This window comes from Ictidomys tridecemlineatus, chromosome 8 (genome assembly GCF_052094955.1).
Source record: "Ictidomys tridecemlineatus isolate mIctTri1 chromosome 8, mIctTri1.hap1, whole genome shotgun sequence".
Lineage (NCBI taxonomy): Eukaryota > Metazoa > Chordata > Mammalia > Rodentia > Sciuridae > Ictidomys > Ictidomys tridecemlineatus.
In genome coordinates, this window is record NC_135484.1 from 80,487,334 (window position 1) to 80,631,512 (window position 144,179).

Genomic DNA, 144,179 nt, shown 5'->3' on the forward strand with positions numbered 1-144,179 from the left:
ATATTAACTTCAGAAATATCTTTATTTTACATCAATTATAGTATCCAATTCAACAATGTATCTGATGAAGAAAGTTCTCAGAGACCCACACTGTCTGGGTTTGAAAAGTGGAAGTGTTGCTGAAAAAATTACATGTACCAAATAAAATCCATCTCTTTAAAAACATTCTTGTCGCAAGTAGTTAATTAAGACTTGGAATTAATTAAGACCTGAGGGTGTATAGTATTTAAGCAAAATGGCCCCAAATGTGTCAGTATTATTATATAGCTACAAATCCTTCTTTGACACATATGTTTGTGTGTGTGTATATATATATATATATAATTAGATAAGGTGAAATTAGAGATATATTTGGGTCATCCATATGGCATTACTAGCAGCTAATTATAGGGAACTACAAAAGGGCACTAACAGAAGATGTTAGGTTGAAATATATTAATTATGGTTTGAAATGCATGAATTTTGGTTAGAGTAATGAGTTGTCCAACTCAATTTTGCAACAGCTAGGATTGATCTACTCTTGGAGGGAAACTTAAGGAATCCTCACAGTTAAGTTTGGAGTTAAGAGATAGGTACTGGTATCCAGTGTAATATATAAAGATAAATTTTTTAAGCCAGTCTAGAAAGGAGGGATGGGGCACTATAGTGCAATGGTAGAGCAGTTGCGGAGTAATCAGGAACTTGTGGAATCAAGTTCTCCCTCTATTACTAGTTAGGGGAAATTTTACATAAGAGTTAACTTCACAAGCCTCACTTCCCCCATCTGTTAAATAAATATAATATCCCACGCTTCTCAACGCTGGTGATAACCCAAATGGCATGAATGACTGGCATGTAGTAAGTGCTTAATAAATGTAGCTCATATGATCAACTACCCTAACTTTAAACAAAAAGGTCAAATTTAACATTCAAGAAATTAGCTAAGACAGAAGCAGTGAAGAGGCAGGTAGCAAATTTTAAGCTGTCTGAAGATGACACTTCAGGAAAGAAAAAAGAAAATTTATATAATTATATACACTGGCACAAAGGCAGCTATGAGCAATGTAATGATTGTTAATAACATGAGAGAGGCTAATTGCCTATTGCATTTTACCATTTGTTTTGTGTTCTGTGAATGACTAAATGAAAGTGATGTCCTTGAGGAAGAGAGAAGGCAAACTTTTTCATTTTTCTCAGGCTTTTTCCAGTGTTGTCAGACTGAACTATAGAAAAAAAAATTCTGTTTTTACAAAATTTTGTATTCTCCTCTTCACATTTTAATAGAAGCTGATTTGGGAATATTTACTATCATGCTAATACAAATAACTTTGCTGATTTGCGATTATGTACATGTTTTTGAAAAATCATACTTAATGTGCAGATCATTTAGAAGCTTTAACAAAAATTCTCAGAAATCAGAGCCTTCTGAGCAATATAACATTATCTGGCCACCTGTACCTCAGATTGTCCTTTTTTTGATAACATAACAAAATACTTTATTGCAAAATAAAATCCTGATGAGCCATCAAAGATTTAGAGGATAAATATTCAGCACTTAAACTGAAATTTTAAAAAGATGTAGGCCTTCTATCCCTTGCTCTTCCTATAAGAACATTCTCAGTGGGAAGTTTGACAGAACAATGTTCTCAGTACAGAATTCCTGGAGTTTCTCAAGCCACTTTGTGACCCTTGCTATATGTGTGCAGGATTTCGTCCTTTAGAAATCATTTTCTCCCTCTCCACTGAGATTGATACACTTGCTACCTAATGTTCTTATAATTTCTTTTCCTGCTGAATGCATACACTAGGGTTATTAGATTTAACATTCAGTGTATCAAATTCTACTACTTTAACAATATAATTTCTTTTTGGGGGGGGTGTATTGGAGATTGAACTCAGGGGCACTTGACCACTGAGCCACATCCCCAGCTCTGTTTTGTATTTTATTTAGAGACAGGGTCTCAGTGAGTTGCTTAGTACCTTGCTTTGCTGAGGCTGGCTTTGAACTCACCATATTCCTGTCTCAGCCTCCCAAGCCACAGGGATTACAGGTGTGTGCCACAACTAGTTTTAAACACTTATGCTCTCAGTAGAAACATCTAGTTGTCTAATAAGAGAGTTTATTCTACTTTTCATTTGCAATTTTGAATATAATAAATATACCATCATTAAGGGATGAAGAAGTCAACTGAACCAGATACAGAGATCTGTAAAATAATAAAATGACTACAACTAACAGGCTTAAAGTAACAACGCAAAAGTTGTAAGACATTCATGAAGAGAAAGGAGGTTTCTGAAAAGAGAAGAAAGAGCCAATAGAATTACTACAAATATAAAAATAACATAAACAATAAAAGACAATATCAGAGATGAATTATTCCTTTGACATATGTATTAATATAGCTCAAAAACTTAGTAAACTTAAGGGAAGATCAATAGAAACAATTCAAACTCAAACCAGAAGAAACAAATTAAATGTTATAAACAAAAGAAAATCATTGGCAAAATTAGCAAAGGTAGAAAACCTCAGAAGCAAGAAGTTCAGAGAACTCAAACAAATTGACAGACATGTACACACATACAGACACACAGCTAGCCATCCCTTAGCTAAAGTGCTGAAGAAGAAAAAGTAAAAAGAAAATTATGACAATGGAGAATAAAGAAATATTGTAATGAGAAACAAAGATAAGATTAACAACGTACTTCTTGTCTGAAACTACTCAGAGTAGAATGCAATAAAACAACTTCTTTAAAATTCAAGAAACAAAGCAAAACAAAAACTCACCATCTAGAAACTTATATCCAGTAAAATAATTTTCAAAATTAGTGGAAAAGGAAGCTGGGTGTGGCGGCACATGCCTGTAATCCCAGCAGCTCAGGAGATTGAGACAGGAGGATCTCGAGTTCAAAGCCAGCTTCAGCAATGGCAAGGCGTTTAGCACCTCAGTATCACTGCTAGACCAATAATGGAGATGAAATTGGACAATAAGAATAATTAATCTAAAAGCTTTAAAGAAAAGGGTAGGATAACAGCAAAGAACAATTGAGAACAGAGTATGTAAAAACTTAAATGTTTAAATCCAACAATATTAGAGATTACATTGAAAGTAAATAGTCTAACTACCCAAACTAATAGAGTTTTTCAAATCCACAAGCAAAACCCAAAGGTAATCTAGGAAATACACATTAAATATAAAGGTACAGGGTGAAAAGTAAAAGGACAGGAAATTATTGAACAGAAAATTTTGAGAAAACAAAAGGTAGAAGTGCCATACTAACAATAGACAAAATAGATTACAATGAAAGGATTGGAGGACACTGCATAATGATCAGCAAGCCATCAAGAAACTACAATGAAACAGTAAGACCAGTCTATAAATGAAATGCAAAATAGAGCTGGGGATGTGGCTTAGTGGTCGAGTGCCCCTGAGTTCAACCTCCACCACCCCCACCTTCCCCCCAAAAGAAATTACTATGAGCCTGAATTTCCCAGCACTTTAAACTGTTTCTCTGGGTATGGTGGCACTAGCCTGTAGTCCCAGGGGCCCAGGAGGCTGAGGAGGGAGGATCTCAAGTTTAAATCCAGCCTCAGCAATTTAGTGAGGTCCTAAGCAACTTAGAGAGACCCTACCTCCAAATTAAAAATAAATAAATAAATAAAAGGGGTGGGGATGTGGCTCAGTGGTTTTAATCTTAAACCCCTGGTTTTAATCTCCAAAATTAACAATAATAATAAAAAATTACAAAGGAAAAACAAACACAAAACAGAGGTGCAAACTACATGTAACAAAAACTGATTCACAATTATAAATGGAAGCCTGAATACCTCCCTCAGTAATTGATAGAATAAGTAAGCTGAAAGTCAGTAATGATATGGAATAACAATGCTATTAAGTAATATGAACAAATTAAAAGAATATGTGGCCTGAAAATATTAAAGTATACATAAAACATTTTCCAGGGTGCATCATGTCCTGGATCAAAACAATAGTCTCAAAAAAATTTAAAAGAACTGAAATCATGTCTTCTGAGTGCAATAAAATTAAAAACCAGAAAACATAGACAAATATGTGGAAATGCTCCAATGTCTTAGAATTGAAAACATAAATTCTAGTAATAAATTTGTAAAAAATCAAAAGAAAAGTTTTTAATGCATTTTGAATCAATTGAAAATTAAAAGTAGTTTTTATTTTTTAAATTTTTATTTATAAATGATAGCAGAATGCATTACAATTCATATTACACATATAAAGCACATTTTTCATATCTCTGGTTATATACAAAGTATATTCATACCAATTCATGTCTTCATACATGTACTTTGGATAATAATGATCATCACATTCCACAATCATTCCTAACCCCATGCCTCCTCCCTTCCCCTCCACCCTATCTAGAATTTGTCTATTAAAAATATTTTTAAATGTAAGAAACTAAAGCAAGCTTACAGACAAATGCTTATCATTAAATTATCATATTATAAAACTTTTTATCAACTTTTACCTTCATGAACTGAAAATAATAGAAAATTAAACCTGAAACTAAAAGAAAGAAATAATAAAGAGCAGGCATAAATAAACCTGGAAGTGTGAAAACAATAAATTTAATCATTATAACCAGAAACATGATTTAAGAAACATTAGTAAAATTAATAAACTCTTTGCCAAACTGCTAGTCAATAAGGAAAGAATAAGACACTAGTTATTAATATCAGGAATGTAAGAGAAGACATCTCTATAAGTCATACAGTCTTTAAAAAGGTGATAAAGGAATATTATGACAAATTAAAATTGATAAATGGAACAACTTAAATGCAACAGGGGAATTCCTTGAAAGACACAAATAAAGTTCACCAAATGAGAAATAGATGAGCTGGATAATCTTATGTTTATTATAGTAATTGAATTTGTAGGAAAAAAAAATGTTCAAGACCACCTGACTCAACTGGTGAATTCTACCAAACATTTAATGTAGAAATTATAACCACAGAACACTCTTCATGAGCAGAGCCACAAAAATATTCACTAAAATACAGAAATTCAAAATCAGAAACATAACAGAAAGATAATATGTTATGATCAAGGAGCATTTATCTCCAGTATGCAAGATAGAGTCAACAATAAAAAACTAAATAATGCAATTTGCTCTATGAACAAAATTTTAAAAACCACAAAAATCATTTCATAAGATACAGAAACAATATTTGACAAAATTGGACATCTATTTGAGATGAAATCTTGTATCAAATTCAGAAGACAACGTCCTTAAAGGAATAATGGTTATTATTAAAAAATATTAAAAAAATAAAAACCACAATTGCTTCAGACCTAATTATGAAAGATTGACTGCATTTCCTCTAAAATTTGGAATAACACAATAATACCTTCTTTCACCACTTTTATATCAAAATGTACTGGAGTCTCTGGTAAGCACAATAAACGAAGTTAAAGAAATGAAAGTCAAGAAATTAGGAAAGGAAGGAATAAAACTATTCATGTAATAAATGACTGTCTTTTCTTTTTTTTTTTAAAGATAGAGTGAGAGAGGAGAGAGAGAAAGAGAGAGAGAGAGAGAGAGAGAGAGAGAGAGAGAGAATTTTTTTTAATATTTATTTTTTAGTTCTCGGCGGACACAACATCTTTGTTTGTATGTGGTGCTGAGGATCGAACCCGGGCCGCACGCATGCCAGGCGAGCGCGCTACCGCTTGAGCCACATCCCCAGCCCAATGACTGTCTTTTCAAACAATTCCAAAACATTAAAACAAATATACTAGAAATAATACATTTAGCAAATTCACACTATGCATATTTGTTATATAATTGTCGATATTTTTATAATTTATCAGTGATTAATAGGATACCGAAAGTTTTAAAGGTCATCTATAGTAGCAATTGAAACATGAAATTATTAGGAATATATCTAAAATATGCATGCAAAATGTTCAAATAAATTAAATCATACAAAATCTTGGTTAAAGAAATTCAAAAAGATCTAAAAAATAATTGAAATGTATACTGTTGTTAAACACCAATGATCTGTAAATCCAATACAATCTCAGAAATTGCCTTTGTAGATATCAAAACATTGTTTCTGTAGTTTATATAGAATTACAAAGGACATAGAATAGTAAAAATAAATTTTAAAAGAACAACAGGTTTGGGTAACTCATGTAACTTGATTTTGAGACTTATGAGGCTATAGTAATCAAGTCTATAGTTTTGAAGAACATTAATTGATTGAACAGAAAAGAGATTACAGCATTTTATATATATAACTCAACTTTTTTTAACAAATGGTTCAAAGTAATTCAGTTGGGAAAGAATCTGCTTTTCAATAAATAGTGTTGAAATAATTTAATATTCACATGGAAAAGAAGGAACCTCTACCCATATATCATATAAAATATTAACTTGAAATGGACTATAAACCTAAACATAAATTATAAAATTCCTATGGGAAAACAGATGGAAGTATTTTTCACCTTGGTTAAGCCAAGTATTTATCAGAAAAGACACAAAATCATAAACCATAAAAGAAAAAAGAAGATAAATTAGGTACTATAAAAATTACTATAAAAATTTAAAGAATTTGCACTTTGAGTAAAGAATATAAAGGAATATAAAGACAAGCAGTAATACTGTTAAGGAATATGAAAACATGCAGATAAAGAACTTGAATTTAAATTGGGTGTGGTGGTGCATGCCTGTAATCTCAGCAACTCAGGGAGGCTAAGACTGGATGATCAAAAGTTGGAGTCATTTCAGGAGACCCTCAGTAATTTAGCAAAACTCTGCCTCAAAACAGAAAATACAAAAGAACTGGGGATATATCTCAGTGGTAAAGCACTCTTGGGTTTAATTCCCAGTACAAATAGGAGGAGGAAGAGGAGGAAGAAGAATAGCGGGAGGGGAAAGAGGAAGAGGAAGAATTTGACTTTTGTGTATGTGGTCAGCCCTCTGTGCACAGCCACCTTGTTATCTCTTTTGTGTCTAAATTTCCTTTTCTTATAAGAAGACCAGTAAGACTGGATTAGAGCCACCTAAATAATTTCATTTAAACTTAACCACATTTAAGATCCTGTGTTCAAATATGGGTACACTCCAAGGTACTAGGGTAGGGTTAGGGCTACAGCATATGAACTTTGAGGGGAGACAATAGTTTCCTAACTTTCATCTCCAATATGTATTATTTTATTAATGTCAAAGATGAGGAAACTGGGGGGGGCGGTGGGAAATTAAGAAAGACTTAACAATAATTCTTAATAGATTTTCAAAAAAAAATCTATAAACATAAATAGACATTTCTCCAAAGAGATGTACAAATAATCATCAGGTAATGAAATCAGTATGTCCAAGAGATATTTATATTCTAGTGTTAGCGGCAGTACTATGTACGATAGCCAAAAAATGGAAACAACCAGTGTCTAACAGGTGATGAATGAATAACAAAGTGGTACATGTGGACTTGAAATACTATTCCGTCATAAAAATTAATGAAGTCCTGTCATTTGTAACATGTGTGAAACAGGACATCATTCTCTTAAATGAAATAATCTAGGCAACAGGAACACAAGTAGTACAGGTGGAGTCTAAAGAAGTCTATCTCATAAAAGTTGAGAATAGAATGGTGATTACCAGAGACTGTGAAAAGTAGAGGGAAGGAAGGTTGAGGAAAGGTTGGTCAATGGGTACTGGACTTGTAGACACTGGACTTGTAGGTAATTACTTGCTTGGGATGAAATATAAAGCCTCAAGTCCATGTACAAAATTTGCAAAATGTTAAATTGAATATAGGGGAAATTGCTCTTATTAATTAAAGATTTCCATGATGGTGTTATTTGGAGTGTGTTGGGTTACAATGCAGTTAAGATATATATAACTTTATCAAATAGAGAAAAAAAAATCTTTATTTTCATCCTGCCTAGGATGGACTTTGGAAATAATTTCCTATGTAAACTATTTACATTGTTTCTCTTTGCCTTTGGAATATATAGTGAGATTCCTTTTGGCTGTGTAATCCTGACTAATGGATTGAAGAAATGATTCAGTTCAGTATTGATCACTCTTACTATGAGCAAGTTCTACAGTTCGGATTTTGTATGTCCTGTAGTGTCCCCTTGTGCTAAAGGCATGGTCCTGAAGGGGCATTATTGAAAGATAGTGGGACTTTTAGGAGGAGGGGCCTACTAAGAGGCTTTTGGGAGTGTGCCTTTGAATTGAACTATGGGACCCAGATCTCCTCCTCTCTTACTGGTTCAGGAGATGAGACGTTTGCTCTGCCACACGTTTTCCACCATTACCATGGGGTACCCAAAGCAGTATCTCAAAGCAACAGGTCTGTTACGACTTTGACTGGAATTTCCAGCACTGTGAGCTAAATTAACCTTTTCTCTTATAAGTTAATTACCTCAGGTATTTCATCCTAATGACACAAAGCTGACTAGCAGGAAATCACGGGCTTAGAGCTACAGATTTCATTCTTTTGGGGGAGGCATTTTAAGTTTCAGTGGGTATTAATCATCTCTTATGACAACAGACTCAAATCCAAGCTCTCTAATTACATTATCACTAATTAACATTTTTATTTCAAACTGACACCAATTGTTTTATTCTAAAGTGAATCCAAACTAGGATAGGAATAAAGCATGTTATTTATTGTATATACCAAAATCTGAGCAAATTACTGTAAATGGTGACTACATTTCTGAAGGACCAGGAAAATCCACAGTCCTTCTTTTGATCAGTTTCTGTACATATTTGACTCACTTCATTGGGCCTCAAAAAACTTCCAGATGTATATTTTCCATGACATTAACTATTAGTCTCTGGTAGCTAGTGATACGATAGAGTATCAGAAGATGTACAAATATAAGAGAGAAAAAATAATAAACAACCACCAAAAAAAAAAAAACTCACAAAAATCCACCCTGGTGTTTTGATGTCAGTTTTTAGTTTTTGCTTATTTTAAAATCTACTATCTTTTAAACTAGCATAATAATTGTATGTATGTATGGGATATAGTGTGATGTTTCAATGCATATATATTTGAGCATTTAACATATCCATAATCTCATGTATTTATAATTTCTTAAAGTAAAAGCATTCAAAATTCTGTCTTCTAGTTATTTTGAAATTTTTCAGTACATTGTTAACCATAGTCACTTTACTGTGCAATAGAACATCAGAACTTATTATTTTTGTGTAAATATAACTTTGTACATGTTGGCCAATCTTTCCCTATTCTTCTCCAGCCTCTGGTAGTATGTTGGCACCTCCATTCACTAGTTTTGCATTTTGATGACAGTCTTGTGAGGATTAAATAAGGAAATGTGTGTACAATGGATAGCAACAAGCCTGAGGCATAGGAGGGACTCAATATTATTATTTCCTATTCCTTCCTTTTCTTGTCTCCCATAGATATTTTAGTTTATAGAAGAGGTAGTTCCAAAACCATATAATTGTATTTGTCATGAACCTGAGACCACCACAACCCAACTGAGAACTAAACTAGAAGCATAATATAGCAAAGCCTCACATTTACCAGGGGAAAATATGCTATTTATTATCATCAAGATAAGTGCAACCCTTTGAATGTATAAAACTTATATAAGGTGAAACCTATTGAGTTCTTCCTTAGAAAATGCATAATTCTTTCTTTTGTAAATATGGCTCCAATATTTTTCAGAATAATTATTTTCTATCAATCAACTTTTATAATCTTAGGGGATATGTTGTCTTTAAAGTTTATGGGGAGACACATCACTAACCTGCTTTACTATGGGCCTTTAGATGAGGGGCTTCTCACATTTGTGGTATAAAGATCTAAAAAAAGAAAACAAAACTAGGCAAAAGGAGAAATTCATAAAATTATAAATAATATGGGTCTCTTTTTTTTATATAACACACTCTTCAGAAGTAACTATGATGATGATGATGGTGGTGGTGGTGGTGATGATAATATATGTGGATTGCCAGAGTGTCTTTTGAGCCTCATAAGTCATAAAATATCACTCAATTACTTCGTAAGGCCTTTACATCTGAGTAATTGAGACATATAAAACATAAGTATTTTCAAACAATACCTCCTAAGGTCATCACAAAGATCATTTTTTTCCAGGAAAATGCCCCTGAGCGTCCATGAAATCTTTTCAAACATGAAGTTATTTCTAAAGCTAGAAACATTAGAAGATCTGTAAATAGCAATATAAATTCACAGCTAATGCATATAGGATACTATTTTAGAAGCAAATAACTAACAAGACATATTTCTCATTCTTTATTACTGAGAATGAGTTATGGATATTATCTTTGATTCAACTCTAAATAATTCAACAAATTCTTTTTAAAAACCAAGTAGGTAGATTGGCATTGAGTAAGGTGCTTACAGAAATACAAAGAAAGTTGAAACTCCACCCTTCCTCCTCTTGGCATATAGTTAGAATGGGAGAAAGACACCAATACAAGCACAGACACAGAAGTACAGAGGGAGAAAAGGGCAAATGCTTAAGAGAGTTAAATGTATTTTGAATTATATGGCAGAATTGTATGAGTATTTTTTAAAAAAATATTGTTGACCTGCTACAAGAAGAAGGAGGAGGAGGAGGAGGAGGAGGAGGAGGAGGAGGAAGAGAGAGGGAGAAGAGGGAGAGGGAGAGGCAGAAGGAAGGAAGGGAGGGAGGGAAGGAAGAGAGGAAAGAAATAATATGGCAGGGAACCAATTTTCTATTCTGCCCATTGGGATCGAGGAAGGCGATTCTTTATTAGTAAATTTTTAGTAAACAATGCTCAAGATACAGTGAGCATTTTCAACAAAGGCAAAAGAAGATCAGCATATGTTCATAAAATAGCAAAAGCATCAATATACTGAATGTACTAAACTGTGGTGAGCCGTTCCTGCAGACTGTGGTCGCCATTACATGATGGCGCTGGCTCCGTTGTGGTCTGTGAAGGACAACTCCATATCAAAGAGAGTTGGCATGTTCCCAGCTCCTTATCAGAGAAAGTTGGCGTGTCATTTTCTAGCACCCTGTGAGAAGGGTACACGTGGCAGCTTTGCATTGGGGTTCGAGGTGCTTTATTAAGGCTGGGAGGGGCATCCAATTATTATTCTGGGTAGTAGAAGAATCATTAGAAGAATATCAAGGGCCTGAATAAACTGCTGAAAGAAGATTCCTGAGTCACGTCTTCCTTGCGGGCAAGGGGGTCGCGACAAGTGGTGCCGAAACCCGGGAGAAAAGAAACAAAGAAACACCCAGGAACCAGAACTTTCAGCAGTCAGGGAGGCGCGCCGGTAAGTCCCAGGTAAGGTGGGACCCGCTGTTAAAAAGCGGAGGCTCCTCTATACATAAAGAGGGAGCATTAAAAGGTACCTGCTCCTCTGTAAAAAGAGAGGGCGTTACATCTCATAGCAATTGCACTCTGTATTTTCGTTTTTGTTTTCTGTGTATGTTCGTTTTGTTTTGTGTACTTTCACTTTCGATTTCTGTGTTTTCTTGTGTTGCGTTATGGGTGCTGTGACTTCAAGTCCACTCCTTCTAGTCCTCGATGGCCTTTTACGTTCCAAGGGACTGGAGGTGAAACGCAGTACCTTAGAGAAATTTTTACAGAGGGTAGATACAGCTGCACCATGGTTTGCATTTTCAGGCAGCCTCACTACACCCAGCTGGGATAAATTAGGCAAAGACCTTGACTTTGCTCGTGAGCAGGGCATGCTAGAGGGCGGGGTGATACCCCTCTGGAAGATGGTCCGTAATTGTCTTACGGATGGCCGATGCCAAGAAGCGCTTGTTAAAGGGCAGGAGGTTTTAGAACAATTGCATGAGGAAAAATCAGAAACAACAGAGAGTGAAGTGTCTCAGAAAGAGGGGAGTGTGCGGGGCGTAGAAAACGGGAGGAGACTGTATCCAGATCTCAGTGTGCTGCGCACGCCCCCATACAAAAGTGGGTCAGAGGTAGAAGATAATGAAGAGGAGGAGCTGGAGACGCTGTCTCGGCAGCTAGGGAGTTTAGGTACAGGGAACAGAGATAAGCAAGGGCTCAAGAACGGGCGGCCTCCCGATCCGCCTCCGTATGGCGGGGGTGTTTCAGGCTGCCGCTGCTTTCCTCTGTTCCTCAGGCTGGCATATCATTGCTATTGACATTAAAGACTGTTTCTTTTCTATTCCTTTGCATCCTAAAGACTCACAGCGTTTTGCCTTCACCCTTCCCTCGTGTAATCACGAGGAACCAAATCAAAGGTTTGAGTGGGTTGTTTTACCACAGGGAATGTCTAAGAGTCCTACGATTTGCCAGATGTATGTAGGGAAGGCACTCGCACCTCTCAGACAACAATATCCTTCCATTAAGATTATTCATTATATGGATGATGTATTATTGACAGCCAAATTGCAACAGTCAGTTTATGAGGCCTATAAAGACTTGGTGAAGTTGTTAGCTCAGTATGGATTACATATTGCACCTAAAAAGGTTCAAACAGGGGATTCTATTCAGTATTTGGGAGGGACGATTGGATATGACATATTAAAACCACAAAAAGTTACTATAAAAACTCAAGATCTCCAAACTTTAAATGATTTTCAAAAACTGTTGGGAGATATTAATTGGATAAGAGGTTATTTACATATTCCTAATATCGTGCTCCAGCCTTTGTATGCTATTCTTAAGGGTGATCCAGATCTTACTTCCCCTCGTACCCTCACTAAAGAGGCCAGAGCGGCCCTTATAAAAGTAGAAGAAGCTATACAACATGCTACTCTATGCAGGCTCCAGAGTGATAAACCTTTCCAGTTATGTGTGCTTGCCACTATGCGGCAGCCTACTGGAGTACTGTGGCAAGATGGGCCTTTACTATGGATCCACCCACATGTATCCCCAGGAAAATCTTTAGAATACTATCCTGATGCTGTTGCAACATTAACACTTAGAGGGATTCAACAGAACATTCAATTTTTTGGACAAGCACCTTCTTCTCTTATCATACCCTATTCTAAAGTTCAACTTAATGTTTTGTGTGCTACTCTGGACAACTGGGCCATTCTATGTTGCTCGTTTCAAGGGGATATTGATAATCATTACCCTTCTCATCCATTACTCCATTTTGTTAAAGAACATCCTATCATTTTCCCTAAAGTAACTTCACCCACTCCAATTCCAGGGGCTGTTAATATTTTTACTGATGGCTCTAAGTCTGGAATGGGAGCTTATGTGATTAATGACTCTCCCCCTGTCCAGCATCAATTTGCTCCTGGAAATCCACAATGGGTAGAACTGCAAATTGTCATTGAAGTTTTTAAACAGTGTTCTTTTCCTTTCAATCTCATTTCGGACTCCATCTATGTGGTGCAGGTGCTCAAAATTCTGGAGGCTGTAGGAGCTATTAGTGACACCCATGCTGTGTCTGCTTACTTTAATCAGCTTCAACAGCTTATCCGTAGCCGTACTGCCCCTTTTTATCCACTGCACATTCGGGCTCACACCTCTCTTCCTGGCCCGTTATCACAGGGTAATGCCTGTGCTGACTCGGCAACTAGAAGCCAGTTGGTATGCTTGGCCTCCTCCTTAGAAGAAGCTAAATTGTTTCACCACAACTTTCATGTCAATGCTATGACACTGCGCAGACGTTTTTCCATCTCCAGAGCAGATGCTCGTCAGATAGTATTACAATGTCCCCATTGTGTCACATTTCTTCATCCTCCTACTTATGGTGTAAACCCACGAGGATTGAAGCCATTGGTCGTCTGGCAAATGGACGTAACTCACGTGCCTGACTTTGGTAACCTCAAATATGTACATGTTTCTATTGACACATACTCTGGAATTATTCATGCTTCTGCTTTATCGGGAGAAAAGGCACGTAATGTTATTACTCATTGCTTAGAGGCATGGGCAGCATGGGGTGCACCTGCATCCCTTAAGACTGATAATGGACCTGCTTATACTGGCAGACAGTTTACATCCTTTTGTTCTACTATGGGAGTACAACTTACTCATGGGTTGCCTTACAATCCTCAAGGGCAAGACATTGTTGAACGTGCCCACCGCACCTTAAAGAAAACCTTAGAAAAACAAAAAGGGGGAATAAGAGTTGACCACACTCCTAAAGAACGCCTGTCCTTAGCTCTTTTTACCATTAATTTTTTCAATTTGGATATTCATGGCCGCTCTGCGGCCGATAGACATGTGTCCCCTCAGCCCTCTGTGACTGGCTATGTTAAGTGGAAGGATGTTCTTACCGGCCAATGGAACGGCCCTGACCCCGTGCTGACATGGGCACGAGGATCTGTATGTGTTTTTCCCCAGGATCGCATGGAGCCGCTGTGGATCCCTGAACGCCTGACAAGAAGAGTCTCGAGATCTACTAACCAGCAGCAGGAGGTGCCACAACAGCCCCATGATGAGGAGCTTCATTCTGATGAGTGCTCTGGCTCTGATGCTGGTACCAATGGTACAGATGGCACCAATGCAGTGGTGGGCAGTGGCACGGGCATGGCCAATGCCAATGCCAGTTCATAGTAATTCTAGTGTCCTCCCCACTCTTTTTTCTACCTCATGTGAGATGTCTGCTCCTTGTACCTCTCCTAGAGGGGACATGGAAAATATTTTTAATCAGTCTCAAGTTAATCTCACAGGAGTTTTTTGTTTCAGTCTTGGGAACACTAATTGTATTAGCCTTAAGACCAAAAATTTGACTAACTGGGAGGACCCATTGCGGTCCAGTCGAGTCTCAGGGAGTATTCTCAGTGCTGTATTGAGCCAAGTAGTTTCAGGGAAGCAATCAGGCTCAGGGACCCCCGCAACTAGCTCTGTTTTAAACATAACTACTTTAGCTATTATCTCCGAGGTATTAATCCCAATGCCTCCTTCTTCTAATAATACTTGCTATGCCACTCATTTCAAGGCCTCTCCCTACTGTACCCCTAATTTTGGTTTTCTCCCGACATTTACGCCTTGTCAGGATCATTCTTGGGAGAAACATCAAGTTGCTAAAGGTTTCTCCTTTTCCCCCCCTCTGAAGAGATATGTTTATAACTTTAACAACAATGCCAACTCCTCTACAGGAACAGGTTGGTCCTGGTTTCAATGGCTAATTTCCAATGAGAAGGGGGCTTCAGCCGATATTTCCACATTGGCTCAATTACTAGGAGCCAAAAGTTGGCTGGCTAATGTTTCTGGCACTACTAAGGAGAGTGAACGAGGTAATAGGCTTACATCTGTTTCGTTCAACTCTCTGTTACATTATGCCACATTGCCTCCTGCAATGGTCTGTATCCAATCCCCGTTCCTGTTCCTTTTAGCTAATCACACCTCATCGGGGATGCTGGATTGTTCTATTATTACCTGTTTCTTATCTGAGTGTTGGAATGGTTCTTGGACTGTAGCAGTAATTATGAAAATTCCAACTTTTGTCCCAATACCAGTCACTGCGGATCCAGATAAATTTCCTATTGTAGAGCTACTTAGAGTCCGCAGAGATTTTGGAATCACGGCAGCTATAGTGACAGCCGTGGCGGCATCTGCTGCTGCAGCAGTTACGGCCGGAGTAGCCATGGCCAGTCAAGTACAAACTGCTGCCACTATTAATCAAGTTGTTCAACAAACGTCCACTATACTTGAATCACAAAATGCGATTAATCAACATATTTTGTCGGGGATTTTAGCTACCAACCAAAGAATAGATTTTCTTCAAGCTCAGGTAAAAAAATTGGCTGACCTAGTACTTTTAGGCTACATTGACCAACGTGCACATTTATGTATAACCTCTGTCAGATTTAATGATTCCAGGAATGCTTCCCACATCATTGGTGGATATCTGGCCGGAAATTGGTCCATGGAAGCGGAAGACATGATCCAGTCTCAACTAACCCAGATAACTGTCTTGAATAGTACCCGTGTCGATCCCGTGACTCTGGGTCAATTCACCAATTGGATATCTTCTGCTTTTTCCTTTTTTAAAGAGTGGGTGGGAGTAGGCATCTTTGGTGCACTGTGTTGTTTTGGTATGTTCCTCTGTTTGTGGTTTCTCTGTCGCCTTAAGGCTCGTAGTGCTCAAGATAAGGCTATGATCATACAAGCTCTTGCTGCTTTAGAAACTGGCAACTCGCCACAGGTCTGGCTTGCGCATCTTAAGCACTAAACTTTTGACATGGTCATTGCACCCCAAGTTATTATAACATTGCACTGGGATTGACATGTCTTTCCTCGTTGTTCTCTTAGTGTCAGAAAGCCCTTGCACTCTGCCGGTCTTGCTACCATTGCACGCAGATGGGTTTCTACACTAGTGCCTTTGACATGGTCGTTGCACCCCAAGTTATTATAACATTACACTGGGTACGACATGTCCTTCTTTTGTCTTTCTCTTAGTGCTGGAAAGCCCTTGCACTCTGCGGGTCTTGTTGCCATTGCACGCAGAAGGGTTTCCACACTGGTCTTTATCTATCACTTTACAGTCCGTGCCTTTCTTTCAGGGTGCTGCCAACTTGTTTGTAGTTGTACCTCTGCATGGCCACAGTTCAACCTCAGCTATTCCCTCTTACTCACCATCGTCACGATACAGGATGCGAGGCAAGGCACTGCACTTGAGTGATCCATTGAGAAGAGGGACCTCAAGGGGAGCATGTCCTATTGCATGCAGGTTTGACGTGTCTCCGCCCCGCCCCACGAAAAAAGGCGTCGGCTGATATGGTGTCAGGTCTGGGGAAGGCGCCCCCTGGGGCTGGCCCATACTATACAACCACTTTTGCACAGTGGGATAGGACCTCTACTCTCGCCTGTATTGTCTTAGTGAAACAAAAAGGGGGAGCTGTGGTGAGCCGTTCCTGCGGACTGTGGTCGCCATTACATGATGGCGCTGGCTCCGTTGTGGTCTGTGAAGGACAACTCCATATCAAAGAGAGTTGGCATGTTCCCAGCTCCTTATCAGAGAAAGTTGGCGTGTCATTTTCTAGCACCCTGTGAGAAGGGTACACGTGGCAGCTTTGCATTGGGGTTCGAGGTGCTTTATTAAGGCTGGGAGGGGCATCCAATTATTATTCCGGGTAGTAAAAAAATCATTAGAAAAATATCAAGGGCCTGAATAAACTGCTGAAAGAAGATTCCTGAGTCGCGTCTTCCTTGCGGACAAGGGGGTCGCGACACTAAACCCCAGTGGAAATAGCTTCAAAAATAAAGCTGGAACTAAGTGTGAAATTTTCTCTGGAATGCAAAGCTTAACAACTCACTAGAAAAAAAAACGGCTCAAGGAACTATCATGATTAGGCATTCAAAAGTGGCTTCTATAGAAATACTGTGAGAGAAGGTTGAGTCAGGGCCTGTCTTCTGGGTTGGTTTAGGAGGCTATTATAGTAGCCCAGAACTAGTACCTCAGACTTTCTTAAATGTGTATTCCTATCAGGTAGAAACACTTTTTGATTATTTGTGGAAGTACTCTCATTTCTCATATTTTATCAATTTTTGTATTTTGTAAAAAACATTCACTAACAGGCCCTAGTGTGATGGCACATGCCTGTAATCCCAGTGGTTTGGAAGGCTGAGGCAGGAGGATTATGAATTCAAAGACAGCCTCAGGAACAGCAAAGTGCTAATCAACTCAGTGAGACCTGTCTCTAAATAAAATACAAAATAGGGTTGGGGATGTGGCTCAGTGGTTGAGGGCCTCTGAGTTCAGTTCCTGGTACCCCCCACCAAAAAAAAAAAAAAAAATCACAAACAGAATTACAAAAGGAGAAGAGGAAAAAGTTGAAGTAGAATTAGAATTGCTACTATATTTTTCACAGAAGCCCAATGCATCATCTGATATCTCATGTGCATGTTGACAAGGAGATACAATATGTAACTGGGATTATTCACGGACTCATCTACAAAGGAGAAAGACCTGAGTCAACCTGTTTTTAATTCATGGAAAATTGACCTCCTCCCAACCCAAATGGTCCTTCAATTTAAATGACAGAGGAGGTCCTTATCTTTAGATAGTCTGAAGCTTAATAATTTGGCAGGTATAGAAATCTCCAGTGAACCTCTTCAGAAATAAAACAGCTTTTATTATTTTGTTATTCTTTTGTTCAAAGACAACAATGGAAGTAGAGAAGTTTCTGGCTAGATCACATCTCCAAGTTTAAACATTACAGAGATTAAATACTATGGTCTTAGTGATTCTTTTGAGTAAACCTTCCTGGCCAGATCTGATCAGGGGTTAGGTTTTTCTTTTGTTGTGCAAAAAGACAAAATTTCTTTAAGAAATCTTTTCATAGCAGATGCATTGAAACGTATCATTTCACTGAGCACCTGGTGGGCAGGAAAATAGTCTTTCTTACCAACCAAACTTGCTCTATCAGAAGTATATGACTGTTAGGTCAGCAGGAGTTGGCCACATGTCAAAGCCACAGGGAAACTTCTCTTGTCACCAGTACAACTCCAAGGTGCATCTGTGTGAAATATGTTGAGCTTTCATATTATGTAGAAAACCAAAGGGAAATTGATTAAAGTTAAATAAGTTGAAAAAGGCATTCTCCATGGCCAAATGAAATAGGGAACAGAGGCCATTTCAATAGAGTTACACCTTGTAAATGAAATATTGTCTTTTATCTTTTTATATTCTCTATTTATGTGACTTCTCTATGGATAATCAACACTTAGAATCAATAGACGTCATTCATTAATACACTTCAAATTCTTGCAAAGTCCCCTAAAAAATACTTAGTTTAGCTCTCCAAAGTAGCAAAAGATGAATGTATGTAAAACAACGATTTTACATCCTTTATGCTTTTCTCTTCTAGGCAAGTGAAATGTTCAAACACTGTTTTACTCACCCAAATAAATGGCTTGGTATTTCAAATTTTTTCATGATAGCTCAGGAAATTTTAAGTCTAAGCAATTTTGAAAGGATATTTCTCACTCTTGGGAGTAACAATACATGTAATTATTCTTTCTTATTTCTAAAAATTCTCATGTGCTTACACCAAAACAGAGTATGCTTATAAGAATATCGGATAGTCTTAAAATCTTAACTAGAAAATACATACCTGACACAGTCAGACATTAAATGCCACATCAAAAGGTAGAGGGGCAAGAAGGTAGATACTTTGGTGCAGAATATTTCATAATAAAAATCTTCAGTTCTAGATGGAGGCAGAAGCACATGCCCGTAATGGCAGTGGCTTGGGAGGCTGAGGCAGGAGAATTGCAAGTTCAAAGCCAGCCTCAGCAATTTAGCAAGGTCCTGTCTCTAAATTATGAATAAAAGCTTTATATATAAATTATATATAAAGGCTGGGGATGTGATTCAGTGGTTAAGCACTTCTGGGTTTAATCCCTGCTACCAAAAACCAAACCAAACCAAAACAAAAATAAGTCTTCAGTTCTAAATTTAGTTGGGCTTTATCAATTGAGTATAAAATTAAAGTATAAAATAAAGAAATAGGACCAAATGAATGTCAGTTTAATCAGTAATGAGCAATCTAATTTTAAGTGTTTCCTCAGAAAATTTCATCGATTGTCCTTTCCCTTATGTTAACCTTGTACTTTGGTACTCATCTTGGCCATGGCACTTACATTCCAACCACTAGACAGAAAATAAATGAGTTTTCTTATTGGGCATCTGTGAATGATGATTGTTTGTGGAGAGCCACACTGAGTTACCATGCCTTCCAGTTCTGATGCACCACGGGGATCTGAAAGATCACTGTAATCTGGCATAGTAGTGCCATGACTCGTGACTTGGTCTTTTGCCCTACTCAGATAGCAAGGCCAGTCTTCTGAATGGAGTACCTTTGAGGCTGAGATACACTCACCTATTCTTTTCTAAGTCTACCTCTTTGCCCTGTTTGGAATAGAAACTCCCTTTGTGTGTCCTGTTCTCTTGCTCTGCCTTTGGGCATGGCCTTCCTAGCTGTCACTCAACCTGCTGACAGCAGACATCAGGAAGCTAGACTCAACCCCCCCCCCACCCCTTGCCTCATTTGAATATCTTCTCTCCTATAAAAGGGTTCAGCACTTGGTCTCCCTCTCTCTTTCTTTTCATGGACCCCTAATGTCAGAGGAGCCGTCACAGCACCCAAAGAAAAAGTATTTCTCTGTCTTGGTGTAATTATTTCTTGCAGACCAGTTCACCTGGAGTGACCCTGAGTGTTTAGTTGTAGAATACAACAATTGTTTCAGAAGGGAATGGCTGAGGAAAAATGGCTGTTGAAACCAAGAGGCCAGGGAGTACAGAAGGTCTACACAACCTGTCTCATGACCAAGATACTGCTGCCAGCCTCAAGGCCAACAGGGAAACACGGGCTGTATGTGTGCAGGCACATAACGTGTGTGTGTGCGAGCACGTTATTGGGATTGAGGAGTTGGACTATGGATGAGTTCCAAGTGGGTTAAAGGATGTTATAGAAGGTTTTATTCTAATTGAAAAATGAACCATTTGAGATAAATAGTGTATATGTTTCAGAAAGGATACACTGAGAAATTTTGTATAATTTCATTAGTAATGGGGACATATCTTGTTTAAAAAGTATAAGATCAAAAGGCATACTATGAAAACCTAAATTTTTACAATTTTACAAATGGAAAAACATTTTATTTAGTAGCAAATATATTCAGAAATGCAATGTTAGTATCATATACAGCATGTTTTCTGTAGTTTCTGAAATATTTGCCCCCAGTTTTTTCCTTCTCATAAATGCAGAAACAATACAAAGATGTTAAGTGCTATGGGAAACATTGCCTTTTCTGATTTTAAAGTATTTTATTCAAAAAAATTAGTAAGGAATAAAAGATGAAATTCCAAATTATAAAATTCAAAATCAATGAAACGTGACACCCCTTTCACTTTTTCTCTTCCCCCTCTGTCTATTCATTCCTAAGCTTTTTCAATGTTTTTCAGTGAACTCATGGTTTTTTCCATACCTAGTACCTTAAATAATGGTGTTCTTCAAGAGCCCACATGGAACTTTTCTCTATTTAAACCCTATACTTTCTTTAATTATCTACACCTATGGGCTAACTTGTACACTGACTTCCAGCCATGTAGCTGTAGCTCAGATTCTTTTAAAAACTTCAGGCCAGTACTTCTGACTTCACCTTTTACTTTAACTCAGGAATCCCATGTTTTCTCTGATATAAGGAGGCTGACTCATAGTGGGGTAGGGAGGGGGAGCATGGGAGGATTAGATGAATTCTAGATAGGGAAGAAGGGTGGAAGGGGAAGGGAGAGGGCAGGAGATTAGCAAGGATAGTGGAATGCGATGGACATCATTATCCAAAGTACATGTATGAAGACTCAAATTGGGTGTCAACATACTTTATAAACAACAGATATGAAAAATTGTGGTATATATGTGTAATAAGAATTGCAAAAAAAGTACATGTATAAAGGCATGGATTGGCATGAACATACTCTATATACAAAGATATGAAAAATTGTGCTCTATATGAGTAATAAGAACTGTAATGCATTACGCTGTTGTATATTTAAAAAAAATAAAATTAGTAAAATTTAAAAAAAGTAAAACCCTACTATATCCCCAAAACTGCTTCTTCTCATATAATTTGTGTTTTGATCAATGGTCCCACTATTTATTAAGATGCTCATGCTATCAACTGAGTTTTGTTTTGTTTTGTTTTGTTTTGTTTTGTTTTGTTTTGTTTTGTTTGGTAGACATAAGTTTTCAACTCATAAGGGAAAAAACAGAAGCATGATTGCTAGATCATAAAATGAGTACCTTAAACTTTTTATAAAATTGTCACACTCTCTTCCAAAGTAGCTATAATATTTTGGATTCTCGCAGCAACAAATAAGAGTTCTTTGTGCTCCACCTTCTTGCCAGCATTTGGTGCTGTTGGTGTTTTGGTGTTTAGCCTTTTAGTAGGTGTGTGATGATCTCATTGTTCTTTTAATTTGCACTTCTCTTTTGCTCTATTTTATTTCATCTTTTCATGAAACTAACATAAGATTTCACTGACTTTTCTTGCTATTTTCCTATTTTATTATTTTACTTCTTAACTTTTATTATCTGCTATTTATTTCATGTTTATTTGCTTTGCTCTTCCTAGTTTTTTGAGATGAGAGTTTGAGTTTTAATTTTCAATCTTTGTTCCTCACCTAAATGTTTAAAGTTCTAAATATACCTATAATTATGATTTTTCTGGAAATCTATAAATTTTAATAAGCTGAATTTTTATGTTCAGTTAAAAATGTTTTCTAATTTTCCTTTGATTTCTTCTTTGACTCAGGATTATTTAGAAATATATTATTTAATTTCCAATTACCAATTTCCCTTCTGTTGATCTTTTTCATTTCTAAATTAGTTTCATGTATTTGGAGAATATACACTGATCCTTTGAAGCATAATGAAATGGTCTTACAGTATGGAATATAATGGACACTGACTGTAACCTCATTCAAGAAAGCTGCATACTGTTCTTTCTTGGAGTCTATTAGTTTTTTTCTGTATGAATACTTCTTAAATTGTCACTTGCCTTTGATCAGTTTCTGGGTCCCTGAGATGAATTTCATATCTTTTATAATTTTATACTCTTTTGCTAGGGGATAGGATTTTCTGAATTATCTATGCCTCCAAGCCTGAAGTTGCCTCTCAGTGATGCTTATTCCTATATGAGCAAACTGCATTAACTTGCTCTATATAAAGTGATAATCAAGTCAAACTGTGTATGATTTAGTCTTATAAACTAAATTTTAGCATGATTTTATACTACATCATCAGCTGATGTCTTTAGAGTTTGGCCATATCTCCAAGAGATTTGTATTCCAATATCACTTAGGTTCTTGTCTAATAAATCAAAGTAACAATCAAGACCTCAGAACATTTGGGCTTTGAGTATAATATTATACTAGAACAATAAACTCAAACACTTGCTATGTTCCTTGACTCCTCAAATATAGTCTGACTTAAATTAAGTCTTCATACTTAAGTGTTCTCTTTTTTACTGACCACAAATTAAATGTTAATTACATTCATACATTTGGCTTCATGGTTTGGGAGGAAAAAAACCCTTTTACAGAACTAAGAGTTCTTAATTGCAGAGGCTTTGCTCTTTTAAAATGTATGAAAGCCATTATTTAAGGTAGCATTTTCCAGAATGTGTGCTAAGCAGTGCTGCTCTTGAACATACTCCATTGAAACTAAAATTCCATAATATGAAAATATGCTTGAAATTATGGCATGCTGTATTGTACTCTTGGACCTTAAAAATGGACATTAGAATACTGAAGTCTTTGAGAGTATTCTAGGGAGAAAATGAGAATTTATTAACCTAAAATATGTTTATCATAACTCAATATAGGACATATTTTTCACTTATCAGTTACTTAAACCATAAAGAGTATTCTCTGGAACACACACTGAGAAAATACTTATTTGATTTTTATTTGCTTTCAGTTTTTCACAGAGGTGGGGTAATTTACTTAGTTCTAATGAGTGATGTTGAGAGATGGATGAAGCTCTGGATCCAGAAATCTGAGATGTAGCTCCAGTAGTAAAAACATTGATGGGATCACAGTCTCAAAGAACATAAAATGCATCTCCTTATATCCTAAATTCTGGTGCATGTGACTCCTAAGACTGTATTTTTATTATTTAAAAGTCTGTAATTGTGAGCAAGTTCTTTTTCCTTGCTTATGTCACAAGACTGTTTTTTTTTCACATTTAAATGGAACACTAAACGCCATTTCTTTTGTTAGCAAGAGAAAATGACTATTAGAGATCCAACCTAGCTTTGATTAGCTTCATAGGATACTGATAACTTTAAAGGCAAAATAGAATACAGCAGAGAATATCTTCACTTTTCTACCCTTTCCAATAATGCATTGTTAGATTTTATTAAATTATTATAGAACTGTACAAAGTGAGTTTTAGAATTAGAGCTGTTTCTAGTACTGAATTAATGTAATAATTTCAAACAGAATTTTAAATGTTAGCCAAAGTTGATCTTTTGAAAGCATTTTTTGTGTTATTGAAATTATCTACCTTTTTCTTTTCAAAATATTTTTCAAAATTAAATTTCACACTTAATATCCTGGAGATTTGTTTCTTTTTCTTTTTTCTTTTTTTTCTTTGTGGTATTGGGGATTAAACCCAGGGCCTTGTGCATGCAAGGCAAGCACTCTATCAATAGCCCAATATCATACAGGTTTCTTTGCATCTACTCTATAGGGCTTATTTCAAAGAGTTGTTTTAAAATTCTGTTTAAATTATGATTGGAGTAAATGTTTGCTATGTCCTCCCAGTGAATAACAGACGAACTACTTTAACACTTATGTTACTTAACTTTCTTACTTTTTATATTTTCTTTATACTATATACAAACCATAAAGTTAAAAGAAATATACACACATACACACACACACACACACACAAACATATATACAGAAGTTGAAATTGATTTTTTAAAATACTTTCAGACTCTCAAACTAATACCAATCTATGTAACTGTTTTTTCTTTTCCCAGAAAGCTAAATTTCACATCATATTTGAACAATTCATGCTCTTCTTCTACCTTTTTAAATCTTTGCTTCAAGAGTTTTTTTATTTGAATTGATTTGTGTTTCCTTTAGTGTGTCTGTTCTTTCTCTTCTGGCTATCAAAGGACACTAGTCAAAATACATTTTTTTCGCCATGAGCATAATTTAAATGTTGAATTCCATCTATTCCAGGTAGTGTCCTAGGAAAACTAGTCTGTGATATAAAATAAAATTAAAATGCTACTAGAAACAAACAAACAAAAAAATCCTAAAGAAAAAGATGAAGATGGTTCTTCCTGAATGTGACCACAGTTCAAGAGGCTGCTTCTTTGCTTTGCACAATTTATTTTTTAATAGCTACATAAGAAAGTATTCACAGTTGCCTAAAACTCTAAACACCTCAGAGAACTACAATATCAGAATACCCTTTAGTCATTACTTTCACACTTAAAAAGAAATGATTGTTACTTGGTTATTCAATTAACTATTTAAAATTATTATGGCTTATGAAGCTATCAATAGTTTTCAAGTCTCACTATCAGTAATCACCTATAATTTAAAAGCTAAACTATGAGATTGAAGTCCCTTAAGCATACTCAACTTGACTAAGTGTACACATAATTGGTCTGAAGTCTTATTTCAGTAAGACATCTACTATTTCAATTCCATTTTAAATGAGATGGACCATGAGTTTTAATATAATCTTTTTTTTCACCCAAGCCAATGAATTCCTGTGTTGGGTAGGAAATAAACTAGTAAATAAATCCATGGTAAGTGTCTGAATTTAAATATGCATACAAAATTATAATACTGTGATGAAGCCTCTGAGTCCTGTATTGAAAGTCGTGGGTTTTCTATTTAAATTCCTATAAAACAAAAGTGATGTCAAAGGAGTCAAAGCTTTTTAGAAAACAGTTTCATTTAACTCAATAGTTAAAATAGTTAAATTCAGAAACAAGGTTTAAATGCCATAGCCTACAGAGGAAATGTCGAGTTGCATTGTTAACGTTTGCATTCCTTTTAAAAAGCCATTAACTCAGTCTTGTATTATCATGCTTTCACCTGCAAGAAGAAGGTGTTGGGTTAATAGTGCTCTATCCTCATTCTGTTGTTCTATGAATTAATTTAAAGTCTTTTCTAATATATAGCCAGCAGCTGTTGTTGGAGAAAACAGCGAGGCAGTTGATGAAGATTCTCTCTTAACAAGAGCTTCTCTATGAAGTAGGCATTGGATGATTGGTTGCATTTTATTGGAGCAAGTTATCATAGAGAATCACTGAATTTTAGCACTTTGGTATTGACAACACTTTTAGAGATCATTCAGCCCAATATCCTCATTTTATAAAGAATGAGGACCAGAGTGACCCCGTGCTCTGCCAGGCAACACTTTCGCCAAGGAGATGTATGTATAATATTTACATATATATAAATATAATATGTATGTGTGCATAATGTTTATACATAATTATATAATATATACTACACATATAAATATAATATATATTTATAAATATATTACTTTATATATTATATTTATATATAAATTAAATTTATACATAAATATATTTTATATAAATTACTATATTTTATATTATACATTATATAATATAAATTATATATAAACATTATGCATACATGCATATTATATTTATATATCATATATATAAATAAAATTATACTAAGGGTTAAATCCAAGAATACTTCACCAGTGAGCTACATCCCTAGCCCTTTCTATTTTAAAAATAAATAAATAAATAGAAAAGTCTTAAGTTGCTTAGGACCTTGTTAATTTACTGAAGATGACCTCAAACTTGTGATCCTCCTGCCTCAGCCTCCAGAGTTCCTGGGATTACAGGTGTGCACCACTGTCCCTCAGTCTATATTAAATCATATTTGAAAGCCTCCATAGTGTGTCAAATACTTTGAAGAAAAATCATCATCAGCTGAGTGCAGAGAAAAGTTTTAAATTTACCATGAGAAAAGCTGATTAAAACTCTGGACTAGACACCATACTCTTTGGAAGTCCTTGGAGATTTTTCTTTTTCAGTTTTCCCAGGGATATTCTAAGAACCTAGCAGCACACACCAATTCCCTTCTTCCACTTATCTCACCATCTAGCAATGAGATGAACACACCATGGGTTACATATACCTTTATCCTGTAAAGCACCCAAAATGAAAGTCCCTGGAAATGGCTATGTGTGCCATTTCCCCTCCTTTTACATATTCCACTGGGTCCTTTGCCACATCTAATCCCCAAACATCTCCCCAAATGGCACCTTCAATTTTTTTTGTTGTTGTTGTTCTGGAGAAATCTGGATCTCTGCTAGGATCAAAACTTCCTTTAAATCTCTGCACCTGCTAGGCCAGTAGAAGAGTTGAGGTGGGATCAGGCTTTTACTTGCTTCCTTTGTACTTCAAGATCATCTTGATGAGAAAACAAACCATGTCATTAAGTACTAGGGCCATCCAACTCCTCCACCCTCTGCCTCCCTTGGTCACGTCAGTGCAGACATTACCTTCACCTATAAATCAATGTAAATTTCCCCACAGGAGAAGGCTGGGAACCAGAATCAAGAAAAAGATGATCAGGGAAAAGGGAGCAAAGGTAAATGTTGGTTCCTCAGGAAGGCAACTTCTGCCCAGACTCTTAGTTCTGTAGCTGCCTTGGACATTAAAATAAATCCCTGGATTTCCCTGGCACCAAGCTATCCTTGTTCTTTTCTTTGGGGATGTTGATCCTATCTCATTAAGCTCTTTTGTTATAAGATCAACTCTTGATGCACTTAAAGATGAGGGTGTGCACTGAGAAAGGCTGTGCTTGCTGTACAGGGGTTTTACACTGGACATTGCCTTTGACCCATTTTGACTAACATTGGTACCGTTCTGCATTTGACTTCCCCTCCGTGAGACAACCCAGGTGTTCTGCTCTTCTTTCACTTGTGCTCTCAGGGCCCTGTTTATCAGTTCTGTTCTGCTCCAGCGTCATGTTTTTGACTCCTCTATCAGGTCTCTGTCCTGTCTTCCCATATTATAAACCAGCCTTCCCTTGACCACGTGCCACTCTCTAACAACGCTCCTATTGAACATAAATGCCTTGGGAGAGTTGTCTATGCTCACTGTCACCCTTTCCAATCTCCAGTTTTGAGGTACTTTCCAACTCCACTCTTGTTATTCAGATGTACTACAGACAAACAGAAAACACCAGCTGGCAAATACACATCTAACGATCGTTAATTTTTACTGTTTTCTTCATATATGTTTCTTGAGAAAAAATTCATCATAGATAGGCCAGCTTTAGTGCTTTTCACCATTTTCTTCCTTCCTTCATTCTAATGTTGGTGCTTATCCTTTCTATATATTTATAGTTGGCTCATTACATATATGTCTGTCACCAATCTATATAGTTATGAATATGTTCATATATTTGATTCATGTTCAAGATATTAACATAAGTGGAGTGCTGGTATGTGTTGGTATAGGCTATCAACATAATTATTTTATATTCAATATTTTTTGCTGAAAAATACTATTAGCTCTAATGATTTGCTGTGCGGGTTCACAATTTCCTGCATGATTAATCATATTTAATACAAATAGTGGCAATTTTGATTTTTGTCTCCAAATTTTTGTCTCCATGTCCTTGTGTGTGCGTATGTGTATAAATATGTATTTTGGAGGTTGATTGTTTTTTTTTAATGTTGATGAAAACATTTATATCTGTTCTGTTTTTAGTTAATTTTGGTCATTTAAATTTTTCCTAGAAAATATGTCATTATTTCTATTCCTATTACCTCGTTCAGTTTTCTTTCTCTAACTTTTCAGATTAGCACTTCCACAATTAATTGTTAAGTCGTTTTGTTTTCTAACATTTCACACTGCATGCTGTCCATTTTTTATTATGTAACTGATTGGTACCTTCCCAAAGCTTTTGTAACATAATGCTTTTGACATACTTAAAAGGCAAATTTTTCAAGATATCAATTTACCTTTTTTCTGACCAATGATATAGGTATGTGTTTTGTTTTCAAATGCATGACTTCAACTTTACTCTTAAATTTTCTTTTTATGACCATATAACTCAGAAATGGGCTTATTTACCAATTCTTTGCTATAAAACTTCTTTATGATCATTCAATAAATGTTTTATACATGCTTTGGAATAATTTTATCATATATTTATTAGGTTTAGGATTCTGTGTATGTTCAGTAGATCATGCAGTTGTTTAAAAAATATAGTTTTTTTCTTATGCTTAGTGATTTTTTTGCCAATTTAATATATTTGTTTCTTAGAAGAGTATATTAAAACTCCCTACTCTATTGACTTTACCTTTTATCATTATAATTCTGTTTTTGCTTTATATATGTTAAGAATTTATTATTAACTGTATACAAGCTATGAATTGTTACATTTTTACTGTGAAATTATTACTATATTATTGTATGTCATTAAATAATGACTTCCAAACCTTTTTTGGCACAATGCCAGTTTGTTTAGATATTAGTATTTTTAAGCCATATTTTTTGTGGTTAAGGTAGTATTATGACTGTGTTTTATACTTATTTTGCACAAAACTGTATTGGTGAATAATTAAAAACTGGTTCTCTGAATCAAAAGCCCTAATTTGTAGTCTTTGCTTATTTCCCTAATATAAACACTTTCAACAGAAAGTATTTATGACAGAATTCAAATAACTAATGTGAAGCCATTGAAACAGAGGTGAAAAGAGGTGTTCATACTAGCTCCTGAGAGCTGAAAGACTGTAAGTTGGTTCCAGCATGATACTAATTATGTATTTTCTTTGATTCTTTTTTTCCTCTTTTTCCTTACATTAGATTGCTAAGATATTCTTTTTATTCCTTCTGCTGGAGTAAAGTTACACATTTTATGTTCTTTACTTAATAATTACCCTTGAATTTTTTAACATGCAAACTAGATGTGGTAGTGTAATCCTAGTTACTCAGAGGCTGAGGCAGAAGGATCATGTGTTCAAATCCAGCTTGGGCAACATAGTGAGAACCATCTCAAAAAGAAAATGTCCTTAAATATGCAGAGTAATTGAACAAGACTAACCAGCATCTCTATCTTCCACCTGAATAACCTAAGGAATCTTGGGTTGCTTTGGTTTTTGACCCTTTTCCCAATCATAACTGCCTGATATTTTAGTTCAAACAAATAACTCTATATATCATTACCATTAGTATTTTAAACTATATTTTCAATACCTACTGTTATAATGTCATTAAAATGTATGTAGCATCTGTTTGAAACTTCCATGGATCCCATTGAAATCAAATATGTATCTTAGGGCCTGCTGATGTAAGTAAAAGAAAATCTACATAATTAATGTTCTGTGCTTTCCTCTCAGCTTCAAAACCTATCCCCTGCTTTTGGCTATTTGTGTTTTTAGTCTGTATTTTGTCACTGTAACCAAAATACATGACAAGAGAAACTTAGAGGAGAAAAAATTTTTTTTGGCTTGTAGTTTCAAAATCAGTCCATAGTCAATTGATTCCAAGATGGAAACATCTTAGCAGAGGGTTTGTTGGAGGAAAGGTGTTCAGCTTATGGCAGCCATGAAGCCGGGAGAGAGAGAGAAAGAGAGAGAGATGATAGAGGAATGGGCCAGGGAGAGGTATAGTTCAAGGTTACACATCCAGTGGCCTACTTCCTTCAGTCATGCCTCATCTGCCTGCAATAGTTCATTCAAATTATTAATCCACGAAATGGATTAATCCATTAATTAAATGCATTAATCCATATGGTCAGAACTCTCATAATCTAATCTTTTCATCCCTGAACATTGTTGAATCATGTAACACATGAGTTTTGGAGAGACATTCATAGATCCAAACTGTAAAACTGTCTTATTTTCAGTATAATTTAAATGTAAAAATGAACATTTTATTAAATAAAATTTTGACAAATCTGTACATAAGTGTAACCACAACCCTGTGAGGAGAGGAAGGCATCTTTCGGTTGGTTTCTAAAACACATACCCCTGAATATATTGCTCACTTAAGGAAGCGAAACTATGCCAGTCAGGTACCATCTCTCTGAGCAGAGCAGAATGTCAGTCTTAAACAGGGTTTCTGGGGAGCACAAAGTGCAGCAGATTTTTAAAGACACTGGTGATTTCGCATGACCATAGGCAAGTGATTATTTAGATATGATTATTATTTGTCTTGCACTTAGATTAGTCATTGGAATGAATCCTTTCCTGTCTGTCTGACTCTCAAAACTGAAAAAGTCTTTCCTCTTTGGCTGAAAAGAGCTTTGCAAAACTATATGTACTGAAGCACGTTGTCACTGGTTGATTAAGCAGATTTGAAAATGTCTCCAGTGGTTAATTTTTGCATAACTAGAAGGATATCATTTATTAATCAGGTGAAGAATGAATTCTGCTTGCTTTATTACCATGGCAACAGAAGAATCAGCCTTTCCCCAAGGCATGGTAACACTCATTTCTTGATACCTCTGTTGGTTTTTTGTCAAACATCTGAGGTAAAGTCCTTGATAATTGCTCAGATATTCATGATAGTTGTTGATTCTCATTGAAGGTGAGGTTTGAGCAGGCATGATTTTTTTTACTTTGATTATTGAAGGGTATGATTATAATCTCCTTTTGTCTCTGAGCTTTCATCTGTCAGGACAGTAACTACAGAGAAGCCTGTAAGTTTCTGGACCACAGACATTAAAAAACTGTGAGCAAAACAAAATGATTAAAAATTGGATATGTGCTATGGGATCAACTCAAAGGTTTGCAAGCTTAGCAAAGAAAGCACATTCCGCTGACTTCCGCAGTCTACTTTAGATAGCGAGATTGACATTTTTGTTCATTGAAATATAGACTGGTCATTTCATGAGTGGTGTTAGTTAAGATACAACATGATAACCAGGGTGCATGTTTTCCCCGAGTACCCAAGTAAAATATTATGTTATTCAAATATATATATAACTTATAAACTTGAAACTTGTGTTTGGGCTCTATTATGACATTCAAATTATGAGTGACAAATGTTTGTTGACTACCTCGAGTTGCCAACTCCTCTGTGGTCTGTTCCATTATTTATTAAAGAATATAATTGCTCTGCGATTAGAAAATGTTGAAGTTAAAGGAGCTAATAATTTAGCCAAGAGAGTACAGAGGACAAATATAAAAGCATGTCAAACTGTGCTTTAGAAGGAGGATATTCATCACTGAAAATCCTTGATTGAAAATTACAATGTAGTGTGCATAACAGAATTGTTTGGAAATTGTAGAAAGGTCCCCAGAGGCTTCTGTTTGGCAGAAGTCTTTAGAACAAAAAATAAACAATAACAATATTCTATTTATAATGAGCTCACAAAGCCCCACAAAGATATACAAGCAAACACACATAAACAGTATTTGATAACTCTGAAAAATTGTTTCCTATTTCGTTGTTCAGTTTCCACACAGGAGGAGCACATATTTTCTACCATTAATTTAGCTCTCATGAAATGTAAAGAATTGTTCATGTCATGGAAAAATATGGTATGATCTTATAGTATTTGTTCCACATGTTTGTATAGGAGATATTAATATACCAATCTCTATTTTCTAACATTGCTACTTTTCATATTTGAAATTTTTAGTCTTAGGTAAAAAAAAAAAACACATGTATGTGTGATAGTGTTATATATTCAAAGTTTGATAGAACTTGAACTTTTTAATATTTCATATTATTATCTCTCCCCCCCAAAAGGCAAAAACAGCAGCAAACAAAAATCAAAATCTTATGGAAATTTTGGGAAATAATACTGTTCTTTCTTTAGTTAGGACAATTTTTAAAATTTGAAATACTTTGATTCTTCTACTGCATAAAGCCTACATTTCCATGAAGAGCACATGAACAATTCTAATTGTTTATTTGAAAAAATGTGCTTCACAAATCAATGACAATGATCACTTAATGTCAAAATATGTTAGTAAAATAATGTGTTCACATCATAAAATAAATTTTTTAAAAATTCTGAACCATCTTGCAAAGTTTCAGGATATTTTGCTCTAAAATCCTTATTGTTATGGTAAAAACTTGAAGAAGATCCATAAACAGAAGTGGGTGTGGGTAGGGTGGTCATCTTCTACCACCAAGCCTAGCTTGGAAAGTGTTGGTCTAAAAGGTTATGCCTTCAGCTAACAAGATAACACTGAAAGGGTACAGTATTGCTAGTGAAAGTTGAAAAGCCTGGAAATCCTTGCAGAGACATCTAGAATTTATTAGGCAAGTTCCAAAATTTCAGTAACTTTTGGTGTAAAGGAAACCAGGATAGTGGGAGAGAGATGAGGTTAAAAGTTTTTCTTTGTGCGATTAGAACTAGTTCTTTATAAAATGGTATTAAATTATACAGTAAAATTTGGAGAACAAGATTTCCATACCAGAAATCTAAATTCTGATTTGTCTTAGGGAGTTCCTGTTACCTCCAAAATTCCAAAGAGTGATTATTGGCAATTAATTCCTTTGCTTTGAATTGTTTCTCAGACTACTTGGTATGGCACCAATGATCTGTAAGGTATCGGTTATATAAATGTGCATCTTAGCTCAGAGATCAGGGTAGAAAAGTGCCCTAGTATCACTGATGTAATCTAACAGAAGGACAAAAGCAAAAGATGACAATGCAGAGGATCATCAGAAGCAGAGAAAAGAGAAGTCCCCTCAGCACTGCACTAACATCAGATTACCATAGGGGTGGAATCGTGATTGCAGAAATGTGCCTTTTGACTATTACTATTATATTATTGTAATATAATTATAAGAAATCATTATGTTTCCTAATCAGTAAAATAAAATGGGGGTAACAATTGCAGCTACTGAGTAGGATTCTATTGTGAAGCCGGAAGTCAGAATGTTATGAGGTTTAACATCTGTTATGGCTATTTTCCAAAAAAAAAAAAAAGGCAGCAAGATTGAAATGGGACTGGAGGGCCTTGAAGATAAATTTCACTCACGCTGCAATTTTGTTTGGGCTCAACTCCAAGAAGTAGAAATGTTGTTTGGGGAATTGTTTTCTAATATGGAGTGCAATGGGAAAGGATGAATAACAACATGGAACTAATCAAGTCAAGTTGATGGTGGAAGATCCGCCAACTTGAGGATACTTAGGAAAAGACAAGAACAAGACCACATTCAAGAGAACCAGAAAAAAAAATAAATTAATGCTTTGATGAAATAAAAATACTGCCACAGTGGTACTTATATATTTCCATTTTGGAGAGACAAGGGGCAAATTTTTAGGCAGGAGGTCAGAATATGATAAGCTCAATAAACAGTTGTACTGGACATGAGTCAACCAAAAACCTCAGCTGCAAGTTTCTGAGAGGCCTATAGATAGTAATGTCAGGGAGTCTAGTACATAACCCAGTGCCTACCTCCTGTAAGTAAAATCTCAGTAACTCATCATGGATAAACTACCCACAAACATTTTGATGTTTATTTACCAACTTTCGTGATACTGCTGTTGGATTAAAGCGATATCCAATGTCACAAAACTCTGAGAGAAGGAGTGCTATGGCATATGGCAATGTCAAGGCCTCATGGACTTGACAATGAGAGATGCCAAAGTCCATAATTTGCTCAGTTTAAGAAGTTTGTCTTATTTAGAAAATGATATAAAGAAATCTCCTTTTTTCTCTATTACACTGAAAGGTCTCCAAAGACACAAAGATAAAACTGCTATATGAAAAATTGACTATTCGGCTGTAATTCTCTTTTAATAAAAACTATATAATGTTGAGCTGAAAATAAAAATGTTCTTTGCTTCTACCCCAGAGGAAATGTACTGGAGCTTAGGAGGAAAGGATTGATGGAAATGTTTTCCAGCCTGTAGAGTGTAGAGCCTTTTGCAAGCCGGGCACAGTTTTTTTTTCCCCTGTATGTCACTGCAGGAGTTGGTTGGGAGATGGCATCATTCAGGTAATGTAGAACATTAGTGAGCTTTCTAACACCTACCCTTAGCATGGCTACTTTGATATTTTCTTGTTTCACAAGCAGAAATCTTTTTTTAAATTTTTTTTTTTTTTGAGAGAGAGAGAGAGAGAGAGAGAGAGAGAGAATTTTTTAATATTTATTTTTTAGTTTTCGGCGGACAACATCTTTCTTTGTATGTGCTGCTGAGGATTGAACCCGGGCCGCACGCATGCCAGGCGAGCACACTACCACTTGAGCAACATCCCCAGCCCCTCATTTGTTTCTTCATCTTCTTCTTTTTTAAATTTTTATAGTTATAGATGGACAGAATGCCTTTATTTTAATTTTACATGGTGCCAAGGATCAGACATAGAGCCTTGCACATGCTAGGCAAGTGTGTAGCCACTGAGCTGCAGCTCCAGCCCCACTTCATCTTCTTTTATCATTCTCTTTCAGAACACCTTCCCCCTTTCTTTCAGGCCAGGAAATTATCATGACTACACCCTGTTCTTGACTTTAAAGCTTAAAAAGATTTTCACCTTCACACAGGACTCTTCTGATTTCTACGAAATGTTATTGTTCAAGGACTAATAGGTTGACAACTTGGTTAATTTATTCTGCATGTATTGCAACATATGTAATTTTTAATCTAGGCAATAGTCATTGTTCACTGGTTGTCTGATGAACGCACTCATAAATGTTTTCTTTTTGACACACCCTCTCAAGAGGAAAGGAGATCAACTTAGAGAAAGGCAAGACAAACAAAAATAGCTTTACATTTAACCAAGTTAGTTAGAAATCTTCTAGTAAAATAGATACTGAGGAGTTCCATCTAGAGATGTTTGATGTTACTAAAACTATGTAAATAATTGTTTTATTCTAGGAGTCAATTTATTTTAATCCCATAATTAGTTTAATATTATGTTTGAAAAATCATTCTGGATCTGGAAACTGACACCTTTTCTTTGGGATGTGGTACATGTCATTGATATTCACAATTTGAGGGATCTGTAAATATATTGAGGTATAGTGCTTACAGATTTTCTTATTTTGAAAACAACTGGATGTGATGCAGATGTAATGATTTTTTTTTCATTAGAAAACAAATATATATTCTGGGAACACACACAAGAACATACATAAAAATCACAAACAAAAATTGGTATGTTCTATTAAATCATACTTACAGTTAGACAACTGAAAATTGTGTTGTTGTTTGAGGAAACAATTTACTAAAAATGAAAAATGGAAAATTCTACCCTGGATAGGTAGGTTACTCACTGTCATTCTCTTTAGATAACTGATCAGCAAATAAAGTCTTAACTGGAAGACTATGGCAGAAATAAGAATCTACTACACACTTGCTTTGTTAAAAAATGGAAAACTTGATATTTCATTGCTTAATTGCTGAAAACCTAGTCACTCTTTATAAAGTAAAATGGTCATACAACTGAGTTCTTTGGAGCAGAAATTTTTGTCCTGTGCCTTCTAGTACTCCCTTGCATTTATCCCTATACTTATAAATGTGCCTGCATATTTAATTACTTGATAATTTGTGAAAATTTTCATTATACCTCTTAATTCAGAGTAGTAAAGGTGGGGATTCTTCTTTTCCTCAAGGACATTATTCCTTTAAATACATCAGCTTATTTGTTCTGTTATGTGCGGCAGAAAATTGATTATTCTTATTGAAATATTGCTGGTTCTTCAAAAATTGAATGAGGTCCTTTAAATAATCCTAGAAATTGGTATTGATTGACAGATGACAATGCTTTAGAAAAAGTCTTTAGATCAATGAAAGAAATCAAAATTTAAGACTCATGGCTAGATATCACACTGATTGGAATATGTTATATGAAAAATGAACTCCAGAAACACCAGGGGCTCTTCACAAACACAAACAAGAAGAGGTCCTGACCAAAGCAAAACATTTTAAAATCCCAATGTTTTCAAAGAGATGTTAGAGAAATGAAAAACTGAAGTTGCAGATAGGGAATAACTGCCCTTTGCCCTCCTTACATCCTCATTGTTGATTGAATAAAGAAAGAATAAATATATTAAAATAAACGTGTATATAAATATACTCTCTCCTCTCTCTCTCCCCACCCCTCTCTCTCTCTCTCTCTCTCTCTCACACACACACACACACACACACACACACACACACACACACTTTAGTTCTAGCGCTCTCTCTCTCTCTCTTTCCCTCTCCTTCTCTCCTTCACTTCTCCCTCCCTCTCATTTGTGTTCTGGCCTTAGAGCAGACATATATATATATACTGATAGGCTCTGTGGACAGCTGGCTACAGGTGGGACTCAGCCAATGGGGAGCAGGAGCAAGCGCTGTAGTATAAAAGCAGCAAATCCTATATTTATTTCTCAGTCTTCCTTCCCCAAAGTGAGTCTCTCAAGCTGGTAGTATTCCTCAACTCAAGCCCAGGCTCTATTGGGCATCCTTCTCAACAATCTACTCCCCTTCAGCTCCAGGAGTGGCATGGAACCTCCTGTTTATCACCTTCCTGTTTGTGCGGTATTCCTTGTGTTTCTCTACATTCTTCTCACCTCTTGGCTAATGATTTGCCCTAGGGTTGTAATTTGCAGACAATGAGAGGAAGTGTTATGGTCAAGATATGGTTTGGAAGTTCAACTGGAAAAAATTCTAATGGATGTCAGCTGTGTGGGAAAAAAAAAGAAATAAAAAGAAAAATTGGAAAACAGAGTAAAGGGAATGTCTTCCTTCAGAATCCCTTTCTCATTATTCTGTGTTAGTCTGCTTTCTGTTATTATATCAAATACCTGAGATAGTCAACTTATGAAGAGAAAAAGGTTATTTGGCCTCAGAGTTTTGGAGGTTCTAATAATCCACCATTGTTTTTAGATCTCTGCTGGGAGGGAGGAGGGAAGCATGTCCAGGCAGGGATGCCACTTCTCTCATGGCCAGGAAGCAAAAGAGGAAGAGGTCCCACAATCTGATTCCAGGGCACACCCCCAAAGACATAAAATCTCTGATTGGGCCCCACATCTTAAAGTTTCCACCAATAGCACCAAGCTGAGAACTAAGCCTTTAATACATGGGTCTTTGAGGGACATTTGGACTAAAATATAACAAAGTGAAAGAAGCCAATTATGGTGGGCATTCAGTGAGAACATAGTTTACCTGGTAACAAATGTAAGCAGATTTATTGATTCATTCACTTCCTCATGCTGTATAATAAGCTCATAGTTACCCAATCATAACCGTTCTGGTCCAATATTTTATTTTATATGAACCCCAGATTATTAATGCAATAACATTTTAAAGTAAATGTCTATTATATATTTAAAGTATTTTTGTATATAACACATGCAATATATATATTTTCATATGTGTATTACATACATGTGGAAAAACATACATGTATATATAGTAAATTTCTATCTATATATATATATATATTTCTATATGTATATACAGTTATACATAGTATATGTGTATATGTACATACAATATACATGTTTAGGTATACATACATATAAAAATGTACACAAATAATACATAATTTGGCAGTTAAACTATGTTATTTCTTTATGTAACAACATGAATGAGTGTACTAAATATAGGACTGAATAAAAGATGGTATACAGAATACATGTTGCATAATACCAGTTTGGTAACATCTAAAAACAGATAAAACTAATCTGACTAAAGATTTAAAAATTCACCCTTACCTTTCTGTATTAAGTGTAAATTAGTATTTTTTCCAGTTTCTAATAATGCTTGGACCTACACCTACATCTATTCTCTCATCTTTCATGTTATTGTTTTTATGCACTTTGATTCATCATATATTTAACTCTATAAAGTTTATCATTCTGTAAAAAGTTAATTTTTATAGTTATTCACTTATTTGCACTTTCTAGTATTCTTTAGTTTCTTGAAATTTTGAACTTTAAAATTATTTTTCTTCAACTAAAAAGAAAGGTTCCCATTGGTGTTTCTTTTAATTTCTTTTATTTTCTTTAAATGTTTTGTTTTTTGTAGGTAGACACAATACCTCTATGTTTTTTATTTATTTATTTTTATGTGGTGCTGAATATTGAACCCATTGCCTCACACATGCTAGGCAGGCATCATCCACTGAGCTACAACTTCAGCCCCTAATTTCCTTCATTTTCAATGTGGTTTTTATTGTTGTTGTTGTTTGTTTGTTTGTTTTGATAAGCAGTTGCATAGGTTATAGCATTAGTTTGAAAGTGATTTTCTTTTGGCTTTTTTAAGGTGACATTCTATGACTCATTGGTTTCCATTTCTTTTTCCGTGACATTATTAGTCTTATTGCTGATTTGTTGTTAATAAATGCGACTCATAAGATTTTACCTTTGTTTTAAATTTTGAGCATTTTTCCATTTTTCCTGTTCTAGGATTATAGGCCTTCTTGAATGTCTGGCCTAATTCCTTCTGTCCATTTTGAATAATTCTCATTCATTGTCTCTTCAAATAGTATTTCTTCTTTCATACTCTTTTTCTCTCACAACTCCAACTATATGTGTATCACACCTGTTCTATGTGCCTGATATATATTCTCTCTTATGTATTTTTCCATTATTTACTTTCTATATTTCAATCTGAATATTTTCTGTTGCCATGTCTCCTAGTTCACTAAGTCCTCTTTCCCAGCTGTGTCTAATTTGCTATGATAAATCTAAACATATTTGTATGTTTTAGTTTTTCTATTTTACTCTAGTTTACAAATTCCATTTCTTTGGTGAATGATATCAGTTCATTATGTGTTTTTTAAACATATTTACAACAATTACCTCAAAGTTCATGTCTAATAACTTCAGTATCTCAATTTTGTTTGTATTTTCTTTTTTTCTTTGATTGATTTGTCTAGTAATTTTTATTTGAATACCAGACATGTACATTTAAAAAACACTGGTTGCTTCAGCACTTGCTGAGTGATTGTAATGAATTTTAACCATATAAGTATTTATATACATTATAAAATCAATGATTAAAAAGTGGGTGCAGATTAATGAGGAGAAATTTTCTTTTTCTGTACTTCTTTTTAATTTTGAGACAGGGTCTTGCTGGGCACAATTTAGGAGCCACTTGTCAAAAGAAACGAACATTATTTTTAGAACCACACAGGCCAAACAAACAGCTCCTCAGGAAAAACCCTCAGAGCCCAACTGCCACCACCAGCTTCCCACAAGCCTCTCTCCTCCCACAATCCTCCTGCTCTTGAGGCCGATTGGCTGGGTTGCATGGGCGGAGCCAAAATAGTCCCCCAATGAGCAGCTCCGTGGTCTGAAAGGGCAGGGAAACAGCCCAATGAGCATCACCACAGAGGAGCCAAACAGCTAGATGTTGCTGGGGCCACTGTGAGCCAATCATCAGCTGGCAGTCTGAAAGTTTGCTGGGGCCCCTTTGGCTGTGGCTCTCAACAGGGTCTCACAAATTTTCTTAAAGCCTTCTAAGTAACTGAGGCTGGTCTTGAAGTTATGATCCTCCAACCTCAGCCTCCTGAGTTGCTGGAATTACAGGCATGTACCACCATGTCCAGCTTTCTAAGTAATTTTGTAATCTTACTTTAGTATATTTGAAACAGATTCTTGTTTAATTTTCCAGTCATAAATTTGTAAAGTAATAGAAATGTCAAGAATTAAAATCAAGAATTAAAAATGGGATGGATTCAAACTAAAAAGCTTCTTCTCAGCAAAAGAAACAAACAATGAGGTGAATAGAGAGCCTACACCTTGGGAGCAATTTTTACCACTTGCACATCAAACAAAGCGCTAATCTCTAGGGTATATAAAGAACTCAAAAAGCTAAACACCATAAAAACAAGTAACCCAATCAATAAATTGGCCAAGGAACTGAACACACACTTCTCAGAAGGTTATATACAATCAATCAACAAATATATAAAAAATGTTCAATATCTCTAGCAATTAGAGAAATGCAAATCAAAACTACTCCAAGATTTCATCTCACTCCAGTCAGAATGGCATTTATAAGAAAATTTATAAGAATATAAAAAACAATAAGTGTTGGCGAGGATGAGGAGGAAAAGGCACACTCATACATTGCTGATGGAACTGCAAAATGGTGCAACCAATATGGAAAGTAGATGGAGATTCCTTGGAAAACTGGGAATGGAACCACCTTTTGACCCAGCTATTCCTCTCCTCCTACTTAAAAACAGCATACTACAGGAACACAGGTACATCAATGTTCATTGCAGCACAATTTACAATAACTAAAATATGGAACCAACCTAGATGCCCTTCAGTAGATAAATGGATAAAGAAAATGTGGCATATATACACAATGGGATACTACTCAACAATAAAAAGAGAATAAAATCATGGCATTTGCAGTTAAATGGATGGAGCTAGAGAAGATAATGCTAAGTGAAGTTAGTCAATTCCAAAAAACCAAATACTGAATATTTTCTCTGATATAAGGAGGCTGACTGATAGTGAGGTTGGAGGGATTAGACAACTCTAGATAAGGCAGAGGGATGGGAGGGGAAAGGAGAGGGCATGGGGGAAGGAAAGATGGTGAAATGAGATGGACATAATTAACCTAAGTACATGTATAATGACATGAATGTTGTGAATATACGTTGAATACAACCAGAGATATGAAAAATTATTCTCTGTATGTTTAGTATGGATTGTAATTCATTCTGCTGTCATAAATAACAAATTAGAATAAAAAATAATAAATAAGAAATGTCAGAAAGACTTTATATTGATTCCTTTCCATTTTATATTGCCTTGTATATTAATACATTATTTTATATATAAACTTTATTTTTCCCTCTGATGTCATAAATATGTTCCCTTATTAAAAAACACCCTCTATTACAAGTAATTTGTCATTCTCCTTGTGAGTTCTAATTGTAGCCAAAAAGATTAAATTTGCAAAACAGAATCTAATATTTAACTCACACTTCATAAGGTTTTATGAACTTAGCAGTTTGTCCTAACATATCTTTTACCCTTTTACTATCCCAAGGCCATCATATTTAGATACAAAGAATACTAACAATCTCTTTTTCATATTTCTCAAAATCTTATAGCATTGTGAATTTGGACTCTACTCTATGTCTATTGTATTCAATGAATCAGAAAATTAGACTTTAAAATTAGACTTTCTCTTTCTGGCTAATGTCAGTCTTATGCCTGTCAGAAGAGAACATATTTTTTAAGCCAGATTGCTCAGGAAAAAAGGAATAGATCATCCTCATTGACAAATGAGGCATCCTATTAACATGAATGCCAGAGGAAATCATATAGGAAACAGGAAAAAAGAGGGTGATGAGGTTGTCAGCCTTCTTAGAGTTAAAAAATAAAGGTTGTTTGATAAAAACCCTCACATTAATAGAACACCGTACATCTAGTCCTCAAATAGTGTTTGCTAAAGATGCTTTGCAGGAGGGCTTGACATCAAAAAGAACATGAAAAGAAGCACACCAAAGGAATGTGTGCAAGGTAAGCAGGCCTACCTTGACATACAGAGTTGGGATGTGATCATTACAATTCAGAACATTCCAGCGAACCCTTTGTCCCTCCTATAATTCTCCCCATCTTGACTAATGCAAATCCAAGGTCAAAACCCTAACGAATAATCGAATAATCTGCAGAGAAGTAAGCCTCCAGAACCGATTTTCTCCCTGCTGTGATGAATTTCAATTATCTAACCGTCCATTAGGGGGATGATTTTACAACTAACATTGCACGGAGAATGCCAGGTAATGACTGGGGAGAGAGAAGGATGCACAGCCTTCTTGATCCTCTCTCTCTCTCTCTCTCTCTCTCTCTCTCTCTCTCTCTCTCTCTTTCTCTCTCTCTCTCTCACACACACACACACACACACACACACACAAAACCGACAAAGAAAGATGAAAGCAGTTCAACAGCTGTAATCCCTTGAGAAGAAGACTGAGGACCTGGCTGTCAACTCAAATACCACCTGAGAGCATATGAAATAAATGAAAGGATGTAGGCCTCCTCTGAAAGCCAGTGTCCCTGAAATTCAAAAGGTACATCAGACATGCTACTGTCCTTGAAGCATGACACAAAGGCTGGCATTGAGAAAGTTGAGCTTGCATGACAGCAGAAATAAGGTTTGGGACCCCGGAGCATCAGAGAAGAGTTAAAGTATCTGAATTTTCAGAATTATTGGCTGTGAAGTTGTTATGGCTCTTTCTGCCTGAAGTGTGCTTTCCCCGTCTTTGTGAAGGAGAGCATGTAGTTCAAGCCCAGCAGGAACTCTTTCAGCACAGTGGTAGTTAAGATCACGAAATGTGAAGTCAAGTAGACATGGGTTCAAGTCCCGGCTCTGCCGCTTGCAAGCTCAATGAACTAGATCGATGCGCTCACCCATTCAGAATTTCAATTTCTTTATGTGCAAGTTCCTAATGTATGACAATATTACATCTATGAGCAGTAAACAGAACCAAACCTTGGGGGCTAAAACTATGAACATCTTAAAGATATATCTGAAAAAATCAATTCTGCGCTTTGGGAACTGAGATTTGCTAAATATAGTAAGATCCAAACTGAGGAGCAATCTTGCAGTCCATGGCACAGTGAACAGCGTCCTTTTGTCCCATTCTCAGGGGTGCAAGATCTGTGCAAAAAAATACTAGTGTGAGCTCTGAGGAGAAACCATTCAGATGCATTCTTTAATAGATGCTCCCTCTAGAGAATAATTATCACCTTCTCAAAGATCTGTCAGCAACTGCTACTTTGGGCAATGGTCTGATTACTCGGACTCCAATTCTCTTCAAGGTCAACCAGGAGCTGGACACCTAATTAGTATTAAATTAAAACCATGCCCAGACATTCCCCCAAGTCTTTATTATTAATTTATGTTTAGGTGTGATAACATCAACTTTTATTAATAGGGTCATTAAAAGGATCTCTACAAAATTTATTGAGAGAATATTGCAGACTAAATCTCAGATTGCTCTCTTTACAAAGCTCCTAGGATAAAATTCTGCAGTATTCTAGTATAAAGAATAATCATAATTCTCTCAAGCAACAAATTTATTTTTATCCAAGTGATATTGTGACTCTTTTAGCTAACAGGGATTTATTTTCTGCATGTGGTTTCTAGAAAATAAAGCACTAAACTTGTGGTCTAATAGTGATAAATATGTAGTCCACCATAATATTTAATTTAGTATCTTGTTGTAATTTATACATTTGAAACTCTCCTGAAGCATTTTCTGAAACAAGGAGAAGTGCAAATGAATATCCAATAAATAGATTCTGATGCTTTTCCAAGGTCACCTGGGAAAGAAGATGGCTGCTACCATCACAAGCTAAACGAGTTGTGGTCTACAGACATGAGTTGAACTGAAGGAAGAACCTTGTGCCCTACCACATTCTGTCTTCTGCACTTCCTCTACCTTGTTGTGAAATCAACATTCATAGAAGAAAATATCAAAACAGGAAAAATGTGCTGTCGTCAAAGAGTAATCCTGATAAACTTGTGAACATTCATGCTGAGCAAGCTCCCAAATGCACAAGTCTGTTAACCGATGCATCCAATAGTGTACATGGGCAAAAAAAAAAAAAAAAAAAAAAAAACAGGGAGAGGACTGCAGAGGGCCTGATCACATGCCTCTGAGCATGTATTCTAAAGCACTCTAAATTATGTTGTCATGGCTCCCTGGCTGCTGAGCCACATAGCCAGCCCACTAATCCCTGTTGACAACCAGGGGTAGAATGGCAGGACAAGTGACTGGAGCCCAGGTGGCAAGCACAGGTCCTGGCTGCACAGAGCCCACCATGCCATCAGGCTCCTGAAGTGAAGGAAGCCAGGGCATGCCCACCTGTCGCCCTGGTGGCCTTGGCTGATGAGTATCGAGAAAAAAGAAGTGGGAACAGACCCAAATGAAGATTTCAGGGCTAACCAATAGCATTGGTACTTTTCCAAAACCTGATTAGCATAAATTTGGACCAATAACACTGACCCAAATGCTATATAAACCCCTAGACTAGCATATGCACTTTGCAACCTGCTATTAGGTCCCCTCTTGCCCTGAGTTCTGTTCCTATTCATCACACTTGAATAAATCCTACTTCTTTCAGTCTTGCCCTTCTGTCTGTGATCTACATTCTTCAGATTTGCAACAAGAACCCAGAAAGAACTTGGCATTGAACTGGTGGGGTCTGCTGTGGTCTGCTTCAACACTGGAGGACATAGCACACCATTAAGAGTTACACTCCTTAGTAGTGGAGAAGACTCTAGCTTTACTAGATGCCACCCTCAGAGCTGAAGTTGTCAGGCATTCCCTGCTTTGATTAAGCTGCTAACATTGAACCAGGCTTTCCCGGCTAAGAAGCCTACAGTTTATGCAGACTCCACTCACCACCAGAAGTGGAGAATCCAGTTTCAATAATACTCTTTGAATTGCATTTACATATGGTAAAGTCAAAATATTTAGAACAAAGCAGTTAGATGCATAGGCTATGGCAGCATTTTCAAATGGTTTCTGGGATATAACTTCATGGGAATTGTTAAGGGAAGATCCTCAAATTAAAACAAAAATGTTTCATGATTGAATATATTTAGAATAGCTGGGTCTGACCAAAGGTTTAAAAATGTGTGTTTTCTTTTGCTGGATAATTTCTCTTAATGTGCTTTTAAGGTAATCAGGAGAGAAGTGTAATAGAATGCATCATTTTCCCAAGTCATTTGCCTACAAAGTGCACTTTTTGCTAATAGCTACTAATATCACAAAATAATCCAATGTTCTGTTGAATGCTACTTGGAAAATTATAGTTTCTAGTAAAAATAATAGAGTACTTCAAAGTTTTAGTAAGCTAGAGGAAATGTATTATGTTTAACAATAAATTTAAAATGCAATAAGAACTTTTTAACATTTAAAATGATTAAAGTGTAAATTTAAAGTAAATATTTTGTGATTAATTCTACTAAATCAAGTTATTTTGAATTTTTGTTATCGCTAACAAAATAATTGATACCACTTGGACATTTGGTAATATATAGACACATGCAAGTAAAAACACATAGAAATACACTAAAAAGTATGTCAGCATTTGAACATATTCAGAATACTCTAAATTGCACAATATTTAAAAGAAAACAATAATAAGATTCAGTCTTAACAAAGATTAGTTAAGAAACTTAATAAAGAAATTCCTGTTTAAATTCAGAGAACATGAAAAAAGAAAAAGCAAGTTACTAAATAACTTTTAGTAAATGCATTTTAGAAACAAAAATAAGTCATTGTATCATTTATCTACTCAAGAACTTATTTGACAGTGGATTTCAAGAGAAACAAATTCCTAGATAAAGTCTTCTAAATCAGAATACCAGGTACATTTATCCTTTTACTTTCTCTTCTACTTGTAATGACATAAAGATGATCATAAAATAACATAGAATGACCTACATGTCAATAATCATCAAGAGAAGGAGAGGGGAAATCAACAGATGCAGATATTTCAATAAACTCCCAGTAGAAGTCTCTGATAGCTAAATAATAACCTATAATGATGACCACATCTCAATTCATAAAACATATAGTTAAATAGCCTTACATGGCAAAACATACTTTGTAGGTGTGTTTAAGGATACAGACACTGAGATGGAGAGGGTACCTGGGATTATTCAAATATGTACAATCTAATCATGTAAATCCTATAAAGCAGAGAAACATTCCTGGCTTTGGGCAGACAGAAGGACAGATGCAACATTGTTGGCTTTCAAGAAGTAGAAAGGAGACTATTACATGAGCCCCAAATACAAGAAGCCTAAGAAAAGGCTTCTTGTGGTTAGGAAACGTATTTTCACCTAGAGCCTACAGAAAGGAATAAAGCTCAGTATATATCTGTCTGATTTTAATCTGGTGAGATCTGTGTTGAACTTCTGACCCCCATACCTACAAAGCAATACATTTGTGTTGTTTATGCTACTATGTTCAGAGTAATTTATTACAGAAGCAAGAGAAAACTAATACAAAATTTATGATATGCTTATTGATGAAACAAAGCAAAGAAAACTGTAACCTATCATTTGCAACCATGAAAGTGATCTAAAAGGAGGAAAAGTTAAGTGTAAGAAGATCAAACAACATGGAGTTTCAAAATGGCAGATATAGATCATATGAAACAGAAATTACCAAAAGAATAATATAAAATAAATTTCCAGAATTGAATAAGAACACAGTCATCAGATTGCCCAGCCCAGCCCAATGGATGAACAAAGTCTATTATCAGATATATCATTATGAAATGATGTTAACCATCTTAGAGAATAAATGACCCGTGGAAGGTAGAGAAAGCAAGTTTGTCTAGCATAAGTGTTATGATTTGGATGTGATCTATCCCCCAAGGGTGCATGTATTGGAAGTTTGATCCTTAGTGTGCTGGTATTGAGAAAGTGGAATTTTACACTCAGAAAAATGAGAAATTATACCCAATTTGATTGAAATGTATGATATGCCAAGATCATTATACTGTCATGTGTAACTAATTTTAAAAAAAGAAAAAGAAAAAAAAAGAAGTAGAATCTAGCAGCAAATCAACAGGGGCATGTCGTTTAGCCTTAAGAAAGTAAGTAGTTCTCATGGGACCCTTGAGTTAGTTATCACTAGAAATGAGTTGTGATAAAACCCTGAGCCTGGCCCCTGATCACTCTTTGGTTTCTGCTTTGTTATGTGATCCTCCCTCTTAGACAAGTCTCCATCACTGTGATGCCATCCATCATGCAGTCCTCACCAAAGCCAAGCTGATGCCATCATTATGACCTTGAACCTCCAGAACCAGAAAAAATTAATTTTTTTCTTTATGAGGGTTCCACCTCTATTTCATTTTTATAATATAAAATAGACTATTACAATAAGAAGTGCCAAATATTGAAAGATGATCAAGAAATATGCTGAAAATTCTGAGGAAAATTAGTTTAATTCTGCTTCTTTTTCTTTCCCTAAGACTGGGGGTGGAATTGAGCTGTGCTCTGACACTGAGCTATATTCCCCAATCCTTTTTATTTCATTTTATTTTGAGTTGCTGAAGTTAGCCTTGAACTTGCAATCATCCTGCATCAGTCTCTTGAGTAGCTGAGATTATAAATATGCACCACCATGCTTGACTAAACTAGTTTAATTCTTGAATTCTGACCAAGATCAAAATGTCAAATAGATGTGGTAACACAATAAACCTCAGACTGATAAGAATTCAGTAACCTTGCTCATATACATTTTCTTAGAAAGTTCAGGAAAACAGAGCAGTAAAAAGGAAACAGAAAATCCAGATAATAGCACCAACCCTGGATGACAGCTCAGCTATAGGCTGGCAGAGCAATAGAACCACAAGCCAGGCTTACCTGGAGGAGACTCCCAAAAGACAGGCCCTTGGGAAATAAGAGATAATTAGATTCCAAATTCAACCATGTTTTACCATCTCCATGGCTCCATTGCCTACAAGCCATCAACATCTCATGCCTGAACTAGCACAGAGGCTTCCTAAATTATCCCTGCTTCAAATCCCTACCATCTGTTTTAAATATGGCATCCAGAGCTTTGTTTTTAACACATACAACTGAATGTGGTACTTGTTGTCTAAAAACACAGGGCTTCACGTCAAACATGGAGCAAAAACCCATTTCTTAGCTCCCAGATCCTTAAATGGCCTGTTACTTGCTGACACAAGTGCAAATTCGTTCAAATTTCTCCCTTTAACTTTCTTCCAAACCCAATGTCCTCTTCAGGAGTCATTAAGTATAGCAAGTACTTCTCCTCTCAGAATCCTTGCAAAGGATTTTTGTTATCTAATTCAGATATATACATGGTTAATCCTCACTTCCTTCAGGACCCTATGTAAGGGTCTCCTCTTCTGGAACCTTCCCTGATCATCCTTGCTAGAATAGCATCCTCTCCAGACTCCATACAACATTACATTTTTCATTACATTTCATTACATTTTTTATTACCTGTCATTAAAAATCTATATCCATTTGATTTTTGTGTACTTTTGATATCCTTTTCAAAATGTAAGCATCATTAAGGTAGAAACTATCTTTTGTTTACCCTTAAATTTCATCTCCAGGATGAATATATGACACACTTTAAAGCCCCAAAAGGTTTTGTGAAATGTGAGAATGACAAAAATAGGTAAAAATATAAGAAATGTTCTCCACAGTGGTTCCCAGGGATATGCCATTCTGGCAACCTCTCGGCTTCCCCCAATAAACAGTAATTACACATGGTGACAAAAATGTGGTTGGTTCATTTTTAACTTTTGGAATTAAATTATATACAAATTAAGTATCATTGGGGAAAGAAATGTACATGTCTTCAACCTTGACAATGTGAAAGTACATTCAGCTTTTAAGGGAGAACGAGTTAAACAGAGCTGGAAGAAGGCATGAGAGAACAATTTTCTCATCATAGAAATGTGCAGTCAAAAAATTACCATTTATTGATGATGCAGCAAAAAAAAATAGTAAAATAAGACTGTTTGTGTGAAGTTGAAGAATTGACCAAAACAAAGGAAAGCCAAAGAAAGAAAGAAAGAAAGAGACTCATAACTGAATATTGTGATATAATTATACTATAAGAGGGCAGAGAAGGATAAGTAGAGAGTGTTTAAGAATTAAATCTCTATCACTGTAACAGTTGTTTTTAAGCTGGGCACAGTAGTCCACAACTGTAATCCCAGAGGCTTAGGAGACTGAGGCAGTAAGATCACAAGTTCAAGGCCAGCCTCAGCAATGTAGCAAGACCCTGTCTCAAAGTAAATAGTAAAAAGGACTCAGGATATAGAGTGACCCTGAGTTCAATGTCCAGTACTGACCAAAAAAAAAAGAAAGAAAGAAAATTGTTTTTAAGAAATGTAGATGTTCAGGCTCATTGCTATAGGTACCAATTTTAGTACATTGAATGTGGTGCCCAGAAATGTAGTAGGTGAGGGTGATCTTGTGTTTATTTTCTGTGTGTTGTAAATTAATATGTAGTCAAACTGAGTTTTTCACATATAGTTATATAAATTTTGACACACAAAAATGACAAGAGGGTGAGAGCATAAAAGGGTAGCACTAGGGCGAAGTTTGATAGCTGTAGCTGTTCTGTATGCTTTTTGTAGTGGCAGTGACAGAAATATGTTGCTCTAAGGAGAGCAACACAAATTCGAAGACAGGGGGTCTGCAGACTGCACATCAAGCAACATTTTTTCCATAGTTCTTTATCATGTCATTCTTGTGCCAAATCCATATGCCACTGCCTACTGCATAAACCCTGCAGGATAAAGGGTACTCTCCCTGTCATCTACACTTATTTCCATGCTCACATCAGGCTCCCCCCAGATTCAATTATTGTTTCCAGTGCTAAGATTCTTTCTATACTGGCCTCCCTCTCTAAAATGCTCCTGTTTTTTTCTCACTCACCAAATTCTATTCATTATTTCAGGTTCCAGTCTACATCTTAACCTCCACTGTGAATTTTCTCAAAGGAGACCAAATACACTAATGCTCTCTCTCTTTTTTTTTTTTATTCCCCAGTCTCATTCTACTGCCTTTTTATTCTCATAGCTCAATTTTTAATGGCTTTCTCATTTGCTCATAAGTTCTCACTTTATCTACCTAAAATAAATGAAAACCTCTGTGAATGCTTTTCTTGCTCTTCTTTGGATCCTCTGACAGTACTTGGCACAGAAATGACTACACAGTAAGTGGTCAAAACCTTATTGATTGAACAAGACAGTTATACTTCAAGGTCACACCTAGGGCAGGATATATTTGATGAAGCAAGGAGCTCAGAAGGTTAGATGGAAATGTCATAAATAGTATAGTGTTCTCTAAAGTAGACACTACAACAAAACATCTGGGAAGTCAAAGACCTGGGAATTGATAAAAAGGAATGCATAACCAAGGAAACCTCTTTTAAATGCTAACTGATTTCACACCGAGTCTAGAAAATACATAAAACATAGTGTATGTTTTCTATACTGGGCAGGCTTCCAACTGCCATCAGTAAACTCCAGACATTTGGAAAAACATCAGGAAAGAATTATGGATCATTTTCTCCCTTTCTGCTATTTTTCAAAAGGTAAGTTAGGGAATAAGAAAGGCCTCCTGAAGCTGGGAGAAATGAACATTTTCCATCACTATTGTGTGCTGCAACATGCACACACTCAGAGAAGAAAGATTAAGTGCAGGGAAGATGACACATACCTCTGAACCATCTAACATGAACTAGCCAAATGACCCTCTGCAATTCTGCATCAGTTTTCTTCTCTGGTGAAATAGGAAATAGGACCTAAAAAAGACCAACATGCTTTAATCTCTGATGTATATGATTCTAGAAGCAATCCTGTTAATTTTTTTGAAAGTTTGGGCAAAATCCTGGGCAGAACACAAAAGAAAACAATCTCTACTTCCAAGTTTATTTGTGTGGTCTTTCCAGAGCCTCACATTTTAGCTTAAAACATAAAATACATACAGATGATTCCATTTCTACAATTAATAAGTAGATTTTTCATTTAATCTTGCCTGTGTGTCCTTGACTTCATGTAGGAATTATGTTTTATTTCCTTAGTTAGCAGAGTCTTGCAGGTTATTTTCTTCAGGTCATTTCCAAGAACATGAATTTTATCATAAAGTGCTATGCATTTCTAATTGCCTTGAATCAAAGTTTCATTTGTGCTCTAGAAATATAAGAGGGCAAAAGACGTACAGTCTCACAACTAGAAAGTGGGAGGGAAAATAGCACAGAGGGAAATAGGGAAAGTTATAATAATGTGCCAAGGAAAGAGAATACCAGAGCAGTGTTAGCTGGAAATATAAAGGGACATGGGATAGGGCAAAGCTGAAACCAACAGATGCTCAGGGCATACCAACAAATCTAGTGAACACAGTAAGTTAGGAAAGCAGAATTGTCCTTAAAAGGCAAGCTCATGAATTCTTTTCTTGATACAGAAGGTATTTTAGTGACTTTCTATATATTTATTCAAGCATGTTTATCCATATGCAACAGTGTTAACATGTATTTGCAAGTAGATCATCTTTATATCTTATTTATTTTACCCTTGAATGAAAGGTTAATTAAATACAGCTCTGTAAATAATAAGATCTCAACTTTAGTCAGACAATACCAGTGCAGCATAAACCATTGAGTACATTCCATTGCATATGCTAGAATGGAGAGATTTGTAGCAAGAATAAATGAAACACGGTTTCCTTCAAAATAGTAATAGATTTACTGCTATGTTTAACATCATTGAATACAAACAGCTTTTATAGCTCAAAGAATTAACAAAATTGAATTTAACGGCAAAACACAGTACAGTTTCAAGTAAAGTATAGATTTGTTCTGTTATGTGAAAACCCAATATCAAATATTCATATTCACAGTAAATAAGTAAAGTTTTTTTTTTTAACGTTGCATAATGTTTTCCAAGAGGCCAAGCAAGATGAAAGTGGGAAGATTGTTTATATAGAGTTAAAAGAATACCACACTGCCTTCTCTGAGGGGGTCCTTAATGACAAAAAAAAATGCAAGGATAAAGCTGAGCCACACATAAAATCTATGCAAAAGCGCAGCAATAGCAGCAACAGAGAGAATCAGACCAAGCCAAGAATATCCAGGGAACACTGCCCCTACTGTCAGGTGTTCTCAACTCTCCATGTTCCTCCTCTCAAGTTCCAACACTGGAGAGGAAAGGAAGGCAGCAGTTGTAAGGGCTACATGGGAGGCTGAGTGTCCAGTAAGATGCTGGCATGTAAGAAGGAAGAAGAATGGACCATGTCTTTTCTCCTCACAGACTCAAGATGTTCAAGTCATATATGAAATGGGTGTTTTCATCTAGAATTGAACAGACATAACTTTTTATAACTGAAAATGATTAGAAATATAGAATCTGTTCAAAATATTAAAAGAAGTGTTGAATAGAATATGATTGCAAGCAACAGTTAGAAAACAAAACCATTGTGTTAATATTCCCAATAGTTATAATTGTTAAGCCCCCAATTTCAGTGCACAAGTACTAGTGTGCACATGTTAATATACTGAGGAATCTAACCTTTGCAGACTTTTAGGGGGAATATATAGTAATTAATCATACACATCTACAAATAAGCTTGAAGAAAGTAAATAGTTGAATTGGTACAAACACAAGCACTTCTCACCTTGTGAGTTCTACAATGGGAATGATCATAAGTTCAGGAATAAGGAGACTAGGCTGCACCATTTAACCATTATAGAAGACTCTGCTCACGAAGACCTTCACATTCACGATCTCACAGATGTTGAGAGCAGGATAGTGGACACTGGAGGCTGGGTCAGTAGGGAACATGTGGGTGGGAAGAGACTGGGCAACAAGTGCAATGTCGCAGTTAGATAGGAAGGATAAGTTCTGGTTCTGTTTGCACAGTAGGGTGAGCATAGTTGACAATCATGCATCATTATATTTCAAAATAGCTAGAAGATAGGATTTTGAGTGTTCTCACTGCAAAGAAATGATATATGATTAAGGTGATGCATATGCTAATTACCTTAATTTGATCATTATACAATGAATAAATGAATTGAAAAAAGGACATCTTGTCCCATAAATATATACAATTATCAAGTATCAATAAAAATAAAAATTTAAACAATGAAGTATATGCCCATGTTCTTGTAATCACATCTTTATCCTCATTCTTAAAAATGACAAATTCTGCTAAAGATTGAGATATTTCAATCTGGTTAATATCACCAGCTTTCTTCAACAAGGAAGAAGGTAGGACATATGACCCCAGAAGATAATGTGAAAGAAACATTGAAGGTAGAAGAGAAACAAGGTCTTAAGGAAAAAAAAATGGTGAGGTAGATATGGCAGAATAATAGGGTGTTGGGCTAAGAACGGGAATTCTGAAATTATTGTGCTTGACTTTGAATCCTGCTTCTTCCATTATTGACTGACATTGGACATGTGTGTGAGACTTCTCTCTCTGCAGCTTCCTCATCTCATAAAATAGGGCTATTCATTATTTTCCTTAGAGTTATTGTGAAACTTATTGCATTAGCATATGCACAGCACTTAAAACTGCACTAAACTGTAATAAATACTTCATAAATGCTACATGTTATCATTATCCATGAAAAGAAAAATAGCATTCTAAAAAAGGTAAGGAGTCATCTCAAATCCTGGACAGAGACCAGGAGACAAAGTCAATATATAAGTATACAGGATAGGACTAGAAGGCGTGAGAACCGTAAGGGGAACTACTTTCTGTTGTAGGGCAAAATGAAAGTCAAATACTTCTGAACCTTAGGCAAGTAGTGTTGAATCCCATACATTTGTGAAGGGAAGTGGAACAGAACACCAGATTACATAAGCTCTGAAGAACTTGTGTTGTGACATTTAGAAACATTTGATGTATTGGGATAGCATTTTTCTTTTGAAGCGAGAATTTGAACATTGCTGAGGGTAACAGATCCTGTAGCATTTACTTATTCAACTAAAACTTTTGGCTTTATTAAGCCTGCAACCTTAGAAGGATGATAAAATCTTCTGCCCAAGATGGTTGTGAAAATTACAAATCATATATAAAAACTTTAGTATCACTTAGTCTCTGCAATTAGGTGCATGTCTCTGTTGAACCTCTTCAAGTAGAACTACACACAGGCAGAGGGGGTGTTGAACATTTCCTGGGTGGGGGGAGGAACCAGTAACTAACTCATAGTTACCAGTTTGAAAGCTTAGTGGTTATGAAAAATGTTTCTGTTTAAAAAACTCAGGCATTGGAAAGTAACAAGTTAAAATGATTCAATAATAAAATAAACAATGTAAGCCAGTCAAAATTGTAATGTAAAAGTGTTCTAACATAAAATGTGAAGATTATATCCAGAGTACTATTGACTTTTAAAAGTGGACCTCTGTGCTTGACATCCCCTTCATGTTTAGAGAACAAAATGTGTACTACAGGAAGGAGAAGGGGCGCTTTCTCAATTCACTTTCCAAACTCTGGTACTCTAATGCAAAATGTATGCTGATGAGCAAAGAAAACGTACATTCTCCCACACAGTTAAGCTCTAAGTTTTCAGTCATCTGCCTGCTTGGTTCTGGCAGGGCTTTAGTTTCATGTAGAAAAATAAAAGGGAAACCCTTAATTGTAGCTTTTCACATAAACCTCTAGGTTTTCCAAATACATATTCTAACAATGCCTGCAAAGGACCCTTTTATGCCCAAAGGCCACCTGTTACTCACTCTTGTGCATTTATTCAGTTTTTCACAGGTTTTTCTTTTTGTTCTAATTTAAAATTATTACATTTTCTATAATGCAGTGAAATTATGGTTATGTATAACCAGACTGATCAATATATAATGTTTTAAAGTATTCAGGATCATTTTTTTGATCTTAACTCTAAGGGTATCTTTGCTATTTTTTATATATTTAATTATACATGTTAAATATTTTATATTCTTGTCCCATAGCAAAACCTCAACTACTTTCCCTGTGTGTAGAGTTTGTGCTATATTTTCACTACCCTATATTTAATTAAACATGATAGTGACCTTCAGCTTTGGTTATTTAAATGATTATTTAAAATTTAAAGAAATAAAAATTATGCACACTTAAATAAATCATGCATATGAAAAGACAAAAAAAAGAAATTAATTTCCAAATAGTATTTTTGTGGTACTTCTCTGTTTTTTGAAGTTGTCTATAGCTCAATTTATCCTTAATATTTGTCAAAAGATGAAAGTCCAAGTGTTTTATTCCATAAACATCACACACTGAGCTGTGAAAGAAAACAATGCCAGCTTTCTTCCTCCACCCAGACCTCTGATTTAGCTGATTTTGAGATTTTGTGTTTTTGTGAGCTTTGGGGCTGTGAAGCTTCTGCAGGATGTTCCCCGCAAGATGCATCTTGGACACATTTCTTCTGTTACTGAGAATGAGGTGGAGGAGGAGGAAGGGAGAGCAGGGAGGGAAAGCATCCTTTACATTATTGCCAGAGATCCTCACCCCACACAGGACACATTGAACAGACAGTTCTCTGAGACCCATGTAAAGGCTAGGGAAGCCAAAGGGCACTGGGCACACGGGAAAGTGAGGGTAAGGATAACAGAATCAACCAATGGAAAGTTAGGAAGAGATAGACAATACCAAAGAGGGAATGTGGGAGACCACCTCCTTTATCCATTTTTGCCAGTAAATATTTACCATATGAAAGATGTTTTTTTTTCTTTTCTTGGCTGGAAAATACAAGAAAATCATCATAGATGTGCACAGAGATTCAAATTAAGCTCATTCCACTTTCAGGTTTATATGAGGGCCAAAAATGGGTAGCTTGCATTTATGGAATTGGAAGTGATGGACTACCCAAAGTGGTCTAGAAATTCAGTGAAATTGAAAATTTATGAAAAATCCAATGGCACATTATACAGAAATTGAGAATTAATCACAAAATTCATAAGAACTATGAAAGTTATTGAATAGCAAAAACAATCTGGAGAAAGAAAATGTCTGAAGCTTGATTCCTACTGATTTCAAAATACATTGCAAAGTTATAGTCAGTAGAACACTACTTAATGCAGGCATAAAAATGAATGCAAAAATCAGTGGAATAGAACAGAAAGCTAAGAAATGAACCTGCATACATATGCTTACACAACTATTAATAATAATAATAACAATAATACTATAATAATAATAAGTCAGAACTACAAAATGATCCAGCAATTCCATTGCTGGATACATAGCCAAAGGAATCAAAATCAAAATCTTGAAGAAGTCTGCACTTCCATGTTCATCTCAGTATCAATCATAAAAGTGAAGATTTAGAAACAATTGAAATGTACCTTAACAAGTGAATAGATTAAAATGTGATATATACATTATATATAATATTATATTATATTATATATAAATGAAAATTTTCAGCCCTAAAAAATGAAATCCTCTGTGGGGAAAAGGGCACACTTGTACACTGCTGGTGGAACTGCAAAATGGTGAGGCCAATTTGTAAAGCAGTATGGAGATTCCTGGGAAAGATGGGAATGGATCCACCATTTGACCCAGCTATTGCCCTTCTTGGACTATTCCCTGAAGACCTTAAAAGAGCGCACTATAGGGATACGGCCACATCAATGATTATAGCAGCACAATTCACAATAGCTAGACTGTGGAACCAACCTAGATGCCCTTCAATAGATGAGTGGATAAAAAAAATTGTGGCAGCTATACACAATGGAGTATTATGCAGCACTAAGAAATGACAAAATCATGGAATTTGGTGGGAAATGGATGGCATTAGAGCAGATTATGCTAAGTGAAGCTAGCCAAGCCCTAAAAAACAAATGCCAAATGTCTTCTTTGATATAAAGAGAACCACTAAGAATAGAACAGGAAGGAAGAGCATGAGGAAAAGACTAACAGTAAACTAAGACGAATGGGGGGAGAGAAAGGGAGAGAGAAGGGAAAGCATATGGAAATGGTAGGAGACCTTCAGTGATACACAAAATTATAAGAGGTTATGAGGGGCAAGGGGGAGGGAAAAAAAGGGGAGAGAATTGAACAACAGCAGAGGAGGTAGAGAGGGAAGATGGGAGGGGAGGGGAGGGGAGGGGAGGGGGGATAGTAGGGGATAGGAAAGGTAGCAGAATACAACAGTCACTAATATGCCATTATGTAAAAATGTGAGTATGTAACAGAAGTGATTCTGCAATTTGTATTTGGGGTAAAAATGGGAGTTCAAAACTCAATTGAGTCAAATGTATGAAAGATGATATATCATGAGCTCTGTAATGTTTTGAACAATCAATAAAAAAATGAAAATTAAAAAAAAATGAAATCCTTTTATTAACAGCATGGATAAATCTGAAGGCCATTATGCTAAGTGAAATAAGCAAGTCATAGAAAGACAAATACTATATGATTCCACTTATAGGAAGTATCTTGAATAGTCAAATTTCATAGAGAGAGAGAGTGGAATAATGGTTGTCAAGGGTGAAGGGCAAATGGAAATTGCTGTGTTCAATGAGGACAAAGTTTCAAGATGAATAATGTCTAGACATCTGCTATATACAACATTGTGCTTATAGGCAACAAAAACATACAGTGAACTTAAAATTTTGTTGAGAGAAGATTTTATGTATAATTACTACATTAAAAAATCTAGGCAACTAACTATGACTCTAATATTAGTGATTGACTAACCCAATTATGTTTTATCTATATAAGGGGGTATTATGTAAATATTAACATATATTGTAAATATAATTGGCAACATAAAACATTTTCAAAAAGTAGATTGAGAGAGTATGTTCAATCTGATGTCATTTTGGTTATATATATGTATATATACACACACACACACACACACGCACGCACACACACATCTACTATGTATATAATATATAATATCTATTATACACATAGTATAAAAAGTTCCAGTTTCAAGAATGCCATGTATGGACATCATTACTCCTGTGTTCAGAAAGACAACAATAACAAAAAAATCAACAACTCAATCTATTTATCACAGTCATCTTTTTTGCTGCTGTGACTAAAAGATCTGACTGGAACAATTTCAAAGGGGAAAAAGTTTATTTGAGAGCTCATGATTTCAAAAGTCTTAGACCATAGACAGCTGACTCCACAGCTGACTTCCTCTGGGCTCCAGGTGAGATCGAACATCGTGTCAGAAGAGTTTGGCAGAGGCAAGCAGCTCATATGGTGTTTAGGAAATACAGCGAAAGTCTCCACTCTTGAGATACAAAATATATACCCCAAGGCATGACCCAATTCCCACCTGCTTCAGCCACACCCCACCACTTTCAATTACTGCTCAGTTAATCTCTATCAGGGGATTAAATCGCTGATTGGGTCAAGACTCTTACAACTCAATAATTTCTCCTCTGAATCTTCCTGCATGTCTCACATGTGAGCTTTGGGGGAAACTACTATTCCCAAAAACTGGAGAGAGAGGAAGACACTAAGAAGTTTAGCTCAATGGAAACAGAAGTCCAGGATATAAAATCTGTCTTAGGGCCTAAATTCGTAAGAATACTTAAACTGTAGTTGACAAATTTCTGGATGTTCAGTATAGAGACACTTAACAGTTATGGACTCTGGGAATCCAGTTTTGGGTCCTTGACCAAATTTTTTTTTTCTTTTTTGCTATTGAGTTGTCTATTCAGGTTTTTAGGATCTTTTCACAATTTAAAATTGAATTTTCTTGCTATTAATCTGTTTGATCATATATAAAATGTAAAATCAGACTCCACATCTTCTAATTGGAATATTTTGGTTTTTCACTATTTAGTATATGGTGTGTTTTGCTATTTAGAGTGTGTGTATGGATGTATGCATATGTGTGTGTATAAAATCTGTTTTTGTTTGTTTGTTTGTTTGTTTGTTTGTTTTTTTGCTGGTTTCAAGTGTAGGATTATTTTCTCTCCTGCTCTTACAAACCTAATGAAACAGCAAAATTGGCTGCCAAATAATATATTCTAACCTGCACTGCTATCACAATACGGGGGCTGACTAATGTCAGTGGTATGAATTAAAACAATGGATTTTAGCACTAAGCAATTTTGTTCAAGTAAAATTTTATTTTACCTTCAAAAGCCCTTACCAGGTTGTCATAATGAAGATTGAAGAAAAATTCCCAGTAAGAAGAAGGGGAAATAACCATTCTGAAATACGTCCAAAGATCTGTGTCCTACTGAACAGTGGCCAGTGCTCAAGGGAAATTAGTTTATCAGAGGCTAGCAGACATAGATTTTACCAGAACTTATTGACCTGGGAAAAGGGAAATACCTGACTCTAGCTCCCTCCAGCTTTCCTATCTCATCTAAGAGGGGGAAAAAAGAATGACAACATGGGGTTGTCATAGCCCAGAGGCATGAACTCACTTAAAAAGTCAGAAGGAATCACAGGACTAAGAATTTTTCTCTCCTGCATACCTTATCACCCCATGGGGTAGGCTCCTGCATAACAGCTAAAAGAACTGCATGACTCAAATGCTATTTTAAGAAGGAATCACTAAGGAAACCTGGAGGCAACAGTGGACAAAAACAGGGCTGTTCAGGGATATAATATGTATTATACATATAGTATAACAAGTTCTAGTTTCTATACTGTCATGTCTTGACGTCATTACTCCTGTGCTCAGAACGACAGTGACAACAAAAAATAAACAACTATCTATAGATAGAGTTGGCTTCTGATACTTAAAGAATAAGCCAACAGCCTAACTCCCGGCTAAATAAATCTATAAAGCTCAAGCCAAGTTCCAGAAAGTTCTTTGTGATTAAGGGGAAGGGACCTTCAAAATTATTGTCATCCATATTTCTTTCAGATTTAGCACATACTTTTGTTGCCAAGTCTTCTCTGGTCCTTGCAGAGGAGGAAGAACAGCACCTAGAGCTGGAAACGTCAGCATTATTCTTACTGTACTGCTGTGTAGAACCCTGAGGCTGTAAACCCTAGGATATACTACAGGATATTTGCAGAAGGAAACTGGGAAAGAGGATCCCCACTTACTCCTACTTTATTCATAAAGCTCAATTTTTATCAGTTTGAACTTCACATAATTTTTTACTTAAAATTGCTTAATACTAAAATCCATTGTGTTAATTCATCCCACTGACATCAGTCAATTACCCTATTGTGATGTCAGCGAAGGTTAGAACATATTATTTGGCAGCCAATTTTGCTACTTTATTAGGTTTGTAAGAGGAAGAAAGAAAATAATTCTGTGCTTGAAAGAAACCAGTGAAAAAGGTCACAGTTTAATGATATTATAAGTTCATGATTGGGTAGGTGTATATTATTTTGTAGCCCATAATCCAGTCCTATCTTCTGCTAGAAGTACCCTGATACCTCTACAGAATCATCTTTTTCCTGGCCTTATTATAACAACTTAGTACTGCTCCCTATCGTGTTTACTTGGGAGTTTTACAATATTTTAAATCATCTTCAGTTAATAGTACTTATTAGTAGCATTTGTCTTGTTAAAGATTTTAAAATATTATTGACTTTCAAGGGAACAAAATCCTCCTCCAAGCAAGTCCATCATTGTTACACTTTCATATACTCACTTAAAGTATAAAAATATAGGTTGCAATTTATTCATGAAAATGTTTTATTATATTTTTTATTGAATTATTCAATGTTGGTTTAAAATTCTCTGGGGAATAATCTGTGCATTGTTCAAAGTCAGACTCCACATTTGTTACTTGGGACTCATGTCTGACTATCTGAGTATCCCATTCTTTAGCCACACCCATGAGTATAGAAATGGGTAAGTGGTGGGGTCAAAAGAAATAAGATGAAATGAGGTTTTTGTTGGAAGTGTTGGAGAACAAATAGCTTACCTTTCTTACTGTTAGAAACCTGGAGTAATACTCATCTTGCTGGTAAGTCACATGAAGAAGAGAGGCTAAAAAAGCATAAGGAGGGTCATGATGACACCATCTGAACCCCTAAATTAACCTCAAATCAGGTTGAAATGGATGCAACCATTGAGCTCTTTAGTCATGCAAATAAAGATTCTTCATATTTAAGCCAGTGTGAATTCAGTTTTGTCTTTGAAATCAAAACAGCCCAAATGCTTGACTAGTTAAACAGTTGTTATGTTCTAAAATAAAACTTGAGTGTTTATTTAGAGAGTTCTCAGTGATTTTCCAAAATACAGTTACAGTTTTCATTGTCACTTACACAACTAAGAAGTACTGTAAACTTCAAAATGCACACTGGAAGTAATGACGTTGTAGTATGCCAAATTATTTGTGTGGCATTTTTTTTTTCTTAAATATAAAACCTTAACTACACTTTGCTTTAAATCTCAGACTCTCTGGACAACTCAAGAGTTCCCAGTAGAATAAATGTCATAGATATTTTTGTTGTATATCGTGGCCCACAAAACAACCTTTCTTTCAAGATAGTATCTTCACAATTTTTCTGCTTCTTGAAATAAAGACAATATATCAGAATCAAGATGGTGAAAGGGACCTCAAAGACTACATGACTTTTTCTCATTTTATAGGATTTAAATGATTGTGTACAACTGAGATGAACAGTCAGTGTAGATAATAAATGACTGGGTCAGGAAGATGGGGACTGATTCAAAGAAAATAAAATGCTAATGTCTCCAGGACACTTCCTCTCCTCGGCCACATTACCAAGGTTACCTGTCTCCATGGAATTGTTCCTCCCAGCAAGGAGTAGTTAATGAATATCTCTTGGGCAGTTCCCTTCCTGCCTTTCTGGGCAGATAATGGAAATTAGGGAGAAGCATCTTTGGAGGGCAACTTTCCCACCTTTTGGTCAAGTGGGAAGGAGGAGGCATGAGAAGAAAGGAAATCTGAAATCCATGAAAGTGGGAAAGCACCCACTCCCTTGGGCACCAGCTTTGGACCCCCCTCCTCTTTGGATCCCTTCCAAACATAACAACAGTTTAACTAGTCTACGACTTAACTAGTCTCTTCTGTCTGTTTTATCCTTTAAATAAAACTTTTTGCTCTTTCCTCTGCACTTTTTTGGGGTGTTCAGTCTTCAACACTAGGGAAATGGGACCTATCCTGACTTATGTTTTTTTTTTCCATTTTTTTTATTGATTGTTCAAAACATTACAGAGCTCATGATATATCATCTTTCATACATTTGACTCAATTGGGTTTTGAACTCCCCAAATACATAATGCAGACTCACTTCTGTTACATACTCACATTTTTACATAATGGCATATTAGTGACTGTTGTATTCTGCTACCTTTCCTATCCCCTACTATCCCCTCTCCCCTCCCCTCCCCTCCCATCTTCCCTCTCTACCTCCTCTGCTGTTGTTCAATCTCTCCCCTTTTTTCCCCCCTCCCCCTTGCCCCTCATAACCTCTTATAATTTTGTGTATCACTGAAGGTCTCCTACCATTTCCATATGCTTTCCCTTCTCTCTCCCTTTCTCTCCCCCCATTCGTCTTAGTTTACTGTTAGTCTTTTCCTCATGCTCTTCCTTATTCTTAGTGGCTCTATTCTTAGTGGCTCTCTTTATATCAAAGAAGACATTTGACATTTGTTTTTTAGGGCTTGGCTAGCTTCACTTAGCATAATCTGCTCTAATGCCATCCATTTCCCTGCAAATTCTAGGATTTTGTCATTTCTTAGTGCTGCATAATACTCCATTGTGTATAGCTGCCACAATATTTTTATCCACTCATCTATTGAAGGGCATCTAGGTTGGTTCCACAGTCTAGCTATTGTGAATTGTGCTGCTATAATCATTGATGTGGCCGTATCCCTATAGTGCGCTCTTTTAAGGTCCTCAGGGAATAGTCCAAGAAGGGCAATAGCTGGGTCAAATGGTGGATCCATTCCCAGCTTTCCCAGGAATCTCCATACTGCTTTCCAAATTGGCCTCACCATTTTGCAGTTCCACCAGCAGTGTACAAGTGTGCCCTTTTCCCCACATCCTCGCCAACACTTATTGTTGTTTGACTTCATAATGGCTGCCAATCTTACTGGAGTGAAATGGTATCTTAGGGTGATTTTGATTTGCATTTCTCTGATTGCTAGAGATGGTGAGCATTTTCTCATGTGCTTGTGGATTGATTGTATGTCCTCCTCTGAGAAGTGTCTGTTCGGGTCCTTGGCTCATTTGTTGATTGGATTATTTGTTATCTTATTGTTTAATTTTTTGAGTTCTTTGTACATTCTGGATATTAGGGCTCTATCTGAGGTGTGAGGGGTAAAAATTTGTTCCCAGGATGTAGGCTCTCTATTTACCTTTTTTACTGTTTCTCTTGCTGAGAAAAAACTTTTTAGTTTAAGTAGGTCTGACTTATGTTAACACCAGTATTATCTCTGGTCTTATAATAACTCTTGACTTAAAAAGCAGCAGCAGCAACTTTAACCCCATTCTCCAAATTCTTTCTCTCAAATGATCAGGCCAACATGGCCATTATTTACTTATCAATTAAACTTTTCATACCAGCGAATAAGAATAAACTAGAGTGCAATCAAATTAATACCTTTTATTTATTGCTGCATTGGCAAATTCTGCTAGAAACTTTGACCACAATGGTACTGGTCCACTAGTTTCAACAAAGAGCACACATTGACTTCGCAGCCCCTGTGTAATGAGGGTCACTCTGAAATTGCCCTTATGAGGAACTCTGACTCACAGATAAAAGATTCTGCAAGTAGTGAACTGTCTCCAGAGTTAACTCATCACAGAGACAGAATGCTTTTGTAACACCCACATACCTTATATTTCATGTTACAGATGGCATTTTAAGCTTCTACTTACAAAGAGGCATTGTGAAGCTCAAGTTCATACGTGCTGAATAAAACAGGTATCAATTTAATGGGAGCTGATCATTAAACTACTTTCCTACTTCTGAGCCCTGTAAAAGCCTGTAATAGGTTCAATGAAATAACCTCTTTAAGCCACCAAATCTCATTTGCACATCCCTAGTAACAGATCCTTCAGCTGGAGACTTTGAGCAATTGCTTTCTTTGTACTAAGCCTCAGATCGTACATGCTACCAAAGTGATTTAAAGGGTCTCACATTTTTTAAAAGAATCAAATGCAGAAATCTTTTTGGTAACCTTAAGGTCAATATTCTGCTAGAAATGGCTTTAAAACGAGATGTAAATGTTCTGTTTCCTTTAGGAAATTAAGAAACCTTATTTTACCTTAGTATCTAGATCCCATCCATAGTTTTTCCAGTGGGAAAAAAATATGTCCCATAGTAGCAGCAGGATGACACTTAATCTTAATTTCACATCTGCTTCTGTATGACTCTTTAATCAACATATTTGAACTTGCCTTTCTTTATGTCCTTAATGTCATGCATTTGCTGGGTGAAACATAAAGTTTGAGGAATACTCAGCAAGTAAAGACCTATTTTAAGACATAGAAACCCTTTTCCCTAAATATTCCCCATAACTTTCTACTCTATCTCCATAGCATAACTTGAAACACTGTGTTTGAGAAGGCTAGGTTAAAATAGAGTTCACAACGATTTTGTAGGATCATCCTCTTTTCTGTCCATCTTGTCCCAGTTCATTTTTAATTTTTTTTCAATTCTTGGATATATTTATTTATGTGTCTGCCTCCAAGACTTCATTTTTTTAATGTTGTTTTCCTGGTGTTTGATACTACATGGTTCTTGAGTTAGTCAGCTTTCATGGCTGTGATAAAATACTTGAGATAAACAACTTAAAAAGATGAAAGATTTATTTTGGATCAAGATTTCATAGGTTTAAATCCAGGGTCACTTGGCCCCATAACTTTGGGCCTGTGGCAAAGCAGAATGTCATGACAAGGAGCACATGAGAACAAAGTGGCTCACCTTGTAGTGGCTGGAAAGCAAAGAGAGAAAGTGAGGGGAAGGGATTAGGGTCCCAATATCCTCTTCAAGGGCCACACCCTCAATTACCTACTTCCTCTTAAAGGTTCACCACTTCCCAACAGCACCATCAGTCGGGGTCTAAACCTTTAACACATAAGCCTTTGCCTTTGAGGAACATTTTAGATCCAAACTTAACAGTCATTGTATTTGGATCAACGTTACATTTCTGATAATATTTTCTCAAGGTCACCTTTTGTGGCCAACTTGCTCTGGCTTAAGCCTTTTAGTCTTGATCCTAGTTCCTTTGGCCAGCACATTGACTATCTCTTCCTAGTGAGCTCAGGGGAGGGATTAATCAACGATTTTCCTTTAAAGAATGTTCCTTGATGTGTTGTATATCTCCTGAATGCCCATCCTACATGTTTGTTTCATGGTTCATCTTCCCTTCAGGAGTGCTTGTTCTATAAGCTAATTATCAGGGTTGCAATGGCTCAAGATATGATGAGAATCCTACTGGAATCAAGGTTTAGACTCTGAGCTAGAGAGTTGGAGCATATTGCTTCTTGCCTTTATATCCATTGCTTTATTGTAATGGTTGCTGTCACATGTTACCTAGATTCCCCTTCAGGATCAGCTTTGTCTGCTAGTGGCTCAGTGTTCATTCCTTCTCTGGGAATTTCTTTCTGAATGAAGAGATCTGCTTATGCAGATTATGTCACTGCCCCCATGATTTCCTAGCATCCTATGACTGCTTGGTTTTGAGGTTTAGCCCAATTCCCTTGCCTCAATTTGGAACAACTCTAAATGGACATCTGAGCTTCAAATATTCATATGTCTCTAATGCTTCTTAATTACATCTCAGTTTCTCCCCATGCTCCAAACTGTTTCCTTTACTCCTTTCTGGTGTTATTCCCTACAACAGAGAGAATTCTCTGATAATGTGTTCACAATAATCTCTGTATTGAAGTCAGTTCCTGAGACAGAAATGACCTTCTTTTGTAATTTAATGTTAATTTGCACTCCAAAGCCATAATGCTGAAAACAGCCATTTCGATAGATCATGGCATCTTAGGTAAATTCATATGTCAGTGTCCAACAATGAATGAAGCATCACTGCAAACATGAGCAACACATTTTGATAAGCAAATATGAAACAGCTGTGTTTACATGCTTTAAGTAATATTAAGACCACAACAGAATAAATAGTTGTACAATGCATTGAATGTTGCCGTTACTCAAATAAACGATTTCAACGTAGAGAACTCTCAGTAAGCAGCCTCCTAAAATGCAAAAACATCCTTGGTTTCTCAACAAAACCTGTCAAGAAGAAATGTTTAACAATTTGGTAGAGAAATTCAATAAACAAGAGACAAGTCAAGCCTCTTACTATTAAATATAGTGAGTAATCTTTTTACATTAGAACTGGATTAGAACAATGAGAAAATTGAGATGGGATATAAAAAATTATTTTAAATTTATTTTTAAAACTTCTCACCATATTTGGAGAATATATTTGTGCTTTGAGGCTAGCATAGCAATTTAGATATATGACATTTTCAAGATAATAGCTTAATGCTTTCTAAGTTTTATTAATTTTAAAATAGGATATAAATGTTTTATGACCCTACCACACACACAAAGCTGAATTCCCCTTTAATTACGCCTATGGATGACTTGTCTTTTTCAGTTTCCCTATCTGTGAAATGGAGATAACAATATTTACCTTCCTCATAAGTGTGCCGAGATGATGAATTTCCTAATGTGTATAATGTATTTTGAAGATGAAAAGCTTCATATAAATGCTAAGTATTATTATTGTGCATAAATTTATGAGGTATCACAGATGCACAATTCTGAAGAATACATTAAAATGAAAATTCATTATGAATAATCCTTGAGTTTGTAAACCTGAATTAAATATAAAGGTAAAAGACAATCTTCTAAACATTAAACACAGATGGTACTGATTTTGTTCAGGTTTTCCTTGTATATAGGTTGGTATATCTTGCCATTAGACAAAGAACTGGGTAGGCATACATTAACTTTAAAAAATCATGTGGTATTTGGCTTTCAAAGCTTTGTCCATTCTTGTTACAATTCTGTTAGGAAAGTTTAATAAAAGTGCCTATTTGTGACTATTAATATTTTACTTTCAATCATCAAAAATAAAATTTTGGCTCAAATGTATACGGTTTTAATACTCTTGATCCTTAAATGCTTTCTTCGTTGCAAAAAAAAAAACAGGTATAATTTCTTTTAATATACTCCTTCTGCCTTGGGAAAATAAATCTTATTACTATGGTGAAGGCCTTGTTGAAATCCTCTGGAGTTCATAATCAAAGTCACTCTTCTCTGTTTTTTAACTTTGTGCTATAGTAATGTATTTCAAGGACAGATGAGGCATGCAATCTTGCTTAACTTGTGACATGTGGCATTGCATTCCCAGGTAGCTTGGAATATTCTCTATTTCTCCTTGGCTACATCCACAAATCTACAGGGACTTAGGCTCAAAAAACAAAGCAGAATCCCAACATGAATGTCAATGTCAAGAACCTTATGGCTTATTCCATGATCTCAGTGCTGGGGCCTGGGAAATAACTCATCCTCTCCAGGCAACTTAAATGGTTTCAAGAGAAAAAAAGAATTGTCTCTTTTTATCCTTTATTTTCCATTGTTTTTAATGAAGGTGAAGCCAAGGGACAAAAGGCAGTCAGTGTAGATAATAAACAATTGAGTCCAAGTGGGAAGATGGGAACTAGTTGGAAAAGAAAGGAAATCAAATGCTGACATCTCCAAAGCCCTTCCTCCTCCTTCTCTTCCAACCTGTTGCTAAGGTAACCTACCTGGGAATTGTTCCTTCCTGCAGGAGTTGTAGGAGTTGTTAATTAATGCCTCTTCTGCCCTTGGATCACTCCCCCTTCACCTTTTGGCTCATCTTTTGGTCACATACTCAGGATGGGGAAAGGAGAAAGGCAAGATAAGGGAGAAGAAGAGCATGAAAACAAATAAATTTTAAAAAGTATAAAAAGGGCAGGATACCCACTTCTCTGACCCAGCCATGGGACCCCTTCTCTGTAGAGAAATCTATCCTTCTGTCCTTTAAATAAAACTTGCTTTCTACCCTTGCTGGGCATTTTTTTTTTTTTGGATGTTCAATCTTTACATCTGGGTTAATAGAATTTGGCCCTGATTGATTCTCATCACCAGTGGTATTGAAGGCATTTAGAAAGTTGGGTGGGCTGGTCCAGTATGGGGAAGAAATATACCCCTGAAAATTGTTGCCAAAGCAACAACATCCTCACCTCTTATGACTTACTTCATTTTACTTTTGTAAGGAATTGCCATCATTTATAACCAATTTCTACTCAAAAGGATGTTCAGACCAGCGATGCGTGTGTCTGACTAACAGTGAAAAATATTGCTCTCCCTCTTAAGAGTAGCATTAATTTGTTTTAAGTGTGAGGGCTGCCAGCGAGCACAATAGACAAAGCCATTTGCTGAAATTGGGGCTTCATTGCAATGAAAGCTAATGCACATCCAAAAGGCACAAGATTAACTCCATGTTTGCTGGAAGCATCCAGTGTGTATTATAAAGTATTTCTTAAAAGTTCAAATGAAGTTAAAGAATATATAGTTTAAGGACATTTTCAGATAAGCATGATATTGGTTTGAATGCGAGAGAGCATCACTGTCTTTCCTGAAGAATGTTTCTGGAACAAGGTTAGAGGTGGACATCATCAATACAAAATTAGCTAAATTTTATATTGAGTAGGTTCTGTATGTCATGATTGTATTCCTTGAGGGATTTAAAAACCAAAATAAAATCCCAGCAGACACAAAGAATACATATAGCAGAGGGACACCCAGAGGCTGAGGGTCATAAGAAAGCTTGTGTCTACCCACAGTACTGGTGTCTCCATGCATCACCTGATAATTATCTGAAATCAGGTGGGAAAAAAATGAGAGTATAGGGAAGAAAAGGGAGAAGGAGAAAGCAGAAAAGGGAGAGAGAGATAGCAGGAAGGAGGGAGAGAAAGAAACATATGGAGGGAACAGATAGGAGGGAAAAGAGAGGAGGGGGAAAGACAAGGGAAAGGTAGAAGTGGCTAACTTTTCTCAAAATACAAAACAAACGTTCAACACAACAACAAAGAGAGTTTGATTCCTGGAAATTTAGGACAGATACAAGAGAATCCCAAGTGCTCAATTCATAGCCCTTTAATTTCTTCCCTATTGCCTGTCAGTTTGGGGAGACTTCTGAATTGCTCCTTTATCCCAAACCTTAGCTTTGAGGAGCCAAATCAGTTAATGAGAATTCAATTCCAAGAGAGATGTGGGGATAAATTTAATTTTAAAATGGGTATTTTGATAGGATGTTTTATTTGCAGAGCAAGATGTTTTCTTATATTGGTATTTCATTTACATCAAGAAATTGAGAATTAATTGAAATAAATTACTCATATTTTCTTTAACTTAATAGATATATTAGTCAGATTATTCATTGCTGTGACCAAAAGACCTAACAAGAACAGTTAGAGGAGGAAAAGTTCATTTTGGCAGCTCCCAGATTCAGAGTCTCAGTACATAGATGACTGGCTCCATTCCCTGAGGCTCAAGGTGAGGCAGAACATCATGGTGGAGGGGAATGGCAGAAGAAGGTGGCTCAGGACATTTCAACATAGAAGCAGAGAGAGAGACTATGGTTAGCTCACAAAATATATACCCAAAGGTCCATCCCCAGGGACCCACCTCCTCCAACCACACCCTACCTGCCTTCAGTTAGCACTCAGTTAATCCCTACCAGGAGATTGATTCACTGATTGAGTTAAGGTTCTCATAACCCAAATATTTCACTTCTAAAACTTCTTGTATTGTCTCACACACAGGCTTTTGGGGGAAACTTCATATATAAACCATAATAATAGGATACATGTTATTCTTATTTTCTGAAAGAATAAAAGTTTGTAATATTATCAAGTAGCTACCAATGAGAGAACACATTTTGAAAGAAACATTTATAAGAGATTATATAACTGTGTATTTTCCCCACGTATTTTCCTTTATGTAAAAAAAATGAAAACTTCTAAAGGACGGAGACATGAGTATTTATGGATGTTGTGCTTTAAAACCTAGATGGACAGAGTTTCAATGAAGAAGTCATTTAGAACATCTCATTATGATGTTTTGTACAACACTGTTGATTTCTTCTCATCAAGAGGATTGGGTTCTACAGTGTCCTAAACCCTTTTGTTGCTCCTTTGGAATTCACAAGTGGTCTTTGTAAAATCCCACATGTATTCCTACACTTCTTTGAAAGTTTCTTTCTTGTTCTAATGAAATCCAGGATGTTTCTAAGGGGTCTGCTTCTTCTGCAGCCTTCTACTCCTTCCTCAAATTTCAAACATGTCCACCTGTATCACATTCACTGGTAACCTTGATCTCTTATTTCTCTGCTTAAAAAAAAAAAAAAAAGAGTAATCAGAGGGAAATCCCTCATTTTGCCACTCCTGGAGCTCCTGGTCTTCCTGTATCTGTGCCCTTCCTCTGTCTTTCCTGCCACTAAAGAGATCCACCCAGCCATGATGTACTGGTTTGCACCAACTGTGCACAAGTCTATCGCCTACTCTAGGGATTCCATGTTATGATTAACTTTCCCACCTCCTTTATCATTAAGCTTTCTCTACCAACTAAATTATTCCCATCAGCAAGGGTAATTTTCAAACAATATCACCGTAAGCATGCACACTGACTAATCATCACAGAAGTGATCGGAACATGAGTTTCAAGTGACTGACGCCTGTCTCGCTTATTGTAAGATTGTCATGTTTTAATGTCATTTAATAAACACCTTTTGATTCCACACAGCAGTCCAGTTCTCTGCTCTTTTTGTAGGAGTTTGAGAAACTCCTCACATTGTTGTCTCTGCTGACTCTCTCTTCATTTTGAACTTTCTCCAAGTGCACTTTCACCTCACTCCTCCAGTGAAACACACTTCCTCAAAGTCACCATGGCTCCCTACACTGGGTATATGACTAGAAAAATGCTTACCTTTATGTTTGGGGAATCATGAAGTATCGATCATCTGGACTGATGAAAACAGATATTTAAGTATTCCTCAAGTAGAAAAAAAACTTTGGAATAAATTTTCCATAATTGAACTTAGAATATATTAATTTTTTAAATAAAAATTAAATACTTCAATATTCTAAATCTTAGGGCCAAAATACATAAAATAATCACGAGTTTACTGAAATAATACAAAATAATATAAAACCAAACCTGGACAAAAGCAAGAAAATAAAATTATTAAAAATAATAAACATAAAATTTTGTGGGGGAAAGTACCTCTAATCAGTTCCTATATTGCAAATATAGCCAGACTCTATAAAGTTGTGATATTTTAAGTTTCTCTTATGGATGAAATGAAAAACCCAGTCTTCAACAACAAGGGCAAGAACTAAGCCCTTTGAGTCTTATGTATCCCAGATGTCACAGGCCCTGGTAGGCAGTCTTCTTCCACCTTGAAGGTAAGCTTTGCACTTCCAAACAGCTCCCAAACTAGAATTAAGTCAATACACATTTAAAAGAGAAGTTATTTTCCTAGTGATTCCATAAGAACATAAGGAAAAGGACTCTCATTGTCTTTCCCACAGCAGAACTTACAAACCCTTCTAAGTGTCTTCATTTTTTATATCCTAGAAAGTGCTACTATCAGCTTCATTTCTTCTCTCTGTCCCCCAACCAAAGCTTTCCTTTTTTTTCTTTTTTCTTTATATATGACAGAGGAATGTGTTACAATTCTTATTACACATATAGAGCACAATTTTTCATATCTCTGGTTGTATACAAAGTATATTTACATCAATTCGTGTCCCTTAGTCCCTTAGTAGGCCCCAATCTCCATCATGTGGAGATTAGGCCCCAACTTCCTTAATAAGACTCCTCTGGTGCAAGAATTAAAACCAAGAGTCAATAAATGGGATGGACTCAAACTAAACAGTTCTTCTCAGCAAAAGAAATAATCTGTGAGGTGAATAGATAACCTACATCTTGGGAGTAAATCTTTACCCCTCACACATCAGCTAGAGCACTAATCTCTAGGGTATATAAAAAAATAAAAAATCTAAGCACTAAATAATAATAATAATATAATAATAATAATAATAATAACCCAATCAGTAAATGGGCCAAGGACCTGAACAGACACTTCTCAGTAGACGATATACAATCAATCAACAAATATGTAAAAAAAATATTCATCATCACTAGCACTTAGAGAAATGCAAATCAAAACCACTCTAAGATTTCATCTCACTCCTGTCAGAATGGCAGCTATTATGCATACAAACAACAATAAGTGTTGGCGAGGATGTGGGAGGAAAGGTACACTCATACCAACCAAAGATTTTCCATGCCCTTTGCTGGTTTTTTCTTGCTCAACTTGCACACACAACCCAGTGGCAGTTCCACAGTGGCCCCTGACTCCCTGTTCCTCAAGCACATCATACTGAGGCCTCACAGCCCTCCCCAAGTGGCTCTTCAAGGTGCAGAAGTGACATCGTTTATGTTAAATTATGAGTATGTTAAAAAACTAAGAAGAAACTGAGCTGTTTTTCAACTTAAAATCTCAGTCAATTAATAAATACTTTTCTATTCCCAGTTTCCATGAAGGGACTCCACACCTGAGGTGTGGAATGAGGCAGTTAGTGCTGAACCCGTCTGTGCAGAACAGTCTAGATTTAACTATCACCCTCAAATTATAGTATGCAGATTTTCCATTTGAAATTTTTATCAATTTTCAGTTTTTGGTTTTCCATATCCATGAGTTTTACATCTGTAGATTCACCCAACCATGAATTGAATATACTAGAAAAAAGACTACATCTGTGATAATTATGTTCAGAATTTTCCTCTTGTTATTATTCCCTAAACAATGCAGTATAACAGCTACTTATGTTGTATGTACATTCATCAGGTACTTTAATTAATGTAGAGATGCTTTGAAAGTATTTGTGCATAGATTGCACACAAGTACTATGCAGTTAGGGTCCTGAGGGTCTACAGATTCCGGAATCCATGGGAGTCCTTGGAATCAATTACTCATGGACATCAAGTGATGACTCTATTTTATTTTTATTTTTATGGTATGAGTTTTCTTTAAGAATATTTTTTGTGTGTTTTACTCTTAGACATAAATGAATACCACTGAAGGGAATATGTGAGTATGAAAAAAAGAAAAATAGTAAGAAAATCTTTATTCAAAATGGCACGATCATTTTTGTCAGCTGTCTTTTGTGTCTTTATTAGGCATCTCTTAATTTCACTCTTTTTTAAAAATTGCTAGACAAGGTCTCGCTAATTTGCTTAAGGACTTGCTCAATCCTCCTGCCTCAGCCTCCTGAATCACTGGGATTACAAGAGTGTACCACCACACCTGGCAATTTTACTTTTGTTATCTTGATTCTTTTTGTAGTTTCTACTGATCTTCGTATTTTATCTTTCGTTTCAACTAAGAAAGCTTTTTTTATACTTAGGGTATACCTCTGCTATGTTGACAGAAACATGCTAATGAGTAAGGGAAGAAGAAAATTAACCTATCTTTCAAATTTATTTTCCTGTACTCAAAACTTGACATTTCTAATTTTCTGAGTTATGTGTCCATGTCACTCTTTTTCTCTTTCATTTCAGTCCTCTTTTATTTCCATATCTCTTTCCATATTATTGTCCACTTCTGAACCACTATTTGAAATCTAACAGTGCTGTTCAGTTTTCTAAGGAGCAATATTTAAACCTGGTGTTCGTGAAGTCTAGACTCTGCTTTCTAGAGCAGTTCCCAAGTAGTTTGAAAAATTTGAGGCTTTCCTTTGTAACGCTAGACTCAGTAATTCTACTTCTAAGAAATTACTCTAAGGAAATTAGTATGTAAAGATTATTGTTAACATCATAGAACACAGTTTTCAAGAGTCTAAGCTCTTCCATGTAATCCCCTGGACCTGTACCTCAAAGCTCAGTTATTCTGGGACCTTGTGAAATTATTGAAATTCCTGTGCCTCAATTTTTTTTCATTTGCCAAGTGGGAATATTAATAAAATTATCTCAGAAAGTTGTGGGAAAGAGTAAATAATAAGATAATGCAAGCATAGAGCCTGGCACATAGAATAATATCTATACATGTGAGCTACTGTTAATAAGGATTACTGGTATTATTATATCATATATATGTATATATGTGTGTGTGTGTGTGTGTGTGTTTGTGATGAAATTCCTTGTACATTATGGTGTTAATTTTTAAAAATGAATCAAATCCAACAATAAAATTCTTACATGCTGCATTAAAATATTATCTAATGAACATTCATTAACATGAGAGAATGTTCTTAAATCAAAATTGAAAGGGGCAGAATTCGAAACACTACCATTATCTTATAGTAGAAGAAAATGTGTACATAAAGAACAAGAAAAAAAGCAAAACTTTAGGCATTTTGTAGAGGCGATTTTTATTCACAGTTATATGTTTCTATGCATTTAAAAAAATATCCATAGTTGGGTTGGGGTTATAGCTCAGCGGCAGAGCACTTGCCTTGCACATGTGAGGCACTGGGTTTGATCCTCAGCACTACATGAAAATAAAAAGATATTGTGTCCATATCAAAAAATATCTTTAAAAAAATATCCATAGTTATTATCACATGATTTGAATATAATTACAGAAATAACAAATATGCACTTGAGAATACAATGAGAATTTGGGAAGTGAGAAAGCATGTAGTATTTCCTTATTTAATGCAAGAATGACTCATCACAGAGCGTCTGGAGCTTGCCAAGGGTCACAGGGTAGAGCAACTGTGAGTGGGGAATAGGAATGGTCAAGAGCATGCTTTTCAATTCTTAGCTATTAGAAGCTTTGAGAATAAATACCCAAATATATATATATATATAGAGAGAGAGAGAGAGAGAGAATTTTTTAATATTTATTTTTCAGTTTTCAGTGGACACAACATTTTTATTTTATTTATGTGGTGCTGAGGATCAAACCCAGCGCCCCACGCAAGCCAGGCAAGTGTATTACTGCTTGAGCCACATCCCCAGCCCAATATTTTTTTTACAATTATAATGGAGATGTTGAATTCAAATCTATTTCCAATGGTATCCAGTGAGTCAAAAGGATGACGTAGCTATTGAAAATGTTTATTGATGGGCTGGGGATATGGTTCAGTGGTAGAGCCCTTATCTAGCATAGGTGAGACCCTGGGTTCTGTTCCCAGCCCTGAATAAAATGTTTATTGATGATGAAGGCATATCCCACAACTGACCAGCTGCCCAGAGTGGCCATGCTGACCTGGTGTGCCCTTCTCTCTGCCCTTGGGAAAGCTAGTGTGTGTTCCAAAGTCTCAAGGCAAAATGTGTCCATAACAGATTCAGATATGGGAATTTTTGGAGCACTTGTGGGTGGGCTCTAGAGGAAGGCTATGTGGAAAAAGGAATTAAACAACCACTTCTAACCTGAAACAAAGTCTTCCAAATTCAAAAGATGAGGCAATTTTAAATGAGGAACGCATGACTGTCACCTATGTTTGCATGCACATATTATACACATAAACACACACTCTTTTCCAAAACATTCAGATCTGAGTCCTAAATTGAACTGTGTTGTAAGTAAACTGAAAGAGCTGCTTCCACTAAAAGACATCCAGGGTACAAAATGCAATTTAAAATACATTGAGAGGCTTTCTTTTCACTTCTGGGAGGAAAACAGAATTAATTGCTTCAGAGCCTAGAGAACTCCTGAGAACAAAGCATCAATTTGGCACTTTGAAGGCCTCAGGGTATCAGCCAATAGAGTTCTCTAGGGTGGTGGCAAAGTGCCAAGTGGTAAGGAAACAACCGCAAACACAGCAATACCTGGAAAAGGGCATTGGATGCAGTGTTACTGGTAGAATCAGCATTCTTCTCTGGGCCTTGGAAATCTAACAAGGCATTTGTGTACCTCAGACCTGCAGTTAGATTCTGGAATGTATCATAGGAAAAATATGGAGTTTTATTTTCAACAAGGCTCAAAAGAGAAGTACAAGGGTTACAATGATCTATAGAGATGATAGGTAGGTAGATAGATAGATAGATAGATAGATAGATAGATAGATAGATAGATAGATAGATAGATAGCCAGCCTCGAAGAAAAATAATACGATTTGGAGGATTGACTATGTATTCAGGAATTCAAGGGAGACATGTCTTCAAGGACACCAAAGCTTGAAGAAATACCAAAACAAACACTATAGATGTTTGTTGGTAGATGAATGGATTTCATTGTGAATATGTGTGATATTCCCACTAATAACTGAAAGTCTTGCGATAACAGAAGAAAAAGGCAGTGAGACGTGATTATCACTGTGCAGTGGCACCCCTCCTCCACAGAAAATTTTAATTAAGCTTCTCCAGAAATCTTCACCATAATTGCTCTTAGGACTATCAGAAAAAGAACCTCTACAAAAGAGTTCAATGTAGTTAAGCTTCCTATTTCCTGTTACTCTATCTTAGTTGGCCAAGAGCCTGAAAGAGATCAGCACTCCAGGTGGTGAACAACCCTTTACTAGTTTTTCACAAACATTTATGGTCTATCTAGTACAGTAACAATATATATATATATATATTATATATATATATATATAATATATATATATAATAGTTTGTAGAAGTGTATTTGCAAAAGCAAAGTGTGATAAAACAGATTATTTAACCAGGCCTCTGTCATTGGGCCAGAGCTCCACAGAGATGTTTACATTTCAAAGATAATAGAAGATGTTACTAATTGGGCTCCTTGGTAACAGCTGGCAGGGGGAGGGAAAAAGAGGGAGAAGAAGCTCTCCTTTTCTCAGGTGCTGTCCTTGAAAAGTTAAGAAGTGAAAGAAAAAGCTGCTTTTGTGTGAACTTCTGCAGACTGAACTTTTGAGCCCCTCCCCTTACATGCTGGGTATAAAGTTCTGAAACTGCCTGAACTCAGGGTTTCGGGGAATTGATTCATTACAGCGAAAGCTTTGCCCTCTGAACCTGGCTGCAGCCAAATAAATCTGTTTCCTGCTGTCTTTGGTGTCTTGCCTTGTGTGCCCCAGCAACAACTGCACCATTGAGCCTAAATTTAGCCTAAAGTTTAAATAGCTTAACACTGTTACTTACATGTCCTTCACTATGAAACATAAGAAGAATATTTGGGACCTAAATAAGTGAATTACTGTACTAGACACAAAATATTGACCCTAACAAGTACAACACATCAGCAGGCCATCTTTCTTAACGACTTGGTAAGTCAGATTTCAGTGGAGGGCTACTATCTTTTCATATATTCAAGTTTAGATACTCTGTTTTCTGAAATTATAATTAGTAAATGTAAACCAATCATAATCCAGTCTTTTTAATTTATATGTAGGAATACTATAAGCAGAAGTGAGAAACCCAGTCCAACCTAGCATCATGGGGACCTAACCCCCAAGTTGGGTGACTGGACACACCTGCAGAGCAGAGCTAGGATGGCGCAAGTCCTAGTGGCTGGCCCCCTCTCTCCAGGGCTTCTGCTTTCCTGCGTCTCCTCAAGCTCCTTCATTAGTGTTTTGATGGACCATTTTGTAATTTTCTGATTTAACCTCCCCTTTCTCTTCAACCTTTTCTAATTCTCACTTTCTTTTTTCTCCCCACCCCCCAATTATTCTGCCTCTCTTTTTAAGAATTTAATTTCTTCCTGGTTTTACCTATTTCACATTTACTGATAATTATATGAATGTAAGGGAAGCACAAATAAAAAAAGGGTAGTTAGAAATGGATTATTTATTAAATGTGAACAGTGAGAAATGGCATAATAAGAGAACCTGAGGAAAATAGCAAAATCAAAGAACTAAAATGATCCAATAGTTAACCACATGAAGATCTTAGAAGAATAAATATCCATTTTTGTATCATACTCAACATTTGTATGCATCTTGTGTTCTATTAATAATATTACCAAAAAAAATTAAAATTGTATTTCATGTATAAAAATTTAAACATTTTATTAATAGTATAAATTAAGTACATATAAAAATCCCAAAAGTTAAAACTATTTTATATATACTTTTATATATACATATGTTTTGCTTATATTAAAACATTAATTGCCATTAAAGATATGAAATAAATTTTAATAAACATTTAAATTTAAAATCACTATTAAATATAAATTTTAATTTTATATAAATATTCAATACTTTCATAAAATAAATTTCTTCTATTATAGATTTCAATGTCTTTATAATTGTCAATGATAAGAATGGTGCCAAGACACTTGTTATATCTAAATCTATGTTCATATAAATATAAAAATCTGACATTTTCAGGAGAGTAGACTATATGCCAAATACAACAAACAATACTTCAAATGCCATGCTAATTCATGAGTATCCATAGAACTACAGATTAGAACAGAGAAAGAAAATGATTCTTAGGACAAGCAAGAAATGAAGCATATTATATAAGAAGAAGCCTCATGAACACTGAATTAAGTATTTTCTTTCCTTTTCCCTCAACAGTCTCTTGCTTAGGTCCTCCTAGTATCCTGAAAAAAAACCCACCCTACAATAATTCATGAAACTTGAGAGCAGTCATTTTTGTTTTGAGAATATAGAGCAGGAGATAGGAAGACATGTTTTCCCTGAGTCTGAAGAACTTTCATTTGGATTGTGAATATTAGGATTCTCAGGGACAGTCTCCTATCCTGAGTGCACAAGGCTGTATGCAGAAGTGTATAATATATAATAATATAAAATAATTTCACTTTTTAAATTTTCTGTCCTCTAGGAAATTCATAAACTTCTTGCTAAGGATATCTGAAGATTTATTTCCACAGATTTTCTATTCCTCCTTTTTCATGCATAGCCTACTTACTTTGTACACTTATCTATCTCCATGTCCAATCCAGTTGTGATAGACTTGTTAATGTTCCTTTTGAACTCATATGTTGTAATCATAAGCCCCAATTTGATGATATTAATACGCATGTCTTTTTGAGGTGATTAGGTCATGGGAGAAGAAATTTCATGAATGAGTTTTTGGTCCTATAAATAGAGACAGAAGAGAGATTCCTCATTGCTTCTCCATTGTGAGATTACTATGAGAACACAGCCACCTATGAGCAAGCAGATCTGTACCACACAAAAATTCTACCAGCAACTTGATCTTGAACTTCTCATCCTCATTATATAGGATAAATAAATTTCTGTTCTTTATATGCTACCCAGTCTATAGTGTTTTGTTATGGCAGCTAAAATTGACTATGACACCAATTCATTCATTCAAGAGCTACTTTCTTAATTTAGTACTTCTACAAAGAACTTAGTTTCTACATTTGCACTTTTGCTACATTCATTCTTTACATATCCCAATTACATTTCCACTGTTCTGTCCTATGAATTTCATGAAAATGTTATATAACTTCAGCCTGAAAATACTTTCTATTGCTCTAGCCTCAGAGATTTTAGGATGTACCCAGCCTTTGGGAAATAAACATGTCTGCTTTGATTATATTTTTTCCAATTACTACTAGAAGTTCTGCACTCTGAGATCAGTTCCATCATTCACTAATAAATACCTCTACTCCCAACAAGCACAGCTGTAACAATTAAAGATTGCCACTGCTTAATTGCTTTTAAATTTTACTACTTTTATTTTAACACTTTTCACACTTGTTAATTTAATTATTTTAGTGATTGTTGGTGAATTTTGTCTTCATTTTCTGATTTTATTTACAATAGTCAGGAGAGAGCTTGATACATAGGAACTCAAGTATATGTCATTTATTTAGTAATTAATTATTTAGATTGCATTCAGATTAGTGAAAAACTAGTTATGACACTATTTTAAAGAAGGAATTTTTTATTTAAGTCTTTATTAGTTTTTATCAAATCAGGTAGAATCAAATAGGGCAGGAAGATTAAAATGCTATAACCATTAACTGTCCTTGGAACTAATAATCAAATATGTCTGTTCCAGCTTAAACACACAATGGTAAAAGAATTCAGAAGTAGCAGGAAAGGTATACGTTTCTGATTATATACTGGAAAGAACATTGAAATATAAAATAAAAAAATGGAAAATAATTATAATCCTTAAAAATTAATAATAAAAATTCATTCCTGAAGTATCTAATTGTGGCTTGGAGTATCTTGAGAAGTTATAAAGTATTTTTTAGACCTGAGTTTCTACTGAATGTACCCAGGAGTACTATCTAATCCACCTCAGGACAATTAAGAAAAATCCTACAAATCTAAGGGCTACAGATTGGCAGGCAACAATTTATATCAGTTACCAAGATAATTTTTTTTCCTGTAGAAAGTAGTGCAAATATTTCCATTTAGCAATTCTGTTGTCCATTTGCTTTCTTATCCCATCTACTGTCCTTAAACTCTTCATTCACATTTCCTTCAAGTCAATTTTGGCAAAAGCAGAGGGAATAATTCTTCAAGCCTCTGAAATTTGAACTTGCCATAGTTGCCAAGCTAAAGCATGTCTATACCCATAGATGAATTTTGAGGTAGATCTGTATCCATGGGTTGCAGATGCAATTTGTAGATTCAATAAACTGTCAGTCAGCGTTCCATCACTGTAATGATAACATAAAGAGAAAAGGTTCATTCTGATTCACAGTTTTGGAAGTTTCAGTTCATGATCCATTGTCCTGGTGGTTTGAGGACTATGATAAGGCCATACATCACAGCAAGAGTACAAGGTAGAGTGTAAGGGTTTACCTCAGCCAGGAAGCAAAGGAAGGGGCCAAGTGTCTGACAATCCCCTTCAAGGACATTTCTCCAATGACATAAAGATATCTCACTAGGTCCCACTTCTTAAAAGTTCTGCTACCTCTCAGTAGCTTCATCCTGGAGACGGATAATTTAACACATGGACCTTTAGGAGACTTTCAAGGGCCACTATAGGTAAAATGTTAGGAAAAAAATTGTATCTATACTGAACCTATTCAGATTTTTGTCTTGACATTATTCCCTAAATGTTATAGTATAACTATTTACATAATATTTGCATTATACTGGGTATTGTAATTATTGTACAACTAAATTAAAGTATGTGAGAGGATGTTCATAGGTTATATGCAAATTCTATGTCATTTTCTATAATGCACTGGAGCATTTGTGAATTTCAGTATATGCAAGGGTTCCTGAAAACAATTACCTGGGTAACAAGAGATGACTGTACTTCATCTTATTTCCTTGGTTTATGAAGCCTAGAATTCCTACTGTTCTGGTATAAGGAGTTCATGATTATATATAGGTATGAGTAAAGGTATATGTAAGTTGAATATGAACTGTGAAACACTAAGGTGATTCAGGAATTTACACAGTACCAGTTTTTGTATATACATTTACTGTGTAAATTTATGAAATAAAATCTAGAGGTAACTTTTTTTTTTACAAAGAGATGTCATTGACTTTTTGTTGAGAAATTAGAATTGAGATGATTGCCTTTCCTTCCATTAACTTATTTGAACTCAGCATCCTCACAGATTTACTACTCACCCCTAGTTATGGTACAAAAAAAAAATTCTTTAAGGTTTTATATTAAATATCTGTTTCTACCAAAAGAATGAGGTTTTGCAGGCATTCAATAATACAAATCCTATGTTATAATTAGATATTTGATTTGTTTGAAATAATGTGAAAATGATTTGCTTATCTTTCTTATAAAAGATCACTGGAAAAATATTGAGATTTTACAAATGACAAAAGTAGCTATTACTATAAAATGAGTTTTTGAGTTAACAAGAATAATGCATAGAACTGTTCAGTCTTCAAATGGTCTTCAAAATATTTTTTGATTAATACTAGTTTTATAGGGCAGTGTTTTTAGAGATAAGATTAAAAACATAAGATATTTTTAAATGGCTTTAATCAATACAACATGTATTTAAAAGGTGTTAAATGCTTATTATAACTCAAGGTTTTATCCATTGGGTTTATTTTCAATGTTTCAGATTAGAAAGATTTTACTGTAAGACTCTTAAAATTATGACTGATAGTTTTTCTGAGTTATACGGTATCCCATGAAGAAGCTAGGGGGAAAAAAAAGTGGGCTAGATCATCCTTAGAGTTATAGGGGTGTTAGAATGGTTATAAAAGCAAAAGTCAATTACAAGTGTGATTGATTGGTAACAATGTAACATAAAGCAAGTTAGCTGGAAAGATTAGCATTTGACTTTTGGAGAGACTTATAAAAGAAAGTCCCAAGCATACAAGTTATAATCAATGTCAAGATTTATCTGGGTCTGTCAATGTTCTGTTATGCTCTCAGAAAAGTTGAGAAATGTAATTAACAAGAAATAGCAGAGCAGCACCACCGCCTTGAGAACTGGCAACGATTATTGTGCAGAAAACAGAGAAGTGTTAGTCACCCCATCCTGGGGACTTGGTCTCATACAAGTGCTCTACCATTCTTTCCTTTTCTGCAAGGGCTTGTCAGTCTAGACTTCAGAGGGAATGGGTGACATTGAAGGAACCACAGTGAACCTAGATGAAGAGAAGCAGGGTACCTGGAACATGTTCAGGCAGGAAGGTGTGCTCAGACTGCTCTAGCTGAGCCTTGCAAAGAAGATAGTATTGTCTTTACTGTTTTCATTTGGAGAAGGCTGTTGCTTTCTGATAAGAGATTTTTATCAAATATTCATTTACTCAATGCAACAGAGTTGAATGAGTTCTGAAAATTGCATAAAATGTTTAGACCTTTTATTTTAAAGAAAAAAAAACTTTCAATAAGAAATAAAGTATGTAAATGTGATTGGAGGAGTATTAGAATCAGAAAAAGTTAGGAGAGGTTATCTGTAAATGTGTCTGAAATAATTCTGAAGTTTAAACACAAGTGTACAGGGGCAGGCTGTGGGAAATTTCCATCTGGGAAGCTACTTAAAGATAGCTGCAGATCTCTTTTCTCTGTCATTCATGTCCATCTTCTGTTCCTCTTGTCTCTCTTCTGCCCCTTCTTTTCTTTTCTAGTCCCTATCTTTTCCTTCCCCTCCTTCTGGTCAAGTTGCCAATAGTTCCATGCCATTGAGACATTCAACATCCAAAACTGTGAATTAATAAATTTCTTCATTTAAAAGTTAGTCTGCCTCAGGTATTTGTCATGGTAGTGAAAAGCAAATACAGAAACTTGGTTGTGAGGAATGAGTGAGACCATTATTATAACTATACATAAAAATATAGAGGCAGAATGCTGATAGAATGTGAACAATAAAAACCATGCTGATGAGGTCTTGAATATTGAAAAGTAGCCTAAAGGCAATCCTTGTTAGACTGTGAATTAAAAAAAAAAAAAAAGCAAAACAAGCTAACTAGCTCATTGTAAACTTGCCTTAAGTCTTTGTAGAAGGTAGAATTTAAGAATGTTGGGTTAATATAATTGGCAGAGATTTTAACACAACAAAACATTCAAGCTGTGGCATATTATTATTGGCTGGTTTTGATTAGACTTATAGCAGAATTCAGGAACAAAAGGAAGCAGAGTAGAAAGATTTGTAAAATTTGCAACTTGGTCAAGGTATGGTCATACCACTTACCAAAGAGACTAGCACTAGCATGGTGAGAAGTAGTCAAGTGTTTTGCCTCAGGACAATTGGAAAAATGCCTCAAGAACATGTCAGAAGTATTTGAGACCTAACCCATCACAAGAGACCTTCAGGGAACCCCAGGGTATATTCTACAGACTCTCTAGCTAAGACTATGCTCAGATTCATTCCCCTGAATTCAGCTGGCAAGGCACTCTGTAGCTGCAACCATATAGCAAAGAGGCACAGATGCTGCTTATACTGATGGCAGATATTTTGCAGGGCTGGGGTTGTGGCTCAGTGGTAGAGAGGTTGCCTAGCATGTGTGAGGCATGGAGGATTCGAGCCTCTCAGCACCACATAAAAAATAAAGGTATTGTGTCCATCTACAACTTAAAAAAAAAAATTTAAAAAGAAAAGAAAGCCTGGAACTGGATGCAGTGGCTCATGCTTGTTATCCCAGCACCTTGGGAGGCTGAGACAGGAGGATCTGAGTTCAAAGCCAGCCTCAGCAATGGTGAAGCAATGGTGAGGCACTAAGCAACTCCGTAAGACCTTATAAAAGGAAAGTGAGGAACCAGAGATGGGCCAGGGAGAAATGAAAGATGGAGACCAGTCAGAGATACCCACAAATAGTTTATTTGTCAGACTGACAAATAAAGGCTCATCTCTCTATAAATGGAGAGAGGCAAAACAGGCTTAGGGTTCTGGACTTTTATGAGGCAGGCTCAGAGATTAGAGATGGGCAGGTCCTAATGTGGGTGGTTAAGGGTAGGGTTGATATGAGGGAGTGGTGAGACTTTCTCAGAAACACTCTTGGGCAGGAAAGCAAATTTTTTTACTGTCACTTAAGATGGCCATCCAGATGCTAAGCAAGGTCCTTACACCCTATCTCTAAAAATGAAAAATAGGGCTGGGGCTCAGTGGTCCAGTGCCTCTGAATTCAACCCCTAGCACCAAGAAAGAAAGGAATAAAGGAAGAAAGAAAGAGGGGGTAGGGAGAGAGAAAGGAAAAGAAAAGAAAAGAGAAGAGAAGAGAAGAGAAGAGAAGAGAAGAAAAGAAAAGAAAAGAAAAGAAAAGAAAAGAAAAGAAAAGAAAAGAAAAGAAAAGAAAAAGAAAAAGAAAGCCCAGGATGCCAAGAATTTGTAACCCCGCCCTGAACGTGTAACAGTGGTCCACTTCACCTTTTGAATATAGCCCTCTCTTCTCAGAGGCTTATTTTAAAAGGGACATGTGTTTTCTTTTTCTCTTCTCCCTGTCCCCCTCCCTAACTTGGGGCCCAGGAACAAGATTACCTTTTTCCATCTTAGACCTAGTTATCTGTCCTTGAGCACATACCCACCACAGGAAGATGTCATCAAAGAAGATCTAGGAAGTGACTATCTCCAAGATTAACAAGTGAATTTCATTCAGCACACCATCAGGGTACACCTGGGACTGCTGTCAGGAAACACCTGGAATGCAGCCTTTGAGAAGCTTCTTTAAAAACCCTCTGTTCTCCCTGATGGGCAGATTCACAGCCTTTGGACAAGAGTCTTCTGTGCTTCTCCTTTGCTAGCAAAGCAATAAACCTTCTGTTTTCTTTCTATCAAAACTGTCCTCTTAAACTGGCATCAGGGACAAGGACTGAGCTTTGGGTAACAGATGGAGTGATGCTTATGAGAGTGGAAACAAAATAGGGCCCTCAGAAAGCAAAAGCAACCCTCGGAGTGCCTTGCCAGCACTGCAAAGTCACTGACATCAGCATGCAACCTATGAGAAAACTGTGTGGGCTGTGGCTAGTAAAGTCAGGGGAGGAGCTGCCCAAAGCCCCACTGCAGTATGTGCAAGATGTTGGGCCGAGAGTTTAGGTTTAAGATTCAATAAATATCTGCTCTTCTGGGTTTTCAGTCTTGCAATTTACCCTTTCCAAAAGGCCAATTACCCTTTTGGAATAGGAATGTTTACCTGTGGTCTTCCTTCTACTGCATCCTGGAAGTCTGTACTTTTTTTTTTTTTTTCCTTATAAGGACTCACAGCTGGAAGAAAGAGTTTGCGTTGAGTCTCAGAAGAGATTTTATACTTGAATTTTTGAGTAAGTGCCATCACAATTAAGACTCTGGGACTCTTGGAAATCCAATGAATGCATTTTGTATCATTAGATGAACATCAGCTTTAGGGGACCAAGGGGAGAATACCGTGGTCTGGATATTCTTTGCTCTCACAAAGGTTCTTGTGTTTGCAACTTGACCTCTAGTATGGCACTATAGAAGCTAATAATATCTTTAAGAGGTGTGATCTAGTGTAAGTCTTTAGGCCAGGTCAGCAGGAACATAATCCCCCTGAGAGGATTAAAGTATTTTTCACAGAATCCTAGTTATTCCTCTTGGGAGGACTTTTATAAAAGCCTAATCCTGTCCTCACCCAGTTCTCTCTGGCTTTTAAGATGTCATTTTTCCTTTTACACATATTCTTGCATGACCCTCTGCCATGATTTAGCATAGTCATCATAAGAAAAGCTCTTATCAGAACTTAGGCCTTGCCATTGAGACTTTTAGCATCTAAAAACCTGAGCTAAATAAACATCTTTTCTTTATAAAGATAGTATGCCTCAGGTATTTTGTTATAGCAATGAAAAACTCAATAATACAGAAAGTAAAAATCTAAAAATTATTTGATTCATGATATAATGTTTGGGACTCATTTATTGTCTATTTTATAAAATTTATATCATTCTTCCACTAAAATCTATTTATATTTACTATGTTTAAAGGAAAAATGGGGAGATTTATAATAATTATTATTTTGAATTTAAGTTATCTTACTAGTCATCTATTATCAACTGGCATTATGAATTTTAGTAAATCTTTTTATTCTATGATGTCAATGTCCTTCAGTCAACAACCCCTAGAGACACACCTATAAGTTGAACAAGTTAGGTTTATTACTAATTGAAGTGAAAGAAGCTGTTGAATACAGCAGCAAATGATCAAAAAGGCCCTATGATAGGATTTGAGTATTGAATGTTGAATAATTTGGGGGTGCATCTAAGGATCTTTGTTCTGGAGTGGATACTATTACGAAGCTGGGGTAATTCTATAGTTAGATAGCTCAAGAAATCTTACTTATAATACTATGTGCATGTGAAAATATATAACAATGAATCCCACTATTATGTATAATTATAACACACCAATAAGAAAAGAAAGAAAAAGAAAATCTCATTTATAGGAAGAGACAAACCTGTAACTGGTTTTAAAAAATAGCAGTTGGGCTGAGGTATAGCTCAATTGGTAAGGTGCTTGCCTCACATGCACAAGGTCCTGGGTTCAATTCCCAGCACCACAAACAAACAAAACAACAACAGCAATAACAGAAACAGCAGTCATTTATAAGAATTAGGAGGAAAGACATTTTTATATTCTACTGAATCATAGCCTTTAGGACAGGAGTCCTCTGTGTTTCTCTCTTGTTAGCAAAGCAATAAACCTTCCTTTTCCTTTTTCTCAAAACTGTGTCCTAGTTATTGGATTAGTATCGGGGACAAGAACCAAGGTTTTGGCAACAAATGTGGTACCCCGGGTGGGACCTGAGAGCTGTACCTCTCCAGATTTCCTGGGCAGGCCTGGCTCTCCAAGGCACCCCCTTCCATGCTGAGGATACAAGTGGCTGGCGAACCTGTTGAGAGCCAACTGTTGGAGAGTTAGGAGATGGGGGGAGTTTGCCTCTGGTGGAATCAAAGAGCTATTCATGTTAGGAGAAGGAGAGACTGAGGGACGAACCCAGCAGCTGCTGAAACTACTTTGGCTTCAAGGAACTCCAACCATCTCTCCCTGAATGGTACAGCTTGCTCCATCTTGGTCTACTTTGAGAAAAAGGAAACAACTCAGTGAAGTCATAACACCCCTTGGCCATCTGGTAAGTCCTCCAGCGTGTACACTGAGACCCTTGATTCTACGTATCTGGGAAGGCTTCATGGGATTCTACATTTCATGGGAACATCTGGTCCTTCTTTATAGGATGTCTGTGGCACCACTAGTGCAGGAGTCATGGTTAAGTGGGACTGAGAGCCTCCGGTTATTTCCTCCCTCGGGTCTCGTCTAGGTTCTCATCCGTTGGTTGGTCTTAGGTTTGGGAATTCCCTCTGGTCGTCTATGTTTTTGTTTTGTTTGTATCTATTACTGCTCCCTTTTAAGACCTGGCCAGTACTGCATTGATCCTATAGGTAGTCTCTAGGGAAAGATTCTGGCTGGTCAATTTAAAGGTTCCCATTTTTTTAGCCATGGTTCTGGGGTTCCTCTGTGGTTGTCTCTCTCTGTGTTTCTTTTTTGTACAGTCTTGAAATTGGAGTTGGTCTGTCAGAGGTACAGTAAGTTGAAGAAAAGGCTACCTTCATAGGTATAAGCCTGTCTAAGTAATGTTTTAGTGTAATGAACTGGGTTTTAAATAGCTTTCTGGATTATTATACAATCTTAGAGTTGACCTATTAAAGTAAGTACAAGAAATTTGTATGTGAAGATCTTGTCTGTTTTAAAGGTTTCCATCTGTCAGCCCTGGTTTTGGTGATCCTCTCTCATTTGTGTTTTTTTGTTTAGTTTGTTTTGTATCTGTTACTGGACCTTTAAGAAGATCTGGGCCATGATGCAATGATCTTACTGGTAGTCTCTTGAGCAAAGACATCTTGGCTGAATGGGCCTGCCTTCAAGGAAGCCTAAATAAAAGGATGGAAAGAGCCTTCTCCATTGCATATCGACATGCCTCATATAAGAAAAATATCCAAAAGGAGACTTTGGGTACAACTGACAGTGGGGAACTCACTTAAAGTTGACAGAATGATGATAATGATAAGGTAAACAGGTCAGGCTCAAAAATATCCTGTGCTCCAACCCATTGAATGCCACGTGGGAGAGAAAAGATGTAGCAGAGCTTTTGTATATTTCAGATCGTCTGATTCCTCTCCTAGGATAACATTTTTTTGTCTAAGTCACATGCACAGATAATATTCATAAGGATTGTTTCTGAATATGAACTTAAGAAAGGGTCCAAAACTAGAAAATATTAAAGTTATAGGTATGAAAATATATTTTAGTACAGAAAATTAGAAGGTAACAGAAACGTTTCTAGATGAGAAAGTATTTTGTCTGGTAAATTAATATTCTTGAGCTAAAGTCCAAGATGAAAGAGGAGAAAACTAAGAATGTAAAGAAGTTGTGAATGTTTAAGTCAGTCACAGAAGGTTTGCAGAAGGCAAATCTCAACAAGTTTGTGTTTGTGATCAAATTGGCTATAATTAGCACAGTCAAAATTATTTGAACTTTAATGTACTGATATGAAACAAAGCCTGAAACATTGATGTGTTCTTATCTATTACCAGAATTTTCTTGTACTTTTAAGGTCTTATTACTTCAGGAAACTAAGTCTTAAAGGAATTAAGGTTTCTACATGTTTTAAAGTCATAATTATTTTGTAACTGGTTATACAAACAACTGTTATTTAGGTGGTAACAATATAGTTGACACCCTAAATATATGTGACTAAGTATAAACGAATGTGAATGAGAACTATTTCTGTCTAAACCTTATCTAAGTATTATATAAAGTTTATAAAATGAAATTTTATATATGTTTACCAGCAAGATAACAAATAAGTGCTCTCTTTTTTACTTTGTATCTGACATAGAAGGGTCACACTGTCTTTTGAAGACTTGTCTTCTGTTTCCTTTGACTAAGTCAATTTCTGATCATTAACACTGTTTCCTAAATGTAGAAGAGATTTAAGGCTATCCTTTTATCTTTGTTAACCTACACAGACCTGTGCTTATTGTTATTATACACTCTGGGTTCTAAATTGTACTTTATAAGTTATAAGAATTTTAAGGCTATCCTTTGATTTTTTTCTTAACCCATGCAGACCTATGATTATTGTTACCATATACTCTGGATTCTAAATTGTTCTTCAAAAGTTAAACTTAGTTAAATGTAAAGCTTAGGAAAACACTTTGCCAAGTTGGTGTTCTCCAAACTAAAATTATCAGTAAAAAAAAATTTCTTGGATTTATATAGAAATAACAAATTTGGTTTGTGCTTATTCACATCATGTGATATTTTATAGCTGGATAAAGTAAACTGTTGTCAATAAGTTAAAAAAGAAGGCTTCACAGGTATTTGTCTGGCATGATAAGGTTTTTGAAAAAGAACAAATAAAATGCTGCCAAGAAATATAGCCACAGGAATCAAGTACCATGTATTTACTTGTTACTGTTTTTTGAAGGTTAAATACTAGACTTGTAAAAAATAGATCAAATTATGTGATTTAAAGAAGGCTTGAAGGGACTTTAGAGGTCATTTGACTCATCTCTTTTTTGAAATCCCAAGTGGTTGTACATCCTCTGTTTAGACACAGCAGTTCCTTTGGTAGGGAATTAAACTCAGTCTCTCTTGTGATAAACCTGACTGGTATGTGAAGTATTTCTACTGTTCTAAATAAAGAACAAATTATATATAAATAAAAATACAGGCTTCACTTATAATCTCATTGCTTCTCTAAAAGGTCCACATGAGAAAAAAATTCCATTCCTTTTCCATGTAACAATCCCTTAAATAGTCACTACCATTGCTCCCTAGTTTAGCAGTCCCTGCCTCCCAATCGCTCTTTCGTGGAAGTTTACATTACTGTATAACTTAAAGAATGACATGCAGAAGTAAACTCTTTTGTGTGATATTACCACAAACATCATAAATACTTTCAGTCCAGATGTTATAGTCCAGTTGATGTTATTTGGACAATGACATTGAATATTGATGCCTTGAAGATTGTCTGTCATCTAAAACCTTCCCAGCCTTCACTTAATGCATACAGTTTACCAGGATATGTGCTCCATTTTGTAGTAATGAACTTGAACTTTTGGAACCATTTGATTAATCTTAGACCTTTTCTACTAAAAAAAAAATTTCAAAACATTTAGTTATGCTCATCTCTGGGCACAGCCTCAGTTATCCTGGATGCAAATTCCTACACCCTGCATGGTAGCTGCTGCTGAACCACCACCTGCACCGCTACTGTCATTGCTATAGCCTCCGATTCTCTGATGCCAACCTGAGATCTCCTGGGGGTTCTTCTTTTTGGGTATTGCTTCCACAGAAGAAACTGCTGCCCCAGATACAATTGAAGCCGACACTTCTGCTGACCCCCGGAGATTGCCTGGTGATGCTGCCCCCACAGTTGCAGTTGTAGCTGTCACTGCTGCCAACACTACTGCCTACCACCAACCACCACCACTACCGCTGCTACCATAGCCTGGAGCACTGCTTCGGAGGAGACTCCAGGTTTGGTTGCACATGGCTGCACCCATTGGGACACCAGCTAGGGCCTGGGGCCCGGGTGCCAGCAGGTTTACCACCACAAGAGCCTCTGTCTGGGGACTCCAGATGGGACCTGCAGGTTCAGTGTGGGGGTGCCTGTGGGTTTGGAGGAACCCGAGGTCCTCCTGCTGAGAGTGCTGGTGGCCCTCGTCTTGCTGCTGCATTTCAGGGTTGCTCCTTTGCATGAGTGTATCCCTGATGGTCCCTCTGCAAGTAGGAGAAGCATTGAAATCCTGGGACTGCAGTATGGCCGAGCCTAAGGTATCTAAACCCATATTGGTGGGATAGAGACTGGGTTTGTGAGGGCTGATCTGGGTTTGGTGATCCTGAGAGATGTCAGAGACAAGGCTGAGAAACTGTTGAACACTGACAGAGACAGTTTGACTTTCCAGCAAGATTTATTTTATTTTACTTTATTTTTTGATTCACTAATCTCTCTACCATATTTGGAACAGGTGTTTTTTATGCATCAGTGTGTGGAGGACAATGATAAATGAATGGTGTTTTGCATTATTGTTGTATTCTTATGTCTTTAATTTTTTCTTTTTGTTTGTTTTCTTCCTCTTTCATCTATTTTCTTTCCAACTTTTCTCCAACCAACAGCCAATCTCTGTCAGCTCCCCTTCGACTCTTCCTGTGAATTTATACTTCTAGCTTTTCTCTTCCTCCCTCGTGAATATTGCATACTACACTACCTCTGTTCTCTCATCCACCACTTGAAATTGTAAATTGTTTTAACAAATTTTCTGTTTGTACTATAGATAGTTATTGAACTCATCATTTTGGTTTAATGCAAGAAAGCAGTAAACACCTTAGTGAGAGCTATTAGGTTTCAGGCTATATAATGTGTGCACTGGGTACTCTCGATATTGGTCTCACCAGTAAAGGCAAAACACTGGAAACATTCAGGGATACTATAAGTCTACAGGGTAGAATTTATCCTGCCTTAGATCCATACTTTTTGATCGGAGAACACACTAACAACATGAAAAAACAGGGGAATAAAGTGCCCCAGACAAACCAACATGCTTCAACAACAGAAACCACTGATAACACAGTAGAAGAAATGTCCAAGAAGGAGTTCAGATTATACATAGTTAAACTGATATGTGAAGTAAAGGATAGTATGAGGAATGATGTCAAAGAAAAAACACAGGAAGTGAAAGGCCACATCAATAAAGAGTTAGAGATCATTAAAAAAGCAGAAATCCTCAAAAGAAGAAATCAATAAACCAAATTATAAATTCAATAGAAAGCATCACCAACAGATTAGACCACTTGGAAAACAGAATGTCAGACAATGAAAACAAAATATATAATCTTGAAAGAAGAGTTGAACGTACAGAGAAGAGGTAGAAAACCATGGACAAAACATACAAGAATTATTGGATAATATGAAAAGACCAAATTTAAGAGTCATTGAAATAGATGAAGGAGCAGAGATATAAACCAAAGGAATGCACAATCTTGTCAATGATATAATAGCAGAAAATTTTCCAAATCTAAAGAATGAAATGGAAAATCAAATACAAGAGGCTTATAGGACCCCAAATGAACAAAATTATAGCAGACCCACACTAAGACACATTATAATGAGAATGATTAACACAGAGAATAAAGATAAAATCTTAAAGGCTGTGAGAGAAAAAAAAATCAAATTACGTAGTGGGGGAAATCAATTCGGATCTCAACTGATTTCTCAACCCAGACCCTCAAAGGTAAGAGGTCCTGGAATAATATATTTTAAGCTCTGAAAGAAAATAGATGCCAACTAAGAATTTTATATCCAGCAAAATTAAGTTGCAGATTTGAAGATGAAATTAAAACATTCCATGATAAACAAAAATTGAAAGAATTCACAACTAGAAAGCCTAAACTACAGAGCATTCTCAACAAAATGTTTCATGAGGATGAAGTGAAAAAAAAAATGTAAAAACCAGCAAAGGAGGATCTGCACTAAATGGACATTTAACCAAATGAGAAACTTAGACAAATCAAAAACCAGAATTGAACTCAGAAATTAACTCAGTTAATTCCTATCAGGGTATTAATTCACTGATTCGGTTAATACTCTCACAACCCAATCATTTCTCCTCTAAGCCTTCTTATATTGGCTCACACATGAGCTTTTGGAGGCTACCTCACAATCAAACATAGCTCCTAGATAGCATAGCACAGGAAATTTTTATGTGTAGTTACCCCAATCCAATCCCTTGTAATTAATTTGAATTCTTCTTGCCTGTGTTTAAAATTATCACCTTATAAACTAGGAAGAAGTGAGTTGAATCACCTTGAAATGGTCCTCTGTGTATTATTAGACAGCTATTTTTTTATTATAATCTTTCCCATAGACTGAAAAGGTTCAGTGCCATGAGTTCTTCTTCATGCAACTTTGTTGAAACTTTGACTCATTTATGACACTAAAATTGGTTTTCTATTATAGTGACAAAATATAATCTTAATGTAATTCTCTTAATGAGATCTGATAAATGTTAAATGGAGTGGAATAATTATTTTGTTTAGGTAAATACAGAATATTTTTCTTTTTTAATAACCATATTTAGCTGCATTATTTTCTAGGACTTCATTCCTAAGATTTATTCATTTTTACAACAATTTCTCTTAATTTTCCTATCCACTTACACCAGCTATCTTAAGGGTAGGGATGCAATTTAGGAAAGGACTTACTAGTAGCTTCTCATTATCTCAATTTACCATTTTTTTACCAAGTCTTCAGCCTATTAATCATTTCATATTTTCATACTTTTCTTTTCTGGAAATTAAAAATTTTGCTAAACTATATGCCAACAACAACACAGGGAATATTCATGGGATGAATTCTGATGACTCCAAGTCAGGAAAGTGGAGAGATTGGGGTAGATTTATTCCTTGGACCACACTGAGCATAGAGCAATTCAAGAGATTCCCATAACTACTCTCAGATTTAATAATTTCTTAAAAGTATCACAGAACTCATAAACATTATTTTACTTATGGTTATAGCCTACTGCAACAAAAGGATGCAGATTAAATTAGCTAAATTCATCAACAAAGGGACATATAGGACAGGATCTAGGAAAGAACAGATATGACACTTCTAGCTGTCTTCTCTTTGTGGATCACACTGACAATTTTTATTTCTCCCACCAGTGATGTTTGAAATTCTTCAAAGAGTAAAGCTGAACAGCATCAGTGTACAGGGTTTCTATTGGTGTTGGCCACATAGGTATGGCTCACTGCCTACCAAATTAACTGTCTCCAGATCTGGGGGTAAAATCATGTGGGAGTAGCTGACACTGCTTTGTCTCTCCTATCAAGGATCCTATGCTTCTTATTTCCAACTTAATGCAGGACCCCTTTTGTTTTTGCCTAACTTAAGGTTGGAGCTATACCAAAAAGTTGCCTTACTCAGAGCCTGCAAAGGCATCTCAGGAAATCATCCTGTGTGTTATTCCTGGGTCATCTCCTACTCCAAATATCCATTGTTATCAGATTAGAACATTTCTCTTTTATATTACTCTTGTTGCTTGTCTTATGTTTTGATTATCTCTTTAATTGTATATTGCTTAATGTTATTCCTAGAGTTCTGTCTCCTTTAGTTACAAGGAGTGACATTTTTGTTATTTCATATTATTATAGAATTCTTAATGTTACTTAAAGATTTTATTTTATCTTTATTAATGTGAGGAAGTACAGAGAGGCTGTACTCAGATTACTCTTCTGAGATAGAATTCACTACCGCTTTTTCTGTGTATCACCGAAGAAAACTCCTAAAACTTAAACATTAGGAGCTAGAGAGAGATAGTATGATTCATTCTTATGTTTTTAAAATAGTAACTATTTTTATAAGCAATATGTTGATCAATGCAAAAACTGTTGAAAATTATAAAAAATTAAGTCATCTTACTACTAAAATACTGTCATATTAATCTCTTCATATTCAAAGTTATAAATAAGTACATATAAAACATATATATGTGCTATATATCTAACCATACTTATATTTTACAGCATGATATTGTCATTAATAAAAATGATGTGAACATATGTCAGTATTTTTGAGATAATTTTTAATTAATATGTATTGTTCTGTTATACCAAATACAATATAATCTACTTAACCAAATATTTCTTGTCGAAGGGACATTTAAGTATTTCCAGTTTTGTGCAAATACAAATAACATAGCTCTGAGCTCTGTTTGAATCTTAGCACAGAATTTTCACTGATTCTCTGAGAAAGTAGTTTAAATAATAGTGCTACTAAGAATTTACATACTAAGGTTTAATACATGTTGCCAACACTGTCATAAATTTATGCTCCTGTCAGCATTGAAGGAAAGTGGGATGTTTCTACATTTTTCACCAACACTAGGCTTTATTATTCTGTATATTACTGTTTAATTTGTGATTACTCAGGGTTAAACATTTATCTTCCTTTCATTTGCTTTTTTTTCCTTTGGAAAATTGCCTATTCATCTTCTTCTGTTTGGGTAATCTTTTTTTTTAATTGATTTCAATATGTTCCTCTCTGTTCAGAGCCTAGAAAAGGAGTAAGACTTCTTATCATTCATACAAGAGATGATGTCATCAGCAAAGAGCAACAGCTATTCTACTTCCTTTCTTCTTTGGATGTTTTTCTTTCTTTCTCTTGACTAATTTATCTGGTGAGGACATTCAGTACTTTATAATGATTGTGAGAGGGATCATCCTTGTCTTGTTCCTGATCTTGGAGGAAAAGCTTTCAATTTTCACTGTTGAGTATTCTGAATTAGTTGAGTATAGTAGAATCAGGCAAGAGAGATAAGAGATCAGACTTCGGATTTCAGATGTCTTAGTCTATAAAGACAACCTTCATTTAATTTTTGCACACAGTGAACATTACAAAAATGTTGTAATGATAAGCAGCTGGCTGTATATCAGTAACTGATCTAAGAACTGTGGACCATGATCTAACCTGTAGCTATTCCATAATAATGAAATTTAATCAACAAGATGAAACCATCCAAGAAAATACCAAGGGATCTCTGTGAAAACAATCACTATTCCAAAATATGTCTGTCTGTCTGTCTTTTTTTTTTAATTTTTTATTTTTTTATTGGTTGTTCACAACATTACAAAGCTCTTGACATATCATATTTCATACATTAGATTGAAGTGGGTTATGAACTACCAATTTTACCCCAAATGCAGATTGCAGAATCACGTCGGTTATACATCCACAATTTTACATAATGCCCAATTAGTAATTGTTGTATTCTGCTACCTTTCCTATCCCCTACTATCCCCCCTCCCCTCCCCTCCCCTCCCTTCTTCTCTCTCTACCCCATCTACTGTAATTCATTACTCTCCTTGTTTATTTTCCCATTCCCCTCACAACCTCTTATATGTAATTTTGTATAGCAATGAGGGTCTCCCTTCATTACCATGCAATTTCCCTTTTCTCTCCCTTTCCCTCCCATCTCATGACTCTGTTTAATGTTAGTCTTTTCTTCCTGCTCTTCCTCCTTGCTCTGTTCATAGTTGCTCTCATTATATCAAAGAAGACATTTGGTATTTGTTTTTTAGGGATTGACTAGCATCACTAAGCATAATCTGCTCTAGTGCCATCCATTTCCCTGCAAATTCTATGATTTTGTCATTTTTTATTGCTGCATAGTACTCCATTGTGTATAGATGCCACATTTTTTTTATCCATTCATCTATTAAAGGGCATCTGGGTTGGTTCCACAGTCTAGCTATTGTGAATTGTGCTGCTATGAACATCGATATGGCAGCATCCCTGTAGCATGCTCTTTTAAGGTCTTTAGGGAATAGTCTGAGAAGGGCAATAGCAGGGTCAAGTGTTGGTTCCATTCCCAGCTTTCCCAAGAATCTCCAAACTGCTTTCCAAATTGGCCGCACCAATTTGCAGTCCCACCAGCAATGTACAAGAGTACCCTTTTCTCCACATCCTCGCCAGCACTTGTTGTTGTTTGACTTCATAGTGGCTGCCAATCTTACTGGAGTGAGATGATATCTTAGGGTGGTTTTGATTTGCATTTCTCTGACTGCTAGAGATGGTGAGCATTTTTTCATGTACTTGTTGATTGATTTTATATTCTCCTCTGAGAAGTGTCTGTTCAGATCCTTGGCCCATTTGTTGATTGGGTTATTTGTTATCTTATTGTCTAATGTTTTGAGTTCTTTGTATACTCTGGATATTAGGGCTCTATCTGAAGTGTGAGGAGTAAAAATTTGTTCCCAGGATGTAGGCTCCCTATTTACCTCTCTTATAGTTTCTCTTGCTGAGAAAAAACTTTTTAGTTTAAGTAAATCCCATTTGTTGATTCTTGTTATTAACTCTTGTGCTATGGGTGTCCTATTAAGGAATTTGGAGCCCGACCCCACAATATGTAGATCGGAGCCAACTTTTTCTTCTATCAGACGCAGAGTCTCTGATTTGATATCAAGCTCCTTGATCCATTTAGAGTTAACTTTTGTGCATGGCGAGAGGAAGGGATTCAGTTTCATTTTTTTGCATATGGATTTCCAGTTTTCCCAACACCATTTGTTGAAGATGCTATCCTTCCTCCATTGCATGCTTTTAGCCCCTTTATCAAATATAAGATAGTTGTAACTTTGTGGATTAGTCTCTGTGTCCTCTATTCTATACCATTGGTCCACTCGCCTGTTTTGGTACCAGTACCATGCTGTTTTTGTCACTATTGCTCTGTAATATAGTTTGAAATCTGGTATCACTATACCGCCTGATTCACACTTCCTGCTTAAAATTGCTTTTGCTATTCTGGGTCTTTTATTTTTCCATATGAATTTCATGATTGCTTTATCTATTTCTTCAAGAAATGCCATTGGGATTTTGATTGGCATTGCATTAAACCTATAGAGAACTTTCGGTAATATCACCATTTTGATAATGTTAGTTCTGCCTATCCATGAACAGGGTATATTTTTCCATCTTCTAAGATCTTCTTCTACTTCTCTTTTTAGGGTTCTGTAGTTTTCATTGTATAAATCTTTCACCTCTTTTGTTAGGTTGATTCCCAAGTATTTTATTTTTTTGGAGGATATTGTGAATGGAGTGTTTTTCCTCATTTCCGTTTCAGAAGTTTTGTCGCTGATATACAGAAATGCCTTTGATTTATGCGTGTTGATTTTATATCCTGCCACTTTGCTGAATTCATTTATTAGTTCTAGTAGTTTCTTTGTAGACCCTTTTGGGTCTTCTAAGTATAGAATCATGTCATCTGCAAATAGTGATAATTTAAGTTCTTCTTTTCCTATTTTTATGCCTTTAATTTCTTTCGTCTATCTAATTGCTCTGGCCAGTGTTTCGAGAACTATATTGAATAGAAGTGGTGATAGAGGGCATCCCTGTCTTGTTCCAGATTTTAGAGGGAATGCCTTCAACTTTTGTCCATTCAGAATGATGCTAGCCTGAGGCTTAGCATAGATAGCTTTTACAATGTCAAGGTACGTTCCTGTTATCCCTAGTTTTTCAAGTGTTTTGAACATAAAGGGATGCTGTACTTTGTCGAATGCTTTCTCTGCGTCTATTGAGATGATCATATGGTTCTTATCTTTAAGTCTATTGATGTGGTGAATAACATTTATTGATTTCCGTATATTGAACCAGCCTTGCATACCAGGGACGAATCCTACTTGATCATGGTGCACAATTTTTTTGATGTGTCTTTGTATCCGATTCGCCAGAATTTTATTGAGGATTTTTGCATCTAGGTTCATCAGAGATATTGGTCTGTAGTTTTCTTTCTTTGAGGTGTCTTTGTCTGGTTTCGGAATCAGGGTGATGTTGGCCTCATAGAATGAATTTGGAAGAGCTCCCTCTTTTTCTATTTCCTGAAATAACTTGAAAAGTATTGGTATTAATTCTTCTTTAAAGGTTTTGTAAAACTCCACTGTATACCCATCCGGTCCTGGGCTTTTCTTAGTTGGTAGTCTTTTGATGGCTTCTTCAATTTCATCCATTGATATTGGTCTGTTCAAATTGTGTGTATCCTCCTGACTCAGTCTGGGCAAATCATATGACTTAAGAAATTTATCGATGTCTTCACTATCTTCTATTTTATTGGAATATAGGTTTTCAAAATAATTTCTAATTGTCTTCTGTATTTCTGTAGCATCTGTTGTGATATTGCCTTTTTCATCCCGTATGTTAGTAATTTGAGTTCTCTCTCTTCTTCTCTTTGTTAGCATGGCTAAAGGTCTGTCGATCTTATTTATTTTTTCAAAGAACCAACTTTTAGTTTTGTTAATTTTTTCAATAGTTTCTTTTGTTTCAATTTCATTAATTTCCGCTCTGATTTTAATTATTTCTTGCCTTCTGCTACATTTGCTGTTGTTTTGCTCTTCCTTTTCTAGGGCTTTGAGATGAAGTGTGAGCTCATTTATTTGTTGGTTTTTTGTTTTTTTGAGGAATGACCACCAGGCGATGAATTTTCCTCTTAAAACTGCTCTCATTGTGTCCCATAGATTCCGATATGTTGTGTCTGTATTTTCATTTATCTCTAAGAATTTTTTTTATTTCCTCCTTTATGTCTTCTGTAACCCATTGATCATTCAGTAACATATTGTTCATTTTCCATGTGATGTAGGATTTTTCCTTCCTTCTTTTATCATTGATTTCCAGTTTCATTCCATTATGATCAGGTAAAATGCATGGTATTATCTCCACCCCTTTATATTTACTGAGGGTTGCCCTGTGGCATAATATATGGTCTATTTTTGAGAAGGATCCATGTGCTGCTGAGAAAAAAGTATATCCATTTGATGATGGTTGATATATTCTATATATGTCAGTTAAGTCTAGGTTATTGATTGTGGTATTGAGTTCTATAGTTTCCTTATTCAACTTTTGTTTGGAGGATCTGTCCAATGGTGAGAGAGGTGTGTTGAAGTCACCCATAATTATTGTGTTGTGGTCTATTTGATTCTTGAACTTGAGGAGAATTTGTTTTATGAATGTCGCAGCGCCATTATTAGGTGCATAAATATTGATAATTGTTATGTCTTGTTGGGGAATGGTTCCTTTTAACAGTATATAATGTCCTTCTTTATCCCTTTTGATTAACTTAGTCTTGAAGTCGATTTTATTCGATATGAGGATGGCCACCCCTGCTTGCTTACGAGGACCGTGTGCATGGTATATTTTTTCCCATCCTTTCACCTTCAGCCTGTGTATGTCTTTTCCAATCAGATGTGTCTCCTGGAGGCAGCATATTGTTGGATTTGTTTTTTTAATCCATGATATCAGCCTATGTCGCTTTATTAGAGAGTTTAAGTCATTAACATTCAGAGTTACTATTGATATATGGTTTGTACTTCCATCCATGTTTGATTATTTATCCTTTTTTTAAAAAAAAATTTAGTTTGTTTCTCCATGATTATTTTTCCCCTCGCCCTCTGTCTTTACCGAGGCACTTCCCTCTGATGGTTTTGGTTATTGTTTTTCATTTCTTCCTCGTGTAGTGTTTTGCTCAAAATGCTTTGCAATGCTGGTTTTCTGGCTGCAAATTCTTTTAACTTTTGTTTATCATGAAAGATTTTTATTTTGTTGTCATACCTGAAGCTTAATTTTGCTGGATACAGAATTCTTGGTTGGCATCCATTGTCTTTCAGTGTTTGAAATACATTGTTCCATGACCTTCTTGCTTTCAGTGTCTGTGATGAAAAATCCGTTGTTAACCTTATTGGTTTACCCCTGAATGTAATCTGTCTCCTTTCTCTTGTAGCTTTTAATATTTTCTCTTTGTTCTGTATATTGGATATCTTCATAACAATGTGTCTTGGCGTTGGTCTACTGTGATTTTGTGTGCTCGGTGTCCTGTATGCATCTTCAATTTGTATATCTGTTTCCTTTTTTATTTCTGGAAAGTTTTCTGTAATTATTTCACTCAGCAGGTTACTCATTCCCTTGGTTTGAATCTCTGTACCTTCTTCTATCCCGATGACTCGTAAGTTTGGCTTTTTTATGTTATCCCATAACTCTTGGATGTTTTTCTCGTGATTTTTTACCAGCCTTTCTGAGTTGGCTAGACTCTTTTCAAGATGAAATAATTTGTCTTCATTATCTGACGTTCTGGCTTCTACTTGCTCCACTCTGTTAGTGATACTCTCAATTGAGTTTTTAATTTGGTTTATAGTTTCTTTCATTTCTAAGATTATGGTTTGATTCTTTTTTATAATCTCTATCTCCTGATAAAGGTGCTTAACTTCTTCTTTTATCTGTTTGTGTAATACATTCTCAATGTGTTCTTTCGCTGCTTGAATTTGCTGTCTTGTATCCTCTTTAAGGTTCCATTCCATCTGTCTAAGGTGTTCCTTGAGTTCTTTATATGACCATTTTTCTGATGACTCTAAGACCTCCTGAATATTTAGGCTGTCCTGCATTGTTTGTATTCCTTTTCTTCCTTGCTTTTTGAAGCTGCTCATGTTACTTCTTGTTCTGTTTGACTGCTGAGTTACTGTTTACTCCTATAAATTTATTTGATGCTTGGGAGGAAAGGTATTAGAAGGGAAGGGAAAAAGTCACTAAAGAGAATGAGAGTAAACAGGTAGAATTCAAGGAAGGGGGGATAAGATAATTGAAAAGAAATGAAAATACAAAAGAAGAAAAAAAATAGAAATAAAAAAAGAAAAAAAATTATTTTTAAATAATAAAAAAAATTAAAATTGGAAGAAAAAAAATTTAAAAAAAATTGTAAAAAAAAAATTAAAAAAACAAGAAAGAAAAATGAAAATGAAAGAAAACCCCAAATCAAAATTAAAAACAACAACAACAAAAAAAAAACAACACCAACAACAAAAAAAAACTAATAAATGCAGTCTTAGAGTTTGATTAACTTCTCTTCCAGTAGGTGGCGCTGTGACCACCAGGCCAAGTTTCTCCTATCAATACGCGGAAACCAATCAGTGTGCAGCAGCTCCTCCTCCCAGACTGGGCGAGTCTCCAATCCTGGGTGCCTAGGGCGTCCTCTTGTGTCTAGTCACTTCCCCACTTTTCCTCTAGCCAGGCCCCTCTCACGGGTGCCGCTCACCACAATACTGGGTACAAGCCAGGTCTGCTGCTCCCGGGAGCCCTGTTGTCATGAATGACTGGGCCCACTCTTCCAGTTTGCCATTCCCTCAGACCCTAAGTTTGTAGAGCTTGGGGCTGAGAATCCTCAGCGAATTTTACTGCCCATCCGGTAGCCACACCCCCGGTAGCTGGTGCAAGAGACCTCAGCTGTCAGCACTGGTGGGAGTGGTAGTCCCGCGCCGCAGGTCCCGCGCCACCTCTAATTCCCTCGGTCTGGCTACAGTGCTCCCGGGAGAGCTGGGAGGGGCCCTTACAGGAGAGCTGGGATTGGCCCTTAAGGTTTCCCCAATGTGTGGAGAGGGAAGGCTAGGGAATTACACACCTGTAGCCACAGGTTTCAATGAAGTTATCTCCTCCGCCGCAGTCTGATGACGTCAGTTGTCTGCCATGGTGGTATCTCTTGCAAATGGCGACAGTTCGTTTCCCTTTGCCGGGTGACCAATGCAACAGGTGGGTCCTTACTGTCTCTCCCAAGCCCCGTTTCAAACCTGTGGCCACTACCTATGAAGGCTCGGTTGGCATTTACCTCCGTAGGATCAGAAGGGCTGACCGGTTGTTTCAGCCGGATGGATTAGTGCTGAGTCACAGGTGTTTGTCTGCAGGAAGCAGGCGAACGGGAGCTTGAATTCAGCCGATCCAGGTTCAGTGTGTGTTCTGAGAGGCCCAAACAGCTCGCCCCAGATCCACGTCAGTTCAGCATTGCCTAGTGATCCTGAGCAAACAGAATTAGGCTGTTTACGACTCCCTATGCCTGCACAGCTGAAGAGGTCAGAGACTTGATCTCTCCTCGCCCGCCGCCATGTTGGAATCCTGTCTGTCTGTCTTAATTCAAGGATGGGTAAATAGGCAGAAAACATTTTGTATGGAACAAATGATGAAATTTAGTCTGAATCATTGATATCATACACATTAACCTATAAACATTCTCCAGGAATTTGATCTTCAAAACTTCCTAACATAAATTCTCTTCTATTTCTTTTACATGGCCAAATTCCTTAAAAGTGATAACCATTAGAAATGATTCCATTTCAGATTCACCAAGTCAACATCTGAAATCAGAATTTTGTTACTACCACTGCTATAACCTTTTGCAAGGTCATGATTACCAAATCCATTATAAATGTTTCTGTGCTTAATACATTCAATCTTTTAGAAACATCACAGTTTTTCATCAAAGCAGGGTTTTAAAATTTTATTCATTTATTTTTAATTTTTAACAAATTGCATATAGTTATGAAGTACACAGTGGTATTGATATATGCATAGTGTGAACTGATTTTAAATAGCTAACTAATGTATATATCACTTTAAATTATCACATTTATTCCTCTTATCTAGTTGAAACTTGGTGCCCTTTAACCAGTATCTCCTCATTCCTTGCATCCCCAGGCACTGGTTAAAAAAAAAAAAAAAAAAAAATTCTACTCTGCTTCTTTGAGTTAAATTGTTTTAGATTACACATGTAAGTAAGAAAAAAACTTTCCTTCTGCACCTGGTTTATTTCACTTAGCATAATGTCCTCCAGGTCCATACCTGTAGCAAATGTCAGAATTTCTCATTTCTCATTTTTAAGGCTGAATAGTATTCTTTTGTGTGTATAGAGCAAGTATTGTTTATCCATTGATCTGTTGATGGAAACTTGATTCAATATCCTAGACATTGTAGATTATGCCAAAATAATGTAGGTGTGCAGGTATTTCTTCAACATACCGAATCCAAGTCGTTAGGATATATACCCAGAAGTGGAATTGCTGAATGATTTTAGAGTTGTATTTTTGTTTGTTTGTTTGTTTTTGAGGAACTTCTATATAGTTTTCCATAATGGCTCTTCCAATTTACATGGTCACCAACAGGGTGCAAGGCTTTTTTCTCTTTCCACGTCCTCATCAGAACTTGTTACCATTCATCTTTTAGGTGGTAGTCATTTTAACAGATGTGAGGTGATATCTCACTTTAGTTTTCATTTTAATTTCCATTGTACTTAGTGACATGAAATGTTTTTCACATACCCATTTGGCCATCTGTATGTCTTTTATCGGGAAATGTCTATCAATGTCCTTTAAACCTATTTAAAATTACATATTTGTTTGTTTGTTTTTGCATTCTTTATATATTTTCCTTATCAGATGTATTGCTTGCACATATTTTCTCCAATTTATAGGTTGTCTCAATTATGTGAACTATTTTCTTTGCTTACAGAAGCTTTTTAGTTTAATGTAATTATACTCACCTATCTTTGTTTTGACTTGAGTTTTTAGAGTCAAATACTAAATAAATAAATAAATAAATAAAGTTATTGACCAGACCAATGTTATTGTTTTCTTCTTGTTTTTTTTTTTTTCTTCATGGTGTCAATGAAGTCTGTAATCCATTTTGACTTGGCTTATTAACAAAAAGAGAGACGTGAGTCACTTTTCTTCTTCTGCACATGGATATACAATTTTCTCAACACCCTTTATTGATGAGACAGTTCTTTTTGAATTGAATGTTCTTGGCATCTCAGTGGAAAATAATCTGACTATGAATACATAACCTCGCTTCCTGGGCTTGCTATTCTTTTTCATTCATTAAATTTCTATTTGTAAGCCAATATCATGCTAGCTTAATTACTGTAGCTTTGCAATATAGTTTGAAGTAAATTCATACATTGCCTTTGCTTTGTTCCTTTTGTTTAATATTTCTGTGGGTTTTTAGCTTTTATTGTGGTTCTATATAAGCTTAGGATTCTTTTCTATTTCTACTTTTGTGTAAAATGACATTGGAATTTTAATAGAGGCTGTATTGATTTTGTAGATCACCATGGGTTATATAAATATTTGAATAGTATTAATTATTCTAATTCACAAAAATTAAATATCCAATTATTTTTGTCTGCTTCAGTTTATTTCACCAATATCTTATAATTTTCAGTGTAAAGATCTATTACCACCTTGGTTAAATTTATTTCAAAGTTTTTAATTTCATTATAGCTATTATAAATGGACTATTTTCTTGAATTTGCTTTCAGATAGTTCATTGTTCCAATGTAAGGATTCTTCTAATTTTTGTGTGTTCATCTTGTAATTTGCAACTGCACTGTATTCATTTATTTCTTCTAACAAATTATTTTGAATCTTTAGAATTTATCTTTAGAATTTCCTATATGTAAGATCATTTTATAATCAAATGACAATTTCTCTACAACCATTCTTATTTGGATGTATTTTCTTTCTTTCTCTTGACTAACTTTCTTGCCAGAACCCAGCACTTTTTGAGTAGAAGTTGCAAGAGGGGGCATATTTGTTTCATTCCTGATCATAGACAAAAAGCTTTCAGTTTGTCACCATAGAATATATTGTGTGGTCCTTAATCTGTTGAGGTATATTCTATCTCTTCCTAATTTGTTGAGAACTTTAATCGTGGAAGGGTGTTAAATTTTGTCTAATGCTTTTTCTGCATTCTTTAAGATGATCATGAGTTTTTTAATTTTTTTCCTTCATTTTGTCAATGTGGTCTATCAGATTTATAGATTTGCATATGTGGAGTCATATTTACAACACTGGGATAAATCTCACCTGATCATAATACATGATGTTTTCAGTGTGCTGCTGTGATTTGTTTGCTAAAGTTTTGTTGAGGATTTTGCTCTCATTTTCATCAAGGATATTGACATTTAATGTTCTTTTCCTATATTGTCCTTGTCTGGCTTTGGTATGAAGGTAATTCTGGCCTTTTATGAGAGTTTAGAAGTATTTCTGCCTCTTCAATGTTTTAAAATGCACGTGAATTAAGTGTTGGTATTAGATCTTCTTTAAGCATCTGTTAGAAGGCAGCAGTGAAGTCATCAGGGCTTGGACCTTTCTTTAATAGGAAACTTAATTACACTTCAATCTTATTGTTCATTATTGGTCTGTTTAGATTTTTCTATTTCTACTTAATTCAATTTTAGTACATTATATATGTCCAGAAATGTATCCATTCCAATTTGTTAACATTTAATTGTTCATAGAAGTTTATTTCTTAGTTCTGTGATATCAGTTGTAATGTCAACTTTCTAATCTTTAATTTTATTTGAGTTTTCTCTTTTTCTTTTGTTAGCACAGTTGAAGTTTTGTTATCTTTTTGAAAAACAAAACATTTTTTATTGATCTTTTATTTATTTATTTGAGTCTTGATTTCATTTATTTCTTCTCTGAATATTATTGTTTTATTCATGGTACTAATTTTGAGTTTGCTTTTCTCCTGGTTTACTAAATCTTGAAAGTGTATTATTGTTTTTTTTCATTTGAAATCTTTTCATTTTTTGATGTATGTATTTACTACTATAATCTTCCCACTTAACACTATGGGCTTTAATATGCTGTTTTCACTTTTGTTTCAAGATGTATACCAAGCCCTTAATAAAATTTGTTAAATAGATAAAGAAATACAAGACAGAATGAATTCTTAGGAGGAAAACAGCAGTCATACAGCAATTTCCTCTAAGTCCATTAAGAAAAAGAATTAATTAGCTTGGTATCTTTCATAGAGTACTGAGCAAAGACTTTAATAGGAATTCAATGAAATGAAAACAAAATATAATGTAAAATTCAACCATTAAATTTTATTTATTATTTTTCAGGTGATCACAGTCACATATGCTTGTTTCAACAAGTTGCACAATTCAAGTTTCAACAGGAAAGCTAACTTGCCCAAAGCACACTCCTTCCATCTATTCCTGCCACTCTACAATAACCAATTTTAATAACCAAATGCATATTTTAAAACATTTTTCTTTTAGTTAACAGATAATCCAAACACATTAAGAAATATGTATGTCTATTGTTTTTACCAAAAGAGAACATGTTGTTCTTCAACTTTTCCCTTTAAATATTTGAAAATCTATTACCCAAGTCACCAGTACAACGTATTTTTTTCTTCTATTTGCTAAAGTTATACTCGTGTGTTATAGTATATATTATACATTCACAAATAGAATATCATATCATAATAGAACTATTTTAGGAACAATATTCTACACTTTTCTTAATCCTGCTTTCCCTCTAATAACCCCTGTGGCATCTACCCTATACCCCAAAATATATAATGCACATAAACAACTTGCTGTACTGTTTTCATTTAACTTTTAACATCAGTATAAGCATGTCTATGCACACATATTTACATTCATGAACAGATATAAGAGTATGGTATCATTATTTCACTGTTTCATAAACAGGATCATATTATATATTTTTCTCTAAATCTTACTTTTTTATGCATTAGTAGTGCCTGGAATACAGGTACATTTCCAATTCATTTTGTAATGGCTATAAACTTTCATGAGGCAAAGATACCATAATGTATTAATTCCTTTCTCCCTTTGATGCTCATTGATTTTATTACCATCTTTTCCCCCACTTTGAAAAATACTATAATAAACACTCTGGTAAACATCTCTTATTTACTGCTGCTTTTATTTCTATGGGACATATTTCTGGAATGAAAATTGCTGGTGGCATGGCATGCGTTTTTAATTTTGATGAATGTCGTCAAACTACCTTTTCTAAATGCAGTGACAAATTGCATTTTCATGGAAATGTATATATATTTTTTCCCTTTTCTACCATGAATAGGGAACTCCAGTGGAAATAGTGTATTTCTATTTAACTTATGGCAATCTAGTGGAGATAAGGGGATACCTCAATGTTAACTTCAATTTACAGTTTTATTACTATCTGTGAGTTTGAGAATCATTGTGTCTATTGATCAGTTAATTTGCTTTCCCATGAATTATTTGTTAATATCTTTTGCCCAAATTTCTATTTGATTTTTGTCCTTTCATGATGAACTGGTCAACCTACTCCTTTAATAAGTAATTGGCTTTGAAAATATTTTAAATAATCAGCTAGAAAAGGAAGTAGACACAAAGCATCTTACCAAAAGATCTATTTAGCTGTGTTTGTGTATTTTTCTATATGTTGTTTTCAATTTTTGTGTAGCCATATTGATTCTTTTCTCTCATATTTCAGGACCCTCTGTTTTCATTAAGAAATTCTTTCCATAAGAGAATATTCGCTTGATCCTTTAAAGTATTTATTTTTTTTACATTAAGTCTTTAATCCAGTACGGATATATGTGCTTATTTATTTGCTGAGATAAATTTCCAACTTTAGCTGTAGGCATTTATTCATTACATTTTAAAAACTAATTGGAACTATCATTTTTTATATACCAAATTTTTATATTTATGGCAACTCTATATTTTTTTGTTGTTCCACTGATCTATTTCTTTATTACTTATCAACTAGAAAGCATTGCATCTTTGTTTTCTAAGACAAAGATCACTTTCTTTTTGTTATACATTTTGTTATATCTGGATATATACTCCTTTATATTATTAATTAAATGATTATTTAATAATTAATTAACTGCTTAACTGATAAGTAATGAAATTATCCTCTTCCCTAAAAATATTGGAATATTATAATTTGATTTAATCTGTTATTTTAGAAAATTACAGATTCCTATATTTTACACTATAATTATTTACTATGTTAGTGCTTATGATAAATTATACGATTTTGTCAAATCTTAATTCCTAAAATATTAAAAGCCCAAGACAGTAAATTGGTCCCTTATTTTGGAAACCTAAAACACAAAGATGTCAACTTTGTAATCATGTAGAAAAATAAGTAAATTATGGAACACAAGAGAGTAACCAGGAAACACTGGCTTTCCTTCCAGGTAAGATCATGCAGTTGTTGCCATGTATTTGTTTTCTAATGTCATCTTTCTGAAAGTGAAAGAACTCTATGCTCAATACGAATTCATGGTATATTAGCTGAACTTTAAGTAAACAGTGATCAAAACTGGGTATCTACAATTGATTTTTTTTCTTGGATTCTGAAACAGTGCATAGTTTGGTTTTCATCATATTTCCTTTTTCATTCGTATTATCAATAGTTATAAGACTGTAAAGAGGATCCTTTATGTCTACTTCCTTTTCTGGCTAATGAATGTGGTTTATTCCTCTCGGGGATCACACTTGCTTACTTCTATTTTCTATTTCAGTGGAGAGTTTTTTCACATAGAGCAAGCACTGCGTTGGTTGATCTATCATATTCCCCAAGCTTGCCTTTGCTAGTAGCAATTTAGGTAGCAGGTTCAGATTCTATTTTGAAGCTTGGAGCAGCATTCAATACCCTACAGGTTTTTATAATAAATAAAAAGAGAAAGTTTTTTGAAAAGCCTTATAACTCTTCAAAGTTAGGTCATTTTAGTTCTCCCATTTGTTACAACTTCTGTACAAATTTGCAATTAGTTTTTGATTTGTTTCCAGCTTTTTTTTTTTTTCCCCCAGATTACTTCATTCCCCATTAGTTCTCTTTTGAAGCTCTTCTTCTTTTGTCAGTTGAAGTGTTTGTTCCTAGGTATCTGTCCCGAGTGCAATTTTCATTTCATTCTAAGCCTTTTCTTGACAATCTTGTTACCTCTGTTATCTCTGATTTGCTGAGTCCTCAATCAACATCTCCTACTCCAATCTCTATAGTGAAATTCAGATTTTTACATTCGGCTCCCGACTGTGCAACTCGTCCTACATGGATCAATCACCTAAATCATCATGTTTATAATATGAGTAATGCCATCATTTCCCTCACAAATATATCTATGCCCTTGTGTTCCAAATATCCTTAAATGACATCACCCTTCTCCTGGCTATTCAAGTCAAAACCTTCATTATCATCCATAGCTACTTTTTCTTCTGCTTTGATATTCAAGAAATTGTAAGTCTTACTCAATTTGTCTTTTATTCCTTTATTCTCAAATCTATCCAGCTATTTCACCATCATTTCATTTAAGTCGATATCATCTCTACTTTGATTATTTCAATAACATCTAAATTGATCTGGCTTCTCTGTTGCTTCTACTAGGATTGAATCATTCCACAACATAAATGTGTAATTCTACCTTGCATTTAAGGTAAAGCTTAAGATGCCTTTCTGATGTCCTCTTACCCCTTAAATGTCTAGAACATCTAGCCTTGCACACTTCAGAAGTCAAACTTGAGTACTTTAAAAGTCCCAAACATTCTGTTTTTTCTAACCCTAGACTTGTTCACATTTATTCTCTCTGAGAATAGTCTTTTCCAGTCTTCCATCAGTTCTAACTAAATGCCATGTATCCTTCAATGTTCTCTGTTGTGATGTTCATTGTATCATTAGGATTTTCCCAAACCTATAAATTTCCCTCTTCAATTCTGCCTTCCAGTTGTATCTAATGTCTGTCTCTTACTAGCCTTGGCAAGTTGGCCTCTTTGTCCTTAGATTTCTCATCTGTAACCTGTAGGAGGGTATCTCTGAGGGTTGTTCCTTGGATTAAATTATATGTGATATAATTCACATAAATAATTTAGCATAAAACTAAGAAATCACTTATTATTTTAACAGATGTGATTTTATTGCTTACATTTCCTATGTCTTGTGCCCAGTGTTAGCAGAGACTCACTGCCTTGTTATTTATAATTACATGCCTTACAGAAGAGTAGAAGTTTAGATATGTTTGTGTAGATGAATGGAATAAGGAATATGGATAGACAGGGAATGAACTCTGAAAAATTACTCTTCATTTTGCTGATTTTAAATTTTTATCATGAAAGCTCCTAGATCACATCATAAATACAAATTCAGGATGAATTTTATAAATTGAGCCAGTCTAGGGATTTATAAAATAGTTTATGTTTTTCATGTATCTCTGCTTCTGATCTTTGATATTTGAGATCATCTATACATTCCACAGCTTACTTTTATGTATTAAATTACAAATCTTCTGGAAGTCCTCCCTCTTTTTAGTGGAACATTTTACCCATTAATAGCTGGATTCCTTTCTTAGCAGCAATAAACTTTCCCCATCATATATATTTAGATACATTAAAAAATACGCACTTAGCCAGGCATGGTGGTGCATACTTGTAATTCCAGTGGCTCAGAAGGCTAGGCAAGAGGATCATGAGTTCAAAACCAGCCTCAGCAACTTAGCAAAGCCCTAAGCAACTCAGGGAGACTGTGTCTCAAAGTAAAATATAGAAAAGGGCTGGGATGTTGCTCAGTGGTTAAGCACCCCTAGGTTAAACCCTGGTAGGAAAAAAAAAAAAGACTCATGTTCAAAGAGTTTTATCAACCACAGACTTAGAACCTCTAGAAGTTACTAGAATCTTCTGAAGTCCTGCCTTTTATTGGGTCTATATATCTGCTCAGAACATAACTACTTCCTTTATAATCTATTCAAGTCTTTCAGAATTAAAAAACAGTACATTAGCAGCATTAGTGACTTAGAATTCAGAGAAAGCCTTTCCCTTCTACTCACCAGTCCCTTAGTAGTTACAGGAAGCGTGTGTGTGTGTGTGTGTGTGTGTGTGTGTGTGTGTGTGTGAGAGAGAGAGAGAGAGAGAGAGAGAGAGAGAGAGAGACAGAGACAGAGACAGAGAGATTGAACCCAAGGGCACGTAACCATTGAGCAAAATCCGCAGCCCTTTTTTATATTTTTTTATTTTGAGACAGAGTCTCACTAAGTTGCTTAGGGCCTCACTAAATTGTTGAGGCTGGCTTCAAACCTGCAATTCTCCTTCCTCAGCCTCCCAAGCCATTGGGATTATTGGCATGCATCAGCAAATCCAGCTAGATATAGGAATTTACTGTTCTTTTGTTTTTTAAATTCTTAATAATTGAAACATTTATATTGATATTCTTAATAAATGCAAAACTCTAGAGTTAACAATAAGAAATATGATTAATTTTAGAACTAAGGGATGTGATAACAGAATTCACACCCCAAGAACTTGATATGATTAAAGAAAAAGATGAGAATGGGGATAAGTGAAATAAATAGAAAATAAAACACAGACTTTAAAAGTGACAATGACTGGAAATAAATATAATTACAAATGAAAAATAAGATTTTTAAATTTCAATTAAAAACTCAATAGATGAGCTAAAGAACTAATTATATTCATGAGGAATGATACTAATAAACTACAATATATATATATATATAAATCTGAGATCACTCAAAATACAATACAGAATGAAATAGGATGAAAAATGGAAACAGGATATATGGAGAACAGAATCAGAATGTTCAGCTTAAGAAGGAGAAGTTAAAATAAATGAGAAAGACATGGTAAATGAGAATTTTCCAGAATTAATGAAAATCTTTCATATTCAAAATGAAGGGGCACATATAATATGAACAACACTGAATAGGTAAAAATCCTTGGGTATGAAGACTGTTGAGAACATGCAACACATACACAAAGGAGAGTTCTCAGAAGTCAAGTAAGTACATCAGGGAGTTGCTGCCTCTGACGGGTATGTGAGTATGCACATGTATGCCCAGGCTCATATGTGTCTGTGCCAGTAACTGGCTATAAACTGGAGTTTAAAAATTTAACATAGCTTGAAAGAGCCAAATTCTAGAAGCATAATGGAGAGTACCACATTATGTTACACACAGATCTCATACATTATATATTTGCTTTTAATTAGTTTAGAGCCTGTTTGGTTTTCAGCAACATGTACATCTCTGGACTTGTGTGGCTATATTGACGCAGATATCTTGGACATATTACTGTTTGTTTGTTTTGTTTGTTTTGTGGTTCTGGGGATTGAACCCAGGGCCTTATGCATGCAAGTCAAGCACTCTACCAACTGAGCTATATTCCCATCCCTGGACATATTACTGTTAAAGGGGAATCTTATTTTTCACTTTCCGTAGATATTAACTTAGTAAATGTATAAAATGTTTTACTTTGTTTTGCTTTGCTTTTCAAATACTTCCACTCTTGTTTAGTTATAAGTGGCTCCTTCTGAAATGCTGGTATTAACTGGTTCCCAGGGCAGCTGAGCAGGCTGAATCTTATTTGTAACTGGACATAATTTTATCAACAGCAAGTAAATAGTTGACATAAAAAAGAAAACTGCTCACTCATTTAGTTCTTAAAGCTTTGTAAAACAAAAATAGATTATTTGGCACATTTTGCTTATGAGTCATTTGATTATATATCAGTGAGCACACTAATTTAATCTTCTAAATTTCACAAAATTATTGTGTCATTATAACAGTTGCTTTTATTTTCTATTAAATGGTAATTTTTCATTAGTAAAGGAACATATGACCCATTTTTCCTCTTACCATATACATTAAAGGCTTCATTAATTTTGTGCACTATTCTTGAAAATAAAATTAAGACTATTAGAATTTTAACCTCTTAAACAATGTAAATATTAAAATATAAATATAAAGCAACTCTAAAGTAGCAGCACAGGGAACTCCATGGACTCTCAGTAAAACAGCCATATTCCTTAAAAAACAATCTACATATCTTTAGTTTTTGTTGTTGTTCATATTTGGGAAATTTTCTCCCGGGAATAGAGCAAATAAAGAAACATTTGATTTAAAAAACAAACAAACAAACAAATACACCACACTAAATCTTACCACGGGCAGTAGGAACCTGTGGCACTTTAGCCACACTCAGCTCATAGTGGTGGAAGCTCTCCTGGAGAAGGATGGGTCCAAGATGGGGCTCCCTCTTCCTCAGCTACCACACAGGGAACAAGTATCTGCCCAGGATGGGGAAACCACAAAGACTTCTCCACTTCTCCCTTCGCCTCATATTGTGGACCATTTTTTCCAGGGAAGAGGAATGGAGAGGTGTAGTCTGTGGTATTCTTCCTTCACTTAACCATTGCTCCTACAAGAAATCTTGTACCCAAGGGTAGTAGTTAACCCTACTCCAGCTCTCTTCTGGGGCAGTTTCCAGCCTGGGAGACATGAGCAGAGAAAACTAAAGTATCTCACCCAACACCCTCCTCATTCAGAAGAGGTGTCACTCTGAGAGAAATGACTGTTGCCTTTGCCCCCCAACTCCTCAGCAGTGGCACAGAACTTTTGCCCAGGGACTGTATGGCAGACAGAATTAGGGAAAGAAACAGGTAAGAAGAATCTTTTCTGAGTTCAAACAAAACTGAAAAATCTGGCCTCATGTAAAGGATCCCAAATTTAATTGGAACAGACTGTGGAGTGATTTATGCCACAGAGTATTGTTGAAAATAATGGAGAAGTCAGCCAGCAAACAGTGAGGTTAACAGCTGAGGGCGATACCTACCAAGTAGGTGTTATAATAGGGAAAAAGGGAAAGAGACAAAGGGAGCCCTCCTAGAATTGCTGCCTTGCCAGGATGACTATGCACAAAAAGCCACTTCAGAGGCTGCAAACTGCAAAAAAAAACAGACTTCAATAGAAAAGACTTCAATAAAATATTTCAGTCAAGTCACCAAACAAGAAAACAAGCAAACAAGTCCCAGGGAAGATGTGGAGGAGGGGATGTTAGTATCTACAGTTGCTACAATGTATTTTCTACAATGTTTAGTTTTCACCAACAAAAATTAAGAGGTGTAAAAAAAAAAACAGAAGGGTGCATTCTGTTCAACTAATATGCACCAATAAATAATTTTTTAAAAAAGAATCAGGAAGGGACAACCCATACATAGAAGGAAGAAAAGCAAACGACAGAAACTGCCTTTGAGAAGACCCAGCTGTCAGGGGTACCTGATGTTTTAGTCAACGTTTTTGCTGCTGTGACTTAAAGACCCGACCACACAATTATAGAAGAGGAAAAGTTTATTTAAGGGCTCACGATTTCAGAGTCTCCGTCCATTGACAGCCAGCTCCATTCCTCAGGGCTCCGGGTGAGACAGGAACATGGCAGAAGAGTGTAGCAGAGGGAAGCAGTTCAGAGAATGATCAGGAAGCAGAAAGTGAGACTCCCCTCACTAGATGCAAAATATATACCCCATGGGTAGGCCCCCCATGAACCACTTCCTCCAGCCACACCTGCCTCCAGTTACCACTCGGTTAATCCCATCAGGGATTAATTCACTGATTTGTTAAGGCTATAACCCATTTGTTTTTCTTCCAAACCTCCTTGCATTGTCTCACATGTGAGCTTTTGGGAGACACCTCACATCTAAACCATAACACTTGACAAACGTGTATTTTAATAATACACATACACGTATTTATGGCAACTAAAATATCACTTTTATTTTTCTTTAATTACAAAGGACAAAAGTCAAATAAATCAGGTGGTTAAGAGGATACTGAACATAGGTAACTCTGTTATATATCCTTCACTCCTTCTATAAATTTTTTTCCAGTACATTAACTACAGTATTCTATTCATTTTTCACTGACAGAATCGTTTCCACTCTCCTAATACTGAGTACCTAAGATTAAGAAAGTGTTTTGCCCTAGACATTATCAACAACAAGAATCAGATTTTTTTTTACCATAAACATTACTTTTTGTTTTGTTTAATGATAAAAAGTGTGCATTTACATTCTAAAAAGTTAATAAATGTACCATTGCTTTCAATATTCAGATTATCTAAATTAAAGTAGGACTTCTAGATAAAAATTAATTTTTTTATTAAACTACTTCCAAATTTTCCAGAACTTCTTACTTTGTGGAAGCATGAAATCTGATACCATAAGATTTCTCAGTTTTATCATCTCATGGAGCAGTTTAAAATTTTAAAACATAAGATAAGCATTAAATTTTCAAATATTTACTTCTACAAAGAACAGATCTGGTGTGAAAAAACAAAAACACACAGTGATAAATATGACTATACTTACAGAATGATTCTTCAAATAAACAGGCAGAGTGAACAGATCCTTTCCTCTTGATCTCTGTAAGATCTTACATGAAAAGTGGCGATGGTGAAACTTGATCTTACTTATATTTTACATTCCCTTGTTTCTTCAATTTCAAAGAACTTTCGATGTGATTATTCTATTCAGTTTAGAGTGATTGACATCTTCATTCTTTTTAAATCTAGTAAATGATATATACTTAGAAATATGTCACACTATATGTAAATTTATTCAAAGCATTGACCCATTTTTATTGGTTCTTTTATTCATGCCTGAAAGTATTTTGTAGTGAAATGAATTTGTTTATTTTAGTAGTAAAGCACTTTGTGTCATCAAAAGTTCTATCCTTGTTCCCTGTGCCAACTTAAAAGGGAGGACACCATTTTGAGAAAGAGGGAAAAGAACATTTATTGTTTTGTTAGCAGAGAAGCACAGGGGACTTCTGCCTCAGAGGCTGTGGTTCTGCTCATCATGGAGAGCAGAGGGCTTTTAAAGAAGCCCTCATTAGTCTTCAAAAGCGGCTCCCCAGGTGTTTCCTGACAAGGGTCCTGGGGCACCCTGGTGCTGTGTTGAAATTCACTTGTCAATTTGAGAGATAGTCACTTCCTAGATTTTCTGGTGACATCTCCTTCCTACGGTGGGTGTGTGCACAAGAACTGATAATTCTGCCTAGAATGGGAAAAGGTAATCTTGTTCTCTGTCCCCAAGTCAGGGAGGGGGATAAGGAAAAGAGGAAGAAGAAAAACATGTCCATTTTATTTATTTTTTTACCTTTATTTTATTTGTGTGGTATTGAGGATCAAGCCCAGGGCCTCACAAATGCAAGATGAGCGCTCTATCACTGAGCCCAACTCCAGCCCTGTGTCACTTTTAAAATAAGCACAGAGAGCAATATTCAAAAGGTGAAGTGGACCACTGTTACCCAGGGACTGTGAAGTCAGAGTGCCTGGTTTCAAATTGTGACTCTACTCCCTATTCTTTATGGTTCAGTCACTTCATCTTTAAGTGGAGATGATAATAGTCTTTATCTCAAAAATTGTTATGAGGACTAAGCATATTAATATTGAAAGTATTTCAGATAATCGCTAGTGCATTGCTCACAATTTCTTTCTTAGAACAGATTCATACATAGTTGTCAAGTATAAGTAAGTTTAATTTAATATCAGGATAATCCAAATGATATAACTGACAGAATGTTAAAATCCATAAAGAATGACATACATACCATGCACATATACATAAGATATTGAAAGAAATGTTGTGCTTGGAGGGTCTCTTCTTTTGGATGTAAATATGTTATGATAATTTCTTAGCCCATCCTGTAGACAAGCTGTGCTTGCTAAATCACGATCTCTCATTTTGAAACTTTGGTGTTCATTTTTACTCTATGAGATTATAAATCATGTAAAATATAAAGTCATATTATTGAAAGGTGGTAAAAAAAGCAATATTTTGGATTGACCTATACCATTGCAATAATATAATTGTAAAGAGAATGAAATCTACCTCTTTACTGAACTGGGTACTAAAGGATTCACAAGAAGGAAAGAAGAAGATCTTAACATCATTTGAAAGGGGGTGCTGGGCCAAGGTAAGAGCCATTCACCAGTTATACTCTGCCTAAATTTGTTTATATATGTTGATATATATATATTTATATGTTGATATATATCAACTTATACATTTATATTTATATTATATATATTTTTATCTCTCTCTCTCTATATATATATATATATAGAGAGAGAGAGAGAGATAAAAACTCAATACTGAGTCTCATCAATAATTTTATTTAGTACTTTTTATATGGTACTGGGGATTGAACCCAGTGCCTCACATGTGCTAGGCAAGCACTCTACCACTGAGCCATAACCCTAATGCTTGCTATATTTTTTATTATGATGATTTTATTTATTGCATTACAGTTGATCATTAGTCTCCCATTAAACTTTTGTTCCTCTGCTGAAGGCAGTCCATATATCATTCTGTTGATTATGATTATAAAGGTCATTGACAGACATTACTACAGTATTGTGAATAACATGCCATTAATTATCCTGGGATTTATAAAGAAAAATGTACATACTATTTATCACCAACATGAATGTTTCACACACTGTTCTCAGAGTCCCTATGTTCCCTAACAGTAGTGCCACAGAAAATCAACTGTGTTGGCATTCCTGAACTCCGGGGAAACTGACAGATGTGGCATTAAAATCTCCAGATTATCCTCTCTAGCTGGAAGGAGAAAAAAATTGAAGGGTCAAAAATCTGGTTTTCTTCTTTGCAAAAATGCCACTAAGCCAGATTTAAATAAGCTCTCTAAGGTGTTTAAGCACTCATTAATTTTTAAATTTGATAGAGTGGTTAGCTTAAGGTTGGTACATTAGTCAGATAATGAAAAATCAATATCTTTTAACCCAGTCTTGGTTTTGATGCTCCATAACAGCCTCATCTTCAGGAAAATTGTGAATCACTCATTCCACATTCCATGAAGCTACAAAAAAGCAGGTCAGATATGCACAGTCAGGCTTATTGTCTTAAACTATTGATAATTTTCAATGAATTATAGAAGATTCTAGATGTAATTTTTCTTTGTTTCACTATATCCTAAACATTGTCTATAATATTTAGTATTTATTCTGACATTGTAATATAAAATATGTTATACAGCAAAATTAAAGTAGATGACTGTGCTTAATTTTGGAAATGAAAAGAGATCAGTCCAGGGAGCAGGGAGCTGGGGAGCACGGATGATGGAGAATCCTAGCTCCTTCTCTTAGAGAAGGCCCAGGACTTTGGGACAGTAGTGCGGCAACCCTCAGGAAGTTGCTATTTAGAGATTTCATCTGGTGAAAAGATAGGACTGGCAAGGAGGACATGCAAAGAGAGATCCTAGACTCTGAAAGGAACAAAAGAACCAATCCTCCGAGGACCAATGAAAATAAGAATACTGTCCACTAGAGACCTGGGTCAGTGTGGTTAATTGGTTAGGAATGAACTTGGAGGGAAAGTCTGGTTTCAGTGGGTTTCTAGAGAAAACTTGCTAGGGCATGCACCAAATCAGCTGACATTGTTTTTACCCACCAGAGGGCAAGTTTCTTTACATATGGCATTTGAAGATACACTTCTCGAATGATATGCCTGGCTAGTGTTGGTTGTCCTTGCAGCAAACACATCCAATCAATACATTACTTGTACTTAAAGAGACAGAAGGACTCAATTCTATTGCCCAACAGAGAAGACAGCCTGATGACAAAATTCAATAGGGAGAATGCAATTAGGCTCAAACACAGAAAAAGTTTTCTATAGTTGTTTTTTAAATTAGTGCAACTTCAATTTTAAGAAGTTATGATGTGTTAAATTTTAGATGCCAGAAATGAGCTACTCATTCAAGTGCAGAAAAATCTTATTGTCCAAAACCTCATGTGAGCATTCTCTTCCCAATTCAAGTTTGTCTGACCACTGAAATCCTAATTTAATTGGTCTCCAAAGAAATGTCAAAGTGCAATTCCAATAGTTATGTAAGACCCAGTGTGATTATTACTTCTTACGGGTTCTAATATTCTATTCCAAATGTTGGATGGTAACTTTCATGAGAAGTACAATTTATTAGTATTCTAAAAGAGATGTAGCTACAATGGTGGTAATTAAATATTTGTAGTAGAGACCTAGATAAAAATGGCTGAGGACAAATGAACCCTAGACTTCACTACGAAATATACCCTGGGTCATCCTGCATATTCTAGTTGAGCTCCTTCTTTTGATGTGCTCTGTGATTCTTATATTTATAATAATGATTTTACTAAAACCGCAAAATGTCCCTTTAAAATATGTATTGAATGTCTCAAAACAATACTGAGTCTCATCAAAGGAAATCACATTAGATGAGAAAGCAGAGGAATTTGTTCAAATGAGAAATACTGTCACATTTCAAAAGGTGCTAGAGAAAAACTGATAGCTGACATTTCAAAGCAGAAACATAATTGCATGATCATCAGCATTTCAGGGACTACATCTGGGAATCAGATGAAGGAAAGTTCAGTGAACATTTGAGTCTCCCTGTTCCTGTGGAGAGTCCATATGGATTCCATTGTTAGACAGTAGTTGGATTGCAGATAAGGACCCCTTGCTGTTATATAACTGTTAAACACCTGAAAGGAATGGAGCACATGCTGACTATTCAGAATTATGAAAAGATCTTCACCTTAGTAACGTAATATAAGATGTGATAAATTAGCTGTCTGTGCTAAGTCGGTTTTCCGAAAATTGATGTTCATCCTCTTAATGTCCAGTGAAGAATGACACAAAGCAGAAGGTCATAATCAACCAACTGGTTATAGAGTCATGGAACAAATACAACACTGAAGGCACTGTGTTGAGGGCTAATTAGGTTTATGATTATAAACCTAATATCCTCCAAGGAACTTATGAATTTATTGCAAGATAATGAAAGCATGACTTCTGAGTAACTGTAACTTATTGAATGGTCTGAAGTCCATAGGACATAAAAAAATTACCTTTCCACCACCATGATCTTAAAACATGTTACCAAATCAACATTTCCCATATATGATGACCCTTGATGGTCATGTCAGAGTAATTGAAAAGTTTTATTTTCAGGTATTAAATAGTAGACTCAACTTGGGCCACTAAGACTTACATATCTTTACTCCACCAAGCAAGGGAGTGTAGCTTCTTCACTTGTTGACATTACAGGTGACTCGGTAAACTCTTTCTTCATTTATGGCTTCAAAATCCTGAGGTGAGGGGGGGTTATTGAGAATTTTTTCATGTTTGCTTTCACAATAGCATATGCCAGACATTTAAATATCTATAGGTTAGCAAACATGCAGCCAGGATATGTAATACCCACATGTCCACTTCCAAATAATTCAAATCTCTTGCACCCTTATCTGCTTGGCTTCTTTGTTAGGAAATGTCATCTTCTTGTCCTGTGAATTTTACTCAATATTTTCTTCTATAGATCTTCAGCTTTCTCTAAAAGAATATTTTTAAGGTACAAGAGAAAGTAGACAAAGGACTAATTGGGTTCTGGGAATCATCTCTTAAAAATCCCCATGAAAGCCCAGTACGTTGGCGCACACCTGTAACCCCAACAGCTAGGAAGGCTGAGACAGGAGGATCATGATAAAAGCCAGCCCCAGCAAAAGTGAGGCACTAAGCAACCCTGTCTTTAAATAAAATACAAAATAGGGCTGGGGATGTGACTCAGTGGTTGAGAGCCCCTGAGTTTAATCCCCAGAACCCTCCCATCCCCCCAAAAGATTAAGAAATCTCCATGGATATACCTACGAACTCTATTTAGAATTTAGGATCCTTAACATCCATTTCCATCAGCTCTGAGAAGTTAGTGACAATCCTAGGATAGCACAGAATATTTTATTGCACACCCTTACTCTAATAGTTTTAGGTAAATAAAGGATCTGGCTACTTTCAGATGCAGCACAGTGACTGATTTACCTAATAGTTAATAAAGCATATACCTCAGGACATCTTATTTACCTTCCAAGGTCCTGTGCCTCATTTTGTATTTATCATTTTGTATTATTTTCCTTAAAGTTATTTTTCAAACACACAAGCTTCAGGCCTGACAGAACTTGGATCTACTCTTAAAAGTACATGATTAATTGACAACCATAACTTCTCTAACTTGATCAGCAAATTCATCAGTTAAAACTTTCTGGAAAGGTTTTATGAGAAGGAATTTAAAGATTCTACATTTTCAACACAGAGAACCAACCATGTTGGAGGCTCAAGGGAGATCTTATTAAAACAGTCACTCCACTCTACAGATCTTATATATAGCTAGACTTTTAAAAGAATTTTAGAAATAGCAGAATATTAAACAAAAGCCTATTTCTTCATTATCATCAAAATACTCTTTACATAAAATTAAAAATTTGTCTTTTAGAATAGGACATAATAACCTATTACCATGTGTCATGAGTAATTCTGTACTGTATATACTTTCATTGCAACTCATGTATTATGAACTATAGTACTTGCATTAATTTTTTGTCACTGTGACAAATACCTGGAAAAAAATTTTAAAGGAGAAAAGATTTATTTTGGTTCACAGTTACAGAGATTTCAGTTCATGTTGGATAGGTTCCATTGCTTTTGGCCTGAGGCAGGACAGAACATCAGGGCAGCAGGGCGTGCAAGAGGAAATTTGCTCAGTTCGTGGCACACAGGAAGCAAAGAGAGAGGAAGCCCCCTGATTTATTCTGCCTACCATGCCATACCTGCCTACAGTTTCCACCACCTTATATATTGTCTCTTCAGCTATCAATAGATTAATCCACTGATAAGAGCCCTCATGATCTAATCACTTCCTCAAACCTCCACTTCCAACAGTATTGCATTGGAGCCAAACCTTCCACATGGGAGCCTTTGGGAAACATTCCAGATCCAAGTCATAATAGATCCATTTTCTTCTTCATTCCATTATTCAAAATTTGTTTTTGTTTTTGTGATGCTGGGGATTGAAGCCAGAGCTTCATGCATGCTAGGCAAGCACTCCACTACTGAGCCACATCCCCAGCCCCTTTAATTTCTATTTTAGTGTTTTATTATCTTTCCTTAGCAGTTCAAAAACATTGAAACTTTCAAAATCTATTAGAACTTTACTTTTGCATTTCTTCTGTGGGCATTGTTTTTTCCCTAATATTTTTGAGGTGACTTTAATTTTACTTTGAAATGCTTCTCTTTCATGTCATTTCCTTTCCTTTCCCTTGCTCTATGTTTTTAAATGTGCCATTTTCTGTCTGTTTGATTTTTCTGTGTTTATGTGTAACTATTGCCTGATAGTGAAATCTGAGCCAATTGGGTTTTTTGGTGTATTTGTAGGTACATAGGATATAATCATGACATTCGGTAGTACCAAGCTGTCCTTGTGTTGTGCTCATCCAGGCCCTATAGGGTGCTGCTTAATTGCACAAACTTGACTTATGTCAGCAGGCTGTCACTGCCATGAAGACACGAATTTCTCAACCCATCAAGGATACTGGTTCTGTTTGCTTTCTCTGTTCCATTACTTTCAAAATATCTTTTAGCTAGTTATGTCCTAAAAACATGACAAGCCATGAATTTGGGTTCTGGAGATATCACAAACTGCAAGAAATATGTATAGGTGCAATTTTAATAAGCTGTTATATTATTCATTAAAACACTATCATTCAAGTGGCACAAATGGAGAATTTGAAAGACTCAATTTTTTTTTATTACAGGACGGTTTTCATTTATTAATATGCAGTAAAGCAATGAAATTTTTTTGTGTGTTCCTTCTCACTCCGAGTCTTTAAAAATATTCTGTGACTGATGTTTTAATAGAACAAATGCACACATGCACAAACATATGCACGTAAATTATATATAAGTGTATATGTGTTCATATATATATATATATATATATATATATATATATATACATAAAAAATAAAGGCAGGCTGGGGTTGTGTGGCTCAGTGGCAGAGCACTTGCCTAGCATGTGTGGGGCACTGGGTTTGATCTTCAACATCACTTAAAAAATAAATAAATAAATAAATAAATAAATAAATGTCTTTTGTTCATCTATAACTAAAAAATTTTTTAAAGGAGTTTGAAAATTTATAACAAAAATAAAATAAAAATAAAATAAAATAAATGTCATGTATTGTTATATATGTTGATAGCAATACAATAGGGTAGTTATGCATGAAATGTTTTTTTTTTATAGCTTAAAAATACACAGCACTAAATGAAACTCCTTTTCTCTGACTTTAAGCAGCAGACTCAATTCACAAGGTTGGTATTCTAGTCATCTGAAAAAGTTTTCATTTTTTATGAAGATATAAGGATATAAAATGTATGCTTTCTTTATTCTGACAGCACACTCACATTTTCTAGATGTTATTTTATTGTCTAACATCTGAAGAACATCCAGTGTGTGAAGGCTGATGCCAAACCCACATCAAAGCTAAGGTAATGCGAGTGGCGCTGCTCTCTAACAGCTCACACAGATCAGCAAACACCTGGGGTGCACTTGTTCTCAAACCTTAATTTTGTCTTGTCTCCCTCTCCATTTCAAATAGCCATGCTGGCGGTTTTCTTTTTGAATTCTTAGAGTTCTTTTTCATAGAAAAAAAGTAAGGAAACACTTCTATCTTTAGAGAGTATAATAAAGTATTTTCTAATTACAGATTGGTGGTATTCTCAATATGTTGCTCCTCTAATTGAATGCCTTAAAAATAGCAATTGTGATGCTCTAAATGTAATTTATTAAGATGGCAATAATGCTGCTAGAGCATGAATGCTCAGATGAAGATCTCTTCTCTAAATGAAGAATAATCTTCCATGCTAGAAAATTATCATAACAATTTGGGGCTTCTGTAATAACATACAAGGTAATTTGTGGTATTCAACATAGTTGGAAATATTTACCACTTCTTGATTCCTGAAAGAGTCAATATAGCCTACAGGTATATGATTAGGGCAAAAATATGAATATCACATTAAAATGTCAGATCATAGTTAACTTTAAAGTTTAAATGAACTTAGTGATATCTAGACTTCTTTTATTAATTAATTTATTTATTCTAATTTGTTATAATATGAAAGAAGAATGCATTTCAATTCATAGTACACATACAGAGCACAATTTTTCATGTCTCTGGTTGTACACAAAGTACAGGCTCCCAATTAATGTCTTCATACATGTACTTGGGGTAATGATGTCCATCTCATTCCACTGTTTTTCCTACCCCTCTTCTTCCTTCCTTGCCCTTCCTCCCCTTTGCCCTATCTAAGGTTCCTCCATTTTTCCCATCTCCATTTCCTCCCCATCCGCATTATGGATCAGCATCCTCATATCAGACAAAACATTCAGCTTTTGGTTTTTTGCGATTGGCTAACTTCACTTAGCATAATATTTTCCAACTCCATCCATTTACCTGAAAATGCCATGATTTTTTTCTCTTTTAATGCTGAGTAATATTCTATTGTGTATATATACCACAACTCCTTTATTCATTCATCTACTGAAGGGCATCTAGGTTGCTTCCACAATTTAGTGATTGTGAATTGTGCTGCTATAAACATTGATGTGGCTGCATCACTGTAGTATGCTCTTTTTAAAAGTCCTTTGGGTATAAATTGAGGAGTCAAATGGTGGTTCCATTCCAAGTTTTCCAAGTAATCTCCATACTGCTTTACAGATTGGCTGCACCAATTTTCAGTCCCACCAGCAATATATGAATATGCCTTTCTCCCCACATCCTTGACAACACTTATAGTTGTTTGTATTCATAATAGATGCCATCCTGACTGGAGTGAGATGAAATTTTAGTTTTGATTTGCATTTCTCTAATTGCTAGAGATGTTGAACATTTTTTCATATGTTTATTGATTGATTGCATATCATCTTCTGAGAATTGTCTGTTTAGTTCCTTGGTCAATATATTGATTGGGTTATTTGTCTTTCTGGCGTTAATATTTTTTAGTTCTTTATATATTCCAGAGATTAGTGCTCTATATGATGTGCGTGGGGTAAAAATTTGCTCCCATTCTATAGGGTCTCTAGTCACCTCACTGATTGTTCTGATTGTTTCTTTTGCTGAGAAGAAGCTTTTTAGTTTGAATCCATCCCATTTGTTGATTCTTGATTTTATTTTTTGCGCTATAGGGGTCTTATAAGTCAGGGCCTAATTTGACCTGAAGAAGGTTTGGGCCTACTTTTTCTTCCTTTGGTCTCTGGTTTAATTCCTAGGTCCTTGATCCATTTTGAGTTGATTTTTGTGCATGGTGAGCGAGAGAGGCTTAATTTCTTTTTGTTGCACATGGATTTCTAGTTTTCCCAGCACCATTTGTCGAAGAGGCTATCCTTTCTCCAAAATATGTTTAGTGCCTTGGACTAATATAAGATAACTGTATTTATGTGGGTTTATCTCTGTGTCCTCTATTCTGTACCATTGGTCAACAAGTCTATTTTGGTGCCAATACCATGCTGTTTTTTTTGTTACTATTGCTCTGTAGTACAGTTTAAGGTTTAGTATAGTGATGCCACCTGCTTCGCTCTTCTTACTAAGGATTGCTTTGGTTATTTGGGATCTCTTATTTTTCCAGATAAATTTCATGACTGCTTTTTCTATTTCTATGAGGAATGTCATTGATATTTTGATTGGAATTGCATTAAATCTGAATAGTGCTTTTGGTAGTATGGTCATTTCGACAATATTAATTCTGCCTTTTTATGAACAAGGAAGCTATTTCCATCATCTAAGGTTTTCTTTAATTTCTTTCTTTAGCATTCTGTAATTTTCATTGTAGAGGTCTTACACCTCTTAAGTTGATTCTAAAGTTTTTTTTTTTTTGAAGATATTGAAAATGGGGGTAGTTTGTCTAGTTTCTCTTTCAGAGGATTTGTCACAGATGGACAGAAATGCCTTTGATTTGTGGGTGTTGATTTTATATCCTGCTACTTTGCTGAATTCATTTCCTACTTCTAGAAGTTTTCTGTGGAATTTTTTGGGTTGTCTATGTATAAAATCATATTGTCAGCAAATAGTGCTAATTTGAGTTCTTCTTTTCCTATCCATATCCCTTTAATTTCTTTCATCCAATTGCTCTGGCTACTGTTTTAAGAACTATGTTAAATAGGAGTGGTGAAAGAGAGCACCCATGTCTTGTTCCAGATTTTAGATGGAATGCTTTCATTTTTTCCCCATGTAGAATGATGTTGGCATTAGGCTTAGCATAGATAGTTTTTACAATGTTGAGATATGTTCCTGTTATCCCTAGTTTTTCTATGTTTTGAACATAAAGAGGTGCTGAATTTTGTCAAATGCTTTTTCTACATCTATTGTAGATGATCATATGATTCTTATCTTTAAGTCTATTGATGTGATGAATTACATTCATTGATTTCCGTATGCTGAACCCACCTTGCATCCCTGGGATGAACCACACTTGTTCTTGGTGCATTATCTTTTTGATATGTTTTTGTATTTGATGTACTAGAATTTTATTGAGAATTTTTACATCTATGTTTATTAGAGATATTGGTCTGCAGTTTTCTTTCTTTGATGTGTCTTTGTCTGTTTTTGGAATCAGGGTGATATTGGCCTCATAGAACAAGTTTGAGAGTGTTTCCTCTTTTTCTATTTCATGAAATAATTTGAGGTGTTTTGGTATTAATTCTTCATTAAATGTCTTATAGACCTTTAATTGGTAGGTTTCTGATGGCATCTTCTATTTCATTGCTTGAAATTGGTCTGTTTTACTTGTATATGTCATCCTGATTCAGGTTTTGTTGGGGCACTTTCTTCCCTTGTTTTTTTCATGTTGTTCATGTGTCTTCCCTTCTAGCACTGCAGATCCAAGGCATTTCAGTTTTTACCCTTTAGGCTTATAGAGTTGCTGCAGGGTTCCAATATTTCTTCTTTAACAGGGAGAACAATGTGAACAGACCCCAATACAAACAATATACAACCTTAAACCAAATACCTGCCATTAAGACTTCTACAGTTTTGTCACAATATACAGAAATAGTAAGTTCAGTTATTACCTACAGTATAAATAGCAGGTTTGCAAAAGGATCTACAGTTTCTTATAGTGGACAAAGAGCCAGCGGTGAGGTATAGGATGAGATGTTGAGGGGGTAGGAGGTGAGGATATAGAGTTGTTATAGTTTAGAAAGCATGAAAGAGGAATCTGAAGAAGTTAGTAGCAGGAGAAAAGAAAGAGTGATTTGGGGGAGAGAAGTAATTGGGAAGATAGTAGAGTACAAAAACCAAACAAACATATATATTAAGAAAAGTTAAAATGTAAAAAACAGGAGATAAAAGAATATACAATACCACTGCAATATACTATTCAGATATCCCAGTCCTCAATAGCCTAATTTATAAAAAATAGTTGGTTTCACAAATGTTGGGGATATGATGGCGGGAGAAGAGAGAGAAAAAAAAAATCTCAAAGTAAAATAGAAGGGTTGTTTTTGTTGGAGATCAGTATTTTTCCAGCTTTCCTTATCATCCAGTAGGTGATGTTGTCGGTTGTTTGCTGGTATCTCCACTGGCAGGATGGTGAAGGTTATAAGAGTAAGAAGGTTGGTCCAAGGATCTCCTTTGGGGCCCACTCCTGTGATTTGGGTGCCTTGTCTCATCTCCTTATATCACCTGTAGACCTCAAAATTCCTATTCTCTTGTTTAGTCTCTGAACTGTATCTCACTCACCTCCACCCTTTCTATTTCCCAATCAGGAACTTTTCTCTCTGGAGGTCTTGTGGGCTGCACCCTGGGGGCTGTCCATCTGTTGAGGAGAGCTGTTTTATCTTGGGCAGTGCAGGACTCCCATTTTGTGACTCAGTTTTGCAACCCGGTTTTGTAAGCTAGGGACCAGCTGCTTAGCTGCAAGTACTGTGCTGAGTTAGCTGTTGCCGGAGAGAGGGAGGAGTTGGGGACATTCGGTACCTTGATATTCGGTACCTAAAGATGATGACAAGGGTGTCCCAAGATGGAGATGGCTGCTTCAACAGTGTGGTGTCTGGTCAGGTGGAGCCAGTGGCAGTGTTGGGTAACGTGTTCAGAGATGCAACTCTGTGGCATGCAGTATTGTGAATGGTGGGTGTCTCCAGACCCTGTGCAGGTCCTCAGGTGCAGGATTCCGAGTGTAGGAAACTGTGGCAGTGGTTTCAGTGCCCCAAGAGGAAGGCGACTGGAGGAGCCCCACACTGGTAGATGGGGATCCACATGGGAGTGGCAGGTGAAGGTCCTGCACGTGGGCTGTGACCAGGTGTCCTGCATGGGAGTGGCAGCCAGTATTTTTGCACTGGTGCTAATGTTAGTGTTCCTACTCGGGTACCTGGAGGACCTGCATTGGTGAGTGGCCAGGAGTACTTGTGCTGGCGCTGAGGCCTGTAGACCTGCACAGCACAGTGGTCATTGTTCCTGTGCAGGAGCAACTGTCTAATCACTTTCAGAATAACAGTATTCTGAAATACTGAATCCCAGGTCCCGGAGTGACACAAAATGCAGCCTTCCTCTAGCCCGCTATCTTGGATTCCCCCTAGACTTCTTATTTGATGAGTAAATCATCTACCAGAAATATTTTTAATATGAGCAATAGGAGTTTCAGTTGTTCATGGCACTGGTGAATTAAAAAGGTAGTTTACCAAAGTGCATGCCTAGGGTTGCTTCCATAAATTCACCCAGGACCGACAAGATAGGCAAAACCCAGAGCAGAGGTTGACCAGTTCCTAGAGTAAGTGATGGCCGTAAAAGACAACTCTCACTCATTTCTTCTCTACTCTTAAAAGGAAAATGCATTATTCTTATCTCAGAAAAAGACAAGAAGTATTGTTTATTGTGTCATGTAAACAGCCATAACTAACTTCCCTTTAAGTTAATCTAAATTTTGCTATAAAATTACTATTCTCCCTCCCATACCACCCACCAATTGAAATCAATCTAAATTCCCAGTGTTGGGACTGAGTTGTGAGTTAACTATGTATTATAGCCACTAAAACTTGTGAATCTACATGCTTGTTGATAGCCTTTTTCATTCCTATGTAAATATGCAACAATTTGTATACATGTGCATCAGAATAAGCATGTAAGCACATTCCTAGAAGCTTTACTCACAATGATCATTAACTTAAATATGGATATATAAATTCTGGTTTATTCATATAAGGGAATAGCACATATAAATAAAAATGAATATACTTCAGCTGTACCCAACTTTGATATATCTCACAAAGTCAGCAGTTAGTTAATGAAATCTGACAGCAAAGTATAAACACTTTCCATTTATGTATAATGCTCCAAAAGAATTAATTCCCCACTGTCCTATAGAAAGTAACATTCTAAAATCAAGAGTATGTATAGAGATATATTAGATGGGTTTTCTACTGATAGAAAAAAAGTCATAATTGATAGGAAACCCAAAGTTAAAAGGTAAACTGGTCATAGAAAGATATAACAGTGAAACAGAAATAATTAGAAGCAATTATGTAATTTCCCATCTTAACATTTTTTGGATCGTTGTAAACTGGCTTCCCAGGTCATAACAAGTTTGAACAATAGGTTCTCACTATTAGTGAAATAATCCTACGGGATGAAAAGTGTTCCACATCTAATTAAATTAAAGATGAGGCATGAAAATAGTTATTTTCAAACCTCAAAGCTTCCTCCACATTCGGTGGAAATAGTAGGAATGTTCCCGAGTGGCCAGTACCATATTCCTTCCATTTCAGAATTGAACCTTGCCGGATACATTCATTTAGTAAATATTTTTAAACAGAGTAATTATCAAGCCTTTTTCTGGGCCCCAGAATATAGTGGTAAATAAGACAAAATCCCAAAGCCCATCTATCTCTGTAAAGTTGCAAAATGTGAGGGTGTGATAGAAAAATAAGAAAAAAAAGAGTAAGATAACTCAAGTACCAAAAAGTACATTAAAAAAAATTAGTGAGTTAATTGTATATGAATGATCAGCATGGGAAAGAAATAAATAGTTTAAGGGTAAGAGCCATTTTTGAGTACTTTTGTCTAGGATGTGAATAACAGGAAGAAAGATGCATTGGGAATCCTGGAGAAAGAGCATGCTAAGCAGCAGGAATAGTAATTGGCAAACTCTGAGGAAAAATTATTTCAATAATTGAAAAGCAGAAGGAGAGTGTCTCAGATTGTGTTGTGCTGCTATAACAGAATACACTGTATAATTGATTGGCTGCAAATGTGGAGGCTGGGATGTCTAAGGGGAAGACATCTGCCTGCCTGGTATTTGGAGAGGCCACTCTCTTCTCCAAGATGGTGCCTTGCATGCTAAGTACTCCAGAGGGAAAGAAGCCTGGATGTTCCTATGGCAGAAGGTAGAAGAGGCATGTGAAGTAAAAAGGGGACAAACTCATCTTTTTATAATGACATTGTTCACCTCTCATAACTGCCATCTCTTAATACTTTATGATAGCAATTAAATTTCAACATGAGTTTTGAAGGGGACAAAACTCAAACCATAGCAGAAGGCAAAACTAGATTAAAAAAGAGAGTGGTGAAGAGCTATGCAATGGTCCAATTATGTATTCTATAATCCCCAGAAGGGAATAAATATCAGATTATATAAAATCATATGTTATATTTCTCTTATTGTCAGTTCCTAGGGAAAATTACCAGAAATACCTTAGGGAATTTCAAATTTCATTGTAAACTCAGAATCTCATTCATTCCTTTTGTGTTTGGATTAGTCTAAATGGGCTGCTGGCCTGTGGTTATTGTTGTAAGACTCATTATAAAGCATATCCAGAGAGAAGAGGAGCAAGCTTCTTGTCCAGGTGGTCAGAAGGGCAATGGTATTAGTGTCAAGTAATGATCAAGATTTCAGGGTAAGTGGAGGCATTATTAGAACAGGTCAGGGAAAGGTTATAAAGGCTTGAAACAAATATAGTCTTAGTTTATTTTATTGGTTTGAGCATACAAACTGTGGATGTATAATGATGATTTAAAGGAAGAGAAGCAGAGAGGACTATACCTCTGTTTGATGGCTCATTATATGTGTTAACTTGGTAGAACATGGAGCCAAGTGCTTGGTCAAATACTAGTCTAGAGGCTGCATTTGAAGGTAGTTTGTAGATGTCATTAAAATTCGCAATCATCAGACTTCAAGTAAAGTGGATTACCCTTATAAAGTGGGTGGGCCTTATCTAATCATGAACCTTAAAAGTAAATATGGGGATTTCAGAGAAGAAGGAATATTCCCTAGAAATCATGCCTGAGTTTTCAGCCTGCCAGCCTGTGCTACAAACTTTAGAGTTATAAGTTTCACAATAGCATGAAAAAAATTAAAATAAATCTCTCAGTTCTCTCTCTCTCTCTCTCTCTCTCTCTCTCTCTCTCTCTCTTTCTCTCTCTCTCTCTCTGTGTGTGTGTGTGTGTGTGGTATATATATATATATATATATATATATATATATATATATATATATATATATTGTATTGATTGTATTTTATGAAAAATACCAAATAAAGTTTGCAAATACAAATTCCTCTCTGGTTGCCTGAAGGAGGCAGAAATATACAAACTACTTTTACTTTTGTATATAGAGCAAAGCCAGGCCTCATCAATCTCTTTTTGTGGTAGGGTATAGAGCAAAGCCAGGCTCAGTCACTCCACGTTCTTCTTCAAGATTTCCCATGGGACATGACTGATCACTGAAAGATTAAGGCTCACTCTTCACTGTTCAGAATTAATCACATGTTCAACATCAGTGGACTGGTTTTTTTTTTGTTGTTGTTGTTGTTGTATTGTTGTTTTGTTTTGTTTTTTTACTTAAGGATAAATGACATAACTTAAACTATGTTATAACTTACTCTTCTCTACTATTGAAATGAAAATAATAGACATTAGGAACTCCTCCCAGACAAATGAAGTAGAAAGCTGAACATTTATCTAACAGATCCTCTTTGGGATCTGAGCAGCCAGACTAATAAGGTGCCTGAAATAATAAAGAAAATATTGATAAAAGATAAAAATGTCTTTATCTATCCCTATTGACTTTACCTTTTGATTTATAGTATTATTTCCTGAGTTCTTTCAATGCATCTTAAATATTATTCAGAAGCCAGTTCTTGCATATCCAGAACAGAATGGAATAAAAGAGTCTTAATTATTTAAAGTGGCTCTCTGCAGTAATTCAAATCACCTTTCTATTCTAATTTGGCTGAGCATTTCTGGCTGTGGGTTGGTGAGGAAATTGTGAACATGCCCAGATTAAACCAAACACAGAATTTAAGCAGTGATTTTTATCAGATTCTTGGTAGATATTAGACTTAAAATGATTTTGTTTCTTACATATCTGAATGTGAGGGAACACAGTTAGTAGTTGGAAATGAAGGCTTTGAAGCTCAACGCTCTGGATTCAAATCTGGCCTCACATTACCATGTGGTAGTAAGCACTTGATTTAAAAGCTTCATGACACATTTTGTCTATCAATTAAATAGGACTAATATTTACACTTCATTGGGTGGTCGTGAGAAGAAAGCATATAGATTCACTTCTGGAACACAAATACTTAAATTGTTAGCTGTTTTGTTAAATAATCTCTAATTTTTTTTTTTTAAGCACATGGACATTCTTTATTTCTCCCCCTCGACTGCTTAAGTAGCACCTTTAGCCATCCCGACACTCCCCACCAGGAAAGGCTGACAGGGCTCACTCAGCTGGTGCTAGGGCTGGTGTCCTGTAGTCCTGTGGGGTCCAACCTTGGGACTCCCTCTGGGTCCCCTACAGGTACTGCAGTGCTGAAGGTTCCAACTATTAGGCTCTCCTGAACCTGCCAGCGGCCTGGCTGTCTGGACTCCTCCGGGCAAGCTGGCAGGTGCTGAAAGCGAGGGCACAGACGCTGGCCACCCTTCTGTCTCGCATAGACACCCCCACTTCCAGCTGGGGCCGAGTTCAGTGTGCCTGAGGTTGTTCCTGGGCACCTGGGGCGTGTTGACCCTGAGTCTTTATCTCCCTTGGTGGGTCACTTCTGCAGGATTGCAGACCATGCTCTGTGGGGGCTGGGGATGAAGTGGAGGTTGGCTCCCATCTAGGGTCAGGCACACAGCAGGTTCCCAGGCTGGACATGTGGAGCCAGAACAAAGCCCAGCTGCCAGTCCTCTCGGCAGACAAAATATCACCTTTGAGGAGACTCCTTGATGGGCATTCAGCAGAGGACAGAGTAATGAGTGGCATGTCACAGAGCAGATGTTTGTGGGATGGGGGGAGAGTGCATGAGAGAGCAGGCGGAACAGTTCAAGGTTAGGTGGGTCGAGACCTGCGTTGGGTCCTGTGGAGTGATACAGGGCCCACGCTCGCCTCACGGCGGTCCTTCACCCAGAGTCTGTGACTTCAGCATCCTCCTGGGTCTCGACCTGAGTCGACATCAGACATGGGGAAAGGCAAGGGGTGGTCTCCAACAGCACAGGGCAGCAGGGCTCCCATCAGGCAGCTGCAGATACAGTGTCCAAGAGACGCTTCTGCCCCTGGAGAGCAGTGGGAGGCTGGCCTTGCTGGCCGGTGCTTCTCAGCAGGAAAGGACAGCTCCACCTTCTGGCCCCAGAGGCTGAGGGACAAGGGGCAGAGAGCACTGAATGCAGGGCCCACGCAGTCCTAGGTGGCTCGGGGTGCGTGAGGAGCATGAAGCAGCTTTCCGATGATGACACATAAAGGGAACAGTTCAGGAAGAAGCCACCACTGGTTCTCACAGAAGCCTGCGGCCTGGGGGACTGAAACCGGGGTGCTGGCCCTGGACACTGCCAGGCCTGGGGGTGCCCGACTGCCCCTGGACTAGCAGTGAGGACTTCCCCTCCCCCTGGGTGCCCTGACCCTTCCGCAGGCTCGGAAGGCCTTGGAAAGGCAAGATGAACCTTTGACTCTCCCCCTAACCCCTCAGGTGCTGAGATCATGAGTCGGTTCCCTGCCGAGGAACTGATGCCTTGGGAAGATGTGAACCTGGACGTCCTCGATGGGCTTTGTTCTTTGCACATCTCATCTTCGCCACAGCTGCGTGTCCCCCCTGGCCAGCGGCCCTCTCCAGATGCCCCTCGAAGCCCCAGGTGGCCCCAGCAGTCTCCATGCTCTGTGCAGAGACCGTGCTCCTCTTGCTCCTCTCCCACAGCGCTGTTCTCCAGGGGCCCTGACTTCTCTTCATGGGAAATGACACTTCAAGGTCACCACCGGGCCGTGGGCTGCTCGCTGCTTCTGGCTCTTCTCTTGCTGCAGCTCGATCTGCATGTCAGTGAGCTTGGCACGGAGCTCCTAGTTGGCGGCCTGCAGTGCAGCAAGCACCTCCGCCTTGTCCCCCTTGCCCCGGCTGCCCGCGCCCTTCTTAGACATGGGTAGTCAGAGGGACGCCCAGGGGCAGGTGCTCCGTCTGGGCTGGGTGTCCACGCTCCCACAGGTGTCTCCTTGATGGCCGCTCCACTCTATTGTCTCCTCAGGCTCTCCACCCTCGCGGTTTCTGCTGTCCTCACTCATTTCTCATCTTGACTGTGTGAGTCTTTCTCAGCCTGTCCAGACTCAGCCTGGCATGTGCAAATCAGCTTTGAGGCTTCCCCTAATAATTTTTCATCACACAGTTGTTACATCATGCCTAGGGATGTAGGTTAGTAGTGAAGCACTTGCCAAGCATGGGCAAAGCCCCGTGTTCAATACCCAGCACCGCAAAAACAAACATCTGTCTTTGATTACAATATTCAGTTAGCTGTTTGATTGAAAGCAATCCAAACCTAAGTCGGAGTCTTAATCTGCAAATTGGAATTTAGGTGATGTTGGCAAGCCAACAACTATGTTTCCTGACCTAGGAATTAGACCTGATACCTGCCATATATATATCATTATAGAAACCAATCATGATTGTATTACTGAATGGATTAAGTTACAAAATTCTACACAACTATGACAGCCTGTTATCTATTCATTTAATCATTTATTTTCAAAACTACAATGACTACAATGCTTTTGCAGCTGGTGTAGCACAACCATGTATTGAAGAAACATGTTCAAAAAAGCAATAACAGAATAACCATAATTATTTTAAGTATTTTTAAAGTCAGCACTTTGTGTACTTGTCAAAAAGAGTATAATAGTAAAGCACCATTGTTTCAGTTTAGCTGGATCTCTCTCTAGTTTTTCCTCCATCCTTTGACATTCAGAGTTTGTTTGTTTTCATTTATTGGTAATGCACACAATATCCAAGAGAAAACTGTCCCAAGTCCCCTTGCTGTTCCCATGGTCTCATCAATCTCTTTTCTCTTGAGTCTGCCTGAGTAGCATTTTTGCTCTTAGTTTTCTCCTCTGACTTGGTCTACATCAGCATTAAAGGGGATGGGGGATAACCTATGCAGGGTAATCAATATTGATCTTCCACTTTAGCCCAAAACACCAAAGCAGTGAATTGACTTAGAGAAAAATTCAGGCGTAAGAAAATCTAATAGTCCATTAAACCAGCAGCAAGCTGTTCAATGGAACCATGTCTCCAGCTGTTTGAATCCTTCTTTTACGAGTTTCAAACTGAAATCATATCATGACTTAACTACATTGGGCCCCATATAGTCTTTTGAAAAAAGAAAAATAATGATGTAAATGTTTCAAAGTTAAAGGAGCATCATATTGAAAACAGTTAAAAAAAAGTGTGCAGGAAAGCTGGAAAACTATAATATTCTACTTAAATTCTATCAAAGTCACATAGGAATCTGGTCATGAAAAGACAACAATTTGCAATACCCAGACAACTACCTATAGATTTCCCTTTTGTTCCTTCACTTGATCTGACTAATTTTTTAGGACATTTCTGTTAGTACTCTGCATCCTATTTGCCAAGTCCTTTGTAGCCCTGATAGTTTCCAGTATTTGAGAGTAAACATTGTGGAATCTCTGGAAATAGAAAACCAGACTTGATTTTATCCTGCATGAAGTAATTGGACAATATCCAGAGACTCCGCTTGCCATGACTACATGCATTGCCCTTCCTCTCATTAAAAAGCCTCTTTCCCACACTTTCTCATGCATATCGTGGCCCCATTCATTAAGCTGTTCATAGTTCCTCCAATGTTTAGTGTTCTTTCCTGCCCTGTCTTCCCATCTGCAAAAACCATAGCTATCTTGAAGACCAGATTAAAGGTGAATTATTCCATAAAGCCTTTGCGGATTCTATAGTAGGAAGTAATGCTTCTGTCCTTTGATTTTCCATTCTTTTTTTTTTTTTGACCTATTTAGTGTCACTTGCCTTTAACATGTATGATGCTAAGGTAGATTGCAATGCTGTCTTTGTCAGTCTTGGGATCTTCTGCACCCTCTAATACAATGCCTTTCAGATAGCTGACTTTTAGTAAACATGTAACTGTAACCCCATACATTCAGTGAGTAATCATGAAAGCTGGGTGAAAGAGTTGTATCCGAGTGATATTAGAAGGGCCGTGATATCTGATTTCCAACGATGACTGAATGGACGTTCCAATGAGGTGTTACCAACAGAGGCAAAGAAAATCCTGTCAACGACCAAAAAACCAATTAGCACTTATTGAATACTGTATTATTGTCCTGTAGCTTCTGTAACAAATTACAACAAACTTGGGGACTTAAAACAACAGAACTTCAGTGTTCAGAACACAGAAGACTGAAATTAAGGTACCTGTAGGACTGGCTTCTTGCTGAAGACCCTTCAGGAGAAGCCATTCCTTGACTTTTCTAGAATTTTCTTTTAAAGTCCCATGTGATGATATTGATGATGATATTGTTGGGATAGTCCAGGTGGCTTCATCACTTCATTCTCTGCCTCCTTTCGTCACAATGCCATTTCCTCTTCTGTGTTAAATCTCCCTCTTCTCTCTTCTTATGAGGGCCCTTGTGATTATGTTTACATACCACCTAAAATAATTCTGTCCCTTCAAGATCCTTAGAATAATCACATCCACAAATGTCCTTTTCCATGAAAGCTTAAATTTATAGCTTGCAAGATTAGAACCTTATGTCATTGGGGTACATCCTGTTCAACTTGCCATAGCACCAACTAGATATATTCCTACACATGGGATCCCTACACTCAATCTACACAACTGGTTTGCAAAGTGGTTGTTATTGTTCTGAGCGTACAGGTGAAGAACAGTGGAGTCCATGGTGTTGTGTGACTCACCTGAAGACAAAAGTAGCAAAGGGAAGGAATTTGATTCAAACCTAGATCCCTCTGGCTGCAACTTGATTTTATTCTTCTATTGCATCCTAGCAGTTTCCCAAGTATGAGACACACAGTAGATTTTTAGTAAATATATGTTGTTATAAAAGAAAACCACTGAGGTTTTGAAATTTGTGGCTTTATCATTTGTCACTCTTGCTAAATGTTCATTGATTTTTAAAAAGTATTTTATATATCATATGTCTCTTGTGAAAGTGTTTTCTAATGAGTGCGGTGTTTTCTCCAAATGGATTGCACTGAGGCTTAGAGGCAGTTTTGTCAATGTGACACAACATAAGGGATGTGAAGATTTCTGTATAGAAAGTAAAAGACTTGAAACTTTGAGAGTATGCAAACCATTACTCTAGAATTGATGAAATGTACATCCTCAGTTCAATTAAAAATGATTGCAGATCAGCTGTGTTGTTACTATGAAATTATGAGGTTTCTGTAAGCTTTGCACCTCAGGTCAAAACACTTTCAAATAATGTTCTCTTTGTTTCCCCTCTGCAAGCTCTAGACACTTTGAAGTTGCATTACTGAAATCTGATAATTGACTAGATACTTTCTAGTGAACATTTTATAAGTCTCACTTGGTAAAATGATTTTTAAAAGTTTAGGAAGCACCACTGGGTCATTTCTACTCCACTAGCTTGTGCTGCCTAATTTTCTTGGCTCCTGTAGGCATGAATTCCTTTTTTTCCTGGTAATGTAACAAATCTCCATAAATGTAGCAGCTTCAAATATCACCTGTTTATTATCCAGCAATTCTTTAAGTGGAAGTCTGGGCATAGCACTGCTCAGCTAGCTCTCTGCCTCTGGTTTCACATGCCCCAAATTGCTGGCAGGACTCTGTTCTTTTCTGGAGTCTCAGGGTGAGTCTACTCCCAAGCTCCCTCAGGTGGTTGGTGTAATTCAGTTACTTGTGCTTACAGAACTGAGGTTCCCATTTCTTTACTGGCTGTGGTCTGGGAGTCATTTGCAGCTTTTAGAGGTGGCCCCTGTTCATCTTGTGGCCTCTTCCTCCAATTTCAAAGACTGCCATAGTGGAGGGTTTTTTCACACTTCAATTATCTCTGACCCTTTTTTACTACTTTACCTCTTCTCTTCTCGTCTTCTACCACATTTGACTATTTCCCTACCCCTTTCTTCTTTTAGTCCCATGTGATGGTATTGATGATGATATTGTTGGGATAGTCCAGGTTAAACTCTCTATTTTGAGGTCCATTGATTGGACTCTTAATCTCATCTTCTAAATCCCATCACAGAAATACCTCAGTCAATGTTTGATTGAATACCCAAGGTACAGGAATATTGAGTAAAAGTCCAGAATTATGACTAAAACAAAGTGCAAATTCTGAACTTCAATGTTCTTTTATTCTTAATTCTCTTTTATTAGCTTTAAAAGATCAGATTACTAGAGCAAATTTCTATTTTGTTTTATAATCTTAGAAACTAGTTATGTGTTTTCCTGAGTAAAACTGAAGGGCAGAGTTTTTGAAATTTAAGATACATATACACATCTACATTTTCATCTCGTGTCAATAATAAATGGAGAGCAAAGTTTAGATACAGTAACTAAAAAATACTTAATTTATTCTCAAAAGTTTATACTAATTTGCATCAAGTAAGAGACACAGCCATGACCAAACATACAAACAAGCACCTACTAGAATCTTTAATATAAGGATTGGCAAGATCAAAGTCTTACTAACAAATGGTACAAAAACACTTTTCTGTAAGCTGTTTAGTGACTCATCATACATCATCTAAGCCTTACCAACTGTCTTATCTTGGAGTTAGATACCTCTATTTCTTTCAATTTCTCCTTTTGAAGTTATTCTAGCTGATGAAATGGGAATTTGCTGCAAAAAAAGAATTAGATACTGAAAGTTAACTCCTGCATGTCAACTTATTAAAAAAAATGCAGGTAAATATTTACTCTTTTTATATAAAAGAATGACTTTTTAATAAAAATTGTATTTCCCCAAAAATATAATCGATGTTTCAGGCTTTTTCAACATTTCAGAAAATGCCATTAATAAATGCAGCATTCAGATTAAATGCTTCTCCTGGATTTAAAACATTTTTTTAAGTTAGTAAATATCTAGTTACTATGTTATCCAAAGAGTAAGGATTCTTAGGAAAGTCAAATATCTTACAAAGAAAACAGAGCACATGTTATTTGGAACCGTAGCGACAGTTTAATTTAAATTTTGTCATATATTATTTCAAATTTGTGATTATTTACAAAATCATATTATTGATTATTTTCAGGAGGCAATCAACATTTCTGCAAGTGAAGGCAAATTGTGTTATGTTCACACCACACTGGTTTACAGTTAATTATAGGGAGACTGATGAAGGCTGTGGAAAATTCGGATTCAATAATTAATCAGACTATTCATTAGAAAAACATGGTATTAAGAATTTGATTAGTAAAACACTCCATTTTAATAGTATTTATTCAAGTCACTCAGCAATAATTTATTATTTTACCAGAAACAACAGAGGATGTCACAGGTGCAAAGGTATGATGGAGAAACAAGGCATGTAACGTCTCTGCTCTAATGCTATCTACTTTCTAATAAGGAAGACACAAAAGGAATCAAGGAAGGATGAGAGAGGAAGAGGGAGTAAGAGTTATCAGTGACCATCAAATGTTGACTGAGTTCATTGCTTACAAAAACATAATATGAGAGAAAGAAATTGTACAAATTAATGCAGATTAAGATGGTCTCAACACATCAGGTCTCAATGAAGACAGTAGGTACACTATGAGTTTATGGAAATAGGAATTAATGATAGGAATTAGATATTATACAACTGTGGAAAGAATTTGGAGAATAAAGGTTCACAGTGGAGAGCTGAAATAGTAAGTGGTCTAATAGGTCATCAAACCTGATAGAGCTCACCATGTCACCACTTAAAAAGCTGAACATCCAGCTGGAGAACATCCAACAACAGTGTTGGCATAGAAGAATGTGGAAGTCCTTTGCCTCTTATTGGTTATTGCCCCTGTATGTTCTCAGCCAAGCATGCAGAAGCGAACTAACCAGGAGATCCTGGTTCAGAAAGGTCAGTGGTCAGGAAGACTAAGAAAATTCAGACAGAGGAAGAAGAGTGAGGGTAAACTGGGACCACCAAACATCTCTGTGTCTCTTTCTCTGCCTCCAAATACCATGGCCTTTTAGAGAATAACTGATGGTACTTCACTGGCCCAAATGTGGAAATTTATTTTGTGGCCAAGTAGAAGTTAGTGTCTTATAGGAAAGATGATTCCAGGAAATGTGGTTCTGGATTAGCCAATCTGAAATGCATAAAACACTCTTTATAAAAGAGTATAAAATTTTCACTATTATCTTTGTTATGTAATATTTATATATATACTATTTATGATATAATTTGGCCTCTGTATCTGTAATTTCTGTATCCACAGATTCAAAAAACTATAGATTAAAAATGTTTGGAAAAAATGCAACTGCCTTGAATTGTAAGGATCCGGCAAATCATTGGAGAAAGAGACCACAAGAGACCAGCTTCATGCAATGGGCAGGAGGGAGTTTATTGAAGAGGATCCTAATTCAGCGCGCTGAGGCTCAAGGCTCACTCAGGAAGGGAGAGCAGCCCAGAGCCCCGAGCAGAGGTTCAAGCAGAGCTTAAGTACACTTTTTGGGGAGGGCGAGAGGCTTTGCATACATCAGAACAAATCATCATGAGGCGCGGGAAAATTGAACAACAACTCTGAGACGTGATTAGCACATTCATTGGAGGGAACCGGCCAGGCGGGGGGGTGATTGGTCACTTCTAAGCAGGGTACACATTCAAACTGATTGGTTCGGGCCCTGTGACAAACTGCACAGGGCCCTAGGCTAAATGGCCAGTAGGGCGTTGTCTTAACTATCTCAGGAATCTGTAACAGAGGAACTTAATAATACCTAATCTTTTACATTTTAATTCAAGCTTTCCAGTTTAGAAAATTTACCCTTTCAGAATATATACAGACTTTTATTTGTCATTCCCTAAATAATACAGTATAACCACTATTTACCTAGCATTTACATCATATCAAGCAAAAAAGAATATAAATAAATACAAATGATTTAAAGTATACATGAAAATATGTATATGTTATATGCAGATACCGAATCATTTTATATAAGGGACTTGAGCATGTGCAGATTTTGTTATTTGTCTGGGGTCCTGCAACCAATTCTGTAACAGTGGTTCACTTCACCTTTTACCTATAGGCCTCTTCTGCTCTAAGACTTTCTTTTCCTCTTCTTCCTTTCACCCTCCCTAACCTAGGGGCAGGGAAAAAGATTACCTTTGCCCATACTAGGCAGAGTTGGTTGTCCTTGAGCACAAACCCACCGGAGGAAGGAGAATTCACCAGAAGATGTAGGAAGTGACTATCTCCAAAATTAACAAGTGAATTTCAGCACACCATCAGGATGCACTGGGACCCAAGTCAGGGCACACCTGGAATGCAGCCTTTGTGCAGCTTCTTGAAAAGCTCTTTGTTTTCCCTGATGGGCCAGAATCACAGCCTCTGGACCTGAGCCCCCTCTGCTTCTCCTTGCCTTGAAAAGCAATAACCCTTCTTTTTCCTTTTTCTGAAAATTGTCCTCATTATTAAATTGACTTTGGGCCCGAGGTTTTAGTAACAATTTCTCAGAGGTATCAAGGGAGAATGGCTTCCTCTCTTCTCTCTCTCAATATCTATCTGTCTATGATGTAAATAAATATGTATATGTAATTATATAGTGTATAATATTACAGTTGTGTATGTTAAAATTCTTTTCTTAGATTAAAAAACTCAAAGAAGACTTACTGAAATTCCTTTCAAGGAACAGATTTATTTAACAATATTTATTTCAAAATAAAGTCATAAGCAAAAATAAATACTTTGGGAAATCATGTTAAAAATCACAATTAGTAAACACAATGCTATGAAATTATGAAATCCCCCTCGCCTCTTCTCTTGGTGATTTTTATATGTTGTTCTGTTTATTCATCCAGTGCTTGCATTTGGCAAACATAATTTCAAATTCTTATGAAATTCCCAGAGCAGTGACAATTTGCCAGAGCATTTTTCTCTCATTTTTCTTAAAACGAGTAACTGAAGCGAGGAGAAATGCACTGGCTTATGCAATATGCATGTCAGTTTGATCCCCACAAGATGTTAGCCAGATGACTGCTCTACTCACTGGACTCTGCAGTGGGGGCCACATTCTCTTATGCAAAAAGTCAGACAGTTATCATGGAATGGAAAGAGTTGATATGCAACTGCAATGTTTATTCTCATCCTCAAATATATGGAACAAATTTATGCATTTCATATCATTTTTCTGGAGGATGTTAAGTGCTGGCAACCATAGTGACGCCAGTGATAAGAATCAATCAGGGCCAAGTTTCATCTCCCCAGATGTGAAGATTGAACACCTGAGAAATGCCCAGGTAAGTGCAAGTGTAGAAAGCAAGTATTATTTAAAGGATGGAACAGAAATATACTTCTCCAAAGAGAAGGGGCCCCAGAGCTGGGTGTCCTGCCCCTTTTATACATTTTAGAATTCCTTTGTTCTCATGGACTCCTTCTCTCTCCTGAGTGATCCTGGACAAGAAAGGGAAGGAACCGCCCATGAGGCATCTGGAGGTATTAGCATTTTATTTCCTCATGAATCAGCCCCCATCTTTCTGACTCAATCATTTATTACCGACACTGACTTTTTGTCCCCTCACCTCAATAGCCTCAAACTGTCTATCTTTATAGTTTGAAAATAAGACATTGCACACTTTAAACTAAAGAAGGGTTTACACATAATTTAATAAATGTGATTCTAGGTGTCCAAATGTTACCAAAAGCTCAGTCCTTTTTCCTGATGCCAATTCAATAACATCATTTTGAGAAAGGAAAAGGAAAAAGATTTATTGCTTTGCTAGCAAAAGAGAAGTATACCAGAGGCTCCTGCCCCAGAGGCTGTGATTCTGCCCATAAGGGAGAACAGAAGGTTTTTAAAGAAGACATAGGGGTTGTGATTCATTTGTGTATTTGGGAGATAGGCATGTCTTAGATCTGGCCATCCCTGAAATTCTAAATGATTTTTGGTGGATATGTGATGAAATACAGATCAAAAAGGAAATCCTATTCCCTGCCCCCAAGTTAAGGAGGGGGGAGAGAGAAGAGGAAAAGAAGACGTGTCCATTTTAAAATAAGCTTCAGTGGCAGAAACAGCAAGGGTTATATTCAAAGCATGAAGTGGACCACTGTTACACAAACATGAATTAACTTTGCTAGAGCTTAGGTATGTGATTGATATTATTTTTCCTCTAATAATCAACAATCAGAAACCATTATTTGATTTTTTTATTCATTTTTTTTATATGTGGTGCTGAGGATTGAACCCAGAGCCCCCCGCACATGCTAGGCGAGCCCTCCACCACTGAGCCACAACCCCAGCCCACTATTTGATTTTTTTAATATGCTTCTACTCTTCTAGTTAGACTACTTCTAATAAACAAAGTAATTAGAATTGGAAAAAGATTTGACATTAAAAATGGATTCTTCAAACTTGTTTGTAGTTCATATATATTAATATTATCAGAATCCTATAAAATAAAATAATATTGAAATGGAGAAATACAGTATTTGCTTTAAAGAAATTGCTACCACAAAACCCAACCAAAAGCACTTGTCCCCTGTTTATCTATAAAGTGGATTTTGAGTATGTCATGAAAATGAAAGTAACTACCACCTATCTTCTTTTGAGACGAATGGGAAGATGCTTTCAGAGGAGATAAATTACTTATTAAAGTAGCCAATTTTATTAAAATGTGAGGCTTCAAGTCAAAAGGTATTTCAACAAACCTGCTAGTTAGTTTGTCTGTTATATTCTTTGGTCAACAGTTGGTAGTTATGCTAGTATTTAATTTAATTGTGTTAGTAATCCCTTTCTAAAGTAAAAATATTCTACACAGTGGCTGTCTTTGCATAAGATACTTAGTAAGAAAATTTATATTTAGAAAATTTAGATATGAAAATGATTACAACAGAGTAATAAAAGGTGTCAGTAAATAAATTTGATCTACTATTT